General features: G+C 34.1%; 7 protein-coding genes across 10 annotated transcripts; 4 read left to right on the top strand and 3 right to left on the bottom strand.

Moving 5' to 3' along the window:
• Positions 1 to 9,637: 9,637 nt before the first annotated feature.
• Positions 9,638 to 35,703, bottom strand: LOC123719978 (prominin-1-A). Of its 4 annotated transcripts, none has more exons than XM_045676352.1 (18): positions 34,693 to 35,703; positions 34,504 to 34,559; positions 27,637 to 27,857; positions 26,273 to 26,460; positions 25,313 to 25,408; positions 24,216 to 24,418; positions 22,768 to 22,903; positions 22,233 to 22,403; positions 21,719 to 21,818; positions 21,390 to 21,471; positions 17,896 to 18,059; positions 17,537 to 17,758; positions 17,031 to 17,146; positions 16,080 to 16,270; positions 11,636 to 11,794; positions 10,521 to 10,654; positions 10,299 to 10,352; positions 9,638 to 9,840 (listed from the first exon to the last, which is right to left on the bottom strand). In XM_045676352.1, the coding sequence occupies exons 1-18, from the start codon at positions 35,660 to 35,662 to the stop codon at positions 9,810 to 9,812; spliced, it is 3,294 nt and encodes a 1,097-aa protein (XP_045532308.1). In that variant the 5' UTR covers positions 35,663 to 35,703; the 3' UTR covers positions 9,638 to 9,809. The 4 variants fall into 4 exon arrangements, 2 of the variants coding, with proteins under 2 accessions (XP_045532308.1, XP_045532307.1); XM_045676351.1 differs by having other exon boundaries at positions 10,299 to 10,355; XR_006756035.1 differs by lacking the exon at positions 9,638 to 9,840 and having other exon boundaries at positions 10,299 to 10,355; positions 11,670 to 11,794.
• LOC123719980 (protein takeout-like) lies at positions 31,388 to 34,516 on the top strand. Its single transcript, XM_045676354.1, has 5 exons — positions 31,388 to 31,533; positions 32,885 to 33,107; positions 33,358 to 33,482; positions 33,649 to 33,801; positions 34,046 to 34,516. Exons 1-5 carry the CDS (start codon positions 31,464 to 31,466, stop codon positions 34,195 to 34,197), a joined length of 723 nt encoding a protein of 240 aa, XP_045532310.1. The 5' UTR covers positions 31,388 to 31,463; the 3' UTR covers positions 34,198 to 34,516.
• A 7,828-nt stretch (positions 35,704 to 43,531) lies between the features above and the next one.
• Positions 43,532 to 48,800, bottom strand: LOC123720553 (circadian clock-controlled protein daywake-like). The gene is made up of 5 exons (XM_045677213.1): positions 48,515 to 48,800; positions 46,823 to 47,042; positions 45,588 to 45,718; positions 45,116 to 45,271; positions 43,532 to 44,107 (listed from the first exon to the last, which is right to left on the bottom strand). The coding sequence occupies exons 1-5, from the start codon at positions 48,582 to 48,584 to the stop codon at positions 43,941 to 43,943; spliced, it is 744 nt and encodes a 247-aa protein (XP_045533169.1). The 5' UTR covers positions 48,585 to 48,800; the 3' UTR covers positions 43,532 to 43,940.
• A 2,659-nt stretch (positions 48,801 to 51,459) lies between these two features.
• On the bottom strand, positions 51,460 to 62,185 carry LOC123720552 (protein takeout-like). The gene is made up of 5 exons (XM_045677212.1): positions 61,642 to 62,185; positions 56,955 to 57,174; positions 53,718 to 53,848; positions 53,189 to 53,344; positions 51,460 to 52,327 (listed from the first exon to the last, which is right to left on the bottom strand). Exons 1-5 carry the CDS (start codon positions 61,721 to 61,723, stop codon positions 52,161 to 52,163), a joined length of 756 nt encoding a protein of 251 aa, XP_045533168.1. The 5' UTR covers positions 61,724 to 62,185; the 3' UTR covers positions 51,460 to 52,160.
• A 7,510-nt stretch (positions 62,186 to 69,695) lies between these two features.
• LOC123720682 lies at positions 69,696 to 71,321 on the top strand. Its single transcript, XM_045677388.1, has 5 exons — positions 69,696 to 69,793; positions 69,987 to 70,212; positions 70,365 to 70,516; positions 70,772 to 70,930; positions 71,108 to 71,321. The coding sequence occupies exons 1-5, from the start codon at positions 69,727 to 69,729 to the stop codon at positions 71,281 to 71,283; spliced, it is 780 nt and encodes a 259-aa protein (XP_045533344.1). The 5' UTR covers positions 69,696 to 69,726; the 3' UTR covers positions 71,284 to 71,321.
• A 7,473-nt stretch (positions 71,322 to 78,794) lies between these two features.
• Positions 78,795 to 80,477, top strand: LOC123720681. Its single transcript, XM_045677387.1, has 5 exons — positions 78,795 to 78,903; positions 79,080 to 79,305; positions 79,458 to 79,609; positions 79,859 to 80,017; positions 80,266 to 80,477. Exons 1-5 carry the CDS (start codon positions 78,837 to 78,839, stop codon positions 80,439 to 80,441), a joined length of 780 nt encoding a protein of 259 aa, XP_045533343.1. The 5' UTR covers positions 78,795 to 78,836; the 3' UTR covers positions 80,442 to 80,477.
• A 533-nt stretch (positions 80,478 to 81,010) lies between these two features.
• LOC123720358 (circadian clock-controlled protein daywake-like) lies at positions 81,011 to 84,412 on the top strand. The gene is made up of 5 exons (XM_045676927.1): positions 81,011 to 81,355; positions 81,685 to 81,919; positions 82,974 to 83,104; positions 83,643 to 83,789; positions 84,226 to 84,412. Exons 1-5 carry the CDS (start codon positions 81,298 to 81,300, stop codon positions 84,375 to 84,377), a joined length of 723 nt encoding a protein of 240 aa, XP_045532883.1. The 5' UTR covers positions 81,011 to 81,297; the 3' UTR covers positions 84,378 to 84,412.
• Positions 84,413 to 119,715: the final 35,303 nt, after the last annotated feature.

Below are 119,715 nucleotides of genomic sequence, written 5' to 3' on the forward strand. Positions count from 1 at the left end.
CATGATCGTCGATTGGGTCTTTTGCCTTAGTAATAATAATAAAGAAGTTTCATTTCTGTCATGTGTACTCTGTACGGATACACTGGAGGCAGAAGGCTCATGGACACTCACATTGCCAGAAGGCTCACAAGTGTGTTGCCGGCCTTTTAAGAATCGGTACGCTTTTCTCTTGAAGGATCCGAAGTCGAATTGGTTCAAGCTAGGGCAGCAATCGTGGCTTTGACCGCTGGTCGCCTCGCTGGGCGTCGGGGTTACTGGGGGTCTCACCCGGCGGAGCTTGACCGCGAGCCGCGCAAGCTGCCCGATACCACCACTGATCACGACACCAGGGCCAAGTCGAGATTACTCCTTGGCCCCCTGATCACCACCGGATTTGACACCCCGGACATGACCCCATCGGCTGCGCGCAGCGGGTAGAGACCGCAGCCCTCATCAAGGGCTACCTATGATGACCGCCCCCGTACCGCCCTGTATCAGCAGGGCGTGAACCAACACACCATCTGAAGGGGTCATACGCCCCATCACTTAACATCAGAGGAGCCCCCTGCTACTTAAAAAAAGACTTGAATTGTCGATTTGTAGACAAAAATTTGTTGTATATAATGGTGTGTTTACAATCGTACACCCTACTAGCAAGTATTTATTACGCACATAATAATTATGCATTTGTACTATTTAGGGTTTGAAGACGAAACGTCGTGGTTGAGAAACGTACGCTTAGCTCATTACTACAAAATGCCTTGCTTATTAGCAATGAACAAATAAACCTGGAATATTGAAATTTGATTGTATATGGTCAAACTTGAGTTTCCGTACCTAAATAGGTTCGTGGTTTATCATCACCAAGAAGATCCTGGTAGAGGCAATACATAACTTAATTAATTAGTATCGCAAAAACTCACTTTCATTTTGCTATACAATGTTCTTAATATAGTTTAAATGTTGCAAATTTTGTAGAAATGAAAAGTAATTATGATAAAATCGTAAAAGGCCGTGCCGTAATTATTAACTCCTTCATGCAGAGATGACCAACTTTGCACCACACACAACTTAAGTAATTATTACGAAATCCATTTTGATTTTAATTCAATTCTGTATCACATTAGTTAATTCTCTTTAAAATATAAAACATGTAATAATTGGCTCGAAACTATGCCAAAATATTGCTTTAATTTCTGTGTTAAAACTCATTAATGTCTACGTTAACCCGTAGAGTTGTACTTGTAATTTGACTAACAAATATATAACGAGATTTATTTTTAAATTAGAAAACACCTATACCACAACTGAGCGTTTTTCAAGACAGTTTTTGCCGCACACTACCACTACGAGCTGCCCAATAAAGTATTTCCGAATCGATTCGACTAAAAGAGCGTACCAATTAAAAGGGCCGTGGTATCACTTAATATCAGGTGAGCAATTTGCCCGTTTATCTTCTGTTCTTTAAAAACCGATATAAACCAAATGTTGAAAGCTTCTGAGTTATCTGGGCGGCATGTTAGAGAATTTATTTGACGTTTAGATGATTTATAACATACAACTGTGTATCATGTATCAGATCTTAGGCAATACTTAAACTGTCGTTGGACAACATAACGTGTGAGTGGCGTTTGTTTTGTGTACAATCAGAATCAAATAAGCTAAACAAGCACACATACATTTGATTATATTATTTAATAAATATTGCGTAAGCTACTTAGTGTAGTGTTTATAAACAGCCACAGGGTAAAAGGTGTTAATTAGCGTGATTTATGACTCCTGATTCTTAAATCTAATATTAACTTTATAGTGGTTACTGCTTAAGTCGAACGTGTACTTTGGTTAATATTGCCCAAAGTTAAAGAGTTACTTGCTAAAATCAAAATGGTTTTTATATAAATTCTGATCCTATTAAGTTATAAAGAAAATCATGAGCAATCATTTGGTGAAACACGCTCGCATACGGCTGCCAGACTTGGGCATTATCTTTCAGACATCTTTTAAAGTTGCGAACATGCTAAAGAGAAATGTAAAGAAAAATGATGGGTGTAATACTGAGACATTGCAAAAGAGCAGCAGAGTTAAGATTAACGACCAAAGTAGAGGATGTTATAAAGAAAATAAGGCTATTGAAATGGCGCTGGACCGGGCCATTTTAATGTAATGGACAAAAATTATTACAGAATGGCAACCATGCTATGCAAAAAGGAAAAGAGGAAGACATAGCAAAAGATGTGTAGACGATATAAAGAGATTAGGAAGCACAACTTGGACAAGAAGACTAGCATTAGAAAATAATGGAAGTAGCTGGATGATGCCTATGTGTCACAGGACACGCCGATCACTAAAACCGGCGCATCTGATGAGCTTAAGTTAGGTTATGTAACTAAAACAAGTTTTTATATACATTATACTGTGTGTCAGCAATATAGGCTAAGTAATGATAATAATAACTAAAGCGCCGATACTTTAAGAACGGTGTATAATGTATTGCTATTCTGGAGGCTCCTATGTTGTACTTGGTAACACAACTTGGTATCTATGATCTACCTTCAAACTCACGTCACTATCTTAGGCGCTTAAAGCAGATATCTTTAAAACCAGTATTCCAATCACAATCTAAAGGACGTATATATTTTGTTTTGTATCGTTAAAGTATTTCGAAAGGCGGGTTTATTGACCTTTCACCACAAAAGTCCAGGCTGACCGAACTAGATTCGAAAGTGGATAAAATATTACACACGAACATGCCCAACTTGTGCAACCTAAGCTACAAAAGTATCGCAATGAACCACGATCGTGATTTGACTCCTTACGATTAAGCTTAGTTATTTGATTCTAAGTTCTCCGACAAAAAAGCTTAAAAGTAAAAGCCCTTTTTTTTTCATTTTTACATTTGAGATAACTTTACTATTTGCGCCTCGTTGTTTTCCTGTGTTGGTCGTAGCATTATACAGCCTTCCTAACAAACTCAAAAGTAGTTTTCACAAAAAAATCCAGTAATGAACCTTTAGATTAGCTATAGCTAAAGAGTTTGTTTGGTAGCCTTGACTATCTTTAATAGCTTATATTATAAGAATAAATCAAAGGGGAAAAATAACAAAAACGTTAATTGTTTATTCAATGTTAATTATTAACAGACGGTCAATGGTCTATTATGTAAATAGCAGCTCCCGGCGGACCTCGCTCATCTTCGAGCTATAACTGTATACTTCAATGGATTCAGGTGAACGTATAAACGTATAATAGATACGGTAATGATTAAATTTCAATTAACTTACGAAATAATTACGATATGCAGCCATGTCGTTTCTTTTGCTGAAGTTTTCTATTTAAATGTAAAGGATCTCTGTTGTATAGAGGTCGGGTTAGAATATAATTCTATGTTACAAGCTGGCTGCTCTTTAGGTGGAAATCAGTTCAGTAGTTTTTAAATTTATCCCCTATAAACAAACACACTTGAATTAAACACTTGCTCTTCATAAATTAGTATAGCAAATATATCCACAGTAAGAATTATTATGAATTGTTTAGCTCCTAACCAAATCATCCAAATGGAGAGACCATTCAATGAACATAACAATAAATAAAATACCATATCCAAAGTATAAAATATTTATAATCTCTTTCAGGTCACGATGTTCCGTGTTGGCTGCATTTTATTTGCAATGTCGTAACAAACACGAGATGAATCATAATGTCTGATTTGTGATTACAAGTTCACGGTAACTTGCTCATCTTCACGTAATTCATGGCCTTTCGCCTTTATGTTTTGCATTATCTTCCGTTGTTGTTCTATCATAATTTTATTATGTACTTCGTAAAAATTGTTGCTGGAACAAAGGCGAATGTTTTGTTGTCATCTTCTCTCTTAAAATAAAGTAAATTCATCTGATCTATCTCTTATTCAGAGAAGATAGTCAAAAGGCTTTCATTTGAAGTTTAATACTGTTTTAAATAATCTTTGGTTGCTGTGGCACCATTAATGTTGGTTCAGAAGTTCCTCGCTGTATTGTGATACTTATTCGTTGACGGAGAAACGCACTATTGGATTTGGATCCTACGATCCAAGAGTCTACGCCAAAGAGAACTAAATGAGAGTTTGAGGAAACACTCTTATATTTGGGTCGTTTGTTATTTTCCGCCTGCGCTGCGGCCGCGCCAGCTTTTGTGCTAGTCCCAAGTTCCATTCCATACAAGTCCGACCAAGGGATCAAAGGCATCCCATTCGGCCGCTTGCCATCATCTCTAGCGATGTTTGTTGGCTCCAGAATGGCAGGAACATTGACGTCGTTGATCGCGGTATGGTGAGGAAAACTGACTCCACTCTTTTGGCAATGGAGGCCATGGTGTCCAACGGTTCTTACTTCAAAGCCACAGGGACACCTATAGAGTTTACATTTGGGCACACCTAGGCGAAGGTGGATGCCAATGCGAAGTGATTCAGGGTCCAAAAGTTTGTGGTTATTTGGCGAAGAATAAGCATTAAGTCAATGACCGGCTTCCCTAGCCCCCACTGCCACCAACCTTACCTGGTATTTAATTGAGGTGTGACTTTTTTATGTTTTGATATCAGATTTAAATTCTTTTTCCACATATTTAAATTTAGGCTAAGAGCTTATAGCGTCGGTCACTTCGAGATCTCCATGTGCCATGAACGAATTCTGTTGGCCTTGACACAGACTGGCCTTGCATCAATTTTTAACATATGATGTAAAATAAAATTTAATAAGCAGAACTCGGATTGCTCTTGTAATTATTACTATTGTAAAATTGTGTGCCAAGGTTAGGTAGTATACAGCGATTATCACTGCATTTTGAAATTATTCTGATTGTAATGGAGTAAGTCGATTTCATTAAAACGATTCAATTTTGCACTTACAATTTCGCAATAAACTATTTTGATACGAGCAATGCAATCTTATACTTGTCGTCGTCATTCAGCGGACTCGACTTTTAAAATTAATATTAAAAAATGCGTAATAGGTATTTCCAATGAAAACGAATTGCGTGCTTTTTCTTAAAGAAAACGCAGTACCGTCTTCAAGACCTTAATTCAGTACAGGATATGATATGTACTCTCTGGACCGGTAACTCATGACTGATTATCATGGTCCAGTTTGGCTCCTGCACTTCTTTTACAACTGTGTATAATTTTGAGGACGACGAGGCCATTTCTTTCGCGAAAGTCCACGCGATCTTTTGCCTACGGTGTTGTCACTCACGATGAGCTTATATGTATATGTGTATGCATGCATATATATATATGCATACATTATATAACATAATTCATGATTTATATAAAATATGATACTCGATCATTCCTTTTATTGGGCACCAACGTCGCTATCTGAATTAAGAATAAAAAACTATTATTCAGTGCGGTGGCAACGACTGATTAATTACTATTAGTAAAGAATGTGCATTGCTGCAATTCGCCGTGCCTTTCTGTTAATTATTATATGTCCACACTCGCGAGCCAACTTGTATTATAAGTGGATATGAATGACGATGAAGGCATTCCGCATGTGCAACGTTTACCAAAAAGCTACGATGTTTATCAGTGTTTAAACTCACGAGAAGGAGAAATGAGAAATGAAACAGACTTGGAAAAATAATTCACAGAGACTTTCGTCTTTTACTTTCCAGTCAACCTCCCCTAGCCATATATTGATTCCTAAAATAATGATACGCTGCCGAAAGACCCCGATGCAGCAAATCTAGTGACGCGAATGGAGATGGATCGGCAATACACTCCGGAGAGATTTAAATTACATCCAAGCTACAAGCAGGCGCTTGATTGAAACCTGCAAAGAAAGAGGTGGCTGTCCCAAGTAAACCTGGGGTTGCCGATGAACAAAGAAATCCGTAAAGACCTGGTACGACGTGAAATACGAGGATCCAGACCGAGGGCGAGACTTAGTGTGGACGCCCTCTGCTCCATCTAGGAGTTATAGGACATTAAGTCAAGTAAAGTAAGTCAAAATAATTATACGAAAGTTATTACTTATTTAAAACTGAAACAACATAATATTGCACCAATAAAAGTAATCTTGACCTTTGAAAATTGGTTGCAATAAATGAATTAAATAACTCATTACTCATTCAACATATCACAATGGCATAACCAGACCATAAATTATTTTAACAAGCTTATAGACAATGGTATCTATTTCTCACGGTGGCGCAACAACAGGGCTACTGTAGGTCGACGAAATGTTAACCAGTTGACATTTGACGAATCACTTGCAGTTGCGTAAGTTTTATTGTAACGAAAATAATATATTTCGATATTCAGAGCTATACTAGAGAAACAAAAAAAAATTTCTTTGCAAGGAAAGATATTTGATGTTTATATATATATATATCTATTTGCCTAGTGTAAATATAATATTGTCTTTTATTTATTTACATTTAACTCAGTTATATTAGAATAAAAACAAATCGCATTCATTATTAGTGATGCACCCCCCCCCCCCCCCCTATCGACAGCAAGTGATCAACCAGGCAAACCCTAGTATGGAAAAAGGAGAAATTAAGAGTAAAGGTCAAAAAGTTCACAGCCTAATCTACAAATAAAATTACAAGTAAAACTGATAAATTATACATTTACCAAAGTTAATCTAAAATGAAATAAAAAAGATGAATAAACTAAACACGGTTTATGAGTTACAAGGTGTACAAATAATAAAAATACAGCAGTTACAAAAGTCACGATTGAGCTCGATATGTAAGGAAAAGGAATGTTATCACCCAGGTCATAAGGTAATTGTATTCACAAACATTTTATAAGATAATGATTTCGATGTATATATGCACTAGTAGTCAAAAGCGCGTTGAATCACCGTTTAATCTTGGTTGCATAACACTAAACATATCTCAAGAGTGGCTCCTTTGTAACGATTATAAACTTTGTAACGCTTAGCTCTGTTTAGCTCTTAGCAAGGAATACCCAAGAGATGCTTAATATTATATTTCATGATTAACAAGCGTTTCAAACTAATATGTATTTTATTGATTTTACAATACTTTACACTGTTTTAAGTAAGCTCCGAGCAGCAGTGAAGAAAATTGTCAGAAAAGCGCGATGAGTATCGAAATTTAAGACTGATTTATATTAAGGTTAGTTATAAGTAATTTAGTTCTTAGCACTGTTTGTATCTTCTTCTTAAAGTGCCATCTCCTTTCGAAGGTTTGTGATCATCATGACTACTTTAATTTTGGATGCCACGCTTCTGGACAATGATTTGGTGCTTTGACCAAACCACTGTCTAAGATTCTTCAGCCAAGACGTGCGTCTGCAGCTTGGTCTCCTTCTACCAGCCTTGGACTTGTACGACATGTATGAATGAAACCAGTGGCGCGACCGTTTAGGCCTCAGATTTCGGAATCCGGTTTGTGATCGTTTATTTTTTTCTACTAAGTAGGTGATCTGCCTTCTGTGCCAGACACAAGCCATCGCATTTTTGGGTCTAAGGCATGCCAGTATCCCCACTATATTTTCATTCATCGTACGAGCGAGTGTTTATGCGCACATACACCGAAAGATCATTGGTGCACAACCTGATATCGAACCTACGAACTTAGGGATGGGAGTCGCACACTGAAACCACTACACTAACACTGCTAAAAACAATGAGGTGAGTTAAATTTCAACACATGGTTAAAAAATATACGTGGTATTGGTTTGAAGAAAATAGTTGGTAATTTTATTTGCAACAATGACGATTGTTACAAAATTCAAAGGACCCTCATAACACAGTAAAAAGACTATTTCTTCAGATTCCATTTACAGCCCACCATCTAATCTGGCCCAAGGCCAATTTTGCCAGCCGAAATAGTGTCTCATTTAATGCTTTCCGCATCCGTTTTTTTGGTCCCGATAACGACAGGTAGCGCTATAAAATATAATGTTTATGTGTTTACTGTTCGGACGAGCGAAACTAGTCAAATTTATGGCTTTCACAAATTATAAGTGTTATTGCGAGTATATTTATTGTTTACTGATAATGGTTTTTGTTTTATGACTAAGATGACGATGCTCTTGAGGTTCAAGTACGAGCACTTGTCTACATGTCATACTATCGTTGCCCTGCGGGAAGTCATTTGAAGCACAATCTTATTCGGACAAACTTCGTTCGAATAGTATTCGTGTATGCCAGTGGTTTCTCAACCTTTTTTGTGCTACGCCCCACCCTAGCCTACATAAAATAAAATATTGTTTATAAAAAAATTATTGGTCACTCAAATTTAAATGATAGGTTTTAAGTTTAATTTACAAAATATAATGGAAAACTGGAATGCTTTTTTAAAAACTTTTGATAAAGATTTTTCTATATTAATTAACTGAGATCCTTGCGCATGATGCTTGCTGCGCAGAGATTTTATGTTGGGTTCCAATTTGGTTACCTTCACTCTTAAGTCTCCACGTTGTGTTATATCCAGCTGATTACGATTGCACCTTTACAATAAAATTACCTCCCTGTGGGGGTGGGCCCCACGTTGGGAAACACTTAATAGTAAAAATATGTTAAAATAGATGAATGAAATTTATATCCATAACAGCTTCTTAAAATATTATATAACTTTAAAATGACTACACATTACTCTTTTGAATTGTCATTAGACTTGTAATTAGAATAACATTGTGAAAATATACATCATAATGATGCTCAAGCATTTTTCCATGACGAAAAATCATTAAGCATGTCCCTTTTTATATAAAGTGAACTAAAAACGTTAAATTGGTAAAAATAGAAAAAGTTGCGAGATATTTTCTACATTATTAATTTAAACCACGATTTAATAACGTCGGTCGGCTGCGAAATAAATTATTTAGTTTCATAACTAACGACTTTATAATAACGCTGGATCTTTTTAGCACAGAGTTATAGCAAAAGGCCCTGTGTTAACTTATTAATATTAAATTGAATGCTATAAGGACTGCCAATTTTAGGTCACACGTGTTGTTAACATGCAAGTAAGTACCGTTCGTGGATACGATAAATCTGAAGTAGGTATCATTTGTATGAATGCCTAAACAAAATAGTTCTTGTTGACATATATATATATATATGAAACTCTTGAAATGGTATGATGATTAAGAAATCAAGTGTGTTAAATTTCGTAAGTTCAAATATTTATACACATTAACCTAAATATCACATACATATGATTTTTAGTTTTCAACAAATGTGCCTAACTAAGCCAACATTGGTTACCATCAACGTTGGCTTAGTAGTTTGGCCTAGCTCCTAGGCGTGCAGTTCGAACGACCTCAGGTTATGAGGTCGTTCGGACCCCAGCTATGCTAATGGACGTTGTGTGTCTGTGTCTGAGTATGTGCGCACTCAACACGCGCTTGTAATGAGGGAAACATCAAGGTAAGATTAATCAGTATATTTAATCAAAATCGGTTTAGTAGTTTCATTCATGTACTATTATAAATATTTTTAACATTTATTCGTATCATAATTTACAAATATGCTACTTCTTCTAAACTGTGTAACCTTTACACAGTTTAACCTAAAATGCCTGCCAATACTTTGTTTTTCTAATGGTCGGAATGGAATGTATTTTGTTCATACTACTTAAATTAAATAATTAATTGGATATACCCGCAATAACCAAAAAACCTTGTATTTATATATTTATTTCGTTCAAGAACAAGAAAACTTTATTCAAAAGACATACGCAAAGATATAAAGAAACAAAAGCCAGTGTAAATCGCGAGCAAAACCATAAAAAGTTCTTGATAGAAGTGATAATAAATTTTGTGCTGTATCGGAACGACAGAAGAAACATAAAGAAGGATTTCAGAGGATCAATCTTCACCAGCTATCATTTCTTGGAGGTGGTGGACTGGAAATTAATTAAAATATAATTAGAAATTAAGCGATCGACTAGTATGAGGCTTTCCAAAGAACAAAGGAGCGCCGTTTCAATTATGTTTTAGATATATTTAAATAAATTACAACGAGCTTAGTCAAACGGGAGTAAAATCACTTAGACTTTTCACTAAAATAATAGTTTGTATATAATGACTTTCTTTTATATATATGTTAAGAATAATAGAAAACACTCAAGTTAAAAAAAATACGAAATATTAAAATTATAGTTTAAATCTTTGCTTTTAACCAAAAGTGTAAGTACAGAACACGAAGATATGTAAATAACAATTATAACAACAATTACGTAAGACTTTGTGTTCCAAAACTAACACCCATTTGTTTTGTAATTTTTATTGTATGGATTTAAAGTGGCTTTAATATTATTATTATAAATAATACAATATATATTTTAAGTTATATAGTACTCACCCTGGAGGGGCACTCCAGTCTTCACAAACCGCCGTAGCTGGTGTGCCTTGCTGACTGCTGAGAAAATGAAACTTATGTATATTGAGATACGCAGCAACAGTGGTTATTGTTACTAAAGTTTCAATACATTAAAAAATTGTCAAAAAAGAATAATTTCAATTAGCCCAATCGTAGTTTGTAGACTTACAAACTGCCAAGTATAAAATAGGAGTTCCAGTTTACCTTAAGCTTGTGAGGTTTAAAGTTTCTAATGCTCTAATCTTTTTGCCAAACGATCGCCACAATTTTACACAGAGCGGTGTTAGAGCGGTGAACCAGAATATACCTAAGAGGACGCCGCAAAACCACCAACCGTGCTGAAAGTTACATTTTATATTAAACATAAATTGTAGGTACTTATAAAAGAGCACTAAGCGTTGGTCCAGTTGGCCTAGTCAGTAGCTTCAACATACGAATCTTCTTGATTCGATTCGATTCTCGGCTGTGCAACAATGTTCTTTCGTTTTATGTGCGCATTTAACACTCGCTCGAACGGTGAAGGAAAACTTCGTGAGAAAATCGGCTTGTCTTAGACCCAAAAAGTCGACGGCTTGTGTCAGGAACAGGACGCCGAACACCTAATTGCCTACTAGATTGACAAAATATAAAAGAGAAATACAGTTATTATGAACATAGTATTTCGTATGTTAGCCGCATTTTCGGTGTTGTTTAAAAAAATAAATAAATCATATATTTCCCAAACGATTTCGGGATAGATGTCGTGGTAAGAAAATCGCAATTTTTTATTTAGAATCTTCTTATAAAAACATTACGACAAAGTGTATAAAGCATATTTTGCAAGAATAACGAAAGTAGGTTTTCTTTGGTGAGGTTTACTTAGACGAAGTATCCCTTATACTTCAAAAGCTTTAACACAAAAACGGGGGTCGTCGATAAAAGTTTGCGCTTGTAACGGGATCCCATCATAGACACTTGTATAAGCCTATAAATAATTTATGAAACGCCTAGTCAAATGTTTCGTAAACACCGGATGAACTGACAATTAATTACGTTTGACACATTGATCAGGCTCACCTATTTGGACATGATATTCAGACTAAATTAATATTATGCCAAATATCATAAATCATTATTTGTTTTGTAACATGTTAATTTAGTTGAAGTGTTAATATAATGTGACTAACCCGTAGAATTGTATAGGAGACATTTTGAACATAATGGACGACTAGAACGATGTTAAGACTTATTTTATAGATTATTCAATAAAGCCTTTTTCTAATACACATAAATATATCCATTTAATACATATTGAAAAGGAGTTAATCCTATTTACTTACCAATGAAGCGACGTATTTAGTACATAATAATGACCTTATCGCCGAGTACACAGTGAAAAGCGGCCGACACTTTCCCGCGTGTTTTCCGGCAGAGGTCAGCACGTGTGTCCGCCAACCGGCCGTGTGCGACACCAGCCGGGACACAAATGTCGACACTTTCTGTAACATTTTTATCAAAACACTGTTTATTTTAGTTAAGAGATATTCCTGGTGTGAATAATGACCAACTTGAATGCTAACAAATAATACAAGTTTATGACTTGCACTGTATTTGCAAGTTAAAATACGTATTAAAAATTATATGCTTAACTTACAATTGGTAAAAAAGGTCACCGTATAATCTATGGAATACGGAATACCTATTTATTATGTAGGTTGTATAAACGGCTTAAAGATACGGGTTTTTTAAATATTTCTTTACACATCGTCAAAAGCCTCGAAAGTGCGGCCGGCCTTTTAAGAATTGACACGCTTTTATTTAGAAAGGGGGCAATCGGGCAGAAGGTTCACCTGATGTTATGTGATACCGCCACCTATGGACACTCATACTACGCGAGTGCGTTACCGGCCTTTTCAGCATTCATACATTATTAATACAGAATCCCTACAACATCGTGGCGTATGTTACATTTTGTATGTATGTAATTAATCGAAACATTTATTTCTGTGTTAAACTATACTAAAAACTATTCTAGGAGGGCTCGTAAATCTCGTTTTTAGCAAAATTTTGCGGTGATATAAATTTTGCGCCATTGAACAATGCGCAGACCACGAATCTGTCGTTTTACCAACAAATAATATTCCAGCGTTGGAAAATACGTGACTTCAATTGTTTGCATTTAATTAATTAAAGAATTCACCGACTCCCAAGACTCCTAGGACCCGTTGTCTATGTAAACATACTAAATAGATTGATTGGCGTTGCGCAGAGATGTGGGGTGGGGTCACTCTGCATCTTCTACCGCATTTACCATGGAGAGCGTTCAGAGGAGTTGTTCGGATTAATACCTGCATCTGAGTTTCATCATCGGACACCGAGGCAGAATACAAAATTCCACCCGAACCAGCTGGCCACTGAAGTATTTACTTAGAGTCCTTTACGAAAAGAGCGTAAAAAGGCCGGCAAAGCACTCCCAAACGCTCTAGCATTGAGAGTGTCCATGGGCGGCGGTATAACTTAACATCAGGTGAGCCTCCTGCCCGTTTGCCCCCTGTTCTATAAAAAAAAAAAGATTTAATAAAACACACCAACATGTTCACGGATATAATTACATGTATATATACTACTTTGAATGTTCCAGTGATTAGCGCTCTTACAACTGAATTACTAACAGTAATACTGATACATTTTACAACAATATGTCTACGTTCCGTAATTTTATGTTTTAGTTTCTATATATTTATTTTATGCTGTTGTGTATTTTTTTTCATTCCTAGAAGTATGTAACCAAACATGAGTTAAGTAACATACGTAATATTTTTGTTAATAATTAGAAGCACACACCAAATGTTAGCAATCATCTCACACTTGTTGTTTTGTGTACACTCATAAATTGTTATATAACAGTCCGATAATGTCCAATAGGTCGACTACACTTATATTTTTAATAGGTAACAGATTTGTTCCTTTGTTTTAACAACCCATAAATAAGTCAAGTTCACACACACACACACAGTTCTTGGTTACTCCAGCGGCGCAACCCCGCTACCCCTAATTGGTAGAAGCTTATGATTTAAACGATTAAAGCAAATAAATTAATATTTGTTTGATCTCTTCGTGTATCTCATGTTGCCTATAAGTGCTTGGCACATTAAAATTTGTATTTTGTGGTTCTTTTGTCAGTATGCCGAGCGTTGACAAGCTTTTATAAAAACAAAAAACGGCCAGCTCAAAACAAATAGTGTTCATTTTTTGAACATCCCTCCAACAAGCGCCACCTAACTGTTCTCTAGTTCTGTAAATTCTGTAAATTTTAAACTCTAGTTTGAAATTTTTATGTTTTTAATATAATTAATGTGTATGTAAAGTTTGTGAAGTCATATTTTCTTGTATAGGTACGTAGTTGGTCCAAAAGTTCTGTCACTGGCACATTATTTTTTATTTCTTTTTAGTTTGACTATTGTTTTAAAGTCAAAACCCAATCACTTTCCGTAATTTTTCACGATGGAGTGGACATTGAAAGAAAACCGAATAGATGTTACTGCGTTGCACCGCTGTGGGCACTCGCTGAGTACCATTTTCAAGTTGCTAAAAATGTGAATACGAGTGTAACGCTTATGTTTGTGTGTACTATTGATTGGTACAATGAAGTCTCCAGTGTTAAGGACAAGAAAATAATTGGCCGGCCATGCTCCGCAAGAACACCAGCAGTAGTCAAAGCTATCAAGGCGCGGATAGCAAGAAATCCAGTCCGAAAACAAAAGTTGATGGCTTTGGAGATGGGTGTCAGTAGTAAAACAGTAAAAAAGGTTTTAAATGAAGATCTTGGTCTACGAGCATACAAAAAAAAAGAGTGGGCACTTAATGCACGTCTAAAAGCAATACGGCTTAAGAGATCGCGGGTGTTGTTAAAGCGACACCGTGATATAATCTTTACGGACAAAAATTCCGAGGGTGCAACATGGAAATCATCCATCATCAGTAATGGTCTGGTTGGGAGGGTCCTATTACGAGCCAACTGAGGTTACATAGCCAAGGTATAGCCAAGAGACAGTTTTGGATCGGCTTGTCAAAGACCGGCCCAGCACGCTATTTGCGGGACATCACTTCGTGTTCCAGCAGGACTCTGCGCCTGCACACAGAGCCAAGACCACTCAAGCCTGGTTTGAGCGTCAAAACATCGACTTCATTAGACATGAGGATAAGCCTTCCTCCAGTCCGGATCTTAACCCTTTGGACTATAAAATTTGGCAGGTCTTGAAGAGACTTAAAGCCTCAGCTAACATCGGACATTGGGCGTTGACATATCGAATAACGTCCAGTTTCGCGGTCATTTGGAAGGGAAGGCTAAATTAGCCTCCAAAAAGCTTGGTGTGCTCAGCAAGGCGAGACGGTACTTCACTCCGGGCCACCGCTTGCAACTCTATAAAGCGCAAATTCGGCCCCACATGGAATACTGTTCTCACCTCTGGGCGGGAGCTCCCCAGTACCAGCTCCTTCCACTTGACCGTATTCAACGAAGAGCGGTTCGAATCGTCGACGACCAATCACTTTCCGTGCGGTTTGATCCCTTGGCGTTCCGTAGAGATGTTGGGTCCCTCTGCATCTTCTACCGCATTTACCATGGGGAGTGTTCAGAAGAGTCGTTCGGTCTAATACCCGCAGCTGAGTTTCACTATCGGACGTCAAGGCAAAATACAAAATACCATCCGTATCACCTCGACGTCCGTCGTTCCACAACTGAGCGTTTTCTAAGGCAGTTTTTGCCGCGCACCACCACTACGTGGAACCAGCTGCCCACTGAAGTATTTCCGAACCAATTCGACTTAGGGTCCTTCAAGAAAAGAGCGTAGCAATTCTTGAAAGGCCGGCAACGCACTTGCGAGCCTTCTGGCAATGTGAGTGTCCATGGGCAGCGGTATCGCTTCACATCAGGTGAGCCTCTTGTCCGTTTGCCTGCTATTACATAAAAATAAAAAAAAGACTGAAGTCATCTTTAAAAAATGCAGTCACTGAAATCGACATGAATATGGTGCGCGCTTCGACTGGCCACGGCGCTTAAGGGCCTGCATTAAAAATAAGGGAGATGATGTCGAACAATTTATGCCATTTCTATTTCTTAATTAATGTATTATAAATTGATATGTATACTCATTAAGGCCCTATCTCAGCACAGATTGCTGTATCAGTGTCTCGGTGGACTGCGGTGCGCAGTCGAGAGCTGGAGCATTGAGGCGCGGTATTAACAATTAGCTATGTAAAACATTAAATTAATGTAATTTATCAAGTTTTTTTTTGAAATGGAATAAGATAATTGCGATAAAATATATCGTGTAAATTTCAAAATCATGTTCCATATACATTTTCGTCATAAAATTAATTCAAAGTCTCAAAAATTGTCTATGTTTGGTTTTTTCTATCGGGCGTTATTTAAATCGTGTGTCGATCATTCAAAATGGTTACATAAACTACTCAACTCCATCATATATTTTTCCATCTTCAAGAAACGATGACAAAAATGGAGAGAAACATTGTACTTTTTTGGAGTTTGGCGACCGGATAGGCCCTTAAAAGCTGATCAGTACTTTTGTTTTTATCATTATTTCCATTTATGACAGAACTTTGGGACCGACTACGTATTTTAAGCATACATGTTGTTTTCGGTTAATACATTAATGAATCGTGTGATGTTATCAATTAAAGCTGTCTTAAAGTTTCAAGGCAAGTCATAAGGGTGCATTTTGTGTTTGTACAAATTCTTTATAATATTTCTTACAAACTGACCTTCTGCGCAATAATTTGCCCTTGGTTGTTGATATAAAACTGCGCTGTATGAATGTGGCTGAGGGAAATGTTCAATTTCCTTCGAAATGGAATCAACTGTAGTTCTAATTCTGTCAGCCTAAAGACTAGATTCGCTCGCAGCTGTTCCAGTGGTTTTATGTTCGCCGAGTGTAATTTTTGGGTTCTTGAAGCTGAAAGAGTACATTGGAATCGTTCGCTGGAAGTTATGTCTTAAATTATTAGATATTTTGAAATCTGGAGCATTTTTATTACGTATCGCCAATATTGGACGTGAAGAGAATGGCATTCCTTGCTTATTTTTCAAGTTCCAAAAATGTCTTATATAGAAAGTTTAAATGAAGTTGAATTTTTATTATTAATATATAAAAAATAAATCAATAGCGCTACAACCTTTTTAGGTCTGGGCCTCAGATTCCTGTATCTGTTTCATGATCATTTGTACATCGAATAGACAAGTAGGTGATCAGCCTTCTGTGACTGACACACGCTTTCGACTTTTTGGTCCTAAGGTATGATCCGGTTTCCTCACGATGTTTTCCTTCACCGTTCCAGCGAATGTTAAATGCGCACATAGAAAGAAAATCCATTGGTGCATAGCTGGGGATCGAACCTACGACCTTAGCGATGAGAATCGCACGCTGAAGTCACTAGGCCAACACTGCTCCTTAATTAATATACACCACCAATTAATAAAAACCACAGGGTTTAATGGTAAAAACGTGTTAGGTTGCAAAGAAACACTCCTGATGGCATGCCCCTAGGAGTATCTAGGAACAATTTTAGGTTTTAGTCCAATTTTAACAGCACTTTTCTGTATTTAATATTGCAAATTAAGGAATTACATAGTGGACTAAACGTTTTAGCTAGTAGAACAATATTTAACGTATATTTATTTATATATGCAAGTAATTATCAAATACTCGTAAATACCTAGAGTTTCCAATCTTCCCGCAGTAGAGAGGTCAGTCACCTGTGCTGCGACGTTTTCCAATTGGTCTATCAGCGATGGCAGGTCTTTCCCTACCACTGGACCATCGTATTCTAACCTAAGTCAAGTCATTTCAAAAATATATTTTTATGGTAAAAAGTTCTTCTTATTCTGGTTTCTCTCGTATATAATATAATATACATGTTTATATTTAATTTGTATAACATATACACTTTGTTTATTTTAACTAAAAAGTACTTAAGGTACCGATCTATATTTTAAAACGCATGATCTTTTGCATTACTTTAAACCCAAATGCTGAAACCGATTTTATATAGTATTAAGTATTAGTATGTACTCATATATACCATAACTTATCCTATTCTATCTTACTATATTAGTAAGCAAGTATAAATATTGTATGAAAATAGCGTACGCTTGTATGTTGTATGTACAGTGATAAAATATACATATTTAACAATAAGGTAAAAAGTAGAGAAAAACGAACCTATATTTGGTCATATTAACATCCGATATATCAAGTATATCGTGCAATAGCCGGTTAAAATTAAACGATATAGTTTTGAGAAAGCCCACATCGATGGCCGATGACAGCCGGTCAAGGTCCGCCTGGAGTTCCTCCCATTCGAAGTACGACGTCTCCTTATTGACGTCCAACATCTTGTCCAGTTGGAAGACTACGTAGGCCGGACGATTTTTCTCGCAATCCCTGTTTATTTGTTTAAGCAATTGGTTCTCTTATCAATAAAGATAACGTGAAAAAAATAATTGTTTTTGAAACCAGGCAATAGTGTGACCGCGTTTATTTTGTTCGGTCTCCAAAAAAATTAACATATGTAAACTGACCTCAAAACATCTCTGACGGAAACTTCAATGGTGACATTTTCTAGTTCACGTAGTAACACATCGAAAATTCCCTCGTTGTGTTGTAAAAGAGGTGAGGGCCGGTCCAAGAGAGACGACAGAGTGCTGTACTGCGGTGAGTCCCACAACGCGTGACATATAAATACCTGATATTTAAAACTTCTTAAATTACTGCTATGAAAAATATTTCTTACAGTTTTACCTCTCACGATTCCAATCATGTACCAACACATTCCAATACTTTGGCGGTACATACTCTGACAGCGTCAAAAACATCTTAAGATTTCTCTATTAGCTATAGCTATCTCTAGTTTAGACACCTATATAATATCTGAAATATAGTTTAATTGAGTTGATACCTACAAACTAAACCAACAAACTCTTACTCGCATTAAAATGTTTGATATATTTTAAGCGCCTTACATATTTTATCACGCAAATCCCTCCTCCGTTGAAAAATCTTCAACTGAAATCAAATTTCGTCGCAATTGTATAAAAAAACATCTACTTACTCAACAAAATATCACGTAATATAGTTTTTAATCCGCCCAAAAATATGTATTTATCTACTTAACGATTATTCTTATTTTTAATTTTTTAATTTTATTTTATCTACTATTCTTTCTTCTTTGCTTACACTGCTAACTTTTACTATTATTATGATTATTATTTGTTCCTACTGAGTATTAGATTCTTATTTGTTTTTTTGCGACTGAGGTGCAAACTAGCTGCTGTGGTCTCTGAATGACCAGCGCTGTGTAACAACTCTGCTCCTCAGCATAATGCTGAGCCAGGGCCAATTACAACCATAGCACACACGCATTATACAATTAAACCTTTTTCTTTAAAAAAAATAGTTATCTCTCTATTATTATTATTTTTTATTTATTTTTTTGTTATTTTATGTTTCTGTGTGTGTGTTTTGTTAGTAATAAATGTTGGATTCCTTTTTTATTATACTGACACGCGACATCCGAACGAGCGCATATTATTTCACCGAGGGGAGGGAGCATCCTGGATATAGCTTCCGGATACCCAGGCCCACACATCTTTTTTGGCCCCTTGAGCCGTATATGTATCATATCTCTTAGTTAGGCATATTTATTTTTAGTATATTCTTTAACGTATTTTAGGTTCGTTAAGTTAAATTGCCGGTGGGTATTTTCTTACCTGTATAACGACAAATTTAATATAGATTTTTTTAAATATTATATGTATTTATAAATCTATTATCCGTATTTCGTAGTTACGTATTTAATAATAGCTTGTGCCTGATTTGTTGAGAATGATCATGCGTAATTAACATCTACCTACATAACTTTTTTCTAAAAATTGTTTCACCGTTACCGTTAGTAATAAATCTGTTTATGGTTGAATTAAATCGTATTGTTGATATTTCATTTTATTTTTATATTTTTATAAAGGTTATTTTGGAATAATTAATAATTATTTGTAGAAAACATGGATAAAAGAACCAAAATCAAAATCAAAAGTTTTTATTTCAAATAGGCCTTTGCAGGCTCTTATGAAACGTCTAGTTGCACGGTTCCAAAAAGTGGGTCTCATGGAGAAGAACCGGCAAGAAACTCCATGGACACTCTTTTCAACAATGGTTTAGCTTACAAAGACTCGGTTACAATAGTAATAATCGGCTGAGAAGTTTATATAATGCAAGGTATACAGAGATTCTATACAATGCAAAAGAAAAGAACGAGAAAACAAGAGCACAAGAACAAAGGCCGGTGAAGGTTCACCAAACGAGTTGGAACATGTTCCAAGCTCCATATTATTATTGCAAGTACGACTAAATTCGTATTTTTCTAAGATTCAATCATTATATGATTTGACGTTAAACCTTAATAGTAAGGAAGACGAAAGAAATTTCCAAATCAAAACAATATTCAAGCACTTCGTACTGAATTTAATGAGTTAGTATCTTAATTAAATACTGATACATTTGCCCCTTTCATTTACCATCCCTTGGCAATTATTATATGGACGATATTTTCTGTAGTTGTGATTCGATTCCCGAAGCAGTTGAAGTATCCTCTCAACTTATTTAAATGTTTTCAGCTGGTGGGTTTGATCTTTTTAAATGGTCAAGTACTTCTGAAAAGCTACTTTCTTCTTAACCTTCCAATCATTTGCATCCGCAAGCAATTCATTGTGATTCAAATGAATGTCATAAACTTTTACGTGTGAAATGGGATTCAAAATCAAATAACTTCTCGTTCGAAATAAGCAACTTAACTGATGTTACAGCGACTAAGCGTAATATGTTTTCTATCTTTGCCCGTTTATGGGTCGTTCTAAGTTTAGCCGCACCTTTTATACTATACGTTATACTTCTTCACCCATACTGTTGGCATTTTGTGATGCCAGCGAAAAGGCTTATGGTGCCGTAATTTATCTATGTGTACAATCTGATAGAAATAATACTATCCGTATATTGTATAGTAAATCTAAGATTTCACCTCTGAAAGTTGTTTCTTTAGCTCGACTTGAGCTCTGTGCCGCTCACCTCATGACAAAATTAATATCTGTCGTGACACGTGCCTTTGAAAAACAATTTACTGTGCACCGAATAGTCGGTATGTCTGATTCAACGATTGCATTAAACTGAATAAATTTCAGTCCACATCGCTTAAAGACATTTGTAGCCAATAGTGTTACGGATTAGCCAATAGATTCAGGAGGTTTTATACCCTAAAAACTTCTAACACATTTCCGGCAAAACCAATCCTGCCGATTGTTTGTCCCGTGGTCTAACCGCTTCACAACTTATTTCGCACGGTTTATGGTTAAACGGTCCCTCCTGGGCAGTTTTAAATGTGGATCAATGGCCACTAAAACCATTCATATTGTGCGCGTCTGATGAAATACCAGAACGTTAAGTAGCCGCTTTATCGACTATATCCATCCCGCAAGATGAGGGAATACTAGAAATTGTTAAAAGATTTTCTGATTGGTCACGTTGGTTACGCGTATTTACATATATATTTAGGTACATAAGTAAATTAAAGTCTCTAGGTAAAATATCGTTTCAAGATTTGCACGACACCGAAGTAACTATACTGCATGCTGTTCATAAAAAACACTTTCATTTTTTAACTGAATCTCTAAAACTTAACAAATCGTACTCCGTAGGTTTGCGTAAACTTAGCCCATTTATTGTTAATGATTTAATCCGAGTCGGCGGTCATCTTTCTAACACCGACCTAACATTTGATCATAAACACCCAATTCTTCTGCCTTCTAAAGATCATGTAGTGAATTTAATTATTGATTAGATGCATAGAAAGTCATGTCACGCTGGACCTTAACATTTAATTTCATTATTACGACAAAGATTTTGGATTTTATCCGCAAGACGTTTCACCATAAATATTAATAATGTTTATATAAGGAATCATTGTCCCAGTAATGGTAAAGAATTATTCGGCGAAAAATAAACAACGGATGTAAAGGAAATTTACCTCGGCATGTCCCGCGATGAGGAAGGTGGCGGATATCACACACCATAAAATCAGAGAGACCAGGCATAACCATAGGGATGATCTAAAATTACCTAGTTAATGTATTTATTGTTATAAATAGTACATTCGTATAGCAATAATAAAAAACACAAATATATTTTAGATTTCATGTTTTACGCAAATTTATAAATATTATATTAATGAATCATGTCGATGGACAATTTTGGATAGTATACTCAATATCAATTGTATGGGTTAGGTTAGGTTATTGTGTAGTTTTTAAAAATACTTAGTACATTTAAGAAATATAGTTAATCTTATTCACTTACACTTGTAATGTCCGTTTTGCGTGAATTTTGGCATTTCCACAGCCACAGAGCAGAGCAAGGAATATGAGCAGCATTATACAGGCGAAGGCTATCGTGCAGGCTGTAATACATATTTGATAATAATTATTTATTTCGATTAGGTACCTATTCTCATATAATACTCATTTAAAACCGTAAATAATAATCATAATTTATGTGAGTGTGGCATTATAGGTAAGATTAAAAATTGTATCACAGCGTAAACTATCACTGTCGTTATTGACATTCTATACGTTTTTGACATTTGGAACATACTTGACGTTGACTCGACTTTGACGTTTTGGATATAGCTCAAGTATGACTTCTAGAGTCTGAATCTGACCTTAAGTCATATGAGTAGGAATTATAGACCTTATATAAAAATATATTTACTACATATATAATTTGCGGAGGTTGCTTAAACTTTACGTTTCTGCTTCAAGACAAGATATACGTTTTATTTATTTATAACGTATACATTATGAAAAGGACGTACCAAGCATTAGTATCCACCGCCAATAGTCATATTTCTCCAGTCTTTCGAGCCCTCCTTCCAGCTTATGAGCCAGACTGCGCAATCCTGATGTCAAATGACGTACTATATTCTTCAGCACTCGTGCCGAGTTGTGCACCATTTGACGACGAACTTCTATGTCACGGATGACATCTGAAGCGTGAATTGTTTTCGATTGAATATTTAATGAAAAAAAAATAATACTATCTAAATTGTGCTTAAATTACGAATTGACACCAGGTGAATTACATTTGATACAAGAATAGTATAAGAAGTCATAGGAAATATGTGTATTACTGAGTGCCAAAGGTCAATCATAATGTTAATGGCAACAATTACGTGTACTATAAAGTTTATGAAATATAAAATAATAATTGGTAATTATTATAATTACAAATGATGAAAAGTTGTGTCTGTGATCAATAATCAGATTAAATACTTCATAAGAAGGTATGCTTAAGGTTAATCTCTCTCGAGAATAATTAATATATATCCTCTATATATATGAAATGCTTACCTTCTCTAACAGATTCTGTCTGCTCGAGAATTGCGGAAGGTAAGGTTTGGAACTCCTGCCTCGCTTGTGATATCGCTTGTGTCAAGTTCTCCACGCCCATAGCCCGCAGTTCCAATAGTTGACGTTCATGAAGAATCTATTAATAAAAAAAATATAATCTATTAACGCTCCAGCCCATAGTGGTTTTGTTTCATTGGCAATGCTTCACAACGTCGTTTGCTTTTAACCGATTGTTTTGCAAGAATTTGATCGAATATATCAATACGAAAGTTTAACATGAGTGAGGAAAAAATAACATGTCTTTCTTAGGCTAAGTAGTACATCAGCGACCATTTTCCCGACTATTTTCTTGATAGCTTTGAGCCTTTTACCGTCTTCTATTACTTTATGTTTTTGTGGTAATTAATTAAACGGAATTATTATTTATTTACAGCCTCACCCACAAGGAAATAGTTAACAAACAAAATAATGGAAATAAACTAGTTATACAAATTATGTGGCCTCGAAAATAGGTGCAGACGGAGTGCCTATAATGCTTATAATTAATAAGTTATCAAAGATAAATCTCACTGTATGAGCCAAGGCTGTACACTTTGCTCACTTAGGCTTTCTTAGTTTTATAATGGTGGCAATTACCTAAAACGTCGGAGTTAGGCCCCATAGTATATCCAGGCGTAGACACTAACTTCAACTGTTACATTGTATCATTCGTTTCATAGCATAAACCATGGAAGTAACGTCACGAAAATATAGCCAGATGTAGTGGAGTCTCAGAATTGTTGTCACCTATCTTATCCTTGCTATGACACATTACGCATACCATAGCTGGACCTAGTCTCAGCTAATGAGTCATAGTCTGCTAATATTTAGGCAGTCCATACGTGAGCAAGACAAGTGTGTCTCGTCGAGTAATGCATTCAAACATCCAGCACATTATTGCGAACTGGCCATTTTCGAGTTTTAGTGATGGCCACAAGGTATGAAACCTTGGCCAAACAATTTTGTATCTGTTTATCGAAAAGCCTTGTATACGCTCTGAGCATTCACCCCAAATAAATATCAAGCGTGTCAGACAAGCGTCAGAGAAAAATGGCAAAATAAACTTGTAGTTTTAAATTGAGATTCTTTATGTTACGATTTCAGTAAAATCAACATTGAGCATGGCAACCACAAAATTTCGACCCAACACGAGACTAACGGTGCAAGTTTTGGTGGCATGCAACGTTTATCAACTTAAAATACACGAGTTGATTAAGCTTTGTATCGTAACTTTGTTTGTATAGCAATTTTTATGCAGTTAAAGTTATGTCTACTAATTTTGTTGAAGACGGTAGAGTTTAATAATGCTAACTGAATAGGCTTTTAAACTGATGTTGGACAATATCAAAAATAACAAGAATATTATGAAAAAATAGTTATTTTCTGAAACTATTGTTTTAAAATCTTACTGAATCGAATTGCATTTGCAACTTCAGAGTATTTGTATTGATAGTGTCACATAGCGGTGCGTCCTTGGTGTTACAAAGCTTCTTCAAGTTGTCGATCTGTCGCCGTAGTTCCTGAATCCTGTCTGACGCAACAGAAGCTAAACTTCTCGCCTTCATCGTGTAGTTGCGTAGTGATGTTATCTTTGATGACAGCTCCTTACTCTCTGCAAAATGCAATGTTATCGTTATATCGGCCTTGTTTTTATATACATCAATGCTATTGTTTATATTAAAATGTACGTTTTTATTATACTTAAGATCAATGTCAAGTAATAAATCACAAGAAAAAATCATGTTTGTTTTTTGTTATGCGTGTACAAGGTTGTGTGATATTCGCGTCAAATGGCCAAATTACAAAATTTTATTCAAATACTTCGCATATGTTATCACTAATGGCTTTTGTATATAAAATATGTTAATAAGTACTCAATATTTTTGAATCTAATATAAGTTATATCCATAATTCTTGACATTGACAACATGTACTTGTTATCCCTTACCCTCTCGACCCTTTATAATCGAAAAATAATTTTCTTTTCACACATAACGTAAGTGGAAGTTGTCACGACAACTTTTTTCGTAAGTAAAAACTGTATGGAAGGAATAAAAATACATAAAACTATTGAAGTGCTTGTTCTTTCACATTGCAACAGATTGCAATACTTTATATATTTATAAAATAACACAGCCCTGACCTAGCTGGTGACCTTAAATCGACAAGAATGCATAACCAATGAAAAAATTTACACACGTTACAAAAAACGAACATCAGATATTAATTAGAAAAAACATAATTAAAAAAAAAACGAAAAATTACCTAACCACAATAGACACTAACAAATAATAAAACTTTTTACAGTTACACTCAACGGACAATAAAAAATGTCCATTAACCTATGTAATTCGTTAACTAAAGTCGCCTTCTGACTTATTATAATCAGTGAAGAACTTTGTAGGAATCTGCCCCGTGATATGCATGAATAGTATCGCAAATAATTACTACAGTGAAGAGAGGAATAAAAAGTAATAAAAGTATTCATAAGGCGTAACAGGCTTACCGATTACAATATCCATTAATGAATCCAGAACGAAATCGATTCCGCTTTCCGAAGCAATTGATTGTTGAATCGGATCTCCCAAAAGAGTGTCGACGTCTGGAAACCATTATCATTTCAATATTATCCTAGTTTAATACATATTACGATTTGGATACGAATTTCGAGAAAACAAAAATGTTATATATTTACATACTATATGATTATTAGGTTTGCGTCACATTTGTTTGTTTGCTTTTTAAGCACGCAGAAGCCTGCGTTACTCTAAGCTCTCTTTTTTGAACTTCAGCTAATAGTATAAAGATCGTTATTTGTTCTGGACAGATGTTTCACGATGTTCATACCTGATTTTAAGTGAATGCAATTATTTGAGGTCCATGACAAATTAATCAGTCAATGTATTTCGTGATAACTCTAAGAGTTTCTTTATTATCGAGGTGAAAATGGTTATTATAACACACTTCGAAAGCGTGTCCTCTGTTTACAAAAACGGATAATTTTTATTTTCAAACATATAAGAAGGGTTAGAATAGAATTCTTGTATGTTTACCGCATTTAGATGAAAACTATTTTATAGATTTTCCTTTAGCCATACATTTCACGATTTAACCTTTAGTGTCAAGACTTAAGACAACACAATGTTTACGGTTTATTGTCAATTAGCATGTTCTATCCAAATGACCTTTGTAACCTATAATTCAGAACAGGTTTTTACTGCGTATGAAATAGGCATATTTCTTCTCTAATTTATTTTCTTACCAGAAAACCTTTTTTAATAATCCAATAACAGATTTTTTATTTATAAATACATTTTCTAACTCGTTTCAAATTTTAAATAATGCATTGCTTATTGCAGGAAAAGTTCTTTTAAATGCACACACAATGTTCACACAATTTACGTTTGTGAATGACCTTATAGTTATTATATTATCATGAATATATACTAATCTTTTCAATACTCACTCTTCAAGTCATTCTTGTAAGCATATAAGACCATGTCAATTGGAGGTACAAGCCCCTGATGCAACTCTCGCGCTGCAGCAGAAAGCCAGGCTGCGATATCTGCGCAGGCGCAACTAACCACGTCGCGGCTGTCTTCCGCCGCCATACGTGACTGTTCGTTACTTAGCACCATTCCTGATATTAGTGACCTGAAATAATGGATTTAATATAAGTGATATGTTTGCAGGTTAAAGTGCATGAAAAACCCCAGTTATATAATAAGTTTTGTGCTCTGAAAACACTAGTTTTACATTGCATTATTTACAGGTCAACAATAAATGGGAATGATTATACAAAACTTACACTATTTCAATGATAATCATGATGTCAACTACACAAAAATCGTTAAAAGTTACCATAGTATACCTATTTTATCATATAAATTTATTATGATTCAATTAGATAAAATATCTCTTTGTTATGTTTGTAATTTTAGTATTGTGGGACACACCCGGGTGATGGCGACGTTGTAAGATATATATTTAAATATTCGTCGAACACATTTTGCACGTTTGAGCTGTCAATCCGTAACATTGTGAGGTTACCCTTGAAAACTATACTCTACAAAGTTAATCGTATTAACATTCAACACTATCAACTGGCAGTGTTAATATTTATTAATATAAAGAATCAAAAAGAGGAAAAAGATAGTAAAATGCAGAATAAATTAAATTAACCAGTTCCAATCGGTCTCCATTTTAAGGGTTGTCACTAAGAGGGTCGCGTTAATAGTTAGCGATTGAATGAATTTCACCTGCGGTCCAATTGCGTTAAAAGCCCTTGAATCGGATTGGAAGTAGAGTTCACCTTAAGTATTATAACATTTTCGAGTTTTATGATATATTATAAGTGTATTATAATACTATGAAATCCATTAGGAATTAAAACAACTTAAGAAAAAAGCAATATATACCTGTTTACTTTTCCTGTACCGGCACCGCAATCAGACCTAACTGTCAGCTGTCAGCCACAGAATCTAGTTTTAATTTTATACACCCAGTACTAATAAGCATACTGCATAGCTAATTTCTTATAAAAGAAGAGAATAAATCACCCAAAGTTTCTGTTTAACTAGTAATTTTTATTTATGTTTGTTAACAAATGACAACGTTTTTATATCTGCAATTGTTGTTTTACATTACCTAGGTGTTGCCAGTATGCAATTTATATAAATTTACTCAAAATAATAATTATAAATTGTACACTTTTATTCGATATTTTCCTTTAATTAAAAAAGAAAGATATTAGTATGTTGAGGTTATTATTTCAAATATCTCTAGACTAAATTTACCAAATATAAATATTTAAGGTGATTTCAAACTTACCCACACAACAGAACAACAAGGAACGTCACAATCACAACGCTTTTGTCGTTGCAATCCGGTTCAGCATCAGGGAACAAGGCTCCGGTCTCTAACTCATCATCGTGGTTTGAACCTGGCAGCAAAGCCAGTACGCCCAAAATAAGGAGGTAGATTGGTATCACCAAGGCAAAACAGGCAAACGCTATGATAAATGCTAAGAACGTAGACTCCATCTTGATGGACTGGAAATATTATTATTAATTTAGGAGTTTAGTGTCAGAAGCATGTGGTTATAGGCGAGGAGAGGGTCTTGGCCTCAGATTTCTGTATATGAACCTGTTAGAACGAGCAAAATATCATATACAGCTGCCTTTTGTTCTCGACACACAGCGTCGATTTTAAGAATTAAATGCTCATGGACAGGACGGTCTATTGGTGCCCAGTTCGTTCCCATGACAACAGAGCTGAGGCCAGCTCAAGCCAATAATCCAATACTGCTATAAATGAAATTACATAAGGCTATATAATTTAAAGGAGGCAATGTTAACTTAACGACATACATTTTTGTAACATTTATCATCAACATCGTTAGGATTACACAAAAAGTGCTAACACATGCGATCATTACGAAGCTAAGTGTGTTATTATGTTTATTAGGGTATTTATTATAATGTAAATACTTTCATTTATCATCATAATGCGAGGAAAGTATTCTTACGTCATAAAAAATATCAACATTCTATCAATTATTTTTTAGTTTAGGGATGAATGAAGATGTTATTTTAAAATGGAGGCAAAATTAGTGTAAAAGAAACATTTAAAAAATAATAAAAAATTCAATTATGCGGAGCATGTGTAAGTAGATGTTTGTGTTGCGTCTCCTATTGACCGTAGTTCATTTATTTTTAATTTACGAAGGGTGAGTTGCATCATTATTTATTTATAAAAAAAACCTTGGGGATTGACGAAGAGTTTATGGTTCCCATCATTCTATGTTCTATGATTTTAGAACTCGCAGTAACTATAAACTTAGAAGCATAGACTTTTCAACATTCATACACTATTCGTATTCTTATTCGTACACTAGATAGTGTAAGATATTTGGAAAATGCTGGAGGAGGCCTTTGTTTGTGAAGGGGTCAACGCTACTGAAGGAAGCTAGGATCCAATCCTAATGGAAATTAAACTAATTATTTTAAGTGTACACTAATTTACCAATATGAAGGAATTATACGAGCACTTTCACTACTTATTCTCCTTAAACGTTTTAAAAATGAGTTAACTGAATTTGAGGTCCGAAACTTCGCATCAACTCACAAGATATTTTTTCTATTTCAATTTATCGAAAACTTATTCGATAAAAATAAGACGTTATATTTACTTATTAATATTTAAATTATCGACAATTTTTCGACAATATTTTGTGAAAAAAGTATTTTTTTACTGTCTGCCAAATGGTATAAAATAAACATAAAAACTAATTCAATAATTGGTAAGTTTCCTTATAAGTTTGGAGTTTCTGTATAATATCATGAAAATTGTAACTGTAACCTCACCCTAAGCCTTGGCACGACGTAAGGCTTCAAATAAGACAATTAAACAAATAAGGCTAATATTCTTAACTAAAAGACTGACTTTAAAACTCTTGGAAAACTCATCAGTATTTTATGATTTTAAGACGACACAAACGATTACATTTTCTCATTTCATTTAATTTATTATTTATTTCAAACGTATATTTAAGGATTGTTTATTTATAAACTTTAACATAATGTGGTTAATTAATAACAATAACACTGCCGTGACACAGATATATATCGGTTTATTTATCAAAACTAATAAAAACAAATTTGTTTGTCAAAAATATTTGACGGTATAAAAACTGCTCTTTTTCACGTTAAATATATTTGTCAAACCTCTTCTTTACAATAACTGAATTTATGATAAATTATCATTGACTACGACGTCAATAGTCCTCTATTAAATCCTCTCCAATTGTAGAGTAATAACTTAGTAAAACATATTAAATGCCATAGAGCCTTGAACTACGTTTTTAAACTTGACCCGTAGTGATATTTAATTGTTTAAAAATAAGTAATAAGAATTTTTAATACGCAAATGCAAATGCTTGCCTTCACAACTGACTTTCAGGAACCAAAATGGGCGTTTATGTTTCTGTCAAAGCTAGTGGCAGTACATTAAGTACTCGAATAGCAGCTATCAGTCGAGAAACGTTGATCGATCAATCCAATCAAATTCCTGAATTAACCAATTAGTGTAGACCTCAAGTCAATAGAGAAACACCAATTGGATTTAACATCACTTCGAGATCCAGCTTAAGGACTATTGAATAGTTGTATTGACTCTTTATTCCTAAGAGTTGTTTAGAAATAAATCCAATAATTTTGTTTCGAATTTTTTTAATTGTTTCTTGTATAGTCATTATTTGAAATACTGTGATAACCAGTTATATTTTCACATTAGTGTTCTGTGTTAACGATATTGACACCGCGTGGTTCAAACCTAGACTATCTTATTGTAAGTTTATCGATAACGAGTAAAACAAGTTATGCATTTTGGAATAATTGCTATACACTGAATACCAAGAAAATGAATGTTGTTTTTAGTATGAATTGACATTTTAAAAGCATTGTTTCCGGATCATCAATATTATACTTTGAGAAGTGTTTTTATTTCGTGACATTTTAAATTTATGAGGGAATTTCGTCTCCCAAATAATAAGAAGTTTCTTTTAATATAATAATTTTTAGATAGTGCGAGACGTTAAATATTATGTACGAATATGTGCTATTGTAAAAGTAAATACAATTAGTTGACCGAAAACTGGTAATAAAAATGGTAACATTACAAGTGGACAGATATTTTCATTTTCTTCAAAAAATCGAAGAAGGAAGTATACAACTCGACTCGAGTTTTCTTTGCATCACATGCATATCGAGACATACCATATCGTGGAATCTCTCACAATGATACAAATATATGTGATAAATGCAGATTTGTATAACTTTTTGTAATTATTATTTTTACACATTCATGGGAACTTATTCGAAACATTGATATGAGCGATTGTTATCTCACATTTTGTTGTGAATTGTCAACAATCATAAATTAAAACTGTAGTATCGACTTGCATGTTATATATGGTCCAGTATACGTTATTGGATCTGCATCTTAAAAAGTATTAGAAATTGTGGTCACCTCAAAGAGATCTCAAACCCTAAACGTCGCGAAAATAAAAGACAATATTAAATAATTATTAAGCCCTGAACCAATTACTTTGTTTTGACGCGTTACATAAACCCGCTTTTAAACTACAGAGGTGTTTAAAATAAATAAAATAAGTTGACATACGTTTTGTTTGAATGTCACGTATTAGCCATGACCTAGCTTGATTCAATAGCAAAACTTAGGGTATGACTGACACATGTCTGGGCCTGTTTTCCTGATATGAATGAGATGATTAGAATTCTATTCTCTCATACTCAAATAAGGTTTGCCAGAACTCGGGACCTTTTAAAGCTGACCCGTTGGAAATTATTGGTTTCGCCAAAGACATCTCAGCATCTACGTCATTTTCGATCCAACTCCTGTGCACTCCATGATAAAATAATTGGCAGACCTTAAAGTGCATTGAATAAAGCAAACGTTTCAGCAACTTATTTCTCGTAATGATTGAATGAAGATAAAATAAACATGAGGGCATCTATAATACCAAATTACCATTAAATGGGGAGAAACTTTTGATGTATCTAGCCAGCATCCGTATCAGTGTCGCTTAAGTTTTCGTACAATATAAGCGTGTGTTGCTTTTTTTTAACGGTTTAACAATGTTTTGGATTAATTTAAATTTATTCTTTTTTATGACACTTTGCAATTATGCGACAGCAAAAGTTGCGCGTAAGTATATTTGTTATTTATATAACTGTTAAATGCGCCCTATTTTTAAATATTTATTAATTGCACTCAAAAATTATTTTTTGTGTTTTTGTTGTTACATAATTAATTAAGAAAACGTTATTTAAATTGTCTTTTATACAAGTTTAAATTGTAAAAAATTTAACAAACATACATTATTGATTTAGATAAAGATTGGCCCCTTTTTTATATTAGATTCTTTCCGTAGGGTTGCCTGGAAGAGATCGCTCCTAGATCCTATATTTTTTATTGTATTTGATCTCTTTAAATGTAACTAAGTGTAAATAAATTAAATGAGACAATTTTTTTTATTATATATATATTAATACAAATTAGTTTGTTTCGTGATTTTATTATATCATCGTGTACAAAAATGACAGATTTGTTCTTTTTCGAAATAGTTTCAATTTTAGTTAGTAATTTAGAACAAATTATTTTAACTTAAATATCTAATTACACTTTTTCGTATTTGTGACATTTAAGGAATAGCATTTCCCAATATGCCCGAGAGGTCACTTTCTGTGTTTTGCATTTCATTAATTTTCAATGATTTACTCAATACAATACGTGTACGTCATTATCTTAAGCAAGCAATCTTCGTTACACAATAATTTTGAACTGTTATAATATCGCAACCAGACTTCGAAGGTTTTGATTTTGCAATTATTTATTGCTCAAAGATTGATTCATTTAGATAATATAACTCAAGACTCACGAGAAGCTTTAAAAGTCTTTCAAGAAATTAAAAACAGAATCCTTATTCTATTTGATCCATGATGAATGTCAAATTGAATACAATACTAGTTGCATAGTATATTGTTAAAATGAAGTTAATATTTCTGAACAGCAGAAGCCGTGTGAGGTATGAGACATTGCAAGCCTATTACGGCTACGTAATTTTTGTACTCCAGAAGTCCTATCACTGCTGAGAATCAGGGCTCATTTACTGAAATATAAAACCTTTATCAAGGTATTCACACTTTAACGGGAGGTTAATAGCTCAATACAGTGTGGTTTATTAGGCCTTCGGTTTTACTTGTGTTTAAAAATATTAATAAACCGCAGTCCGCAAGGCCAGAGCATTAAGTGTTGACAATAAATGTATTATGCAACTTTTGATATTATTCCACGTGAACTTTGAAATTTCATTACAGAAATATTCCATATACAAATATTTCGCTGGTTTTAAGAAGTTTCTAACAAGTAGGCATAGACACGATTATAATTTTTTGTCTAACCATTACCAATTTAAGAGTGTGAATAATACTTTCGAGTAAAAATAAAGTTCTTATATATATTTATGTTTCTACATTATGTTATTTTTAATTTACAGCCGACTACATAAAACCTTGCCCAGGGCTAAAAACTGAGTGTTTGAAGCCGAATATTCTAGAAACAATTCCCTTGTTTGTAAAGGGCATCCCTAGCTTAGGTATAAACTCGTCGGATCCTCTGTACCAGGAAAAAGTGGATTTGGAGCTACCCGGAGGCTTACAGATACACTTTCGAGACGGTATGTTAACTGGATTCAGAAAATGTGTGGTGGAATCTGTAAGGTACGTAACTAAATTGATCTTTAAATTTATTACCGTCTTATTTACTAATTCTAATTCGAAAGAGGTTGAAGTTCTGCAGAATTAAATATCTGAGGCATTAGCCTAATAATTTCCGAAGGTTTAGAAGTGCAGTTTCAGCCTTTATGTAACAGGAATTAAGTTTAGTTAGATATTTAATTGCCACTATATTATATATTCAATAATTTGTATTTATTAATCCTGACGTGATATATTAAATGAAATATTTCAGTAACTTAGATCTGGAGGCGAACCTTTCATTGCGTTGTAATCTGACCGTAAAAGGAAAGTACACAGCGACTGGAAGAATTTTGATTGTTAGCATTAATGGAGATGGGGATGCTAAAATAAAAACACGTAAGAAAATTTATTTGTAATGAATATAACAATTGTTATTATTTATTATTATTCTTTTCTGATTCTCGTTACCACTTCTGTAGATAAATGAACCCATTAAAAGGAACCGTAAATTTATTCGGAAGAATCGAAGCCGATGTGATTAATGGCTTTTGTCCTATTTCAGCCAATATCCGATTTGATTCAAAACTAATATTCCAAGATGTGGTGCGTGATGGTGTTGAATACAGAATTGTGAAGGATTACAAAGTGAAGTACCAGTTTGGGGAAAAAGTTACGTTTGCATTCACTAATTTGTTTAAGGGAAACCCTCAATTAAGTAAGTTTCGTCAAATTATGAGTAAGCTGTGATTAGTGTGATTAGTCTGCGGATTTAACTTTAACGAATAATACTTTTAAGATTACTTCGAAAAGGTTTGAGTTATTGTAATCTTTATACTCTTTTCGCAAAAGAAATATTAAGTAAGGTTATGTTATGTCGAGCCAAAATTTGTAATCTATAAAATGTTTTAGTGATAGCCTGGTCATCTAGTGTATATTTATTCAAAAACATTAACTTTCAGGTGAAACTGTTTTGCTGTTTCTGAATGAAAATTGGAAGCAAGTTGTGGACGAATTTGGCAAACCAGTAGTCGATACAATCATCAAAGCGACGTTTGATAACATTAAACGATTTTTCGATAAAATTCCGAAAAATGAGCTTTTTGTTGATTAAATTTTTTCTTTTGTATTTTTAACTTGACTATTACCGCCTTAAATATATAGTATTCTGTGATTTTAATCTGATTTTAAATCTTGTGTCTGAGCCTTATATTATGGTAAGTTGAATAAATTCTAGCAGTGTGTTAGCACTCCTTCTGTATAGCCTACTGCGGGAAACGTATCTACAGTGCTGTATTGTAGAAATCGTAAACCTTAATTTTAAATATATTTAAATGTAAATGTACTTTCCAATTTTTATTTATACAATTTTGTATAATGGAATCGCAGCTAGCAATTATGTTTAGAAATATTAAATTACCTGTAAAAATGAATATGGAAATGTAAATTTTCCCCACACAATATCCTTGATAAGACCTAAGAATAGAATATTATTAAAATAAAATTAAAGCTAAAAATGTTTTAGTTTATTAAAATCAATAATAGCAGTGCATTATTTCACGAAAATAAATATTCATTCGAATCTTAACATTAAGTCTAAAAGACTTACCGACGGGAAAATCGAAAGGATATATCTTCGAAAAAAACTGCGACATAAAACTAAAAGGGTGAAATCCCTCTTCAAGTTTGAATTTCGGTATCAAATAGGTTTGTGTCTGCGGCATACTACTAAATTTTATTTTCGTCCTATCCTGCTCTTCGAACCAATCGTCGTTGTAACTCGCTTTGATGTTATTTTCTGTTACAAGTACATCAACAGTCACGTTATATGGTTCCGAGAACTCGTAATCTCTAACAATTTCTTTCGTTATTGGCAATATTTGTACGGTATTCGCTTGGATCATGCCGATATCCATTGGAGCCTCGTCGAAATAATCCTTGGATGGTATTGTATTAGGAGATATCTCCGTGGTAGACTTACGCGCCGTAATTGAATTCTTCAAGTTGTTATATTTCTCCAGCCAATTCCTAACTGCGAGTGAACTGTTATTTTCTAGAAACTCCCTGTTTTTCAACATCCCACCATTGTCAATCTCGAGTCGATGCGCGTTTTCCATGTCGTAGTGAACTTTTGCATTCACTTGGTGGTTACCTCTATACGAGGTTTCGTAACAATTGTCCCAAACAAGTTGTGACGCCGATGTATTATTTATATCATCATTTGCTTTTTCATTAACCCCGCTCTCCGAAGAATTTCCTTCGTGAGATGAAAGCAATTTGAACGTTTCTTCATCACTTTTTTCATCGGAATTCGTTTTTTCAACCGGGTAAATTGGTGAGATTGCTCGGTAATTTTCTCGTCGTGCTTCCAACGTCTCGTCGGGGACGTTGGGCGGAGTGGCATTAAGATTGTATCCGGTCGACACCGCTAGAGTCGTTTCCGAACTCGTCACCGTTTGCGGCAAAGAAAAATTCGATTCGGTCACGCCTCCTGAAGCGTTTATCTGATTCACTGAATTAATAACAATCTGCGACATAACCCGATTAAGAAGGATTATGTAAATTATAGTGGATTTCATTTTTATGCCATAGCTATGTTTTACAGCTCGCGACGTTTCATTACAAGTATCAATGATGAACTAAGTTATGGAGTAGGGCATTGAACAGGGGATTTAGAGCACTTAGCAGTCTGCCGACGACGTTGCACAATCGTGTCATGTCAAGCCCCTGCTTTTAATGGATTATAAACAGAATACCTCATTTAGGATGTACTTTTTGGAATTACTACTTTGTTTTATTGGATTTTGGCCCGATCATTATTTAGGTGTATTACAAAAATATTTTAGTCTCAATTTAAAACAACTATTATATAGGCCACGTTGCCTAAATTATCTAGGTGTTTCTAATATTTACATACATACATCAATTGTATATAAAACTCTATTGTACCGTAAAATGTAAAATCTTATAAGTTCAAAAATTTAAATAAATCATTAAACATTATCATTTCTTTTTCTTAAAGGAACATTCCGTCCAAGTTTTCTTAAACATTTCCTTTGATTTTCAAAATCTTTGCGTACACAAAGTAAAATGACCCTTAAGTTAAAAGGTGTCAAAAGGTTTAAAAGTGTCTTTTCGTTTGCGGCTGAAAATGAGGGCACGTGGCCGTTAAGCGCCATATGTGTGTTAAGTCAACATAATGCTTTCTTACTGGGTGAGGTTTTGTGAGATTTTTTAAGGGTAAATTTCTGTTAAAAACGGGTCAGCGGGTCTCGGTATCGTGTCATGTTCATGTATCACCAGAGCCGTATCCACGTGTGTTGTTTTTGTTACAACTGTCGGATCAACTTTTCAAACTTTGCAATCAAACCAGTTATCGCTAGACCAACAAAACAAAACAAACTTGTCGATCGAAAAATGCCATTTTTAAACCTTGAATTTTTTCGTATAGTGAAGGGTAATCAAATCGTTATTGAGATTACCTAAAAAATTAACAAAAATATTTTACATTGATTTGATTCTTTATTTAAATATTAAAGATAATTTATTTTTAATAAATTTTTTAAGTTGCATTCTATAAAAAATTATATTCCGGCCCTGTATAGTCATATTTCTATTAATTACCGTGATAACTAGGGCGCGGCCCATCTTCACAGGTAGCCAGAGCTTTTAGCCGTTTCAAACGACACCTTTTAGAGATAATTGATGGAGAATAGTGAGCTTTAAGTCTGAAACATAAAATGAGCAATTAACAATTACGTATATGTGTCTTATACTCTGACACTTGCAACACATAATAATTGTATGATTTTATTCACGGTAGACATTTAGAATTTCTAGGTAACAAACTCTAAGTGCTAATATCCGGCCTATATTAGTTCTCGAAGTAATCTGGTTCCCAAACGAAGAGGTATTAGGAAGTTCCTGCAATTTATGCATCACTAAATTCAGATTGCCGTTTGAAAGTAATTAAGTCATAACTTCGAAATGACCAGTGATTTATAGGCAATTTCCTTGAACATCCGAAATGTGACAGAATTGATTTGAATTTCATTTCATTTGTAATTAATAGACCTTTAATTCAGCATTTAGTTCCTAATAGACAAAGTGTCTATGATTGTCCTTAGTTTTTCAAATTTGCTTACAGTATTTTATTATGATCATAAACTTTTAAAGGAATTAGTTTCTATGATGTCTATTAATTAGCAGCATCATTTATTTTTATAACCTTTTACTACCACTACTACTAACGTCACTAACTAACTACATTTTAAGTTACTAGAAGAATTGATCTTTTAATCTTTATATATAAAACAAAGTCTGCTCTGTTCCAACACTTATAGCTCAGGAACGACTAGACCGATTTTCATGATTTTTCACTAAATAAAAACATTGGAAAATTTACCATCAGTGCCAAGTCAGCTTTCGAACGCAGGATTTCTTTGATCACCTTGTAACAAACATTAAACATTTTGTAGATGTTATGCTTTAATTCAATAAAACAAGTAAACCATAAGACTTTCATAAAAAGCATTTATGAAGGAAAACTTTCTCACAGTTGGAATTAGAATACATAAAGGGATGTACTGCTATTAAAAAAACTTGTAGCAATTTTCCGCATTTGAAGAGGCAAAAGTTTTGTTTTGAAAGAACTTTGCGGAGATGATTACGTTTTCGCATTATGTCGTACGTGAAACAATTTAATAACTTGCTATATTTTAATGTACATGATTGCAATCCTAAATTAATGTATAAACAGTTATTTTTGGTAGAATACAAAAAAAAGTATTATGTCTGAGGCAGTAGCCAATGTTTTAGATTCAGGGTTCGAAAATATGACCACTAGGCTAACACAGCTTTTAGTAACGATATAGGTATAAGTAACATGACGTATTAACTACTGTTTTGATTTACAAGTCTACAAAAAAGCACAATTTGTCTTAGTACTCATGAAATCTAATAAGAAAGTTAAACATTGGCAGGAAACTTAATTAGAGTTGTCTAAGACTTCAGGCGTTGGCGGCGCTCTAGTACCATATAGCTGCGATGTAAGTGAAATGTTATAAGCCCCTGCTGAGTTCTAAGATAATATTTCACTTAGACGCGTCAAATGAATACATTCCATTTTTTAATTTAAAATTTACAAAGTGGTTCTTCCAATACAAAGTATCACTTATGATTTTCTGTCTATTGTGTATCTCAGGTATTCGTAAATAAATCATATTTTTTGTTAGATGCATAATAATTAAACCTATTTATCAATTTTTACAAACGAACACTTAATTTTATACAAAGTAATTTTATTCCAAGGGTAGACTTATGAGTATAGTCCTCTTCCAGCTGTAGCCATCGCTATCTATTTTAACCATCTTTCTTCTGTTACAATATATGTATGTACAAAAATATCTGAAGTAAATTTTGTTACATAATTTTATAAATATGTATCTAGAATTGTTGATTACTTATCGCCTGATAAAATAGTTCAAGCATTGTATAAATTAAATTTCTTAAGAACGTATCACCGTGGTCTTATTCAATTTTGAATGAAAACTTAATATTCTGGTAAATTACTTAGGACGTATGGAAAATTGTTTGAATCTCAGTCAAACCAAGTGTATGCTAACTCATAACGAGATTTAGAAATGTAAAGTTGAAAGACGACTAGGAACGATGAGTATGCACCAGGGCAAAGCTTGTTGACTTTATTCTTAAACATTAGTATACTCCAGTAATTATGGTTACAGTGTAAGTTCATCACTGTACTCTATAAGAATATATTAAATTTCATACCAAGTGTGAATTGCTGTCATGATATAAAATAATAATAATAAAAGCTCGTCTGATTTCCAATCATTACAAAAAAATAATGTACTGTTTAGAAGTTTTACATTTTATGCATTTTTTTTTGATATCCTATATCCTAGCTACCTTCGGTACCGTCGATCGGAAACCTTCTCCAGCCTTTTCCAACAAGCTCTGTCCATGGTTTTCTTTCTCCTTTCGCTTCCTGATACTGCTTCAATTTCTTTTATCCACAATTTTTGGGGCGCCCTTTTCTTTTTCACTTTGTCCTTTACATATAGTAGTTGTCTTTAAAATTTTGCTATATGCCCCGTTTATGGTTCTGTCTTCTGTTTTAGGTCATAATGTAAGGCATCTATCACTTTTGTTTTTCGTCTTATTTTTTATCATGATTTGAAAAAACTTCACAAAAATCGAATTCCTGCTATCCAGAAGATTTGCTAAACAATCATTACAGGCGCAAATAACTTGATGCTATTTGCAACTCGTTATACATGCACATGAACAATATCAATATGTGCGAAAACATTGGAAAAATTTCTAGTTAAAGCAGATTGGTTCACGTGTCTCATTAAGTGGTGACGTTGATCGAAAGGGAATCGCTCGCGTGAATTGCCCGATTTATAATATCCTATTACCAGTACGTCGTGTGATGAGGTGTATTTTACATCGGTTAAGAGGTTATCGGTTAAGAATTTGAAGGTTTTTATATGGTAATTGATCGGCCTTAGGACTCTTCGTTCCGGAGCGGTTTTTGGTATTTTTGTCGCTCTCCTCCATTATGTGGCACCTGGTAACCAACAAAGTATTAGCAAGTGGCCGGCAGCTCATTCACCAGTCTCCTGACGTCGTATGTTTGGACGGCAGTATTACTAAACGTTTTTTTTAATGCCTTTATCGAACTACTTGGTCTACAGAGATAATTTATTAATTTGAAACTAATTTGTAATGTACAATATCGATTACCTTTTAGACTCTGAGTTGTGGAATATTAGGTCCTTACCATATGAAATTGAGGTTTTATCGACTTTGACCTTTTTTGGTTAGGAATTACAAATTTAATTTTTACAGCTTTACTCGTACATTGCGTCATTCTATTTATTAAATGGAAAACGTAAAATATCGCGTTATCGCAAATGGACAAACGCTCGTCGCCTGCGACGATTATGGCAGGTGTCTATTATCAGCAATTACAAACCATGATGAAAAAGCTACTAAACTACCAAGGTTGATGATCAATCGCTCTAGGCTGCTGCTGCTCGCAACTCGCAACAACGCTAGACCACACACTGCAAAACAGACTGCTACGAAATTAGAGAAGCTTCAATTGGAATGTCTACGACATCCACCGTACTTCCCGGACCTTGCTCCAACGGCTTACGATTTTTTTAGAAATTTGGATAACTTCTTGCAAGTAAAATAAATAATTGAACTCTGATGGGGCAGTCGATACCGCCTTTTATTCTATTTCGCATTTGATTGATTCCCGTCCGAATGGTTTTTTTAGTTTAGGAATCAATGAACTACCTATAAAGTGGCAAAAGTGCAAAGACAGCAATTAATTTAATATATAATTATAATTATTATTGAATTAATTGCTGTCTTTGCACTTTTGCCACTTATATATATAATTATAATAATTTAATTAATTAAATATATTATATCTAAAAATTCTACTTTTGTTCTTCCCATACAAAATGCCAATTTCATATGTAAGGACCTAATATTTTGTCTTTTTTTTAAATTAATTTATAACCCTCTACTCCCCTGCCATATTGTCCAGGGACTTTTTATACCACATTTTTTTCCAAAAATAAAAATAATATACATTTAATTAATTCTACTAGTTCGCGAATGGCAGGCGTCGCGAAATACGGCCCTGCTGCATCGGTAATATTTTTATTTTAATTAATAAAAAAAATATTTTGTCTATACATTTGTATACCTTAGTTTTTATTGTTTCAACCGGAGTTTAAAAGCCTGTTATATATATATGTAAACTCAACTCAAAAGCTTATAAACTCCATTCATTCAATACAAGTCAATGCCAATCAGCAATTAGGAACACTGAAGCTGAGGTATATAATGAAGCATATCCTCCGAAACGATTCAAAAACCCCTCAACTAATTACTGTCGATCAGATATTAATGATTGGAGTGCAGTGTTGTGTTGAATAATCTGCCTAATTGAGTTAAAACACCCACGTCGGTTGACGTTAATTTCTTAATCCAATTACAAAACGCTGCGCATCTAATTATCTATGTATTTGCGTCTACCTTATAATAGGTACTAGAATTAATATTAAAATTACGAATTTTTTTTTAAATTATTGTATTAAATTATGCACTTAGATTTATTTAAATAATTTATCTGAATAAATAATGTTTATTCAGGTTTATGTATAAGAGTGATAATACAATACAATTCAATAAGTTAATATTTTGCAAGTAAGTAATTAAACATTTATTTTAATAAGAAAAACGATGACATAAAAAACTATAATTACAGGAAACAAGTCCATACAATATCTTTTGGCTATTAACTGCAAATCCAATTCCACTATAGGAAATCATTAACTGTGCTAACCTAAAAATAAACGAAGCCAAGGCTGCAAATCGAAAAATATGTTCCACATATCGAGTGGTTTAAAGTACTAGAAATTCCTATTTGTACACTCGTTCAATACTTACTGAATATTCCATAGCTTGTACGAGATAATGACGTGACGGTAGTGCAATATACACGCTTTTAAAATACAACTTCCGTCGTATAAACACGTCTAAATGAAGCTTTAGTGTGTGAGTCACGTTCCAACTTCTCATAATTTATAACAGAAGAACAGGACGTTTTAAATGCATTTTTACTCAAGTAAATTTTAAAGATGTGATTGCAAAATTATTTTATACGAGCTATTTCATTTAGACTAGGCTTTTAAGAGTTAATGAGCTTTTGAAGGTTCACGCTATGAGTGCTAATTGGTCTATTGAGGTAAATATATTACTTATGCTTGGTAAAAGTAAATGGACTACAACATTAGCTCTTAAGCGATATAGCGTATATTTTACTAAAGTTTAGCTCACAAGTGAACATTCATTTCCAAAACGTAATTGTTTCCAAAAATGTATATCCCTTAGCTACATATAGCTGATCCATGGATCAGATGAACCAATTCAGTGGGAAAATTCGTGATTATTTTGTTTTATAGGCAAGCAGGTGATATGCCTTCTACATGACACACGTCTCTAACATTTTCGGGCTAGGTAATTCCAGTTTCCTCGCGATGTTTTCCTTTACCAGACAAGTGTTAAATGCGCACTAAAGTAAGTAATAATAACACAAAGCGAATAGTATGCAAATATTCATGTAATTTACTGTGCAATTCAATTTCGTATCACGTACGAGTAACCGCAATAACTATTAATTATTATTAATAATGTTGAACGCCGTGACTTTTGACCCGGCATTATTATCTTCGCCATTTTAATTGTCCCGTTTTAATATAGCCTTTAGCAGTTTCTTGCTACTGAACAAACAATTATGTTATAAATTCATAATTGTTTATTATCTAGTTGCACTGTTGTTGGTATGTTATAATTTATTAGTAATGTCAAACAAAGTAAAATTAAAACACAAACGTGCTTGTTGTTTTTACGGTTACTAAGAAGGTCAAAGTTATAAAAAAATATTTATTACTTAAAGGTGGACAATTCATATTATAAATAAGCGATTTTTGAGTGATTTCCATTGGATTTTTCTTTTATGTTTAATACAATACCTATTCTTCTAAGCCTACCTAAACTACTAGTCAGTGTTCCTGTGCTTAGTAGATTGCTTACAAATTCAATTAAAACTGTAACGATTTTATTTTATCGAACAAGTCCACATATGAAGTACAAGGTACATGTCGTAAATGTGTTTCCAGACTGACAAAGACTACGAAAGGGCGTTACTCCTGTCCTTGCCAACTGTGACAAATTGTCATAGATTCAAGATATATTACGCGAAACTCCCTTACAATGGCTTAACGATGAATTATAGGATTGGAGGTGCTTCAAAAATGAAATCAGGTTCATATGTTTTTTGTACGATTTATATGATAATTCTTGTTCCTTGTATCACGTTACAATACTGTTCTGGCGTTTTTGGGGTCTAATTAATTAAACACAGAAATCCATTGATACACAGCCGAGGTTCGAACGTGGGACCAGGGTTGATACTTACACGCCAAACCACTGCTTAGGCTGATTTTACTTGACTCCATGATGGCTTAGTGTCATAAAAGATATACTAAATATAATAATGTTATTATTTATAAAAAGCATTTTGAACGTTTTTTAATTACATCAGGTAAATAAGGAATGGAGGTAGTAACGATTAAATTGAGTTGTTGGCCGCGATAGGCAGGCTGAGTGCTGTTGACCGAGAATTAAGCTTTGCTACAATATTTATGTATCAGTATCGGTACCTAAATAATTTTCTCCGTACATTTATAAATAAGGTAAGTATTTATAGTTCAAATAATAAACTTGAATAAAAAGTGATTAATATAATACCTACGTTTTGTAGAGAAATGAAACAGGTAAGGTTTTAAAATTACTGGATATTCTTGATAGTCTCTTTATAACTTTACGTCGGTAAAGTTCATTTGCTAAGTATTCCCGAAACCCGCTCAATAATATAAGTTTATTACTATTAAGTAGGTCTAACGAAAATTTTAGAGTGTATTTTTATAAATTATCGTTAAAAAGAATTATCAACTAAATGTATAAATTAAGCTTTAGTGTTACTATGCGCGACATTCTACACTATGATGATAATTGTAGTGAACACGATGAGGGACTATTAAAATTACAAGGCCTTGGTTTTTATTAACAACCACATTATAAATGCATATTTTATTCACGTCTTTATTATAATATTTTTTTTAAATAATAAATTTAAAATAATATAAATCTCAATAATTTATGTACTCTAATCCGAATCATTGTTGGCTTCAGTTAATATTTTTCGCGCTTAAGACAACAAACAGCGTTTAATAAATCGAATCGCTTATATTAATTTTGGGGTATGGGGACATTGATTAATTCTTCATACGGAACAGCGACGAAGAATTTCTCAATAGTTCTTATAGCTAAATCCACTGCATAGTCTACTATGGGTTTTCCAAATTCTTCCGCCACTGTTTTCCAATTTTCGTTGAGGAAATTCAAAACTGTGGCACCTGAAAAACAAAGTGAAATTGTAATTAAAAGTAGTCTAAAAAGTGAACAGTGAAAGAGAACCCAGGAATATTTTATTTTAATTTGTAAAATTTCATAACTGTTTTAACAAAATTCTTTAAAATACAGTTTCGAAAGCTTGCCCTTCATACAGTGTGGACATAATTAAGGCGACTATTGAAGATACTAAATGCAGGCATTCGCCTTTTGGAGTATAATATATCTGTTAAATTTATTGAAATACATATAAAGTTTATAAAGAACTGTAAACATATTTAAGCTTCCATACCTATAGATTGTTTTATCCCTATTCTATATTATACTACCAGAATTTGACGTACGAACATATAAATCATTTACTTTTTACAAGGATACACTTGACGTCTAAAAATGATTAAAGCTTCTTGATAAATTAATAGTACTAGTACATTTAGTACGGAGGCGAAACTTAAGATTTTCGTTAATTATTTTTATGTATACCGCATACACTCACTGTGCGGTTCACTCGCATAATTAATTTCTGAGGTGCGTTTACCCTCGACACCCTTGTAATTATATTACCGCCCCGTCAGCGTTTAGGACTTAATTAAATTCATTTAGAAATAAAATATATGGAGTACACAAAACTCTTGTTGTGTCCAAAATAACATCGCACTGGGACATTTTGTGTGGATGTAACCCCCAAACGTGGCACAGAAATTGTTGTTGATTTCGACCAAGGCAAATAATGCCTTTTAAACAGAATATGTTTCACTAAGATTCAAGCCTAGGTTAGTGACTATGCAACTTACTGAAGATATATATAATTATTTACGTATAATTAATATGTTTTTGCTATGTATATCATCAGTTAAAAATCAAAAGTCTCTCTAGATATATCTCTATAGAACTTGAGTAAGTTTTTTTTTATGTAGGTGTATTTTACGTGATTACCATGGTTTGATCGCGTTTATTATTACGTTTATGATTAACAAAAAAAAAACTATAAGATAAGTTATGGTAGTACTTACTTAATTCTTTGCTTTCTTTAAATAGATTCTGCAAGTCGAAAGTTATTTTATCTCCATAGTCGAACGTGTATTTGTAGTTCCTTAGTGCAAAGTGATTAACCCCTTTGGCATCTTTTATGTATTTCGTATTGATATCAACCTTCATTCTAAGGTTGGCTGGAACAAATTGTATAGTTTAGTTTTAATAACTATTATTTTATTGTCAGATGCTGCTGACAATTAATTTAGATTACGAGATCATTAACCCTGATTTGTTTATAGCAATTTGTCATGAAGTCAACATTTGATAGAAATCTGTGTCATATTATATTTAACAAAGTAAAAGGCTGGAAACGTTCTTAAAATTATTGTAGCTTCCCCTACCCTACCCTAAGAAATGTATTAATCATATTTTAGTGTGATCTTTCCTAATAATCTTTCCGTCAGAACGAAACTTCTGGTAAGAGCTAGTACTGGCATAACTGGTACTTACTCAGTTTGACTTTAGCGTCGCCCTCACCATTTATCGGGAAGAGCAATATCTTCCCGACTGCGTCATACTGTCCTTTTATCGTTAAATTGCAGTGGAAGTCCAGAACAAAGTGTCGCTTCTCTAATTCAGAGCTAAAATATATATACAGTTTTATTAAAATTAATATTGCAATTTAAAATCATACGGATTTAGACAAAAGTATATATGGAGTACATAAAATATATTACAAGTAATACAAATATTTGCTCTATAGAATCTAGTTTTTGTTTCTGCAATAATGTAATGTGAAAATTAATTAACATAAAAATTATAAGGGATGCAACGGGCGGTCTTATCGCTCACAGATCTCTTCCAGGCAACCCTAGTAAGGACAAACAAAATATTAAGGGAAATATATGAGAAATATTACTAAATAACACGAAGAGCTAAATCAACAAAAAAAATTCAAGAACACTGAAAAATTATAGAATTACAAAATTTAAAAAAAATTATAATACAATTTTTACAAATACAAATTCAAAAAGCTAATCTCACGGATTCATGAACTACAATGCAGTACATATAGCGCTCGTGCAAAAACAATACAGTTTCTATTAAAAGTAACCAAAAGTAAAATTTCGGAAGCTAAATTCATTTATCTACGTTAAAGTCATGCGGTAACATTTCCCAAAGCTCTCAAGATTAATTTAATTAATTAACCTAGAATTGAGAGGGAGATATTGTGTCGGGGAGATTTTAGATCACTATGACATTTACCAAAACGTGTATTTGTTGGTATTTTATGAATTAATTAAAAAACTGACATCGCGAACAACAAACATAAATATTACTAGACATTCTTCATGAATGAATTGGTAAAATCTGTCTTGACTCGTTTTCAACATTAAATAAAACAAAGCCAATGTGTATTATATTTAGAGACGTATATCTAAGAAAACCACTGGGGTCCATACTCTCCCTATTTTATTCACAGACACGTTACACGAAGCGTCTCTCCGTTTGCCGAATTATCGAAACGTTTGACGAAGTGATTGTATCAAACAAAATATAACATCATTTTGATGTCCAGACTAATGAAATAATTTTGATTTATTATATTGTCTAGTATTCTCTTGTGTGTATTTTTAAGTCAAGTTTTTAGCTAACGAACGCATTTCAACGCGAAGTTGGGAGTGGAACATACAGTTTCCTGCTATTTTGGGAATTAAAAAATACTTAAATGGTCAAAAACTTACATAACATTATCCACGATGCAGTTTCTAAAGCCGGTCACTTTTCCCTGATAAAAAGTTACTTTCAGTCCAGTTAGAGGAATTGCTAGCTTCTCAATAACGAAGGGATCCAACGAGGGCACTCCAAGCTTAGGGAGGCCTTTTACGAATTCGGGAATAGCTTCCTGTGTTGACTTGACAAGACATTCTCTACTAGTTTCGTTGCACGGGTGGATAAAATCCGCTGAAAAAAAACAAGTTAACATAACAATTTTTCATAAAATTTACTTAGACTCCTACACATTTTAGATAATATTTTTTTTTAGTTAATTTACTATGAGCAACAAATAACAGTTAATTTAACATTTCTTTAATAAATACTCAATTTATCTGAAGATTTTTCTCACAGTTATCAATTAATAAAAATGTCATGACTATCATGATTACATTGTTTAAAATAAAGTTCTGTAAGTCAATAATGAGATATGATACCTATCTTAAAAGGTAACTTGATCAACCTACAATGTAAGAATAACATTTTCGTTAAATTCGAGACTCTGAAATCTGTTTAATAATCAATTATCCGAAGGTTTTACAATATTATGCAAAATTAAACAGTTCAATATATTGTCGAATATATTAAATATTATAATTGGAGCCAAACGAAGGCATTGCATTAATTGCATTTGCATTAAGTCTCGGAACCCGTTAACCAATCGTTATAGGGAAACGCATTCCATTTCTTTTATAAGCAACTTGATTTGTTGGTCCGGTTTCCTTACAATGTTTTCCTTCATCACAGTATGGATGTGTTAATTGCCTACACAAAAATGAATATCAAACGGTCACTCAGACGGGATTTAATTAAACGCATGACCTAAGTGTTAAGAACACTCGGTCTAACACCTAGTACTCTATTATGTTATATTCATACAACGTAAATAATATAGGAAATTGTATTATGATGCCCAGATGTTATTATGGCCTTAATAAATGCGTGACCTTACCTTTTCCATTATATTAAATTACATAGGCAGTCTTCACAACTTTTAACAATATATTTATACGAATTACAGCATAAAAATATATACTTTTTGACTATTATATGAATATTACATGTAATTAAAGAAAATTGTAAATACTGTATATTTGTTTGAATAAATAAAAACATTAATAAAATATGTAATATATATGATAGAGGTTTATAACTAATTACTTAAAAAGTAGTATACTAGCTTTTCTATATTAAATTAATTTATTTCCGTTAATCATAATAATTAAATAAATTTCATAATATCATTGTTTTATCAAATTATTTGTGTCATAAGGGAAAAACATTTCTACCTTTTTTGTTACATTATGCATGCTACTTACACCTACAAAAAACATATTATAGAATTTTTAAATTTAAAATAAAAATACGAATTTGTAATTTAAGTTTAATAATGGAATGTTTAATAATATGCAAGCGTTAAAATAAGGTTTAATAAAATGCTAGTTAATGCATTAGGAAAACATGATGAGAAAACAATGCGTTTTGAGTTCGACAGGTTACACAATTAACTTTAATCTTTTCATATAGTTAACTTAATACTCGATAAACATTTAAATTTTCCAAGGGATTTCAATATTCGTTGACTTAACTTATAAATTTCATATATATATTTTTAGCCTCGTATGTCTAAATAGTTTTACAATGTAAGCCAAAATACTTACGTGCAATTTTTGCGTCTCCAAAATAGAGAAAACACAAGACAAATATCACGCAATCCGTTCGTAAAATCATTGTTGATGTTTGCTGTCTGGGATCACCATCAGTTCTTGAATGAGGAATAAATGTTTTATATCTATGTAGACACTATTGGACCTTCAATCTGACATTGCAGCCAGTTAACCGGTTGTTTTGAACTACCGATCGTTAATTATCGGTATTTTTATAATTTTTGTTACCAGAATGTTTTTTGTTTTGTTCGTAATTAGTAACTCAGTTTTATACAGTATAAACGATGTAAGTGCTATGGTAAATACACTATATTTTTGCATTCACATTATTTCACTCTCACGCTCAACTCACGTCATGTGGCCTTATTATGCAACGTTTTACTTAATCTTAAATAGCTCTAAAGCAGGATCGGAGCTGTATTTAAAATAACAGCGGATATAAGACACGAAGCGTGAAATATTCATATCATCTAAATATAAAATTTCAACAAAACTAAAATGAGAAACATATCAATGAATTTATTACAATTTTCTTGTATCTGAACTTAACATCCGAAAATGTCAAGGTGAAAAGCATCAAGAATCTCAAAAGCGATCTAATATTAGGTCCTTACATATGAAATTGGCGTTTTGTCGTACTGGCCACTTTGACCTCAAATACCTCCTCTTTGGTTAGGAATTTCAAATTAAATTTTGTACAGCTATTTATTTATGTATTTGTGCTTCGATGACCGTCATTCATTTGTTTTTTTGCTTCTGTTTTTTTCTGTTTGCGTCACTCACTTTACAAAATTGAAAACTTAAAGTATCGCATTATTTACGAGTACGTGTTCCGCCGTGGCACTAGTGCTGCGGAAACGACTCGAAGGGTGAATGATGTGTATGGCGGTCATGTTGCAAAAGAAAACACAGTTCGTTTTTGATTTCAACGTTTTCGTTCTGGAAATTTCGACCTGCAGAACAAGCCCCGTGGATGGCCTGAGACCCAAGTTGATAATGAAGTATTGAAGGCTATTGTGGAAGCGGATCCATCGCAAACCACGTCCAAGTTAGCTGCAGGCTGCGGTGTTAGTGATAAAACTGTTTCAATTCACTTGAAGCAAATTGGGAAGATTAAAAAGCTTGAAAGGTGGGTACCTCACGAATTGACTGACCAAACCGGCAAACGCGCGTCGACTGCTGTGTTACATTACTGAACCGGCACAATAATGAAGGTATTTTTAACCGAATCATAACCTGTGATGAAAAATGGATTCATTACGATAATCGGAAGCGCTCAGCGCAATGGTTGGATCCTGGCCAGCCAGCCAAATCCTGCCCCAAGCGAAAATTAACCCCAAAAAAGTTACTTGTAAACGTTTGGTGGACTAGTGCCGGTATTGTTCATTGCAGTTTTCTCAAATCTGGCCAGACTATTACGGCTGATGTCTATTGCCAGCAATTGCAAACCATGATGGAAAAGCTAGCGGCTAAACAACCTAGGCTGGTCAATCGCTCCACGCCACTGCTACTTCACGACAACGCTAGACCACACACTGCACAACAGACGGCTACCAAATTAGAAGAGCTTCAATTGGAATGTCTAAGACATCCTTCGTACTCCCCGGATCTTGCTCCAACAGATTACCATTTTTTTCGAAATTTGGACAACTTCTTGCAAGGGAAAAATTTTACTCTGATGGGGCAGTCCAAATCGCCTTCACAGATTTTATTGATTCCCGTCCGACTGGTTTTTTTAGTAAAGGGATCAATGAATTACCTATGAAATGGTAAAAGTGCATAGAATACAATGGTTTATACTTTGATTAATTAAATATATTATATTTAAAAATATTCGACTTTTTGTTCCTACCATACAAAACGCCAATTTCATATGTAAGGACCTAATATAACCTCAACTAGACATTTCCTTATATGAAATACATTATTCATATTTAACACAAATTTAATCTTTCAGCTTCGTTGCACACGTATGTTTTCCTTGTTTCCGAATAATTACTATAATGAAACATCGCCTTGCCCAGTGGTAGAGCTGAGCTAAGCTGAGCAAAACGCTTAGAAAAAAATAATTATAATTAGCTTATCCTTGTTTTTGTTGAATCTTCAATAACACCATCTTATGTGGAGCTAAGTGGAAGGGTGCAACTCCATACAAGCATCTTGTAAAATGACTTGGTGATTTAAAGGAAAATAGTAGCCAGTTCTGCTAGTTTGTGCTACGCCTTTGAGTTGAGAACTGGCTGAAAATTTATAAACATTTGATTTTATTTTTACGTATGAACAAAATTTCATACATATTTTTTTTATTGATTTTCCTTTTTATTGAAATCTCAATAAAATATGATATGGCCTAATACATAAAGCTAAAAAATGTATGTATAATGTTATATAATACGAAATAATTACAACGACTCATGGATATTCTTTCAAGTCAAGTATGTCAAGTCATTGCCAATATGGACATAGTTTTCTAACGATATATTATCAGAAGAATGATTCATTCTTCTATAGCTTCAAGTTGGACGTCCGGTAACGTGCTCATCCTTATCATCACCAACTTATTAACAAAATGAGAAAGAAATTGATTAAATACAATTAAATTATTTTTACTATTTCTATTTATTCCATTCTTGGCTATATTTTTAATATTTGTTTTATATATTACATATATAAATGATGTTAATATACAAAAAGGCAACAGTCATACTGAAAATTTAGTTTTTATTTTATTTTTATTTGCATTAATTTGATCTGAAAAAAATTACGTCAATCAAAATAAATTCGAAAGCCAAAAAAATATTTTAAATAAAACACGGTCGCTCTAACTAATTAAATTCAATATAAGTACATCAATTAATATCTTTAACTTACATATGTATATTACAAATTGTTAATCAAATAAACAGGTCCAATCATATCATTTTATTTTAATTGTCGAGTAATTAATATTAGTACTATTATTAGTATTAATTACTTAAATTAAGGTGCTATAAAAATCTATTTCAGTTTAGTGTATCTTAGTATATTGTACAATTAAAATACATATTGCTTCATCCAGGTTTTTGATGCCAACAACACTGTTGGGGATTCATTATCAGTTAACAAGATAACTATACATTATTATAAAACTAGAACATAAGGTCATAGTTTCGTTATTATAAGAATTCAATGAATATTTAAAAAAAAACTAAAACTTACGCACAAGCAAAATTTGTGAATCTTTAACAAGCTAGTCTTGTATAACTGAAAATTTAGTGAATAAAGATAATATAAAGCAACATATATAGAAAACTTAAAATAGTATATAACACTTTTTAGAGACTAACTTTGGTAAATCAAACATAGCGATAAGAGGATAATTTCATACAATTATGGCTTTATTGAACTGTTTACATCGCATTGGTATCAATTGGATAAAACGAGTATTACCGTTAAATTAGTGAAATAAGATTTAGTTCTTATAATTACTAGACCAATTGTGCTATATTTACATCACTTCTATGTGTCAAGCATGACGCTGTATTTTAAAACAAATTACAACGTGTTATTTTATACGATAACTAAATAAATATGTAACTATATGTCTCTTTATTGGTAGCATACAAACCTATACAGCCATTCAATAGGCTTAAAATTATAATTAGTACTTAGGTATAGGTACATGAAGTAATTCGTCATACGGGACGGCGTCGAAGAATTTCTTGGCTGTTTCTATCGTCACGTTCATTGCATAGTCTACTACCGGTTGACCAAATTCTTCCGTCACTATTTTCCAATTTTCATTCAAGAATTGCAGTACTGTGTTACCTGAAATTGGCAACACTTAACATTAATAGATATTTCAATTATTTAATGAAATTACAATCCATGAATTCTTCAAAAGCTTCCACCGGTATACTTTGATAGAAAGTAGCGGTAGGCGGAGAAGACTACGCTGGTGCCGTATCCAGTCCCGGGTGAATTCTGGTAGTTTGGGTATCAGAGAGCATGGTTAACGCATTTGCAAGGAAAACAAACGGATATATGACATTTATAAAAACTCTAATACCCAGATTTTTGTCGTCTAGAGTCTAGATCGCTTGTTTTTTTTTTTTTGAAGAAGGAATCTCGCTGTTGGCCTTGAGGGCCTTTACAGCTCAGCTCGGGCTGTTTTGGCGAGCGTAGCTCGGCCAGAATGGCGTTTTATCCCGCGGGTAGCGCAAGGGCGTCTCCTGTGAGACTCGAACCTCGGCTTGGGCCGTCGCGGGGCGGTCAATCGCCTGAAGGGCAGGACGGAAGCTCACTGGAGTGAGCGAAGTGCGAAGTAAAGGTCGTCGCCTTCCCCGGTGAAGGCGATTTTTTACCCTAATCTGTGATTGGCTATTTTTATTATTTTTGGCCGCGCGGGCGGCTTTTAATTTATCGTTTGCTACGGTAATTGGATCATCCGGATCCGTTAGTATGTGTCGGGGCATTCTACGAGCCTTTTTTGTCGGGAAGGGGTAATAGTTGATGCTATTACGCACCAGCGGATTGGGATGGTGTTTAGCCTTGTCAAAGTGGCGTGTGGACGCCAACTTCATCCATTGGGCTATGGTAGGGAGTAGATCGCTTGGTAACATGATTCAATTTTTATCTAAATTTATTCGTAACCGAATAAAATATTCACAATAAAAACAAGGTACATACTCAGCTCCGGATTTCCTTTGAATAAGTTGTTGATTGTGTAATGAACTCTGTCACCGTAATCAAAGGAGTATCTATAACTCTTTATGCCGAAGTGGTCACGCCCTTCTTCATCCTTGAAGTATTTCGTCTTTATGTTCAATTTTATTACAGAATTTACTGTAAAAATGATTTATGTCTTGTAAAAAATAAAGTATTTTATGTATAATTAATATTTAAATATAACCGCGCCAACTACAGATATTAATTCAATTATAATGACAAAAATAGCATTGAAAGAATCACAACTTTTCATTTTATCTTTTAATTGTATAAATTCAGAATACCTCTTGTAGGTTTCATAATATATTGTATACTTGGAGGGTTTTTTTTAATCATAAAACGATCGTTGTTAAATGGCGTCATCAAATATATATTCATATTCATTCAGATTTTTACTTATCGTTATTATTTCCAAATGGGTCATGTATATATACCATACATGATAATATAAAGTATTAACATATTTTTATAATCAAATTCATAATATTACCAATTTTTATTTTTGAGTCTCCTTCTCCATTTATCGGAAAGAGCAGCAGCCTCCCCACTGCTGTGTACTTCCCTTTGATCGTGATGTTGCAGCGAATCTCGAGAATAAATACATTCCTTTCTAAATAAGCTCTGAAAGATGAATTTAAGATTGTAAATCACATATGAATTGAGTTTGATATTGTTTGATGGTTGATTGAGGTATATAACTAGTCTGGCCATAAATACTGTGACACCATGGATTTTGCGCCATTTCACACATATTTGCGTGTTCATTATCAAATTACAATATGGAAAATAGGATTGCAGTGATCGCCTTGCACAAAGTGGGTATGGAGCCGTCGGTCATATTGCAGACACTTCAAAAGCTTGGCATCAGCCGTATGTTCGTTTCAACAATGCATCTTCTGTCAAAGACCAGAAAAGATTGGGACTGCCGCGTAATGTTAAAACTACAAAGGCCTTTAAAGCCAGAACTCCTCGAAACCCCATTAGGGAGCAAAAAATCTTATCTTGTTTACCTTGGAAACAGCGCGTAAATACATAGATTCGTGGCCAAACATCTATAATATAAAAATGAATCGCAAAAGTTGGTAAGCGCATAACTCTACAACGCCTCGAACAATTGTACCAATTCTTTTTTTTTAATGTTCGTTGAAGTCTAAGGTTGGTTTTTACGGCGAGTAAAATTCGAATAATTTCCGGGAAAACAGCCCTTTCTTTTTCCCATACAAACGTTTTGTAAATAAAATGTACAGTCAATTTGAACTTTATTGCTATTCAATAAAGTTCATATTAAATTACAAGCACTCATTGATTAGCCATCAATGTCGCGTTTCGGCACACAACAAGTTATAATAGCGGGAACCCGACCAAATTGAATTGTCAAAAAATGTGAGAGCTATAGATCATTAGTACTGATTTTTAATTTGGTTGGCTTCGCATATGTCTTCACGTCATTACATCTGTCAAACAAATCGCGTTAAAAAAAGGATTTAATTTTTGAATTATTAATTTAATATCCCTATCTGAGCAAAATTGTTTGAATACATACTAATAGGAAAATATATCAACGAGGCACACAGTTTTTAAATATATGTCACTTTTAGTTCCCACTATCATTTTAGATTATTTTCCAATCAGGTTTGAACCCTAAGTTCGCCTTTTAGTTTGAAGCCCTCTAGCAGACATCCCAGTCGGGGTTTTTATTGGGTCACAGAAGAGTGGCCAAAATTCGTGGAAGCGAAGATACTTTGGTCACCCGAGCTGAACCTCACACATCGGCCTAAAATCAGGGTTATGGTTCTGCCATGAGATTTTTTTCCGCCGACTATAAAATTGGTAGGAACAAAAAACTGCCACATTTCAAATCTTTTTGACTGAACGAAGTCTGTGCGGTCCGCTAGTATAGAATATAATATTCTTTTATTTTTTTGCAGAGACTTTAATAGATATATACGTATACATTTAAATAATATTTTCAGTAAGACTATTGAAGATATGTGGGTATGACAATAGTACGAAGAAATACAATTTCTTAAGCGTATGTATATTTGTCCACAAATTTCTCGTACAAATATCGTAATTCTTTTCGACTTTTAAGTCAAGAACTTTAGCCTAATATTCTATCTTCGGGTATATTCTATGTTTAATATATAACCGTTCAGTAGCCATGCTGGGGGCATAATTATATTAAATATTCCTAAACTGTTTTTATTAAAAACTACATTATGCATCTGTGTTTACCTGGTCTTGATATGGATAAAATATATTTTTTTTAATTGCCTAGAGGCAGGTAATACATTATGTATCAAATTAATAATTAAAAAGTAAATACTTAATAACACTTAATATCTTAAAAAAACATATTGTTTTCATAATAAACAAAATAAATATTATTTTGTATAATTACTAATATACAGTATTTACAATTTTCATAACCTAAAAGACGTATAGGAGGTATCTAATTAAATATTAAGGTTGGTGCCCGGTAGAGAGCTCTGATGACCCCAGAGCTGGTGCTTTCCTCGTTCAATGAATAAGTGTCACAATTAGGAAATGCAATCCCGACTCGATATCGTGAATTCGAGATCCCGCGGGATTAGAAATATCAATCCGGCGGGATCCCGAAATTTTCGGGATCTCGTATAGTTTAAAAAAATAATTCACGTGACTGAATATGATGAAAACTGCATGTTTGTGATAGTGAGGTTAATTAAAATAAAATATTATTTGAAAGAGAACAAAAACCTTTATCCTTTTATATTACGAACTAAACAACTAACAATTTTAATTACATGAACATAATCAAAACAAAAGTAGGTATAGCTCAAGGAGATTAAAATTGGTGATTTTGAAAGTAACTTCTAAAAAAAGAGTATCTTCTAAAGATCTCAAGAGTGGTATCTGCTAACCGGCATCTAATGTCCATTGCAATGTACCCTATGTAATGTGCAATGATGTGTGTAGAATCGCTGACCATTGCAGCCCAAACCCGTCAATCTCGAACGGGATCACGTCATATTATGCTTCGGGATCGATCCCGAAAAATTACACGGGATCTCGCGAGATCGAGATCCCGCGAGATCGGGATTGCATTCCCTAGTCACAATACAGCGAGGCAATGCATGACCTGCGTGAAAGGTAAGCGCCACAGGGACCAAACCTTATATATATATAAATATAAACGATTCCCTATTTCCCTTGGTCACGGCATCACGCGAACGGCTGGACCGATTTCGCTAATTATTTTTTTGTTGTGTTTGTTATTGTCAGGAGAAAATTAGAAAATTTAAGAATACTTTTGTTACGATAGCAAATTTATTACAATTCAAACTTTTTTCATGTAACCTTTTGGCGTTTGACATATTATGTCATTAATATTATTTAGTTATTATACCAATTCTAAATTAATATTCATTGTTAAGACAGGACAGCGTCTGTCGGGTCCACTAGTTATTCATATTTTTACTACGCAATATTTTTTGTGTATTTTCGTTTTATTTGGAATTCGATATACCTATGCGTCTACTCACTAGGCAAACGATCAGTTTCTATACAAATTCCTGTCTTTATATTAATTGCCCTATTTATGAAAAAAACAAGCCAAGTAACGCAGTAAATGGTTCACTGTAGGGCATAGAGGGTTGACCGCGCCTATTAATTTAATTGGCAGTTAAATAAACATAAAATTGTGTTTAAATCATAGGGTTAAAAAAAAGATTATTAGGTAACTCACTCAACATTCAGCACTTGGCACTTTTTAAGACCAGTGACTTTGCCATCTAGGAACGTAACCTTGACACCAGGAAGCTGAATTGGCAGCTCTTCGATGATGAAAGGATCTAGCGGAGGCACTCCAAGTTCAGGGAGGCCTTGGGAAAACTCCGGAATTGCGTCTTGGGTAGCTTGCACTAGACATGCTGACCCGGTTGTATTGCAGGGGTGTATAAAATCAGCTGGAATAAGAAATAGTTTCATTTAATATTGTGTCTACTACGTACTATAACTTAGTTGAGAGAATTAAACGAACTACAGACTGGCATTTATCACAATTAATATAAAAATGTTATGTTAGTTCATTAAAAAGTTCAAATTTGTCTTAAAAGGTAGAATAGAAGTTCCAATTACATTACGAGTCATCATTATAGTCACTTCTTAAATTATCTTATCACTACATCATCACATTATTAAAGTATATTATAATGTTGTGAAATTAATATTAATTATAATGTTTCACGCAAACAGTTGATAATATAATCCATTTTTCATAATGAGTACATTAAGTCGATTTTTAAAAAAGTAGTCTCTAGTTAGAAGATCTTTAAATGTTTTTGGTAAATGATTATAAACCTTGATTGCTACACAAAATATTTTTTCCTATACAGCAGTTAACAGTTGCATCGTTGACTCAAAAGTATTATCTTTAAAATGTACCATCATTTAATTAATCTCCAATAAGGGCGTCAATTTATATAAAATTGCTTTTACCTGTTTAGTTTCAGTGTGTCTGTTACACGTTATACACACGTGCCTTTTACAAGGTCATACAAATAACTTTACGGTAATTTAAGTCCCTTAAATATAGTGTTGGACCCTCGACAATTGCTGTTACAATTTCAGCGCAAATAAAGCTAATTTAGCGATTTAATCAAACGCCGAGTACTTAATCAACAAATGCAATCGTGAATTGCGACTATTATCGAGTGAATTCAGTTAATGTTAGCGACATAAACGTTATTGCTATAGTACATATCGAAAATGCCACGAATTTGTCGCAAAGCCAAAGTTATACTTAGATTTACTGTTTGACTACATACAGCGATATTTAAGCCTTTTCTTTAAGCTATAGCAGAATATGATTGAGTATTGAGAATATCCATCGCACTACGTCGCCTGCATCATGAGCACACCCTAAATGCACACACGTACATTACTATTTAATATTTTTTACAGATTTTATCCTTTCGTTAATATTTGAACCTTTTTGTATCTATTATGTATTCCATCTTTCGTATAATTGTTTTATTTTGTATATCATTTATGTTAGCTATAAGATCACGAAATAGATAAATATCGTAAGTGGGTTTTAAGTGGGGCGAGAGGACAATACGGAATTCTAGGAAATAACGCACCCAAAACTTCATACAAAATATTATTACCAAAGAGGTTTTTAGTAATACTATTTCGTATTTATTCATTTGCTTGAGATAATAAATCTAAATATGTTAACTACGTTCACATCTCGTAAAGAAAATAAATCTTTCTTTATTTCACTTGTCTAGTGTAAAATGCATTAAATGTACAACAAAAAGTGGCATACACATCTTGTTTTATTTTTTTAAGTATAGCCCCAATACCCCGTCATCTCCTTGGCTTAGTTTTAATCCACAAATGTCATTGAGATGGGGAATATGGAACATTAAACAAACAGGAACAAAGCAAAGGATAGACCGATACCTTTTATGTCTACAATTTTAAATAGTCAAATAAAGTTTTCAACGCAAGGTGGTTTTTCAAATTATAGGATACCCTTCACAAAATGCAAAATATATAAAAAATATACAGATTATTATAATAAATTACAGATCATCGGCAGACGGTTGGGTGGATGCGGGGCAGGGGGCCAGTACAGGGGATGGGATAATTATAAGCTTTTTAATGATGTAGATAAATTAAACTTTCTAATGAAATGAACGAAGAGCGGTTTCCGCTTAGGTGGTTATAATATTCTAGACAAACACTTTACTAATAAAGTTTGTCCGTTTGTCTTCTACGCCGCACCCAAAGTAATTAATTAAACAGTGTACTGAAACTGAAAGTATCGCTTTTGCCAATATGAAAAGTTTCGTGAGAGCTTACTGAGCTTAATCCATATCATAGTATTGCAAGCACTTGTTTCTTGTATGTATAGAAACAATAGTACTATCTTGATATAATAATAAGTTAGTTTTACCTTTGAAATGAAGATTACAAATACTGTAATGGATAAATCCAAAGAGCTTCTTAATTAAAAATACATTAGCGGAAGCATCTTGTGTGTTATGAAATCATTATTATAATTCTAATAATAAGTTTTTGATTGAGAGTGACATTAACTATTTATATATGAATTACCTTGTCACTTTTTATACTCACAATAGAACAACAATAACAATTATAGATTCAATTTGTTTCGTTAAATGATTTTTAAACTTTTTAACTATTTTGATAGTACGAAATACGAAACAAACATCTTTTGGTTTTGATGTTAAATTTAGAAATAGATTTTAATGACGTCTTGAATGTCAATAAAGGGCAAAACTTAGATTTTGTAAGTTACTGATCAGTAAAACTGTTTTTTTTTATATACAGGAAGAATGAAGAAAAACATCGTGGTGAAACCAGTAGGTACGTCCAAAACCCAAGTTTCGACGTGTCATGCACAGACGGCTGACTTGCATATAAAGAAAATTTATTCAGAAAATTGAGGGCAAATTCCTAAAGCGCCATTATTATGTTATTATTAATTTTTACACTGAACGCACTACTTTAAAACCTTAGGCCGTCCGTCTGTATAATAATTCTCTTTCTTCGTATTGTGTGTTAGGCGCGGAAGGCTGCCTATTCAAGAAAAACACGAAATCAGTGCAGAATTTCAGGTTTTTTATTTAATTTAATGTAGTCCTACCACAGAATGATATTGATGGAGCTGGACAACTTCTACATAATAAAAAAAACATTTACATCCTAAAATTAATAATACAACCATCCACTTGTGAACTCAGACTGAGTACAAACAAACTTCTTAGAAACCTTATTAATTACATGTATTGCTTGCGTGAGCGCCACCTCGCTAAGTTAGTGTGCGCGCGGAACTACCAACAGTTGTGACCTCCGCCTCAATTCATGCTTGCAATTTACAGGCCCAGTCTCTCCATTACAACCACATTATTTGTAAATAGTAAAAGGTTATGTACAGGTGATAATCTTAAGTTGTTTTTAAGAATAACTTGAAATAGACCGGATGGAACAAGTTTAAGGGCGTTGACAAAAATTTGTTTTACCGTCCAGGTAACACAAAATTTTGTAATGTTTCCTGTTGTTTTATGTTTTCCAGAAAAAAATGGAGTAGAAAACTGCTCTTATATATCTCTGCAGAAATAGTCAATGAAACATTTGTAAAATCGTGTTGAGGCCATTGAGGGGTTACGGAATTTCAAACAACCAGGAAGTTTACCACAATAATAAAAATAAATAAGCAGTATTGCTACATTTAGTACGGTCAAGTACAGCTATTGAGAGAAAAGGGAACTCCAATTAATAGTAGGGTGACACCAAAGGTCTCACCTACACATGCGTTATTTTGAATTGAGGCTTAAGGTAATTACAATTCCCTATTGGGAAGCAATAAAACGACACTATAACATATTAATTATACAGTAACGATGTGCTTCGTCTATGTATGATTGCTCGTCGCGCAATTGGTGAAATTATGTTGAATTGAAATAATAAGAATTACAAATAAAACCTCAAAGACTTTGCATAAAAATTTATTTGTGTATATTTTAAACTTATAACCCATTTGTCTTTCTGACCAATTGTGATTGAGTCACAGTGTTTTTAGAATTAATTAGTTTTTACGAATAAGCTGGGTTTACGAATAAACAGTTATGACACTTTAAAAAAGCAAAGATAAAGTGGTGCCAAGGTATACTGTGAGGTTAGACGAGTGCAAACATTGAATTTTTGATTGACAAACATCCATTTAAGTTGAGAAACCTGAAGACTATGCATAAATTGTACTGTGTGCCGAGGGTTAAGTGGGTTGCATGAAGAACTAAGCAATTTTATAGCGAAAATTGTGAGCAAACTTTTCAGTCTAATATAGTAATTTTAAAAGTATCGAAATTGTAATGACTAAAATCGTTAAGACAACGTTAGCTAACAATGATGAAATTGAACTCGTGATAGTTCGATTTAGTTTATTTTAAGAGACTGGATAAGGCATTGAACATTCTTGTATTAGAAAAACAAGTTAGGTTTATTGATAACATCAACATTTAAGACACCATTTTTAATATATATTATTATTATTTAAAATATCACTCCTCACTTCTGTCCTTATTTGATTTGAAATGCAATAATTTTTACAGATTATATTTATAATTAAAAACTATATGAATAATAAATGATACCTTTGATACGAGCCTAGCGTCTGTTCAATATAATTTATTTAAAAATATTTAATCTCGTTTTGCCCAAGTACACTAAAAAAATTCAATTTGTATTTTATTTTAGATCGGTAACGTGTTATTGCAGTTTATGTATATGATAACAAGTATAAACAAATATTTACATTAAAATTTATTTAAATTGTAATTGAAGCTTATAAATTCTCGGTGGATCTATAAATAGCATGAATAAACTAAATAATAATAACTTACGCGCTAATTTGCCCTTAACTGCACAAATGAAGGCCGCCACTACTGCCACAAAAGTGAAAACTACAACATGCCTTTCACACATGGCAACCACTGTCAATATATCACAGGATGATGATAACTCTGAACGTTTCAACCGAGACACGTTAGCTAATGAAAAATGATGGTCTTTCTCATTTTCGATTGCATCAATTCTGGTAGCTCTTTGCCAATGTAGTCAGTTTTTCATGCAACACTGCGTGCTAATCCGTTTTATAAATGTGTTTGCTTCGCACGCTATGCACCGAACTGCCTGCGCCTAGACGCGGTCATATTCTGGACCTAAATATCGAAATCGTTATGCGATAAGCCCCACTTTCAATTACCAAGAATTATATTATTAAATTTTGTATACAGTTTTGTGGTTTTCAATGTCATTATCTGTATTTATCATAGATGAACTAAACATCACACTGGTACCTTGTAAGTTGTACACTTGTAAAGGCTGACCACTTCTTAATGTTAAACTATTTAAAGTAATGCGTATGTTAATATGTTAGTTTATTTGATTACTTAAACATACAACATAAAAATGAACATTAAGACCGGTCAGTCTTTACTGCACGACCTTTACGTGAGATGAATTCTTAGTTTGGTATAACATAACTGACCTAAATTTAAAAAAAATATACACTTTGCTTGAAATACACGCATGTTTTCGCCGTCATACGGTTACTTAACAGTTGAAGACCGCAAAAGAAAAAGTGTTTCGGGTTGGCGGGTACGCCATAATTAGTGTTATGTTCCTACCCTCTTGTTCCATTCTTCACACCTAAAATAACGGAATAACACCGTTTCGTTTAACATTACAGGTCATCATTGCAAATGTATTTATTGTAGTATAGTAATATAGGATGTGAGGTTTACCCATTATAGAAATAGAGTTTCCTTTTATAGATTTACTTCCGTTTTACATATTTAGTTAATTGTCTGTGACGATAAGAATAATTCATGGGTCATAATGTTTTTAAAATTTAAAAAAAAATTACGTAGTGCAACACCACTGAGAAGAATCTTGTTCGCTTTACATACTAGTCCACGCCCACTGAAGTATTTCTGAACCAATTCGACTTAGGGTCCTTCAAGAAAAGAGCCTACATATTCTTAAAAGGCCGGCAACGCTCTCGCGAGGCCTCTGGCATTGAGAGTGTCCATGGGCGGCGGTATCACTTAACATCAGGTGAGCCCGCTGCCCGTTTGTTATTTTATAAAAAAAATTACTAATATTTTTTTTTATATTATGTGGCAATTTGATAGTCCCATGGGGCGTTTTTTCTATATTTTTTACGCGACTACGCTCTCGTTTTAACGTAAAAGCAAAATATAAAATGTGTCTATATATATATAAAGACGATCGTGAACTTATATTATTCATTAAAAAAGCTAGGTCAAGGCCGTCCAACAAGAGGGATGGACGGAGTGTTATTCACGTCAGCAAGATTTCACAGCCGACTCTCGGAATAGCGGGTGCTGAGGTCTCTTGTAATAGAGTACACTTTACTTAACATGCTCTTTGGTTAAAGAAATATGCTATTTTTGTTAGAGATTTGCAGGTGTTTGGTTAACTATTGATAAGCCAAATTTGTGGAGTAACCCATAAAAAAATGTTCTTAGTTTTCCTTACTAGCACTGTAACTGTACAGTTTACTAGATAAATAACACACGATATGATTAATACAATTATATGAAGTTATTTAAAATTAAAAGCAAGATAATAATAGCAACTAGTGAATAAGTAAACATTTGAATATGGTCGGTCTTCAGGTTACGGATCCCCTTCCTTCAAAGCAAAACCTCGGTTTTATATCGCTTTCCCAACTAAAATTACTCAGCCAACCTTTGATCAATATTGCATGGAAATTTGATTAGAAAAACCGCTGATATCATGTAATAATAATGCCTAATATTTAATTTGACTGCTGCGTGTTGCTACTTTTTATGGACATGTTAAGGCTTTTATCAATTAAAAGTAATATTTGCAGATCGGTCAAGGATATAACTAGTGGAACTAATTGCTTTGGTGACCGGTATCGCGTAAAAATGTACTCACAAAGTCTGATTACATAACTTTAGTTATAAGATAAAAAATAGCATCTAGAAGTCTCCTGATGTGAAATAAATATTGAACTTTTTGTTTCATTTATACGATGACACTACAGAACTGATTAAAAAACTGCTAAAGGTGATTTCTTTCGTTTAAAGCTTTACATATAGAATATATAACATAATGTACTACTATTTAGAATGCATATATATTTTGTGTAGATTATGTTATTTTATGTTAGAGGCAGTGATGAAAGACCATCGTAAAGGAATGTCACCTAACGTCAATTTAAAGTCTGAAGCATTTTAATTACTTCTACGATTTCCTTGATTTTTCTCTATCGTTCACGTGTGCTTGCAATTGGCCCACTTTCCCTCCATTGCAACACGTTGTGGGAACCAGTTAGTTTAGCAATACGCATACAAACGCCTAAGTATACAATAGATAATAATTACTATTATCAATTTATTAGCGATTGTTTGGTTTTAATTCCCACAAAAAGTATTTCGCTTTAGGGTCCTTCAACTAGATGCCACGAAGTCACCTTGTATTGGCTTTATTTTAGGCATCCCAACTACACTTTTTCACATAATATACTAAAACGTAACTATGTTGTCGTAAAGAGGTAGGTATGGACATAAAAAACATATACAGGGTGTCCCAAAAGTCGACGTCAAGTCGAAATTTTCTCATAGGTTACATAAAGCACTATTCGGGATGACGTAAGAGAAAAAAAAATGGCAAAAAGTAAATATTTGTAACAACAGGAATGAAAAAACTGTCACATGGTGTACATTTTCTGGAATAAAAGGAAAATTTCCATAACTTCAAAAATACATGACTTATTTTTTTTTAATTTTTCTGATAACTGTTGTGGCATTACCTATGAGAAAATATCGACTTGACGTCGACTTTTGGGACAGCCTGTATATTAAAAGGAAGAAGTATATAGAAAAAATACTAATACTTATTAATGTGATATGCACTTTGGCATAATAGTTTGTGACATATAGTACTATATTACAATCTAGTTTAATTTAATATAAATGTATTTTCTGTAAAAAAAGTCAGATGAAAAGTTCTGTTGTATAAATTGCTAAGAAGATGCAGCCAGGATGTATTAATTTAATAATATTTGCTTACAACAACTTAGAAGGCGTTTTTTTTTACCTAAATAAATGTTTATCACGTTGCCGTTAAACATTTTATTGCCATGTAGAACTCTCCTAATAATAATTGTATCCATTATTACAACTTTCTAAATAAAATCTTGGTAATTAAAAAGATACGACTTCGTTAATTTAGACGGTAAAACATTAATGAAGAAACTTAAATCGTAAATTAAATAAATTATTGTTTACTTAATGGGATTACAAGAAAGTAAGTTGCGTCAATAGAAAATAACGAACGTACGTACGAACGGCGATATCATTACCGCTGATTACAGCGAAGAATATAATTTCTCCAAGGAAACTTGACTGATTTTTTCACTGTTTTAACTTGAAGCGACGCGACACAAGCCGACAGTGAGATAAAGTGAAACTTGAAAATTATTATATGAGTCGAGTATGTCTTATAACTTTAAACTAATTATTTATTGGACAAGCTATTAAAAAAAAGTTGATTTTTTTAATAGCTTGTCCAATAAATAATTAGTTTAAAGCTTTTGCTTGCTCATTTACTATTTTGTTTATAAAACTGTAATTATGGTAAAACTTTAGATGGCTATGGCGATGATATAAAAATGGTACCTAATAATATTTGAATTAGCTGAATATGAGTTAGATTTATAATTAATATGACTAACCTAACCCAAATAAAAACATAACTTCGTTAACTCTATGGTCAATGTCGAGGTTGGTCAAGGGTAAAGCAAATATGACTTTTATTATTTATTGCTATTCACGCTTGGCTTACTGAATTTTATATTTTGTTATTTTTTTACATTCATCCTGCTGCTTCATATATGCTTTTATTAACACATATTATTAATAAAATTTGACTAGAAGATAGTTACGAGTACGATGACTGAGTATTGTACTTTGCAAGGTTAAGTTTTATAACTAAACACACTATAAGAAACGGAATAAAACATTTTAAGGTTATATTATTATAATATTTTTAACATTACAATGTTATTTGGCTAAAACAATGATTTCGTGAATTAAAACCTACGCATTAAATAAAAAATTATGTTAAAATTATTGTAATTAAAGTAAATTATTTTAAAATTACGTTTGTGATACGAGGAAGTAGGACTATTTTAATTAATCTACAAGGTTAGCAAAACAGTAATTTATATCAGATATTCATATCTAAATGAGCCTTATTTAATGTTTAACAAAAAAATTATTATACTATTATTTTCTTGTTGTAATAGAGGGTAAACGAGCAGGAGTTCTCCTGAATTTAAGTGATACCAACGCTCAAGGACATTTACAATGCCAAAAGGCTCGCGAGTGCAGCCTTTTATGAATTGTTACCCACTTTTCTTGAAATCTCTTCTTGAAAGTCGAATTAGTTCTCAAATACCGGACATTTGGGTCTATATAGTGCTATATATAAATACTGCACAATGCAATTTCTAATAGAAAATACTATTTTTTTAAATGAATTAATTTTGTGGAGGTTTTCAATGCATAAACAGTCCTTGATAAAGTTTAAACATATTTTTGTGACTGATTCAATGTAAAGGATTTATTATTAATTCAGGTACTTTTTTATTCAAATTAATCATACAATTATAAAGTAAAATAGCTTTATATTATGTCAATTTTTTTGTTCCTGAGAAGATAAAAACTTTAATATCTTTGTTATTAATTTTTATTATATCTATTATTATAATATATTGTAAATATTAATGCTGCACTATTCTAGGACATTTTATACATGACCTAGAGTAAAATAAGATGATATGACTAGATGTCCGTAGCAAAACATTTTCAGTATTATAAATAAATTATTTATATTAATGAGTATGACGCAATTATCTTACAGTTTTTTTTACACTTTATATATCTTTTTTTCTAAGTTAAAATTTCCTTCCTTCCTGACTGAAAAAATCGTATACCGCGACTGTTGCATCAGAAATCACTAGAAGGTACATCGATGTTACATCACACAGAAGGCAAAAGACCATGGGGCCGTTCAACAATCAGATTGACCGTTCAAGTGGAGAATCACCGTCCTTAAATCTGTACACTGTCATAAGAGTGGCGCTGCACAGAAACCGGTGGAAACGGAAAGTCTGCTCTAGATGTTTGCTTGCTAACCACAACGCTCAGACATAAGCTACCGACTGAATTGGATGTAGAGGATAGAGAAGCAACGCCAAGCTCTCCCCGATTTTGTTATCATCAGGTTTTTGGATTGCCCCCGTGAGATAGTTTATATCCAAAGTTAAAAATTTGTCTAGTGCCGTGTTTGTTGCTTATTCTAATGTCGCTAAACACCTTTTAACTGTTGTATTATGAGCTGCTGATTAAGAGAGAGACACTACTACGACAATATGTAGGGCGTCCTGTGCGTAATATGTAGTAGGTGCTCCTACTACATGCTTGAAGGCCTAATGTTTTTTCTTGTAATGTATCGCATTATTACTGTATTTTGAACTCCCCTCGTATGATAATGTATTATATTTGCACATATTAAATTTAGTGTTTATTTTTCTTAATAGACAGGATAGAAAAACTCAATATCAGCCGACTCAGTTCGACTTTCTTTGTGATTTAGAGAGGCGAGATGGTAAAATCTATTATTTGCGAGTTCAGCCATATATATTACATATTCGACATTCAAAAGAAGGTGACATTCGTCGCGGTTAATATTTTAGCCACTGGTTACGTTTAGGTACTGGTTTTTACAGTGATTTTTATGATTTATTATTTCTCATATTATTGTATAACAAATCTTAATCATTTAATTTAACGTATGTGATTCCGATTATGTTGTTGGTCTTAAAGTTAAATAATAAGCTTCGGTATGTATAGATGACCATTAGCTTCAAATAGTAGTTATTTTTACGTTTATCAGAACCAATTACTATGGTGAATTAAACGTGAGTTTGAACTTCAAGTTCAAATTAAGGAAGTTACATAATGTTTTGTCACAATTATATATATGCAAAGATTCACTTTGAAAGACATTTGACATTGACGTTTGTGAATGCAATTACAATTTCTGAAAATTAACTGTTTTAAATATTAACCATACATCTAAACATAATATGTTCATAGAAACTGGAACTTTATAATGATGTCGGAACCAAGGCTTCATGCCTTACTGCTTTGCTAAATAAAAAATACCTATTATATTAATTTACTAATTATATGTAATAAACACGCAGATTGTACACACCAAACGCAGTAATTCATTCATAATCAACAAAATACAGCTACTAATTGACCGAAGATCTCTCAACTGCAGTATACGCTAGATGAAAAGCAAATTGCCTAGTATGCATAGTAAAGAGTTCATAAAAACCATTTGCTACTTAATATTTGTTTTTACTGATTTCGGTATGTTTTTTTGTAAACTAAACACGTGGAAAATAAAGGATTTTCCTAGAAAAACTTATTTGTTACCTACTTATACAGATACAGATACAGAAAATATGTAAACTGCTTGATCTTTAACCCCAGTTAATGCACGTTATAATACCTATTTGAGTTGAAACTGAGTAATTCTTATAGGAAGCTTGGAACAAAATGTATTATTGAGTTAATATTTCGTTTCGGTAACACTATAATAAAATGTTTGTATTGTATTAAAATACGTATACAACTTGTACACGATCAAAATGCTCTAACTCAAAAAACTAATACAAAAGTTCGCTATAAATCTAAAATTTAATTACAGTATTATTCTGTTAGTTACAATTATAAAACTGTATCACATTTTATATCCTATGTAAAATTCAAGATAGGGTATATTTATGATTTTAGTCAAATCAAACTAATAAAGATTGCTTATAATTATCTTCCACGAAAAACACCTTCTTGAAGTTTATTTTTTAATGTTTTTAGTATTTATTGCTTTCCATATAGTAAGATTACATAGGTTTTTTTAATTTATTTAATATTCATTTTTTTTTCGTTTTCATTTATATTATTTAATTATTAACACAATTCCGGACTGCAAACAATGTCAATCAATCAAAAAGACGGTTCGTTGTAAATCATAATATTGGCAAAAACTTAGGGAAAATCGAGCAAAAACTCGCGATATATCGTATGTATGAATGACATTCAATCTAAGCTTCGATGTTTTTATTAAATATAATAGTTAAAGTTTTTTTTATTTTAAATTCATATAATTTAAATTTGGACATTTTAAACCTTCTCTGTGATTTGTGGGATGCGAGCTTTGTTCATAATATTATACTATTATCTTGCAATTTCCTGCTCTTAAATGGTGTGTAACAAATACGATTAACATAATGTACGGAAAACTATTTATTGGCTTTATGATATGTATTACAACGACAATATCATAAAAGTTATGCCACATCCTTCTTCTATGGCTGATGGCTATAATATCCTCAGCGATTTAAACGGTTTTTAACATTTATTTTAAATTAACCTAAACTAATTTAAACAGCTAATGGTAAAAATTATAACAAAATACTATTGACCAGTGAATCCATTACTTTGTTAAAATAATTAAGCTCTTTATTTTTAACGTCTAGTCCTTAGGCCTCAGCATGCAGTACAAAATATTAATTATTAACTCTCTGCCACTGCTCCCTTTACAGATTAAATATATAATTATGTGATATTATATGTATTTAATAATTATTGAAATTAATTAAATTTTTATAACCTAATATCTTATGTAACAATTTCTATAATACTTGTTGAAATTATTATAATGTGCGTACGCATGGTCAGGGTTACCCATATCATTAATAACTGTTTTTTTGTTATTTGTTTTCAGGTATAAAATATACGTGAGACCCTACAAGTGTTACAGTGTTATCACAGACCGGAGTCGTGTAGTAGTCAAAAATGTTCAACAAAAATTATTGTTACGTTTTTCTTTGCGCTTATATAGCATTTTCCGAGGCAGCCTTTGGTGAGTAGATTTTTTTTCACTTTTTTATATTTAAACAGATCGATATAGAAGTAAAACGTTAAATACTAAGGTTAATTAAATAAAACTTGTCAATTATTTTACAACGTTTCATTGGAAATGGTTGGTTTGAAGAATGTAAATTTGATTTCCAACTTGTACCAAATTAAGCTAATTAATTATATATAAATTACAGTGGACACTTTAGAGAAATGTCAACCAGACGATTGGGATTGTCTTAAGAAAGTTATAAAGAGCACGCTCGATGGCATCGCTACCACAGGTATCCCAGACTACGATATACCACCCATTGATCCATTAAAACTGACCGATCTTAAACTTAACTTTATGGACATGGCGGAACTGACTATCAAAGAAGGAGTCCTGAAAGGTCTTAAGAGTTGTGAAGTTATAGATGTAAAGTAAGTATAAGGTGTCTCATTGCAGGTACATACGCCGAAGAATTTTAATTTGCAAAGATAATATATTCGAATATTCGATTTCTTTAAATTATTTGCGAAATAATTTAAAGAAATTTATTATTAATTTTAATGTATCTCATTTAACATTTTAGGTTGCATATGGACAAAGGAAGTTGTGTATTGAAACTCCTATGCGACATAACTGCGAAGGGTAAATATGAAGTTACTGGATCTGGCCCAGCACTAAAAGACCTATTTGGACCCGGTGCTTTAAAGGGCAACGGAAACGCTAAACTTAAAATTGGTAAGGCATTTAATGTTATTCTTTTTTTAAGAGACAGTGGACATAGAATATACAGCTATAGGTCAGATAAAGAGTGTATCTCTTCATGTGTCATAAGTAAGCGGGAAAACAATATTAAACACGTTTGAACAGCAGAAGAAGTGAATCCTTAAGCCTCTGAGGTAATCGCAATAACCTTCCAATATATCTGAAATAGGATTTGTATTTACACGTCTTTCTCTACCTAAGATTAAACTAATATTTATTTTTTTGCAGAAAAAATATTGGTAACCTACAAAGTTAAATTCGACGTGGTGAAACGTGATGGAAAAATTTACTTGACATTCGAAAAGGATTTGGCCAAATACGATTTCGATTTACAAGGGCCGAGTCACCTCACGCTCGACCATTTGTATATTGGTGACGTAGATTCAAGTAAGTTAATTCATAAATAAATTATTACAAATACTCGTTGATAGACATATTCCCCGTTCGTCTAAAGTCGTAATATATAACTGGAGTTTTTGCAATTGCTCCCATGGGTATGGAATCCAGGTAAATCGCAGTAAATTATTTTAAAGTATCTTAATTTGTTTAAAATATTTTTTATAGGTAAATTAATCATGGACTACTACAACCAAAATTACAAAACAATTTGGCAAACCTTTGGAAAAACAATGTTAGCATCGGCAACTGATATAGCGTATGAGCTGATATTTAAATTCTTTGGATATGTTGAAGCTGATAAATATCTGGCGGGTGACCTCAGCAAATATGTTAAGAATTAGACATGTATTTTCGTGGTGAAATAAAGTATTAACATTTATTGTGTGAATATTTGTTTATTTCCCTGTTTAATACACACATAATTAGAATTTTTAAAATAAATAAATAATTATTTTAACTTTTAATACATATCGATATGTTGTTTCACTTAATCCAACTAAAAGGCTCTCGTTTTCCAGTCTAGGACGGAAAATTACCCTTTAAAAGATAGGGATAAAGGCAAAGCTAAGACTAATTTTATGTTGTATTCGCTTTCAGTGCGAATTGAACTGGCGAAGCATGCGCACGTGGTCACAAAATAATATGACAATAAATTTAGAAATAAACTACTTCCAAGTGGTACACAAAAAAGTATAAATAGAAACAGCCCTAAATGACTTATATCAAAATATAATTAAATACAGCGAAATTACGTTAGTTAATAGGTTTGTCAAAACTTATAATCTAAGAACTTCCGAAAAACAAAGAGTCTAGATTGAAAGCACTTAATTACAGTAAAATACAAGTGACACAACAAGTGGAATCAATATTAATCATAGATAACACCAATGCTGAAAATAATAATTTGTTAAAAGTTAAAAAATATATTTACAAAACATTACATCTAAACATAATATGTCAATAAAAACTGGAACATTATAATGAAGTCATACTTGGATGTCGGAACCAAGGCTTCATGCCTTACTGCTTTGCTAAATAAAAAATACCTATTATATTAATTTACTAAGTGTATGTAAGAAACACGCAGATTGTACACACCAAACGCAGTAATTCATTCATAATCATCAAAATACAGCTACTAATTGACCGAAGATCTCTCAACTGCACTATACGCTAGATAAAAAGCAAATTGCCTAGTTTGCATAGTAAAGAGTTCATAAAAACCATTTGCTACTTAATATTTATTTTTACTGATTGCGGTATGTTTTTTTGTAAACAAAACGCGTGGATACTAAAGGATTTTACTAGAAACACTTATTTCTTACAATACAGATGTAGAAAATATTTAAACTGATTGATCTTTAACCGCAGTTAATGCACGTCATAATACCTATTTGAGTTGAAACTGAGTAATTCTTATAGGAAGCTTGGAACAAAATGTATTATTGAGTTAATATTTCGGTTCGGTAGCACTATAATAAAATGTTTGAATTGTATTAAAATACGTATACAACTTGTACACGATCAAAGTGCTCTAACTCAAAAAACTAATACAAAAGTTCGCTATAAATCTAAAATTTAATTACAGTATTATTCTGTGAATTACAATTATACAACTGTATCACATTTTATATCCTATGTAAAATTCAAGATAGGGTACATTTATGCTTTTAGTCAAATCAAACTAATAAAGATTGCTTATAATTGTTTTGTAACTCGCATTCATGCATCTGGTTCTTTTGCTTCTCTTCCACGAAAAACACCTTCTTGAAGTTTATTTTTTTAATGTTTTTAGTATTTATTGCTTACCATATAGTAAGGTTACATAGGTTTTTTAAATTTATTTAATATTCGTTTTTTTTCGTTTCCATTTATATTATTTAATTATTAACACAATTCCGGACTGCAAACAATGTCAATCAATCAATGAGGCGGTTCGTTGTAAATCATAATATTGGCAAAAACTTAGGGAAAATCGAGCAAAAACTCGCAATATATCGTATATATGAATGACATTCAGTCTAAGCTTCGATGTTTTTATTAAATATAATAGTTAAAGTTTTTTTTATTTTAAATTCATATAATTTAAATTTGGACATTTTAAACCTTCTCTGTGATTTGTGGGATGCGAGCTTTGTTCATAATATTATATTATTATCTTGCAATTTCCTGCTCTTAAATGGTGTGTCACAAATACGATTAATATAATGTACGGAAAACTATTTATTGGCAGTTTTATGATGTATTACAACGATAATATCATAAAAGCTATGCCTCATCCTTCTTCTATAGCCGATGGCTATAATTTTCTAGTGGGAGTGCCATGCTGTTGCCTCCTGGCTTCAGCCAAACGGGCAGGCACGACCGGGGTAGTACCACTGTCTTTCAGAAAACCGGCGTAAAGTGATACAAAAGGTTCGCCTTCTTGTACTCGCGTTTCGTGCGGTGAGAAAGATTCCCGGAGCCCATCCCCCCCCCCTCTACAAGAAATATGAAGGTGCAGAAGAATCAGAATCTACCCCAGGGGGGTACCACACGCGCTTGCGGTGGAGAATCCCCCTCTGGGCGTCCACCACCGGGACACTCAGCACCCGGTGGTGGACGCACAGGCTGCCCTTCGTATTCTGGGGGGGGCAATTCTGCGCTCTTTAAAAAAAAAAAATATCGGTCTCGGGGCAAACGGAGCAATCCAACAAAGGCACCCCCATCCACACTCACCGTGGATTTCACAAATATTAGGGGGCTCAACTCCAACATCCACGCTGTCCACTATCATTTAGAGACTGCGAAGCCGGCCTTGCTCTTTTTTACCGAGACTCAGATTTCCTCCCCGGCTGATACTTCTTACCTCTCATACCCGGGGTACAAATTGGAACATTCATTTGTGCCGCGGGCTGGAGTTTGCGCGTACGTCAGAGAGGATATCTGTTCTCGTCGCCTCGGGACGCTTGAAGGAAGGGACCTATCTAACCTCTGGCTGCGCGTAGACTGCGATGACCATCCGCGATTCTACGCATGCCTGTATAGGTCCCATAGCGGAAATACCGAAACTGACCGACTCATTGAGCACATCCAAATGGCTTCAGATTCCCTGCTCGAAAGGATTCCTACCGCTGAAATCGTGATACTTGGCGATTTTAACGCCCACCATGCCGATTGGCTCGGCTCTGAAACCACCGATCACGCGGGAAGATCCTTTCACGACTTTGCTTTAGCCTACGACTTGACGCAAATGGTCCCTGCGATTACGCGAATACCAGATGTGGATGGTCATAAACCTTCTTTGTTGGACCTTCTGCTGACTTCACATCCGGAGACCTACCAAGTCTCTGTTGACCCGCCATTGGGTTCATCAGATCATTGTGTGGTACGGAGCATTGTGCCGCTCACGCGCCCTTTACGGCCTAGCTTTGCGGGCTGTCGCCGTGTGTCGCACTATAAGTCAGCAGATTGGGACGGGATGCGGTCTTTTTTTGCGTCCTACCCTTGGGGGCCCATTTGCTTTTCGTTGAGTACTCCGGATGCCGTCACTGACTCTGTCGCTGATGTGGTCCTGCAGGGCATGGAATTTTTTATTCCATTCTCTGCGGTGCCGGTCGGTGGCAAGTCCCAGCCTTGGTTTAGGCGTTCGTGCAAAGAGACTTTGCGCCGTAAGCGTGAATGCTATAAAGCCTGGGCAGAAGCGGCGACATCCTGTGATGCGGCTATCGGCGAACGTAAAAAAGCATACAATTCAGCCTCTAGGTCCTTCAAACGGGAAATCGCTAAGGCAAAGTCAGAGCATATTGTCAGGTTTGGTGAGAAATTGGCCCACCTTCCTTCGGGAACTCGAGCCTTCTGGTCTCTTGCCAAAGCTGTCCAAGGGAATTTCTGTCAGCCCTCTATTCCACCACTGCATAGGGAGGATGACTCACTGGCCCATACTGCAAAAGAGAAGGCCAATCTTCTAGGCTGACTCTTTGCGTCGAACTCAACTTTGGATGATCAGGGGAAGGAACTACCGACATTATTGCGGTGTGATACTACGATGCCTGAAGTTACATCCATAAGTCGAGCGGGCCTGATGGCATCCCCCCAATTGTGCTGCGTACTTGTGCTCCTGAGTTGGCTCCGGTCCTAACGCGCCTTTTCCGGTACCTGTACTCCCTCAACACTGTTCCGAAGTGCTGGAAGACAGCTTTGATACATCCGATCCCTAAAAAAGGCGATCGCTCTGATCCGTCCAACTATCGCCCAATCGCAATAACCTCCTTGTTCCCCTAAAATAATGGAAACCATTATTAACGGCCAGCTCTTGAGGTATCTAGAGGGCAGCCAGCTGATTAGCGATTCTCAGTACGGCCTTCGTCGTGGTCGCTCAGCTGGTGACCTCCTTGTATACCTTACACATAGGTGGGCAGAGGCAATTGAGTCCAAGGGGGAGGCGCTGGCGGTAAGTTTGGACATAGCGAAAGCCTTCGATCGGGTGTGGCACAGAGCACTGCTCTCGAAGCTTCCAGCCTATGGGCTCCCCGAGAAATTATGCAACTGGATTTCCAGCTTTCTCGCTGATCGGAGCATTAAGGTCGTCATCGACGGAGCATGCTCCGACCTTAAACCCGTCAATGCTGGTGTCCCACAAGGCTGTGTCCTATCCCCGACCCTGTTTATTCTGCATATTAATGATATGTTGCAACTTAGCAACCTTCATTGCTATGCGGACGACAGCACTGGGGATACCTTTTACACGGGCCGGGCAGGTATTTCTCGGGCTGTTGTTGATGAGTGCCGGAACAAACTTGTGTCTGAAGTCGAAACTCTTTTACGTGGAGTCTCGGACTGGGGTAGACTAAATCTAGTCCAATTTAACCCCAAGAAGACACAAGTATGCGCGTTTTTCGCTAAAAAAACTCCCTTTGTCGCTACTCCCCTCTTTGAAGGCACTCTCCTTAAAGCCTCAGCTAACATCGGAATATTGGGCGTTGACATATCGAATAACGTCCAGTTTCGCGGTCATTTGGAAGGGAAGGCTAAATTAGCCTCCAAAAAGCTTGGTGTGCTCAGCAAGGCGAGACGGTACTTCACTCCGGGCCACCGCTTGCAACTCTATAAAGCGCAAATTCGGCCCCACATGGAATACTGTTCTGACCTCTGGGCGGGAGCTCCCCAGTACCAGCTCCTTCCACTTGACCGTATTCAACGAAGAGCGGTTCGAATCGTCGACGACCAATCACTTTCCGTGCGGCTTGATCCCTTGGCGTTGCGTAGAGATGTTGGGTCCCTCTGCATCTTCTACCGCATTTACCATGGGGAGTGTTCAGAAGAGTTGTTCGGTCTAATACCCGCAGCTGAGTTTCATTATCGGACGTCAAGGCAAAATACAAAATACCATCCGTATCACCTCGACGTCCGTCGTTCCACAACTGAGCGTTTTCTAAGGCAGTTTTTGCCGCGCACCACCACTATGTGGAACCAGCTGCCCACTGAAGTATTTCCGAACCAATTCGACTTAGGGTCCTTCAAGAAAAGAGCGTACCAATTCTTGAAAGGCCGGCAACGCACTTGCGAGCCTTCTGGCAATGTGAGTGTCCATGGGCGGCGGTATCGCTTCACATCAGGTGAGCCTCTTGCCCGTTTGCCTGCTATTACATAAAAAAAAAAAAAAAAAACTGGCGAAGCATGCGCACGTAGTCACAAAATAATATGACAATAAATTTAGAAATAAACTACTTCCAAGTGGTACACAAAAAAGTATAAATAGAAACAGCCCTAAATGACTTATTTCAAAACATAATTAAATACAGCTAAATTACGTTAGTTAATAGGTTTGTCAAAACTTATAATCTAAGAACTTCCGAAAAACAAAGAGTCTAGATTGAAAGCACTTAATTACAGTAAAATACAAGTGACACAACAAGTGGAATCAATATTAATCATAGATAACACCAATGCTGAAAATAATAATTTGTGAAAAGTTAAAAAATATATTTACAACACATTACATCTAAACATAATATGTCAATAAAAACTGGAACATTATAATGAAGTCATACTTGGATGTCGGAACCAAGGCTGCATGCCTTACTGCTTTGCTAAATAAAAAATACCTATTATATTAATTTACTAAGTGTATGTAATAAACACGCAGATTGTACACACCAAACGCAGTAATTCATTCATAATCATCAAAATACAGCTACTAATTGACCGAAGATCTCTCAACTGCAGTATACGCTAGATAAAAAGCAATATGCCTAGTATGCATAGTAAAGAGTTCATAAAAACCATTTGCTACTTAATATTTATTTTTACTGATTGCGGTATGTTTTTTTGTAAACTAAATACGTGGAAAATAAAGGATTTTTCTAGAAAAACTTATTTGTTACCTACTATACAAATGTAGAAAATATGTAAACTGCTTGATCTTTAACCCCAGTTAATGCACGTTATAATACCTATTTGAGTTGAAACTGAGTAATTCTTATAGGAAGCTTGGAACAAAATGTATTATTGAGTTAATATTTCGTTTCGGTAACACTGTAATAAAATGTTTGTATTGTATTAAAATACGTATACAACTTGTACACGATCAAAATGCTCTAACTCAAAAAACTAATACAAAAGTTCGCTATAAATCTAAAATTTAATTACAGTATTATTCTGTGAATTACAATTATACAACTGTATCACATTTATATCCTATGTAAAATTCAAGATAGGGTACATTTATGCTTTTAGTCAAATCAAACTAATAAAGATTGCTTATAATTGTTTTGTAACTCGCATTCATGCATCTGGTTCTTTTGCTTCTCTTCCACGAAAAACACCTTCTTGAAGTTTATTTTTTTAATGTTTTTAGTATTTATTGCTTACCATATAGTAAGGTTACATAGGTTTTTTAAATTTATTTAATATTCGTTTTTTTTCGTTTCCATTTATATTATTTAATTATTAACACAATTCCGGACTGCAAACAATGTCAATCAATCAATGAGGCGGTTCGTTGTAAATCATAATATTGGCAAAAACTTAGGGAAAATCGAGCAAAAACTCGCAATATATCGTATATATGAATGACATTCAGTCTAAGCTTCGATGTTTTTATTAAATATAATAGTTAAAGTTTTTTTTATTTTAAATTCATATAATTTAAATTTGGACATTTTAAACCTTCTCTGTGATTTGTGGGATGCGAGCTTTGTTCATAATATTATATTATTATCTTGCAATTTCCTGCTCTTAAATGGTGTGTAACAAATACGATTAATATAATGTACGGAAAACTATTTATTGGCAGTTTTATGATGTATTACAACGATAATATCATAAAAGCTATGCCACATCCTTCTTCTATAGCCGATGGCTATAATTTCCTCTGTGATTTAAACGGTGTTTAAGGTTTCTTTTCAATTAACCTAAACTAATTTAAACAGCTAATCGTAAACATTATAACAAAATACTATTGACCAGTGAATCCATTACTTTGTTAAAATAATTAAGCTCTTTATTTTTAACGTCTAGTCCTAAGCATGCAGTACAAAATACTAATTATTAACTCTCTGCCACTGCTCCTTTTACAGATTAAATATATAATAATGTGATATTATATGTATTTAATATTTATTGAAATTAATTAAATTTTTATAACCTTATATCTTATGAAACAATTTCTATAAATGAAAAGCGTAAATTTGAAAATGTAGAACAGTCGTGTGATTGGACGCCATTGAACGCACTAGAGCGATGCCGCGGGTAAATACTTGTTGTAATTATTATAATGCGCGGACGCATGGTCAGGGTTACCCATATCATTAAGAACTGGTTTTTTGTTTTTTGTTTTCAGGTATAAAATATACGTGAGACCCTACAAGTGTTACAGTGTTTTCACAGACCGGAGTGTGTGTAGTAGTCAAAAATGTTCAACAAAAATTATTGTTACGTTTTTCTCTGTGCTTATTTAGCATTTTCCGAGGCTGCCTTTGGTGAGTACATTTTAGACAGATCGATTTAGAAGGAAAACGTTCTATACTAATGTTTTTTTTAAATAAAACTTGTCAATTATTTTACAACGTTTCATTGGAAATGGTTGGTTTGAAGAATCTAAATATTATTTCCAACTTGTACCAAATTAAGCTAATTCATTACATATAAATTACAGTGGACACTTTAGTGAAATGTCAGCCAGAAGATTGGGAGTGCCTTAAGAAAGTTATAAAGAGCACGCTCGAGGGCATCGCTACCACAGGTATCCCAGACTACGATATACCACCCATTGATCCATTAAAACTGACCAATTATAAACTTAACTTTATGAACATGGCGGAACTGACTATCAAAGAAGGAGTCCTGAAAGGTCTTAAGAGTTGTGAAGTTATAGATGTACAGTAAGTATAAGGTGTCTCATTGCAGGCACATACGCCGAAGAATTTTAATTTGCAAAGATAATATATTCGAATATTCGATTTCTTTAAATTATTTGCGAAATAATTTAAAGAAATTTATTATTAATTTTAATGTATCTCATTTAACATTTTAGGTTGCATATGGACAAGGGAAGTGGTGTATTGAAACTCCTATGTGACATAACTGCGAAGGGTAAATATGAAGTTACTGGATCTGGCCCAGCACTGAAAGACCTATTTGGACCCGGTGCTTTAAAGGGCAACGGAAACGCTAAACTTAAAATTGGTAAGGCATTTAATGTTATTCGTTTTTTAAGTGGTGGGCAGAGAATATACAGTTAGAGGTCAGATAAGGGTACCAGGTAAACAGTGTATCTCTTCATGTGTCGGGAAACAATATTATACACGTTGGAACAGAAGAAGAATCCTTATGCCTCTGAGGTAATCGCAATAACCTTCCAATATATCTGAAATAGGATTTGTATTTACACGTCTTTCTCTACTTAAGATTAAACTAATATTTATGTTATTGCAGAAAAAATGTTGATAACATACAAAGTTAAATTCGACGTTGTGAAACGTGATGGAAAAATTTACCTGACATGCGAAAAGGATTTGGCCAAATACGATTTCGATTTACAAGGGCCGAGTCACCTCACGCTCGACCATTTGTATATTGGTGACGTAGATTCAAGTAAGTTAATCCATAAATAAATTATTACAAATACTCGTTGATAGACATATTCCCCGTTCGTCTAAAGTCGTAATATATAACTGGAGTTTTTGCAATTGCTCCCATGGGTATGGAAACCAGGTTCCTAAAGCTTCTGACTCGTAAGTACATTTCGTGTCAGAATTATAAGGCTGAGTTTGTAAGGTTTACTAATAAGTATGCAGTAAATTATGTTAATGTATCTTCATTAATTTAAAATATTTTTATAGGTAAATTAATCATGGACTACTACAACCAAAATTACAAAACAATTTGGCAAACCTTTGGAAAAACAATATTAGCATCGGCAACTGATATAGCGTATGAGCTGTTATATAAATTCTTTGGATATGTTGAAACTGACAAATATCTGGCGGGTGACCTCAGCAAATATGTTAAGAATTAGATGTATTTTCGTTGTGAAATAAAGTCTTAACAATTATTGTGTGAATATTTGTTTATTTCCCTGTTAACTACACCTATAATTAGAATTTTTAAAATAAATATTTTAACTTTTAATACATATCGATATGTTGTATCGCTTAATCCAACTAAAAGGCTCTCGTTTTTCAGTCTAGGAAGAAAAATTAACATTTAAAAGATAAAGGGAAAGATAAGACTAATTTTATGTTGTTTTCGCTTTCAGTGCGAATTGAACAGTTGAAGCATGCGCACGTACTCACAAAATAACATGTCAATAAATTAAGAGATAAACTACTTCAAAGTGGTACACAAAAAGTATAAATAGAAACAACCTTAAATGACCTAATATTAAAACATAATAAAATACAGTTAATATACGTTAATTAACAGGTTTGTCAAAACTTATAATCTAATATAGAATCTAAAAACAGAGAGTCTAGATTGAAAGCACTTAATTACAGTAAAATACAAGTGACACAACAAGTGGAACCAATATTGATCATAGATAACCCCAATGCTTAAAATAGTAGTTTCTGGTAAATTATCGTCATTTTTGAACAGCCGATCTGATACGCGACGTTTAACTACAAAACTTTGGTCTAAACCTGTAATATTATATGTATCATTTATATATTATAATTGCTAAACTCTTAATATTATATTATTATCGTATTATTTAGTATTAACTTGAAATTAACTATGTGCTATTACTAAAAGACGTCAGCGTGTAATGAGGAGTTGTAAGGTACAATTTATATGACATGTATATAGTAGAGATGTCGAGGAACAGCCGGTAACTCGGTTACAAAGTGTCATACACGTAGTAAGGGTCATATGGCATGTTGGGTGTCATTGTTTTCTTTTTAGCGGTCTGGAGTGTTACGCCGTTGGGCTTACGTAAGTAAACAAGTATATTTTAGAATCGTCGTTCCATCTAATTTGTTTACTATATTTTTAAAGTATGTTTTAAATACGTAAAGTATAGTCAACTTTTTTAATATCTTTTTTTATATCGTTAGATTTTTATCAAAAATTTACATTTATGAACATTGAAGAGCATTGCAGAGTAATAAGCTTATGTTGACAGATTTAAAGTCGTTATATACTTAATGCTGACACCTGGTTATACATAAATACAAAAATGGTTTGTTTCCTCGAAAGTAGACATTTCAAATGTGTGAATTTCAGACTTAAAAAAAGGCAAAAATTTATAACTTATGTTTTAGCTGATTACCTCAAATCATGTTCAAGAAATGATCAATACTTGAATGAGTGCGCCTTGAAATCGGCTCAAGACTCAATTCGCCAGTTCTCGTTGGGAGACCCTGCCAGAGATTTACCGTCTTTGGATCCATTATACATTCCCGAAATGAAGGTGTATATCCCTGACGAGAAGGGCTTAAAAATCCTATTCAAAAATAATTATTTCAAAGGGCTCTCCAAGCTGCAGCATGGTTTGAAGTTAGCATACTCTTATAATTTTTTTACACTACTTCCCCATTAAGGTAACAAGTAAAACAATTTATTTCTTGGGTAATTTTGGAAGAAAGCCCTCATAGGCTAGCGGTTTTATTAAGTGTCTGCTAGGTGAGGGGTATCGGGTTTGATTCCCATTCGAAGCGCAAGTTTATTTCTATTAATTTAAATTCGTTTTTGCCTTTGGGAGGATTGTGCGGTACTGGTCGTGTGCCTAAGAAAATACTGTGAGATTTATAATGTATCTATCAATACGTTCTTGGCCGGGGATGGAAATTACAACGGGTGATTCAACATTACGGGCAAGACACGTGGCATAGAATTAGTGTGCTATTATTGTCGTCATTACTATGTATTATAATAGAAATTATTATAAAGAGGGGATTTCATTGCATTGCTTATATTTTGCATATCATCATAAAAAATTAAACATTAGAACAGTGTATGTAATATATTAAATTAAAAGATCGAAGACGAGGGTTGAGTTGCTATTTTCTAACAAGTATTCATATGTCCTAGAGTGGATGGTCATGGACCTGGTTTTGTCAAATAATATCCGTTATAAATATTTATTATATATTGTAATTTTTGATCCTGTCTGCATCTTAAAACTAGTAGGAGTAATTTAATTAACCAAAAGGTATTTTGTGCATTTGTAAGAAACTATGGGAAATAAATTAGTCAACAGGCAATTAACTCCTGGCTTCTAATTATGAATAACATTGGGTCTTTATGGGAAGAAATTAACCACAGAAGAGTCGTTTAAAACAAAAGAAGTAATGAAATGAGAAAACCCGCAGTTATGCAAATTAGATATTCATTAAAATAATAATCTCTTTACAGGTTTAGTTTTAGAAATAAATCCATAGCCAAAATCTCGTCGAGTACCTGTCTGCTTGTTTTTAAAAAAAATCAAATTATAATCACAATTGAGCATATTTCTTAAATTATATTAATTTCAAATATAATTTGTCATTTACTTATTAAAATTGGCTAAGGAGCCATCATAAAATATCGTTATACGTATTCTTTGTTTTAGGTTTGACCTGGATAAAAAATTAATAGTTGCTGACGCTTTGGTTAATCTCGATGTAAAAAATGAATATGAGGTCAGCGGAAAAATTCTACTTTTAGCAATTCGTTCTAGTGGCGATGCGTCGATAAGACTTAGTAAGAAAAATATGTTATTTAAACATTTTCATTTATATGATTTAGTTTGTATAATTGACAGTTGTCTATGAAACTATTCATATTGTGATTTTGCAACATTTCTATAGATTTGGTTCTGCATAATAATTACTCAAGTTTAGTTCAAACTTAACTTAAATATCTTTACTTAACTGACCTGTCCAAGCGGTTAATTATCCGTGTATATTGTATACAAATCTTATATTAATCAAGATATTTTGCAAAAAGAGATTAATTTTATTGTATAAATCAAATGCCGAAATAAATGCTTGTTAAGTATCTAAGTGCTTAGTTAACTTTTTCACTTTAAATTCGAACATTATCACAATATATATAAGACTTATAAAAACTAATATTTTAAAGTATTTTTACGTCACTGTGACAATTGTTTATGCTTATTGAAATAAATATATGTGTTTTGTGACTACCACACGAGTAAATTTCGCCGTGAAGCTATTCGAACTGAATAAGGTAGAATACAGGTTACCTTAACGATATATTGTCTTATGTTTTTTTTTAGAAAAAACTTTACTACGCATTCAGATATGGTATGAGCATGCCCTTCAAGATGAAAAAATTCACTGGAATATAACAAAACATGATGTGAAATATGAAGTAGAAAAGGCGGTTTTCCGATTAGAAAATCTACTAAATGACAAGAATATCGGTAAGTAGACGGTAGATGTCATTCCTAGAACACGATTTAATTGAATTTAGTTTGTTTTAAATACATTACATACAACTGTGAGCAGTGTTGGCCTAATGGCTTCGGCCGGCGACTCTCATACCTGAAGTCGTAGGTTCAATCTTTCTAAGTGCGCATTTAACATTAGCTCGAACGGTGAAGGAAAACATCGAGAGGAAACCGGCTTGCCTTAGACCCAAAAGTCGACGGCGTGCCTCAGGCACAGAAGGCTGATCACCTTCCTATCCCATTAACAAATGATCATGAAACAGATACAAAAATCTGAGGCCCAGACCTAAAAAGGTTGTAGCGCCATTGTTTTTTTTTTTACATACACTTGCCTCATTTTTATGTGTCCTGCAACCTTTTATTTAAACAACAATACCAATACTATATACTCAAAAAAAATCGGTTCCAGGCGATCAAATCAACAAGCTCATCAATGAAATGTGGCGTGAGGTCGTGGCAGATGTGGGTCCATCTATTTGCGAGAGCCTGACAGCCTCCGTCGTACGTAATGTGGCGATACTTCTAAAACAAGTTCCCTATGACCAACTTATGCCTGAATGATACTTTCATAGCTTTTAATATAAGCAAAGATGGGCGACAGTGTTTTTATTTAAGGATATACAGAATATATAAAGTCCTTATTCGTTTAAGACATGAATGAAATAACAGTAATTGTCTAAAAGGAAATGAAAATAAGTTTATGATTTTACGTTGTACTAAATAAATCAACTCTATTAGAAAAACAAATGTCCATTTAATGGACTCCATGTTTATAACCATCCATTCCATACTTTTAATCTGCCTGACCCTAATCTCACCTCGAAAATATTTCATCTGGTTTAAACAGGCAGAACGTGTTGTTAAAATACGTAAGCAGACATTGTTAAATACTTTCAGGGATTTCGATAAGTTCGTCGTTCTAATTTTTCCATTAATTATACCAGTTCAGTTAAATACATTTATAGTTCTATACAGCGCACCATTAGCAATATTAATAATAGTATTGTCTTTTGTTAACATAGCTTTTACACATTAAGAAAACACTTTGCTAGAGGCTATGTATTATTATTATAAACTTATAATTATTTACATAATTTTGAATTTTAATTTTTCACATATATACAAGATATATAATCTCATGTTTAATTACAAATTCTATAAAAAAGAATTTTCTCTCTTAGCCTACGAATCTTTCAGCCCAACAACTTTTTAAAAAGAAAAATTCAATGTTTTTTTTTTTATGTAAATAACATGTCAACTCTATGAAACGACAAAATTACTCGACTTAAATTACCTTGCTAACGTAACGTAACGTAGTAAAACAAGAAACATTTTAATAATTTGTATCGTTAGGATAGTAGACGTACTCTTACCTGTAGTCTAAGAACAAATTGTAGCATTACTTAAGGTATCACAACGCATTTATCGTACTTCCTTCGCGGTAAAAGCTTCTTGTTCCTTGAGTTTGTTAAAAGCCGTATGAATTGAACCTTCACTCTGTATACAATGGCATGAAAAGGTAAGATTACAACGGATTTTACATTACATTTCGGTGTTATAATAAAATATGTGGATTTACTGTCTTAATTATGGCAAATTAACGACCTATAAAATCTTAAGGCACTAGGCCAACCCTACTCGGACGTACAAAATATTTTTAACAATTGTATATTTATATAAAGATAAAGAGTTAGTATCCATATTCTATAATAATGGAAAGGTGTTCAATTCAAAAGGCACTGATGGATAAAAGAATTAAACAGGATTTTCAAATGTCCACATCTTTTGTACGAAAAATAAGGTTCACAGATTTAAGCAGTATCTTATCTGAAAAGATTCGGTCGAGAACCATCGAGGGGGTTGTCATGCTTTCACTGAATACCATTAAATTTGAGCATTTGGGTATAAAATAATCGCGTCGTCAGGAAAAATGTAAGCAGAGTTACGTTATTGTCAACTGAGATCAACTTTACTAATATTCAATATATATTCGTATTATATTATATGTATTAAATACAAATATTATTATTTAATTGTTTCACCGACTGTATAATACTTTAAACTATATTATACTATTAGAATTCAAACGATTAGACACAGTGGTGGCAAAAGCAAATTTACTAATTTGTATTAATGTTATTAACCTAGTATGATATTTAGTACCTGACCAATCACGCTTAATAATACGAGACAAAAAGGAAAAAGCTGTGTCATCGACTTGGCATTTTTATTTATTTTTAAAAGTACACATCCTTCAATATATATTTCAAATAAGTTTCCAATACTTACAAGATAGTATAACACATATCATTGAAAGGTCAAAGAACTTCTTCCGCCTGACACTTGAAGCGAGGTTTTTGTATTTCGTAAGGACTGACGCCAAATCGCTTGCGGGCAGAAAAACAATTTAGCTCGATGCGGTCGCTTTAGAATAGCAAGTTTTTATACATACTGGACCTTTAAGTTTTCCGTTTTCTTTTCAATGGGTCTACCTACAATGACACCGGTTTTTCTATGTAGTGCTGGATATGTTTGCAAACATTTTGAATTATCAAATATTGTACAATAATACGCTTTAAATCATGTAGTGTGGATTTCTATAAGACTAACACTTGGCGAAGGCCAATTTACAGTAAGAATTGTAAACCGTTCTTATGGACACATTTTATTCATAGTCTCATAATACAATCATAATGTTTTGACAATTAAATTATTTTGTATAAAACCTCTTGATTTGTTTCAAAAATTCGTACGACGATTAAATTTTAATAAATAAAGTATCCGCGCTAATATATCTGATCCTCAAAGAGATCTCAAGTCAATCCAACAGAAACTTCTGTCTGAGTACTCTTGATGTGTTCGAGTTTCTCATTAGTACCCTTATTTATTGAGAGCTGATGAGGAAAACTAAATTAAAGTCATTAAACTTGAGAAAATCCTTATTGGTACACTCCGCACTGACATTAACTACTTTATAATTTGGTATTGTTCCGTTCAAATTTAAACGCGAAGTGTACACTTAAGCGAATGAGAAAGAAACTTCTGTTCCTGATAAATATTTACTTTAAGCAATTTATATTCAAAGGGTAAATAAACATGCAGGTGGAGTGTCTAACGCGTAAACCTGCTAAATTCTTCCACTGTTTCTTGTATTGGCAAATTTCTTATTGTTCGTATACTGGCATAATCATTACTAAGCTAATCTTTTATAAAGTATTGATATATTTCTTGAACATCCGTATATTTTTCATCAAAATTTATGAATGATATTTATCTTATTAACATTATTTTTACCCTACTTTATAATAATAACTAAAAAATTAAAACAAGTTCAAAAATTTGACGCCTGTGGCTGTGACCTTTAATGCTGCCATTTCCGAATACAATTATATATTTCCGTTTTCATATTTATGTAATTTGTTGTGTAACTATTATATATATTGAGAGATGTTCGCTCAAGAATTTCTTTAAAGTCTGTATAACATCTAGTATATTTGAGAATTGGTGTTTTCCCGATAAATCATTTAAACGAATGTTTGGTATGAATTGCGTGTTAGATTGACAAATTATCATGAAAAATGTTCATTATTTATAATTTAATCATTTACAGCTGATATAATGGTTGTCGTGTAAAAATATAGTTCTATATTGAATTTTGTTCCAACATAATTTTGAAGGCAGCGAAGCGTATCTGAACTTTTTATATTAAACGGGATTATTAGTTTCTGACAGGTGCTGCGCTTTAATATCGGATAATATTTTAATAGTTTTACAACTCCCAACTACCTAAGCTTTTATAAATAGACAGCGAACTGTAATATATACCCCTTATTTACTGTTTATAGGTTACTTTTACATGAAATAGATTTGTATGTCTTGAAATATTAATACGAATTCAAATGAATATTTACAAAAGGCACTCGAAACGTAATGTAAATTATGAAATTAATTTTCATTTGTGTACATGTTCGCTAAATAGGATTTATTTTAATATAACTAAATACTTTTGTAATATGAAGTTATCCCATTCTTTAGAGGAGCAAGAACAATTTACTGTCAACAACAAGTATGATATCACGTTCGTTATCGGAGGTTCATATTCTCTGAGCTGATTAACTGTGGCTTCACGACTTCGACAGATTCCGGATGAACATAATTCTCAGATTAATATAAAATAATGTAGTATTACGGTTTAATAAGGTAATAAAAACAAGTGTTACGTGTTTAGTCTTGATATTTTGTACTTACATTTACGCGATTTCGCCTTAATTCAGACCTAGAGAAATTAGTTTAGATTTAAAAATATACGATAAATTGTATTGCGGCATTATTTTAATAATATTACTTGAGTAGTTAACAAATTTATCACAGAATTTCAAACACTACTTAAAACAGAAAGTGTTGATTTAATAAAAGTTTCATTTCAGATACAAAAAGACATTCTTCGAAGCGATAAAAACGTTATGCTCGTACTAAATCCTAGCAAGATCCGAGCCGAGATTCGTTCGATATAGGGTTTTACTAGCCACTGCGAAGCCGAGAATGGAAATGTAAATCTTCGGCGCATTGGGGCTTAGACCTGCATTTTGTGACAAAAATCTTCTGCGTTACTGACTTACAATTGAAACGCCTTATAAAGAACGAAGTTCACTTTCTTTGACTCGATTTGTATTTGTTCAATACTAACAATTGTTCAACGTTTTCCAGCCTCCCAGCTGTGTAGTTTATAGTACTCGTAGAGGACAAATGCGAATAGCAGTGAACAATACATTATCGTTGTGCATTCAACATGATGATATGAACATATTACACAAACAGTTTATACCGAACACCTCCATGGATTATTAGTTAAAATGACGTAGATCAACACGTACAAATACTTCGAATTGGTTCTCCCAAGCCTCAATAAAAAAATATTTTGATTAAAATCGTTAATTGATACATACTTTGATTCTATATACTGCAGACACAAAATCCTTTCGCGTCAAATTAGTAATTACACTAACCTTTTTCGCTTTTATTCGAATTCTATTGAACTAGTTCGGAATTAAACTCGATACGAACCACACGTGGGTAGATAATTTAGCGCAACGTATTTTTGTGCAACTTTGATGCAAGATTTTTTAGTTTAAAATAAAATATAATACCTACACACAAGTTAAGGCTCACTAACTTGTCTTTAGCATTAATTATTTTTAAGAAAACAAGAAAAACGTCCCTTGGATTTTAAAGTTTTGCTACTTTGTCGCGAAAATTTTTAATCTCAACGAATTAGCCTGGCTGGATCTTTGTACAATATTTTTATTTGTATTTGAGAATATTGGCTAGATTGGTTTATTTTAATATGATATTAAGCTTTTGTTTTATTTTCAGTTTGTATGTATATTATTGCGTTGTGCAATCTACGTACTTGTTTTAATTCAATTGATAGATTTTTTAAATTAATTCAAAAAGATTATACTTTTTAAATGAAAACTCAATGCTAATCCGCTTTTGTGTTGTTGTTTATCTTTAATTCAAGGAATTCATGGGAAATCGTTCTATTCTAATTTAGCGAAAGGAAATGACTTTAGTTCTAATCGCTAATAAGAAATATTAAAATGCTTCGTACTCTTTGTTCTTTATCATTTTCTTTCTAAGTGTTTTTGGACAGTTTTGGTAATAAAAGCAAAGCAAGCATACAATATTATTTAGATTTTAGATAATTTACAGTATACGAAATGTCCGGAACTTTAAAAACTAAATGAGTATTGTGTTACTCGTAATAAGTCATATTTTCTACGATATATGTAATGCCCAAGTAAACCACTCTCTGTCTTCTGATTATCATTAAATACCATCAGAAACAACGGTCTGGGCCTTAGACTTCTGTATCCGTTTTATGATAATTTGTCAATCTAATCTAATATTTCCATTACAGACCGAGCAAGGTTGGTTGCTGTGGGGTCTAGGGAAGCCGGTCATTCGCTTAGTGCTTATCTTTCGCCAAACACTCACATCTATTTGCGCCCTAAGTAGCCTTGGACACCGTGGCCTCCATTGCCAAAAGAGGAGGGGCAGGGGACTTTCGTCATGCAGCGCTCAACGCTCAACATCATCCGCTGCTCTTTTGCCTCCGTCATTGCCATTTTCGAGCCAATAGGCATCGCTAGAGACGTTGGCAAGCGGCCGAATGGAATGTCGATGATCAAGGGATCAAGGTCCCAAGGGGGACAGGCTTTGGTATGGGATGATACGTGGTTTTTGAAGGCAGAAAATAATAAACAGTTTGAGTCGCATAGGAGTCTTTCCTCCGACTTTGATTTTGTTATTTTTGGAGTAGAGATTCTTGGGCCGTGGGGTTCAAGAGCACAGGCGCTAATTAAAGATTTAAGTTGGCGCCTGGCAGATACTACCGGTGACCTTAGAGCTGGTGCATTCCTCGCTCAACGAATAAGTATCGCAATACAGCGAGGCAATGCTGTCAGCATTAAACCAAACTTTTTAAATTTTATTAAATTTTATTTTTATTATTTCTATGTAAACAAAATTATAAATACCGTATATTTGATCTTTATGATTATTTTTAATAAAAGATGATTAATAATAGGCAAGTAGGGGATCAGCCTCCTGTGTCTGACATACGCCGTCGACTTTTTGGGTCTATGGCAAGTTGTTTTCGTCACGTTTTCCTTCACCAATCGAGCGAATATTAAATACGCACATAGAATGAAGGATGATACATAGCTGGTGATCGAATCTACGATTTCAGGGACGAGAGTCGCTCGCTCAAGCCACTAGGCCAACACTGCTCGGAAGTGCTAAAGTCTATTTAAAGTTTTAAGTTTAACTATTGAACATAATCAACATTAATGAAACGAGTTTTAATCTAACTAGACTGTACTATAGTTATAAAATTTGCTTTTAAAATATTCATATACATAGTTATTTTTATTCTATGATCAAGAAAAATTAAAGTTACTACAACCATGTCTCTCGTTTATTGGATAAGAAACACAAAATGATAGTGGATTCGATTGAAAACTAAACAATCATTGTTTTGTATTCTTCATTGATAACTTGTAGCCTATAAAATAACATAATAATAGTAAAATGTAAATAGGCACTTCACAAGAAATATCTTAAGAGGCGTTGTCAAAAACACAGAGAGCAGTGATAAGGTGTATCAAATATTTATCAAGAGCTAAGTTGTGTTACGTTCGATCTTCATTAGTCAAGTCGCTCGTACCTAATTGCCAATACGGCGGCTAAGTGCCCCTATTTACGCGGTACCTGTCGATTAAGGACACTGTGACCTCCTTACTTGTCGGAATTATCAGGTGCTTCGGGATTTATTAAACTAGACAGCGACAAGCCAATTTGGCGTTTAAGCTAGATTGTTGAATGTATTAGGTACATTCGCGTAGTTACAAGACTTCTACAATTAGAGAAATATTTGTCTGAATCGTCTCTAGTAATATTTTCAATCACTCCTTAGTATCCTATCAAGCACGCGACTGTGGCCGATAAGCTGCAGGGGAGTGTCAAATCTCCCCATTCCAAAAAAAGGGAATTTCTTAAACTTATGTCTGGTGGGCTAGGCGTCTCCCGCTGGGCTCGGGCGGCAACTACTCCGGAAATATCCTCATGATATTTATGGATGAATTGGAGCCCGCTGGCTGGCGTGGCTTGCCTCCTCTTGCTTATTATATTATAGCTTTTGTGCTATTCATCTTAGAGACATATTTGACAATTCTATAGCAGAACTTTACTAGCTGCGATCTGTGTTCGAGCAATATGTCGGATAGCCCATTCCAGGATATCTGGGATCGCACACTCCTTTGAAAGTCAACCAGTAAATTCGAACACAGGTTAAAGAATTACCAAAGTTTAAATCTATGTAAATAGTGTCCAAAAGCCCGTGCCCAGTCAGGATCTGCGCCTTGTAAGGTGCAAAGCGCCTTGTCTTGTTTGTGTGACGCATTTGCATCCTTGAAAAATATTTTTGTGACTGAGGCTATTTCGCCCCTTATATAGCGGTCGTTCCAGGTGTATAGCGTCTTGAGCCTTATCAGTCGTCGCCTGTACCACACGTCACACCCTTATCGCGTTTACGTCTGCCAGATGGATCGTCTGCCCTCTCGTTTTCTGATTACTAATCTTACGTCTTATTTAACCTATTAATAATACCAAAAATATTTATAAATTACAATTCTTGTCCGACCCAACCCTAATGTATTTTATACGTCATTGATTTTACAATTATTTTCCTTAAGGCAAATCTACGTAATATAAGCTGTGTAATGAAAATTAACTAGCGTCTTTATATCTCCAAAGTTAATGTTCCGTGTCCCACGAAGGGCCATTAATAAGTATGGCCCCTCAGTACTTCAAGGATAACATTTTATTAGTTTTAAAGATTTGACAACCACTATTCTATAATCTGCTCTATTGAGATGCGGTTCAGCGTTGAGGTTCTGCGAAATGAAACATAATTTTTTTATAATTGTAATAGCATAAATAATTCAATCTTAAACTTCCTACTTAGACTTACTACTTCACTTACATGATGTACTACTTAAATCATTTAAAGTTATTTACTGCGGAGCCAATATCTGTTTCTGTCAGTTCCAAAAAAAGCAATTAAATTAATTAAAGGTGTAAATATGTCATTTTAATATAACTAATGTGTTAATTTGCTCCTCGTAAATGTCCGTGTGGAAGTGATATCGACAAGCTAGGGCATCACGGACTGTCATGCCAAAAAAGTGCTGGCCGCTTCTCGAGACATGCCACATTTATCGATATCGCCGGACCCTTGCCACCGTCAACGTTCCAAGTCTGCTTGAGCCGACTGGTATTGCAAAAAACCGGACGGTATGACTTTGATTCGGTATGATGGGATGAAACCTGTTCCGTCACGCTGGCCCCTTCCCATCTACATGGAACCAACACCAGAGCTGGTGTGGCTTGTGATGCGGCTGAACAAGCTAAAACATGTAATTACAAGGGTCCAGGCTCCCATTGGCTGTCGAGACCCTTGGTCCGTGGGCTCCTAGCGCTATAAGGCTTTTTAAGTAAATAGCTAAAAGGTTAGTCGACATCACAGGAGACTGAAGAGCTGGCAGCTACCGCGGACAATTTTTTTTACCGGATTAAAGCTATTTGTTTTATTATAAACTTATAGTTATTTTACTTAATTTTAAATTTACATTTTTCCGATTTTTCGCGTGCTTTACAGCGTGCGTAGTCATGCTTTCTGAAGACAAAAGGTGTTGAATGTCAAAAAGTATCACAGCTGTAGAGAAAGTTGTGTTATCTGTGTTTATTTCCCCGGAGTTGATATCGACTAAAAGATTAGCTAGCTATTGAAAAGTGGAACTCTGCCAGTATCTTCGGAACCTTGCCTAAAGGAACTTTTACTAATATATTTTAGTAATTATATTATTATTTTTTTTAGATTCAAAGAATGTTATTTTTACGTAGTAATTGTTGTATTTATTTTATTTCTTTATATTGACTTTTTTTTAAATATATTTAATTTTAAGCTCAATTATACATGCACAACCATTAATGTGTTATAACATATTTAGCCCAATAGCGTTTACACTCTCATAAAAAAAATCTTCTAAAAGCCTTGGGTTTTCATTTATAGGTTTAATTCTTCAGCTCAATCTAATATTCAAATTTATTTTGACACTTCACTGCGTAGTATGATTTAATTATTTTTCAGACATTTAAGTTTTTATTGTATTTATTAATTTATACAATTTCATATTTATTTAAAGAATTAAAAATCCTAGAAAAAGATTACATACAAAATGACATATGACATGTGTACATGTACACAGTACATCATGCCGAAGTGTTAGCCTGGCAGTGTGTGTGTCCCAACCAAGGAAGGAAAATATCTTAGACCTTAACATCAGTAATAAATCTGGCTTGTTACCTAAACAAAAATCCAATAAAAAATATATGGAAACAATAGCACGATTATGATAATTGTTTGTAAACGCTTACTGTCGTCTAGTATTAACTGGGATAAAGAATACAGTGGACTATTTTTCTGAACTTTTCCAGGAAGGGAGTTGGTTTGAAATGTCTTCGCCCGTTCTTAAGCATTAATGTAGTTTTATTGTAGTGTTCTTTGCTTTACACAAAGACCAGATGAAAACTTAATGTCTTTGTATTTATTCGACATAAACTTGGGCAAAAAATAGTCAAACCAATAAATATTGTAAAGAATCACAAAGGTATTCAGAGAAATTCTGATTTAGTGACCCTTGTACACGTTAAAATGTTTCTTTATAGATTTCTCCTCAATAAACTGTAACGAGAACGATTCTACATGAGTTACACCAATTTGCAATAGAAAAATACCCTGACGTGATATTTTTTATGAGTGAGCCTATACGATCGAACCGGTGTACAAGAATTTTTATTTTGGGCGGCGTATCAAAATAATGTGTACTAGCGGACCCGACATACGTTTTCTGTCTTAACTATGAATTATCTAAAAAAATATTTCAGATACAAAGTGTTTATTATTCTAATGCTTTATAATATATCATATTCTTTGTTTGTTTTTCTGGCGCGTATATAAATAGTTTTGTTGGTATTACGACACGAGAACAGGCGACATTAAACTGGCCATGTGCAAAACATGGATTTTCAAGATTAATGCTACAAACAATTAGCGACTGTAATTATTTTATCAATCTAATAACTCCGATCGAAGCATTTGTTTTTAACGATATTCATTTTTTTTACATCCTCTTTAACGATATTTGCAGCACGCATACTGTCAATGTTATGCCATAAGCTTTCATTAAAAAAAGTTAGAATTGTAAAAGCATTGAGCATGCACTGAAAAGCAAAAAGAATGCACTGAAAAAAAAATCCTATCGTAACAAAAGTCGTTAAAGTTAGTATGGTGGTTATGTATTCTTAAATTTTCTGATATTTATGCCGTAACCAAGGGTAATAGGCATTAATTTATATATATAGATAGTGGTGAAAACAACACACGCGTGAGTTTATCGCGAACAGACAGATAGAAAGACACGGCAGAGGACTTGTTTTTCTATAATATATAAGTGGACATATGTTGTCCTGACTTTTTTGTAGGCATTATCAAGCTCTACTTCATTGGTTTATAACTCAATTACATATCTCTTATCGTTAAGGCAATATTGTAGTTGAATCCATTTTTCTCCGACTACCACGAAAATCTCTCTATTTTTCGGGTATGATAACCCGGAAACAAGTGGGGAATACATTAAAGACGATGATCACAGGAACGAAGAACGATGACAGCACCTAAATAAATGGTAGAAGATGGTCAAGGATTACGCATGGGGAAAGGAAGGTAATGGGCTGGAACTTTTAATGAACGATAGCAATATTGTCGTCTAGTGACTGGAAGGATGGAGGCAGGGACCTAATATTGACAAAGCACAAGAACCTCAACAATTATTAGAAAGCCGCAATTGTGACATTTTGTGTACTCGTTCTGGAACCGAATCGAATACAGAGTCAAAATATCGAGTGTCAATGTCAATAATATACTTACTGTAAGTTTAAAAGATTTAAAGTTACTTTTAATAATGACGATGACGCTGGAATCACCATTATTATCGGCCATTGAATCGTCGTTACTTTATAAAATTAGCAACAATTAAACAACTGTTTTAATGGATTGAAATTAATTGATTTTTTCAATTATAATGACAATGGTGGCCGAAAGTGATGTCATGGCTCTGATATAATAAATTACTTTTAATAATAATGACTATGACTATTACTATAGAGCATCAAATATTCGTTAAGTTGTAGGTCTAGTCATATTGCCATATCGAATAAACCACAAGTATTAACGGCTATAAAGTGACCTTGACGTTTTTAATTTACGAGCTATATAATGAAAAAACGTTGCCTTCTATTGTTAAATTAATAAAAATAGTAAAACAATAGAATGATTTTTATACTACTTGCTTAATTGTTTTTGGGAGTGGAATGGAATTCTATTAGGTCCAGCGGGAGTAAGTAGCTTTTTTAAAGAATTATTGAAATTAAAGAGTTGTTGATTATATCTCACCTATATGTTAAGTCTCTTACTCTATGTTACGTCAAAGTTAAAATATTTTTTTCATATAGGTGAACAAATACTTATGAACGTCAGAAAAGAAGTTAAATTAATTGTAAATTTACATTTACTACCAATTCGCAAGTCAAGGGCGTAGTGCGGGCAAAAAGAACTGGCATGAAACTTTCCGCCACTCTTTTTAATCGCTAAGTTTTTAGTCATACAAATTGTTTGAATTGAATCAAATCAATTCCAAGGATTAGGATCATTTAAATATTCGTCAAATTTATAAAAAGCATTATTGATTAATGTACGTTTAACGAGAGCTTTGAATTTATTTAGTGATAATTCTCTAATTTCGCTCGGGAGTTTGTTGCAAAAACGAATACAATTTCCATAAGGAGTGGTTTATCATCTGGATCCTGGTGGATCGTACGCTTAAATTAGTTATATTTCGAGTATTAACCTGGTGAATCGCCATTTGTTTTAAAGTCGTTTATATTTTTTTGTACATACAACAAGGCTTCAAGAATATATTGACCAGATAGTGTCTTAATATTTAATTCCTAAAACTTATTCCGTACTAACTCCCTAGGGTAACAAATACCTCGAACATTAATTATTATTAGTATAGCGATATATTAACAAAATATATATACATATATATCAAGTTTTTATAGGTATATGCTGCCCTAAGGGTTCCTAACTAATAATTAATTTTAGTTAGTTTATTGTTTTCTTTGATAGATGTAGATAGTTGGATAAAATGATTTTATTGTCATCAATCCGTTTAATTATTAAGTACTTAAATATATGTAAATATTTGTTTAATGCCTTAAAAAGAACTTTATATTTAGTAAATAAGTCAAATGCTGTTAATCTTTCTCAATAAATAAAATAAAAATAAATAATACCGACTGTCCCAAGGTCTTTTTCATGTGAACATGTTCGTGAGCTCCAACATCTTCTAGTTTAAGTTAAATTTTGAATTTCCTTTTCTTAATCGTTCTTCTAAATTCAAAGTAATAAGTATCATTGAAAATAAGTGCCCATTGAAGACACCACATTAGTGTTCGTTCTGCAGTTGGGCCCATATAGAATCATTACAACAAGATAAATGACCCGTGAATACATTCGTTCACTAATGTCCACTGTAAAGATAAGATTGTGACATGGATAAGTACTTTTAGTTCTAATAATAATAAACCCTATTTATTTTCAATATTTACAAATGTTCAAAATACAATTTAGGTTTGTTATATACATTTTTTGAAGTGAAACTGCTATATCGACTTTGGAAAAAAACTACCGTCACATTTTTCCATTACGCGCCATCTTTTTCTTATCCCTATACCACGGTTGTCCCTTTCTTATACAACGGTTGATTCGAAGCCATTAATAACAAAAATATATAATAACGATAACAATGATAGTAATAATTCTATTACAATTAATAAAATTCTGTAATAATCTCATTAGTAATGAGGTAAAATCAAAGAATTATTTGTGTTGATGTCTATGATAATAAAAGCCTTTTGTTAAACTTTATCTTATTTAACCTATTTCTGTAAAGTTGTATATATAGTATTTTTTTTAAAAATAAGGTCATAAAGAAGTTTCATTTCTTACGTATGTACGTTAGTACACACACACACATTTTGTATTTCTTGTTACTTGTTATCCTAACTTATCTCCAACTTTTTCCAAATATCTCCTCACTATTCATAGATTTGTTTCTCCATTCACTTCCTGCTAACGCTTTTTTGAGCGCACTCCGTTCTCCTTCTACCCCTTGGTCCTTTGCATTAATTTGTTTTTGAAGTCCACCTTTTATGAATGCATCTATGTCCCGCCTATTGCCACTTCTACTGTAGTGAGTATGATTTTATATTTAAATGCTCGCCTTTGCAAGACAAACGTACATTTGTTAATGGAAACGGCCCATTGTATCAAAATTTATCCAGTCCATCTATAGCAATTAAATTCCTTTAACAGATTGTATGTATTTAAGAAAAACCCTTAATTCCTTTCCATTGTTGTGATGATGCACATATACCACCTTTCCAAAAAAATATTTTTAATCATATTGTATAAAGAAAAAACTTAGAGAAAGTATTTTTTCATAACCATTAAAGTCCTACAAACTTTAAGTGCAAAGTATAAAAGTTACGTTTGAAATGAAAAATACAAGAAAGCTTGGAAACTTAGTACAAGCAGCACTTAGACTACTATTATTATGACTTGAATGAAGTATTTTCACATATTCATAAAACATTTTTAGTGCGTATAAATGTCAATATTCTGTTCAAATAATTATGAAATTAAAATATAATAATTAAATAAAGAGGTTGAAATAAACAGTTATATCCATTACTGCCAATTTAAATATGTAAACGTATGTTTGAGGTATAGGTAACCTAATGTTATCATGTTTTTTTTTTTAATTTAAGTGCAATAATTATAAAGATTAAAAATAATTACTGATCTGAAAATAAGTCCCTACAAATTGTTTTGCTTTATGCAACGTCATTATTTACTCGTCTCTTTGTTCTTTACCATCAATATTTTCTTTGTCAAGCTATTGTTTTAAATTCTATTTTATACAGTTCTTTTGATGTCTGTAAATGTATTGAATTTGAAAACGACTTGCTTTTTAACTTCGCCATCAATTGCAAATTAGATGACTAAAAATGGTCACAACATGATAATGCATTCAAGATTATGGAATAACAACACTTTGTATTTGACTCTTATATTCAAAGGAGTCCATTCTATCGTCATCATTACTTAAGAATTAATAGAAGGTTAAAAAATAGAGGTTGTGGTTTGAGCGAGCTACTTTTAAACCTCTTCCGAATGCTGTAAACCACTTTGTCTTTCTATGCTCGCCGTTAACATTTGCTTATAAGTAAAGTTATCACCTTCATCCCGATGAAACTAACATCGTTATGTGTCAGGCACACAGCGCTGATCACTATTGAACTGTGTTTATGGACGTCTTTTAAATTAGCAATACATTTTATCGCAAGTTGAAAATACTCAAATAATTCCTAAACCAACTCAATCAAAAGAAATTGACATCTAAATTCGCCGGCACAGTCTGCAAAAATTGAAATAGAAGAGGAAATAAAATTACATTAACCCTGGCAATATCATTGTGGAGTTGCACCGTATCCATTGAAGCGTAAAGGAGATAGAATTTCTAAGATTTAAATGAAGCATAAATGATTTACTGCCATTACATTTAATATTACAATATTATAATCTAATACTTCAATGTACATTGATAATATTCAGATTATTGTTAAATACTATTGTATTGAGTGTATTGTTTTATTTGTTTCTTTGTCTCTTTCTGTCAAATTGTTTTTTTTTCTTCAGTTTGATGAAAAGAGACACATCAGTGCTTTATTTAGTACAATGAGTTTTATTAAATTCTGTTTGATTTTCGTAGCAAAGCAGTGCAGTACAAGTACAGGTTATGTAAAACTGAATTTCCAATGAATAAACCGTTATTTTAGGACAGAAAAAACAAAAACATTTTTTCTAATATGAATTAAATATCATTATACATATCTTACATATGACGTAGACGTGACGTTACAATGCAAAATAATCATATCAATTCTATTTCTCGACGATTCGTAAACAGCTTTAACAAAACCTATTTTGTAGAATGAAGCGATATTCTAAACCATTACTGTGAACTGTCAAAGACGCAAACGGTGCAAAAGAAAGGCGATTAAATGAAAAACTCGCAAAGTATTTTCTATATATCGCCAAGCCATTTGGAATCGGATTTTATGTAGACTTTTGCCTTGGACTGAGAAAGGTAAAGTGCCTCATGAACCCAAAATTATGGATTTCTGTTTATAGGCAGATTATTATTTGTAGCAACATGACAGTAAAGTTTTATTTTTAATTTTGGCCTCAACACACTTGTTGTCTATATTTCCCACAAATAATAAATAAAATCAATTCCTGCGATCATATTGACGTTTATATATTGACATTGACATTAATTAATGCATAGAATACGGCCATCAATCTTACTGACACAATTTGTATAGGCTTTGTTAGGCTAATGACATGCCATAAAGTTACGACCAAATTATTGTTTTAGTTAAAAATTGCTAACTGTTAGTGTCATGACATGACGTTGAAGAAAAATTGAATATAAATTTTAACAATATCTTTTATTATGCTGTTTTTTTGAGAATTCAATTTCCCCCAGAAAGTTTTTACATTGATTGACGTTTTCGTCAATCGTCTCCATTGATATAATTATTCCTTATTATAATATTTTTACTGGAAAAGCGATTTTATCGATTATATTCGAAATATTTTTCGCTTCGAAACAAAAAGCACAGGTGCAAAAAAGATTAAAGTTAACAATAAAAAAATCGATATTCACTTAAATTACTCAGCGAGGTTAAAATTATTAATTAATACCGTGGATTTATTTTCAACTGTTTGTTATGTGGAGACTGATAATAACAGAGAGCTTTCGTAAAGCTGTTCTTTTGTAGCCAATAATTAAAATTGGCTTAAACATCCGCCATTTTAATAAAATGTTGTCTGTATATTTCGGCTGATTGCGGATGAGAACGGAAATTAAAACCTCATTAATCTTTCGTTTACTTGAAATTATTTAATCCGTCCAACACGTACATATTTCTGGAATACTAAAAGAAACTGTGATCGCCACGTGAACTGCCAAAAAAAGGAAGTGTTCCAAATTCAAAATTGACAAATCACACACTTCCGCAGGTTTAAAGCGTTCCCGAAAGTGAATAAGAGTCTCATAAGTGCACAAAAAGCCGGGGAAATGTGACGTTGACCGATGGTGTGGACGTTGGCGGGCCAGCCATTAGAGTAGCATTGCTTTGTTTTACTGCAACACTTATATTAATGATGTACAGCGCTGGTGACGAGCCATAAAACAAACGCGAATACACACTCTTGTAATCTAATATTATTGAGAGTATTTTTGTATTTACTGAGTTCAAGACTACTATTCGTTACCATGGGCTATTTATGAAGCCAAAATATGATCCACTTTCTCTTCAATTTTTGGTTCTTAGACGCATAGGATGCTTTGTCAAGCCGCCTTAACAGTAGTGTATGTAGAAAGTCGATAACTAAATTTGTATAAAAATTTGTCGACACGAATTGTAATTTTCGTGCAACCCTTCTTGCAAACCCTCTGACAACGTAAGTGTCCATAGGCGGTATCACTTAACATCAGATGAGTCTCCTGCCCGTTTGCCCCGTTATATATAGTAATGTATTTCATCCCTTTCGGCTGTAAATCAATGAACCTTCCCTTTACGGTGATTCAACGATTCTGTTAAAAGGTATTTACATAGGTCACTTGTAAACAGGGAGATAAAATGAGGTCGAAGTTCTTAAAGAGAAAAATCAGATATATTCAATAGATGTACTTCGAATTCAAAAATATGTTTTAATTGATATAAATGCGTATCTATTATAAATATTCTTGGAAAACCACATCAACACTCCAGATAAATTGTGGGAATCCCAATCCCAACTAACTATATTGCCAACTTTCTTCTTGATCTTCAACAAAAATGTCGTTTGTACTAATTTACGTACAAGATGCTTAATGTGTTATCTTCTTAAAGCTTTGCAGGAGAAATTACATTACTTATCATTTATTGCGTCGAGAGAAATACTAATGGCAAAACAATAATATTATTTTGACAATTGAATTGAAAGAAAAACAAATTTTTTCAAAATTAAATTATAAATGGTGACCGCCCATTGTCCCAGTGTTCCGTTTGACGTCCCAGTTTGAAATAGGAGTAATTACTCATCTTAAGTCATTTGATACGTCAGTCGTTATGTCGTACGGTATTCTACTGTGGGGTGCTGCTGCAGAGGTTCAATCCATATTTGTGTTGCAGAAGCGGGCTGTTCGGGGTATTTGTTGTGTTTCCCCGAGGGAGTCGGTACGGAATAGATTTAAGGAACTAAATATTATGACATTATCCGGTCAATATATTCTTGAAGCCTTGTTGTATGTACAAAAAAATATAAACGATTTTAAAACAAATGGTGACTTTCACCAGTATAATACTCGAAACTGAACTTAAATAAGCGTACGACCAACCAGGCTCCAGAATATAAAAACACTCCTTAAATGGATATTGTATTCGTTTTTACAACAAACTCCCAAACGAAATTAGAGAACTGTCACTTAATAATTTCAAAGCTCTTGTTAAAAGCAAATTAATTAATAAAGCCTTTTATAAATGTGACGAATACCTAAATGATCCTAATCCTTGGGATTGATTTGCTCCAGTTCAAACAATTTGTATTAAAAACTTGGCGATTGAAAAGAGTGGCGGAAAGTTTCTTGCCAGTTCTTCTTACCCGCTCTACGCCCCTGACTTGCGAACTGGTTGTAAATGTAAATTTACAGTTAATTTAATTTGTTTTTCTTGACGTTCATAAGTGTACATGTATACCTATATGAATAAAGATATTTTGATTGATTGATTGATTGATTGATAGATACTGATGTAGAAAAAAAAATTCTACAGGAGTTCCTAAAGCTCAACCCCTGCAAAGTTATAATTTATTTTTCGTTTTCATAAGAAATGGCACACCAACCTGTGGAAAAAAATACTGTTCTGAAAAGTGACCCTGTATTACAAGTTTTGGCTCATTTAATAGAGATTCTGAATAGGTATTACACGTAGCCATGAGTGACTCTAATATTTTAAGACGAAAAAACAAAACAACGATTGTGAAATATTAGGAATTTTATAAGACGGTGCAGATTATGTGTTATAGTCAAAGGGAGGAATTTTGAGAATTGATTGTAAAATGTTTTGTTTTGTTTTATTAAAAACAATTTTTACAGTATTTTGTATGAAGATTTTTTCGAATTTTAATAAGAATTAGTAAAACTATAAATAATACGTAAAACAATAATTTAACTCTGCAGGGGTTGAGCTTAAGGAACTCCCGTAGAACAATTTTCTGCAGCAGATTTATTTATTTACAGCCCATGCATGGCCAAATTCTAACTAAAAAACAAAAAACTAAAATAAAATACAATTAAGCTATTTACAAAATTGACCGTAAACCTCCTGTTATCCTCTAATATTTTCCAAGTATATATTTAAGTCACAGTATATTGCCCCCATGCGCTTCACAAAAAAGGTCATTCTCCGGTGAAGAGTCGGGAAACCCACTCAGCAGCGGGAGTAACCGGGGAATGGGGATGCGGGATATATTGTCCATATTTAACATATTGGTTACGATTTGATAGGTAACTAGAAAAAAAGTTAAGCAGAATAGATCCACACCCAATTGCGGCCAACTTTTGGAGAAGAACGTCATTGTCTACACGATCGAACGTTTAGCGAAAATCCAAATGTACTACATCTACCTGACACCGCTTGTGAATTTCTATCAATACCATTTCATCCAAGCCAAGCCAAGTTTAGTCTTAATTGATCTATGTGGAAGAAAGGTGTGTTGAGAAGGAGTGATGTGGGGAATGCATTTAGGCAACAACTGTGAACATATTTCAAACACTTTCGTGATAGGCCGGTAGTTTTTACTTTGCTTCTACAATTAACTTTATGAACTGGGGTCACGCGGGATGTCTTCTATAACGTTGGGTAGACCCCTGAAAAAATAATATTGGAAATATGCGACCTCATTGTAGTTACGTTTGATCCACGGCTTCTTGGCCATTCTGTATATATTATATCAGTATTTCATAACTCGAGTAAGTACTCTTTTTGTGAACCCAAATAATTTAAGCAGAGTAAATTCGACTCAGTCTGCTTGTAATTGTGGATTGGCAACAATTTCACATAAGGTTATATCACCGTGTGGTGTAATTATTAAATGAACTTCATACAAATACAATTTTTATTAAAGTACTTTTGTGTTTCTATATATAAAACTAGCGTATAAAGTGTTTTTTAAAAAAATATCGGAATTAGCTAGCAGAGCATTTGTAGTTTTAAAAACGTAAACCTATTACTTTCAGTCAAACTCACAATTGCTTCATTTGATTAAAAGTTACGACAGTAGAGACATTTATGAAAGTCATTTCTATGAAAACATGTTAACAGAGGGATCGTTTTGAAACTTTGTATTACAAATAACAAGTAACATTTTCAACATTTGCTAACTTCAATAAAGTGCGAAGTGATAAAACTTAACATAAATGTTTTGCGAGTATTGATTTTTTGTGATTCCGTCTCCATACTACCGCAATGTTTGTAATAATTATATACACGTATATTATTTAACAGTGGCATAAGCACGCAAGTTTTATATGTGTTAATAATTTAGATAATATTACAGTTTGAATTTTGGATTACATACAAATTCCAGTATTGCAAATTTCAATAACGCAAGTTTCTATCTAGATAGAACCCTTAATTTAAAGCTTTATTTGCTTGTTAGTGGTTGTCTGGCTTAAGTACTTAAGTTCATTGTCTAAAGTTATGTAGAAAGCTTGGTCGGAGGTGCTGGTAAATATTTACCCGCATGTCAAAGTATAATTTATCACTGGATATTTCAAAACAAAAATAGATATATACAGTATAATAGTATATATTGCAATACTTTTGTTATTATATTGGTGTGCCACTTTGTAATTTTGTTCTGTCATGTTTAAAGAATTATTTATAATTTCCTTATACAGTAACAATGTTAATATAATAGAAAACTTATTAAATTTAAACAAAACAAGAAAACTAAAATATAAACCTTTTTATAACAAATTATGAATAATGCATTGCTTGTTAAATAAGGGAGCGCAAGACGCGTGAAAATATTACCGATGTATTTATACACAAAATTTAAAAACATGGGATAAATGAAAAGCTACACACGTAAATTTTTCAAAAGTCTTTAAGTGATGTTACGTTTTGTCATATATAATATAAACATAAATTTGTTTAACGATTCTCCTACCTAAATAATTCTAATTAATATTTACCACAATCCATATGTCGTAAGTAGGTACCTAGTGTATGAATGTGGTTACAACTAAAATAATATTAAATTAGACAGACAGAGAAATTAAATTACGCCAATGCCTTAAACTAATTCCAAAAACCTCATGTCTCGGCGTGTTACCTCAGCGAGACGTATGCTAACAACATCTCAGCTCTATACAAATATAATCTATCAGGATCTAGGGTTAATGTATTTTTTTATGAAACCACTTTTGTGAGAACGCACAATGTCAAATATAGTTTTCTAATTATTTTTTGTGACATTTGAGGACATGACATAAACATTTATAAAAACGCGACTAATTACGCTTTGATTGTGATTATTGCAGGTCTAGCCTTACACTTTTTGGCATAGTAGAGGGCATGATTTCACTGTTTGATATGCCGGCTATTACAAGTGATAAATGAACGTTTGTGACATTAATATTCACAGCCTTGACCTTACCCACTTGCCCATTTATCTGTAAGATGGAGGTGGCCCTTGAATTAATTAGATCAAGCTAGCCCAGGAACCTGACTAATCTTTGACTACGTTGCAAATAGATACAACGGACTGAAACGAGGTTAGATCCAATCTGTACGCTGAATACTTTTTTGAATCTGCAAATCCATCCATATAACCAGATTCGAGATAATTTAAATTTTTCATTACATATTGTTATTGTCTTTGGATCACACGTGGTTAGTCCGCTGCTGCTGCCGTAGTGCTGCTTTGCTGAAAAGCACTCGAAACGTCGAGTTTTGTAAATCAAAAAAATTGGAGTTATCTATTCATTTTTATCCAAACTATACTTACCTTTATATTATCTCTATACCAAAATTATTTCTACATTGGCTTGAATGTAAAATAAAGTTTCCGAGACAAACACATAATTAATATAATATAATTTCTAGCGAAGGACACTAGGGAAAACCACGTTTTTAAAGAAAACACTTTTTCAACGTTTTTTTAGGCTTAGCAACTTCAATATCCTATATTTTCTCCTGTTATATTACGATAGAGAAAATATTATATCAAGTTAGCTGAATAATAAGAAAACCGACTCAATTTACTTGGACTGAATGAAAGTTGTTTCTATGGAACTTTTATCAAGATAAGGTTCAGAAGTACAAGTTGCTAATTTATTAAAAACAGGTTTTCTGCAATATAATATAATAAACTGCGGTGTTATGTTATTTAATGAAAACACTTTTTCAACGGATTGAAGTTATGTATTATTATAAATTTGTTGCCTTCTCACGGTGTCCTCTATTTTCGCGGATTGTTTGTGAGTCATTTCTGCAAAAACCCGTCATCGTTCAGTCGATATTAACTCCGGGGAAATAAATACAGATAATATAACTTTCTCTACAGCTGTGATGCTTTTTGACATTCAACACCGTTTGTCTTCAGTCACCGTGACCACGCACGCTGTAAAGCACGCGAAACGTCGGAAAAAAAAGTTATGTAAAATAATTATAAGTTTATTTATAATATATAGTTTTATATAAGTTTATAAATCAATCCGTTGAAAAAGTGTTTTCTTTAAATGTGTAAAAGTTATTTTAATAAAAGCCAATACATGCTCTTTGATTTTTGTGATTTGTTTTTAATAATAGAATTTGAGGCTTATTTCAAATATATATGATTCAGTGCGTTATGAGATAGACAGCTTATAAGGGTTTTTTTTTTGTAAATGGCACATGGTGGCAAACACAAAAAGGTAAAAGTGGTCAAAACTACCGCTGGTCATTGCAAAAATATTAAGAACTCTGCCTCTATCAAGACAACTCATAAAGAGCCGCTTTTTGAATACGAAGCTTTATAATTTACACTAAACGTTATTTTTCTTTTACAAACTGTAATGGGCGAGCTTCATTCCTTGAGTAAATAGACACTTCAACACGCGCTCACTGTTTATGACTGTTTGTTTGCACCTCTTCACTAGCCTAATGAGGTGATCCACAAAGTGCGACTCTATTACCGACATTTGGTCGCTTTCATCTAGTAATTGCAGCAAATTTAACCTGGATTATTCAAGGACTTTCTTCAAACTTATTGACCTATTTCAGACAATCAATGTAATGTAATTTTTTTATGTAAATGAAAAAACATCAAAACTATCATTTAAATACATGTATTTTAATATAATAAACATGAAATAGAAGAAATAAACCTCTGGTATTTCCTTAGCGTGATAATTTATTATAGAATAAGTTTTTGTAGGTACATAATGACGCAGGTGATCAATAAAGTAACGTATGATTATATTGTAGATAGTAGATTTTAAAAGATGCGACTTTTAAAGTTCACTTCTTGTTATAAACTCATGTTTTGAACTGGTAAATTGCACTTACGGAAAACGTTTCCGAACAATTCATGATTCAACTTATTTTTCAGTTTTCTTGCCAGTTGTTACTTGTCAGACGCTAAGATTAACCTCTTTTCTATTATGTTAATTAAATTATAACTTAATAAGGTGAATTGATAAAATTATCTTTATGAATGCTTTACAAAACCTGTTTGCTTGAGGTCACTTATTATAAGGCTAATTATTCAGCTTACTCAACGCTTGTACAGATTGTATAAATTCTTACAACAAAAACACTTCGGTTTGCCTGAAAAGTATCAGTTGGTAACAATAACGCTTATTATATATTAGGTTGGGGTTGGGTTTGGATCTATGCTTTTACGGTTTCCAGCACGACATGCTCGCTTTAGCATGGTAGCATAGGTGCAAACCCACCCTACCACATCCTTCTGATGGGTAGGGAGGCGTGGTCTTGGGGGTAGCGCAGGTCGCTGTGATCCCCAAGGCAAGTTTGGTGGACTAACCTTCCCGAGGTTGCCAACCCTGTTTTTGGTCTAATACCCTATGTATTAGACGTAACTAAAACCACCAAGCGAACTTTTGCAGGGATGTAGAGGTCATGTCCTTGCGAGTTCATCATCCAAAATAAAAGGACGGTGGACAGTAAATGACCTCCCGCGTGTTTGTGCCGTGCGCGGGGACCCGTAGGGGGGATGAAGGAGTCCTGGAGGTTGAGTGGAGTAGTGCGCCGGTACAGTTGTGCGCTGCACACAACACACCTCTTTGGTCTGGATTTCCCCTCACACGGGAGGCCGTGGATTAGCTGACCACGGTCAACCGGCTGTGGTATCCCGTAAGAGGGCTACCAAGCGAGAGTCGGGGTGTGGGTGGGGGGGGCGTCGGCGTGGCACGGGACTCGGGGTGAGTTTGCGTCATCGTCTCGGGATGCGAACAGCTCCGTACTCTCTTGCGGCGTGCGGACGCGCCTGCCCCTCTACACGCTGACTCTATACCGAAGGAGTAGCTCTGACGTCGCTTGCTGAGCAAGGGACGTCCCCGACTTGAGGGCTCCGTGGCGGGTGGAGAGCTCCGACGGTGAATCTATTTCATACCACCACATGGATAGAGAGACAAAACACACAAACCAACAAAAGGCTGCATCCACAGATGCGCCTAAAACTAACATAAACAGGGTTGCGTCGCAGGACGTGTTGAGGTGCAAGTCACCAGTGACACGATACTCTGATGCCCCTATCTCGCAAACGGATGCATCCAATAGGGCAGCGTCCGAGGCACCAAAGGAGAGGGCAGCGGCTGAGGAAGCGCCAAACCGGGATGCACCCTTAACCGTGCCCACTCCAATGGTATCTCATACACCACCACACAAGGATGCGTCCACTGTTGCGGCCAGGCTGACTGCGTCGGTCGAGCAGAAGATAGCAACTCCGAAGGATGATACAGCAATTGTCTGCGTCCATAGGGGGGGCATCCGAAGCAAGATCGATGCGGAAGACCGAGGCTGCGACGATGAGCACGTCCAGTGCACAAACCTCGACCATGGACATGTCGGCCCTGAAATCAGCGATTCAGGAATCGACTCCCAGGATGGTCCTAAGCTCCTCAAAAAGGCGACGGCTCAGGAAGGCCAAAAGAGCGACGGAACAGCAACAGCTGATTACCGGCCCTCAGAGGATACCTGAGAACCCTGGAACTGCCCCCGCGGTTACCACAACTGCAGGACGCGGGAAAAGGGCACCGAAGCCGACTGGGTCCTCTGCCGCGCTCAAGCCTATTGGTTCTAGGTGCGGTAAAGGACCTAGAGGGGGGTACCAAACCAAAAACCCAAACCAAACCAAACAACAAACAAAGGGCCAGAAACGCGATCGGCCAGAGGAAACCGTGACACCGACTGGGGAGAGTAAAAGGGTTAAACCTAACAAACTCCGGCTGGAGTCAGGGACCTCGGCCAGTTACGCGGAAGCGGCAGCATCCTACAAAGCCAACGAGCTTTGTGTTGCCGTGATGACTGAGCCCTTTATAGACATGACACAAGAACAGGCAGATAACATCCGCCTACAAATCGAGGGTAAAATCCAAGATGAGCTCATGGCGGATCTTGAAGCTACCCTAGCAACTGAACCCAACGACATCAGATTCCGGGGAAGAGCCCACTTCTCAGATGGTGTCCTCAAAACTTGGTGCGAGGATACCTACACGCTGGGATGGCTTACCGGAGCATGCGATGTCATCAACAATCCGATACCGGACACCAAACTGGTGGTACGGCCTCAGTCAGACATTCCGAAGAAGGTGCCGTGCTTACTGCATGTTCCAGAGTTCACTGGTAGCACGGAAACTTTACGGAAACTGATCACCAGGCAAAACCGCCACCTAAACATCAGATCTTGGACCCTGACTCACGAACGTAGAACACAGGACCCGACAGGCGTATCTTTGTTCCTTCGTGTTCCGGAATATGAGATCTCAAAAATCAAGGCACACGAACGTCGCATCTACTATCTGATGGGAAACATCTATATCCGAATTCTGGAAAAGAATGAACCCTCAGTGGTAGCTGCCGCCACAGTAACTACTGCCAGTACATCGGGGACGGGATCCTCGGGGCCAAAGCCGCCCTCGTCAACGACGGAGATAGCCGCGGTTGCCGAGGTAAACGTCCCCATGGAGACAGCTCAACAACCACCCTCACCGGTGCAACTAACCTCGGATGACGAGTTCTTTCAGGAGACAGGGGGGAGTGAATTCAGCGACAGCTGTTTGCGCTCCTCCCCCTAACCGGACTGACCTTATCCAGACCAACCTCCAGCACAGCCAAACAGCGTCGGCTTCACTACGCAGACTGCTGGAGACCAACCCGAAGACCATTGCCGCGATCCAGGAGCCGTGGATCAGGAATGGCAAGGTATGCGGCCTGGGTAACACCAGTGGTAAACTTTTGCTGGATACCTCAGTAAGTAACCCAAGAACCTGCATTATCATACCTAAACATGTACCAGCATACCTAATTAACGAACTGTGTTCAAGGGACCTTACAACCATTAGGTTACCTAGGGACGCACATCCAGACATCGTCCTGGCGTCCGCCTACCTACCGGGTGACGAGGACGTGCCCACTCCAGAACTCGGCCTTCTGGCTGACTACTGTGAGAGGGAGAAACTGGAGCTTATAATCGCAGCAGACTCCAACGCGCACCACACGCTATGGGGTAATGCAAATACCAACGCTCGAGGTGAGAATATGCTTAACTTCATTCTTAGCAATAATCTTATCTTAGCAAACAGCGGCTCTGAACCAACCTTTATCAACGCACGCTCGCAAACCATAATCGATCTAACAATGGTGACCTCTGGTCTGTCAGATCACATACAGGATTGGCATGTCTCCAGAGAGCTATCATGCTCAGATCACAGGTGGATCCGCTTTACAATCAAAGGGGAGCTACCTAAACCACAACCACGACGCATACCTCGGAGAACTGATTCAGTAAAATTTTACAATATAATCGACTCAGAGGTAAGCAAACTAACAATACCAACCACCATTGATGTACAAGACATAGACAAACATGTAAATAACCTAACGTCCCTACTCCAGACCAGCTTTGAACGGTCGTGTCCCCTTACCATGCCTAGGTGGGGGAGTAGACATAACTGGTGGTGCCCCGAACTGGAGAGACACCGAAAGAAGGTCAGGAAGCTGTTCAATAGAGCAGGAAATACCCGTTTACCTGCCGACTGGGACAAGTACACAATCGCGAGAAGACGATTCAAAAAACTTTTACGCTCTAGGAAGCAAGAGTGCTGGAGACACTTCTGCACCAGCATTGAAAGCAACAACCAGGCAACCAGAGTGAAATCATGCCTCTCTAGTGAGCCTTATCACTCAATTGGTTGTCTTAAAAAACCTGATAAATCATTTACAAAAACCGATGCAGAAACATGTGAACTACTGATGGAAACACACTTTCCAGGCTACATAATTGCCAACGACCAAGCATGGCAACCCTACTCAGAAAGTGCCACCACCGACTCAGACTGGAATGTAGCTCACAAAATAATCACAAATGAAAAAGTAACATGGGCAATCAACTCCTTCCTACCATTCAAAGCGGCTAGCCTGGATGGCATCTTCCCAGGCCTACTAAGATGGAGTAGAAACCTTTTGGTGGACTATCTTGTCTCAATCTTCCGAGCATGTATAGCCCACCGCTACATACCCTTGAAATGGAGGGAAGTGAAAATAATATTCATCCCAAAACCAGGCAGAGAGGACTATACCCAGGCAAAATCCTTCAGACCCATAAGCCTCACATCTTTCCTGTTAAAAACAATGGAGAGGCTTGGAGATCTGGAAATACGTAGCCAGGTATCGCTATCCAAATTCCTGCACCCAAATCAGCATGCCTACAGCCCAGGCAAGTCAACGGATTCATCACTCCACAACGTTGTGTCTCGCATTGGCGACTCCCTGAAGTTAAAACAGTCAACCCTTGGTGCATTTATTGACATCGAAGGCGCTTTTGACAAAACAAACTTCACGAGCATTACCAGAGCACTCGTTACATGTGGAGTATCATCAACCCTGATAGGGTGGATAAACAACATGCTAAAACAACGAGCTATACAGTTCACTGTTAATTCCACGACACGGGGCATTGTCAGCAGAGGCTGCCCGCAAGGTGGTGTCTTATCGCCGCTACTGTGGAACCTCGTAGTTAACGAGCTCATCACAGAACTCAACGCTGGCAACACACAGTGGGTTATGCGGACGACATAGCTATCTTGATATCGGGAAGCTTTGAAAGTACCCTATGCGATCTCATGGGAAGGGCTTTCAAAGTAATTGAGAGATGGTGCAACAAGCACGAGCTATCTGTCAACCCATCAAAAACAGAGCTAATACTCTTTACAAACCGGAGGGTTCTGGGACCACACAGGCTTCCAAAACTCTTCAACACACAACTCAAACTCAAAAATGAAATAAAGTACTTGGGTGTGATTCTGGACAGTAAACTGCTCTGGAACAAACACCTAGAACACAAACTGAGCAAAGCAACGATCGCCTTCTATCAATGCAAAAAGATGCTAGGCGTGAAATGGGGCTTATCGCCTAAAATAACATTATGGCTATACACTGCCATAATCAGGCCAATGCTGGCCTATGGAGCCCTGGTTTGGTGGCCAAGATCTGAACTTCAAATGGCGATCACGAAACTGGGACGCTTCCAAAGGCTTGCCTTGTCCGCTGCTAGCGGTTGTATGAGAACAACTCCGACCGCAGCAATGGAGATAGCCCTGCAAATCTTACCTCTAGACCTACACATACAGCAGGAGGCGGCACTTGCGGCCATCAGGCTTATGGTATTGGACCTATGGGGAAAAAACCACTATAGTTCACACACAGTGATTCTCAACAGGGCAATAGAGTACCAACCTCTTATAGCTGCGCCATGTGACAGAATCACAAATCAATTAATATTCAACAAGAAATATCTTATACAACTGAGAGAAGAGGAGCAAGATCAGTCGCCCCTGAATGAGCTACGTATATACACTGATGGCTCAAAAACAGGGTGTGGCTCAGGCGCTGGTATTTTCTCCTTTGATCTCAACATCAACATACACCTACCTCTGGGCACACAAAGCACAATCTTCCAATGTGAATGTGTCGCTCTAACCGAAGCAGCCAGAGCCGTACAGCGGATGGGAGTCAACGACTTTCACATTAAGCTCATATCGGACAGTGCATCCGTGCTGATGGCGCTCGGTAACGAAAACACAAACAGCAAACTAATACTGGAGTGTCACGAAGCACTGGAGGCAATAGCTCTAACAAATAGAGTTACCTTACAGTGGATTAAGGGACACAGTGGCTCTCTCGGCAACGATGCAGCCGACGAGCTTGCGAGAAGAGGCTCTGGTATGATACCTGCTGGCCCGCATCCGCTTCTCCCCTTGCCCTTCTCGCTAGTTCGAACCTGGATTCGCCAGAGATCCACTGTACTCCAGAATCAACGATGGTCGCGAAGTGTAGATTGCAAACAGTCCAAAATGGCTCTGCCGGCTGTGAACCCGCAACTTACTAAGCGACTTCTAAACCTGAACAGAACCAATCTCAAAACAATCATAGGGACAATCACGGGCCATTGTCTCCTTAACAAACATCTTTTCGTCCTAGGCGCAACAGACAGCCCCTTGTGCAGAGGCTGTTTCAGCGCAGAGGAATCAGTCACCCACGTAGTCCTGGAATGCGAGGCTGTGGCTAATCAACGTACAAAAATCCTCGGAACAGTGAGGTCGCTCCGCGAAGCCTGTGAAGTGCCCGGGAGACTTCTGTGCTTCTGGAAGGAGTTGGGCTGGCTAAATTAGCCAGGGCTTCTACGCACAACGGACCGACTACGTGTCTAAGTGCGGAAATTGAGTCCACCTACCTAAACCTAAACCTATATATTAGGTTAGGTATGCTTATATTACGGAGTTATCTAGAAACTTTTTTATCACGAATTTTCATCGAAAGAAAGTCTTACTTGAATTAACAGAATCATTCATTTCACGTACATTTTATGTTTGATGTGCTGAGAAACAAGCTTACAAATATCAGTCTGTATATTTATATATGCGTATACTGTACGTAATTTGCATTCTTATGTTAATTATATATATATATATATATATATATATATTACTAGTATTGTCCAGGACAAATTTTATACAAAAATATTACTTACACAACACATCACCCTCACAACATCACTCCCATTGTCAGTCATTGGTTTCACTCGTTAATATTCATGTCCATTTAAATTGAATTTGTGCAAAAAACTTATATTTTGTCCGCTTTTTAATACAATGCTTTAATAACATTTTATTTGTATATGTGCTCTGTTATCCAAATTCATCAAATCATCATGTCAATAGTATAAACGTACTAATTCACTAAGTTGTGGATATTATGTACGTAATGTACAAAAGTAGTTTCTCAAAAAATAAATAAGCATACATTACATTTAAATGAGAAAAGACACACAGCACTGTAATAAATACAACTGCAAACAAAAATAATTTATTACAACGTACTAGTATAATATACATTAAACATAAATCAACATTATCGAAATGTTTATCAGTTCAATACAATATAATCGAACGTTGGCAAGTGCTGTAGATTGGGATTTTATTATTTTGGCCTTTCGCCATATTCAGTCCATAAGAAGCGAATTCTTTGTGTTTCTATTAGCAATATTAATGTCTGCTTCTTATTTTAATTGAATAGTATTTTTATTATTTGTGAAGTTAGTTTACATTACACAAATTCACAGGTTTTTTTTGGGTCACTTGATCAAACAGGAATTTATGGAATCGCCGCGGATCGTGTAAGTTGATATCAGGAATATAAAGCAAACCTTCGAGAGGAAAGACACAATGGAGGCCCAGCTCCAGAAAGAAGTTCGAAACCGTGAAGAATATAATTTAAAGTAGTCCAGCAATAAGTTCTGTTACAAATGAAAATGCACTTTTTTAATGAAGTCATGTAATATTATTAAAATGTATACCTACATAATTCTTAAAAGACTATGGTACTAAAAGGTGGTACAATATGAAAGAATCTGCAAAAATAATAGAATATTATATTATATAACCTATAATCTATTTTTCCACGAATCTTTGGATTTACGCACTGTTTCCAAGGGAAATTTCGATTTTTTTAAGTTACTCAATGTCGCCGTGGCGTTGCGAGCAGGCCATATCATCTAATCCATAATAATTTCAAGTCTAAAGGTCTGGGCTAGAAACTGCCAGTCTTCAGCTCTTATAAAATCTGGAACGTTGGTTTCAAGCCAAGCTCGGGTAGTTCATGCCTTGTGACCAGGTGCAGAATCCTGCTGTTCATGGTATATTTATTAAAAGTTTATTGCTGTACGATTATCAGATACAGTCTCGATATACTTTGGCTAAAGTTTTCACTCCTTTTTCACAGAAAATTTAGTTTTGTGATTCTTTGATTTAAAACGCCATACCAAATCATCACTGACGCAGGATGATGACCACGTTATACCGTTCCGATCACTTGAGCAGCTTCTAGAACTGTGAGCATACACTTTATCATTTTGCTTATTATTTTTATTTATTATTAATTAGTGTGTCTGTGCTTTTCACCCTTTTTAATTGTAAAGATTAATTAAGGTTATGTCCTGTATATCGACAATAAGCATAGAGATTTAAATCTTGTTTTATAATACGCGACAGAGTCCTAGCGAGAATCTTCATTTCTCACGATAAGATTTTTTGCTTCCTAATGGGGTTTCGATGAATTCTGGCTTTAACAGCATTAGCTATTAGCATCGTTCTAACATCACGCGGCCACCTCGAATTTTAGTGGTCTTCGACAGACGAAATGTTGTAGTATATGTAGATATCGTACGATATACGAACACATGGTTGATACCAAACTTATACATACAATATATACTTATAGTGATAACATACCCACAATACAACCACAAGGCTATCACCGCAATCCTATTTTCTTTAACACCCCATTCCATATTGTGATTTGACAATGAACACGAAAAAATATGTGAAATGGCGCAAAATCAAAAGAAGTTTTTAAAATATACGTGTTCCAAATTCAAAATAATTAAAAAGTTGAAAAAAAGAAAATTTTTATGTAACAGTATTTATGGCCAGATATGTACATAAAAAATAGTTAAGCGTAAACCTTTCTGTGGTGTGGAAAGGAAAGTCTTGTAATGTTGCAGGCTTCCTTTCTTGCCGGAGAACGGATTTTCCTTTGGATTCAATAGGAAATAGGAAGTACTCCAACGTCGTGCAATGACAGCGTAATAATATTGCCAGTTTATGCATGGTTATCTTCTACAGGTTTTTGTGATATAAGCAGATTCAACTATAAAAATTGTAAAGGTGTTAAAACCAAATTAAAAAAAACAGGGGCCTTTTTAGGTCTGAACCTCTGAGTTCTGTATCTGCTTTATGATCGTCTGTCACAGGCAAGTTGGTCCAGGATCAGCCTAGTTGACTAGGAAACGAAATTTGTAAGAAATCCCAAAAAGGTGCTCAAGAAATGCCGCCTACTTGAAGCAGGAAAAAATATAATGTCAAGTTATGAGGAATCTTAGGTAGGTCTACTACAGCTAAATTTCAATTAGTAATAATTAATAAACTTACCAGAAGATTCAAACAAAAATATTTTTCTTTATTTACAGAAACCACAATATCAAAAGACCGTACTTAGAATTTTCTCCTGAAATTGTCCCATAATTCCATTGTTTATTATACCGTAATAAATAAGTTTATAGTTTCATCATGTCAGGTGTCGTCATAAACTTTAAAGCTTATTAAAGAATGCTTATTGAATCACTACTTTACGATTCAAGGATCTAGGACTACTGATTTCAAGACTTTTGTTTTTTGAGCATTTACTCTGTAATATGGCTTTAAGTTTTTAAGTATAAATTGATGGAGTCAAGGTCTCCCGTATGATTTTTTGGTTAAACTATTGTGTAATGGTTTTACATGACGTAATTTACGTTTTGAACGTGTAGCCCCCTATACTTACTTACTACTTAATGTCCTATAACCCCTAGATGGCAGAGGACGTCCACAGTGAGTTTCCATCGCGTTCGGTCTTGAGCCTCGTGTTTCACCTCGCTCCAAGTCTTTCCGGCTCTCTTTGCCTCGTCCGCAACTGTTTGGCGCCAGGTTTGTTTGGGCCGGCCACGCTTCCGCCTTCCTTGCGGATTCCAATCAAGCGCCTGCTTGGGAATATGATTGGGATCCCTTCGGAGTGTATGGCCTATCCAATTCCATTTGCGTCGCTTGATCTGCTGGCTGATCGGGTTTTCTCGACAGCGCTCCCAAAGTTGCTCGTTAGAGATCTTTTCAGGCCAGTAGATGCCCAGAATACGGTGAAGACAGCGGCTAACGAAGATTTAGAGTCGGTGCGAGATTTCTTTGGTAGCCCCTATATATTGTCATAAATTTTAGTGTTTATGGTTTTAATATCAAATAAATACTCCATCAATCTTTCGACTTGAAATGCGTTAAAGGTTCTTAAGAGATTCTTGATAGCTTTTTATTGTTCATAGAACAGAAAGACCCTTTTTTGCTCATAATTTTTCTGCCTTTTTTAACTGCTGACAAAAAATATTTTATCATTTTTAGTGTTGGTTCAAACAAACTATAATACACAACGAACAATCGATTCTATATTATGCCACCCTCGATGAAGCGCTTGTAATTACTCTCACCAAAGTTTTAACCCCAAATAGCGGAAACGTTAATTCACTTTTAAGTCCACCTCGAACATTTTGTCGTTGAACCTGATATCCAACCGAAAACTTTGTGAAATATCTTAATTACGGAAGACCTTCAGAGTTACAATACACCTCGTCTCTGCTTTGCTTACAAAAAACAATTGATGAGTTCTATATAATTTTGCTTCTATCTTTGTCTTATGATTTTTGGTCTATTAATAAAAAAAGTACTTTAAGCTTAATAGAAGTACTTATTAGGTAGAGGGTACGCTGTGGGTTATGTGGATCATCTGTTTTTCTTCTTTTCTATTATAAAAGTGCCTCAATTTTCATTGAAATAATATGAATTTATTAAGTTAAATTTACATGATTTAGTATTGACTCGAAAGACCTCACTTTCAAATGATATTCGTCAAGTATCTACGAGTTTTCAGATCAGTAAAATTAAGTAATGAGCGCGGCTCTGGAAATAAAAAAGTGGGTCAACAAAATGCATTTGTGACTCAAAAATACCATGTTATTGCATTTTTATTTATCTGCCTCTTATTGCATTTCTAGTATTTTTAAACATACTAACTGCGACTAACGTAACTAATTTGAGATTCAATGACCTAATAGCTGCACCCAGATATGGTAAATTATCGCATACAGTGGATAAGTTTACTGATTACTAGAAGATACTGATAGGGAAGCTGTGTGAAAAAGAAATCTGAATTAAAATGACTAAAAATTATATAAATATTGAAACTAAATGTTTTAGGTAACTCTTAAGCCACATCATATATACAATAAAGTACGACTAAAGTCTAGAAACTTTTATTTTTATCATAAAATGTGATATTATATACAGACAGATCTATTCAGCTTGGGCAATGATCACCAAAGTGATTTATAGCCTGAATGTAGTGAAATACTATCCGCCTTTGAGTAGAGCTTTTAAGATTGAGAAAACGAAAGTATAAAAAGCGCGGGCGTTCAAAGTCTTCAAGTTATCCCTAAGGACAGCGTTAAGAATATACTTGATGAATAAATAAGTAGCTCTATCTATTCAGATTTCTAAGTCCTGAAGCAAACACGTTGGAAGTGTTTTGTTATTGAAACTTTTTAATTATTTTGTTGACCGCCTTCGATGTTAAGTTTGAGATTGAGATTCCATGACGAGTTGTGAAATTTTATTTTACATATTTAGTATTATACCAGAACTAATATTAAGTGAAACTATATATGTATTCCAATATTCAAATGCAATTTTTAAAAAACCTAAGAGGTTAGGTACCCACATTAGATAAATAAGTATTACCTACTCAAAATTATTAAGTAAAATTTATAATTGAATTTTTTTCTTCTCTTTGTAAGTTTAATATTAGTTTTTGCTGATTTTATGTTCAACTTAATCTTATTTATATGTGTTGGAGCCAGGCCGTTGGTATCAGCTGCCATTCTCATTATATGTCAGAACTCGTAAAGTGGCAACTCAAAGTCTATTACTTTATAACCGTTAATACTTATAGTTTATTCGATTTGTCAATATTACTAGATCTACAAATTAACGACTATTCTATAGTCGTAGAATTTCATAGTCATAGTCGTAGAATTTCATAGTCATAGTCGTAGAATTTCATAGTCATAGTTGTAGAATTTCATAGTCATAGTCGTCTGTAATTTGTATTACTGTCGCAATTTTGAAATGTCAGCTGTCACCTGATTCTTAGTGCATACTATCTACCAACATCTAATAAAAATCCAACTAAAATATATTTATTTCTATTCCTTGCATTATTATTGACAATGGCAATTTTAATAATCGAACCGTACTGATTGCTAGGTATCTTAAATGATATAACATTAGTTGTAGAGGTAACAAAATCTATCATATCAGTTGTTCCTATGTTTGTGTCACTTTTATTTAAGCCTAGAACTGTTTTTTCTAGATAAGTATACATTGTTTTATTAAGACATTTCGATAAATTATTGAATTACCTAACATGACTTCAAAGTATTCCCTTTATATTGGTTAATTTTTATTTACTGGCAATACTAATATCCAAGACAGCGACGCTTTTATCCGCCAAGAAAAGTAAGTGACATTGTAATAATAATTTTAAAACATCTAATTTGTTTAAAGCCATTATTTGTTGTTTTTTAGTAGATTTGTCAATAATGAAACTATTAATCTATAGTAAAATTGATTATGTAGTATTGACTATGTAGTGACTAAATTTTGCTTTACAATTTTAT

This window comes from Pieris brassicae, chromosome 2, assembly GCF_905147105.1.
Source record: "Pieris brassicae chromosome 2, ilPieBrab1.1, whole genome shotgun sequence".
NCBI lineage: Eukaryota > Metazoa > Arthropoda > Insecta > Lepidoptera > Pieridae > Pieris > Pieris brassicae.

Excerpts from the sequence above, each read along its gene's own strand:
- LOC123719980 (XM_045676354.1), top strand. The coding sequence starts at position 31,464 with ATGTTTTGGATTAATTTAAATTTATTCTTTTTTATGACACTTTGCAAT. Across the intron at positions 31,534-32,884 it reads TGCGACAGCAAAAGTTGCGC|CCGACTACATAAAACCTTGC; the intron begins GTAAGTATATTT and ends TTTAATTTACAG. Across the intron at positions 33,483-33,648 it reads GGATGCTAAAATAAAAACAC|CCAATATCCGATTTGATTCA; the intron begins GTAAGAAAATTT and ends GTCCTATTTCAG.
- LOC123719978 (XM_045676351.1), bottom strand. The coding sequence starts at position 35,662 with ATGAAATCCACTATAATTTACATAATCCTTCTTAATCGGGTTATGTCG. Across the intron at positions 26,461-27,636 it reads CTTGTTGTTCTGTTGTGTGG|GTCACTAATATCAGGAATGG; the intron begins GTAAGTTTGAAA and ends CCATTATTTCAG. Across the intron at positions 22,404-22,767 it reads GACAGAATCTGTTAGAGAAG|ATGTCATCCGTGACATAGAA; the intron begins GTAAGCATTTCA and ends TTCACGCTTCAG.
- LOC123720553 (XM_045677213.1), bottom strand. The coding sequence starts at position 48,584 with ATGATTTTACGAACGGATTGCGTGATATTTGTCTTGTGTTTTCTCTAT. Across the intron at positions 45,719-46,822 it reads TGCATCGTGGATAATGTTAT|CTCTGAATTAGAGAAGCGAC; the intron begins GTAAGTTTTTGA and ends TATATATTTTAG. Across the intron at positions 44,108-45,115 it reads TAAAGAAAGCAAAGAATTAA|GTGCCACAGTTTTGAATTTC; the intron begins GTAAGTACTACC and ends TTTGTTTTTCAG.
- LOC123720552 (XM_045677212.1), bottom strand. The coding sequence starts at position 61,723 with ATGTGTGAAAGGCATGTTGTAGTTTTCACTTTTGTGGCAGTAGTGGCG. Across the intron at positions 53,849-56,954 it reads TGCCAAGTGCTGAATGTTGA|AGCTTATTTAGAAAGGAATG; the intron begins GTGAGTTACCTA and ends TTCATCTTTCAG. Across the intron at positions 53,345-53,717 it reads AGACTCAAAAATAAAAATTG|TAAATTCTGTAATAAAATTG; the intron begins GTAATATTATGA and ends TCATTTTTACAG.
- LOC123720682 (XM_045677388.1), top strand. The coding sequence starts at position 69,727 with ATGTTCAACAAAAATTATTGTTACGTTTTTCTTTGCGCTTATATAGCA. Across the intron at positions 69,794-69,986 it reads ATTTTCCGAGGCAGCCTTTG|TGGACACTTTAGAGAAATGT; the intron begins GTGAGTAGATTT and ends TATAAATTACAG. Across the intron at positions 70,931-71,107 it reads TATTGGTGACGTAGATTCAA|GTAAATTAATCATGGACTAC; the intron begins GTAAGTTAATTC and ends TATTTTTTATAG.
- LOC123720681 (XM_045677387.1), top strand. The coding sequence starts at position 78,837 with ATGTTCAACAAAAATTATTGTTACGTTTTTCTCTGTGCTTATTTAGCA. Across the intron at positions 79,306-79,457 it reads TGTGAAGTTATAGATGTACA|GTTGCATATGGACAAGGGAA; the intron begins GTAAGTATAAGG and ends TTAACATTTTAG. Across the intron at positions 79,610-79,858 it reads AAACGCTAAACTTAAAATTG|AAAAAATGTTGATAACATAC; the intron begins GTAAGGCATTTA and ends ATGTTATTGCAG.
- LOC123720358 (XM_045676927.1), top strand. The coding sequence starts at position 81,298 with ATGTTGGGTGTCATTGTTTTCTTTTTAGCGGTCTGGAGTGTTACGCCG. Across the intron at positions 81,920-82,973 it reads AAGCTGCAGCATGGTTTGAA|GTTTGACCTGGATAAAAAAT; the intron begins GTTAGCATACTC and ends TCTTTGTTTTAG. Across the intron at positions 83,105-83,642 it reads CGATGCGTCGATAAGACTTA|AAAAAACTTTACTACGCATT; the intron begins GTAAGAAAAATA and ends GTTTTTTTTTAG.